Here is a 144,179-nt window from a genome sequence, read left to right on the forward strand (position 1 = left end):
AATCCCCATAAGGTTAACAGCTGATCTTTCAGCAGAGACTCTACAAGCCAGAAGGGAGTGACAGGACATATTTAAAGTGATGAAAGGGAAAAACCTACAGCCAAGATTACTCTACCCAGCAAGGATCTCATTCAGATTCAATGGAGCAATTAAAACATTTACAGACAAGCAAAAGCTGGGAGAATTCTGCACCACCAAACCAGCTTTACAACAAATGCTAAAGGAACTTCTCTAGGCAGGAAACACAAGAGAAGGAAAAAACCTACAATAGCAAACCCAAAACAATTAAGAAAATGGTAATAGGAACATACATATCTATAATTACCATAAATGTAAATGGAGTAAATGCTCCAACCAAAAGACATAGATTTGTTGAATGGATACAAAAACAAGACCCCTATATATTCTGTCTACAAGAGACCCACTTCTGACCTAGGGACACATAAAGACTGAAAGTTAGGGGATAGAAAAACATATTCCATGCAAATGGAAATCAAAAGAAAGCTGGGGTAGTAATTCTCATATCAGACAAAATAGACTTTAAAACAAAGACTATTACAAGTGACAAAGAATGACACTATATAATGATCAAGGGATCAATCCAGGAAGAAGATATAACTATTGTAAATATTTATGCATGCAACACAGGAGAACCTGAATACATAAGGCAAATGCTAACAGCAATAAAAAGGGAAATCAACAGCAACACAATAATAGTAGGGGACTTTTACACCCAACGTTCACCAATGGACAGAACATCCAAAATGAAAATAAATAAGGAAACACAGCTTTCAATGATACATTAAAAGATGGACTTTATTGATATTTAAAGGACATTCTATACAAAAACAACAGAATACAGTTTCTTCTCAAGTGCTCATGGAACATTCTCCAGGATAGATCATATCTTGTGTCACAAATCAAGCCTTGGTAAATTTAAGAAAATTGAAATCGTATCAAGTATCTTTCCGACCACAACACTATGAGACTAGATATCAATTACAGGAAAAAATCTGTAAAAAATACAAACACATGGAGGCTAAAATATACACTACTTAATAACCAAGAGATCACTGAAGAAATCAAAGAGGAAATCAAAAAATACCTAGAAACAAATGGCAATGAAAACACGATGACCTAAAATCTATGGGATACAGCAAAAGCAGTTCTAAGAGGGAAGTTTATAGCAATACAGTACTACCTTAAGAAACAAGAAAAATCTCAAATAAACAACCTAACCTTACACCAAAAGCAATTAGAGAAAGAAGAACAAAAAACCCCCAAAGTTAGCAGAAGGAAAGAAATAATAAAGATCAGGTCATAAATAAATGAAAAGAAATGAAGGGAACAATAACAAAGATCCATAAAACTAAAAGCGGTTCTTTGAGAAGATAAACAAAATTGATAAACCATTAACCAGACTCATCAAGAAAAAAAGGGAAAATACTCAAATCAATAGAATTAGAAATGAAAAAGGAGACATAACAAATGACACTGCAGAAATACAAAGGATCATGAGAGATTACTACAAGCAACTATATGTCAATAAAATGGACAACCTGGAAGAAATGGACAAATTCTTAGAAAAGCACAATCTTCTGAGACTGAACCAGAAAGAAATAGAAAATATGAACAGACCAATCACAAGCACTGAAATTGAAACTGTGATTAAAAATCTTCCAACAAACAAAAGCCCAGGACCAGATGGCCTCACAGGCAAATTCTATCAAATGTTTAGAGAAGAGCTAACACCTATCCTTCTCAAACTCTTCCAAAATATAACAGAGGGAAGAACACTCCCAAACTCATTCTACGAGGCCACCATTACCCTGCTACACAAAGATGTCACAAAGAAAGAAAACTACAGGTCAATATCACTGATGAATATAGATGCAAAAATCCTCGACAAAATACTAGCAAACAGAATCCAACGGCACATTAAAAGGATGAGACACCATGATCAAGTGGGGTTTATCCCAGGAATGCAAGGATTCTTCAATATACACAAATCAATCAATGTGACACACCATATTAACAAACTCAAGAATAAAAACCTTATGATCATCTCAATAGATGCCAAAAAAGCTTTGACAAAATTCAACAACACCCATTTATGTTAAAAACCCTCCAAAAAGCAGACATAGAGGGAACTTACCTCAACATGATAAAGGCTGTATATGACAAACACCCATCCAACATCGTCCTCAATGGTGAAAAACTGAAACCATTTCCCCTAAGATCAGGAACAAGACAAGGTTGCCCACTCTCACCATTATTATTCAACGTTGTTTTGGAAGTTTTAGCCACAACAATCAGAGAAGAAAAATAAATAAAAGGAAGCCAAATCAGAAAAGAAGAAGTAAAGCTCTCACTGTTTGCAGATGACACGATACTATACATAGAGAATCCTAAAGATGCTACCAGAAAACTACTAGACCTAATCAATGAATCTGGTAAAGTAGCAGGATACAAAATTAATGCACAGAAATCTCTTGCATTCCTATACACTAATGATGAAAAATCTGAAAGTGAAATTAAGGAAACACTCCATTTACCATCGCAACAAAAAGAATAAAATTCATAGGAATAAACGTACCTAAGGAGACAAAAGACCTGTATGCAGAAAACTATAAGACACTGATGAAAGAAATTAAAGATGATACAAACAGATGGAGGGATATACCATGTTCTTGGATTGGAAGAATCAACATTGTGAAAATGACTATACTACCCAAAGCAATCTACAGATTCAGTGCAATCCTTATCAAAGTACCAATGGAATTTTTTACAGAACTAGAACAAAATATTTCACAATTTGTATGGAAACACAAAAGACCCCGAGTAGCCAAAGCAATCTTGAGAAAGAAAAATGGAGCTGGAGGAATCTGGCTCCTGGAGTTCAGACTATACTACATAGCTACAGTAATCAAGACAGTTGGGTACTGACACAAAAACAGAAATATAGATCAATGGAACAGGACAGAAAGCCCAGAGATAAACCCACACACATATGGTCACCTTGTCTTTGACAAAGGAGGCAAGAATATACAATGCAGAAAGGACAGCTTCTTCAATAAGTGGTGCTGGGAAAACTGGACAGCTACATGTAAAATAATGAAATTAGAACACTCCCTAATACCATACACAAAAATAAACTCAAAATGGATTAAAGACCTAAACATAAGGCAGACACTATAAAACTCTTAGAGGAAAACATAGGCAGAAAACTCTATGACATAAATTACAGCAAGATCCTTTTTTCCCACCTCCTAGAGAAATGGAAATAAAGACAAAAATAAACAAATGGGATCTAATGAAACTTAAAAGCTTTGGCACAGCAAAGGAAACCATAAAGAAGACAAAAAGACAACCCTCAGAATGGGAGAAAATATTTGCAAATGAAGCAACTGACAAAGGATTAATCTCCAAAATTTACAAGCAGCTCATCCTGCTCCGTAACAAAAAACCGAAAACTCAATCCAAAAATGGGCAGAAGACCTAAATAGACATTTCTCCAAAGAAGATATACAGATTGCCAACAACCAGGTGAAAGAAAGCTCAACATCATTAATCTTCAGAGAAATGCAAATCAAAATTACAATGCGATATCACCTCACATCAGTCAGAATGGCCATCATCAAAAGATCCAGAAACAACAAATGCTGGAGAGGGTGTGGAGAAAAGGGTACCCTCTTGCACTGTTCGTGGGAATGTAAATTGATACAGCCACTATGGAGAACAGTATGGAGTTTCCTTAAAAAACTAAAAATAGAACTACCATACGACCCAGCAATCCCGCTACTGGGTATATATCCTGAGAAAACCATAATTCAAAAAGCGTCATGTACCACAATGTTCATTGCAGCACTATTTACAATAGCCAGGACATGGAAGCAATCTAAGTGTCCATCAACAGATGAATGGATAAAGAAGATGTGGCACATGTATACAATGGAATGTTACTCAGCCATAAAAAGAAATGAAATTGAGTTATTTGCAGTGAGGTAGATGGACCTAGAGTCTGTCATACAGAGTGAAGTAAGTCAGAAAGAGAAAAACAAATACCGTATGCTAACACATATATATATGGAATCTAAAAAAAAATTAATAAACAATGGTCATGAAGAATCTAGGGGCAGGAAGGGAATAAAGACGCAGACCTACTAGAGAATGGACTTGAGGACACGGAGAGGGGGAAGGTTAAGCTGGGACAAGGTGAGAGAGTGGCATGGACATATATACACTTCCATATGTAAAACCGATAGGTAGTGGGAAGAAGCCGCATAGCAGAGGGTGATCAGCTCGGTGCTTTGTGACCACCTAGAGGGGTGGGATAGGGAGGGTGGGAGGGAGGGAGATGCAAGAGGGAAGAAATATGGGGATATATGTATATGTATAGCTGATTCACTTTGTTAAAAAGCGGAAACTAACACACCATTGTAAAGCAATTATACTCCAATAAAGATGTTAAAAAGAAAAAAGATAATAGATTGTATTCATTTAAATCTATACAATAAATAAGTTATATTTTATTTGAAAGTCATTTATTTCCTCGTCTTACAGATAATTCACTTTTGGGACTCATCACCATTGGTATCTAGTGACATTGATATAGCTGGGAAGATAAGTGTACACACACACACACACAGACACACACACATCCCTAAGTTTTCAGCTGAAAGCTTACAAATCAGTCAGAGATCTGAATGTGTACCAAGATTGCAGTTTTATTTATTTTCCCTCCGGGGCTTGACAAACCTCTTGCTTGGTTTACTTCTACTTGAGGCTCTGAAGGCTTGAGCTCTCACAGTTATGGCATCATTTATACTGTGTTTGAAATTACCACCGCGGTATCTGTCTTGATGAGCTATTTCAAGGACACATGGAAAAATAAATGGATCTGGGATTGCTCTTCAAAGAGAATGATGAATCTCCCTGATATAAATATGAACTTTGAACCCTTCCAAAGAGAATAGTCAGTGCAAGCTTCCCGAGCTGGTAAAATGTGAGCTGTGATGTACTTCCCTATCAGTGAAACACCCTGATTAAATTATCTGCAGTAAGGTGTCAGTAACTGATAGGGTAAGGTGGCATTTCTTCAAAGAAAACACAGTCTTACTCATATTTCTCGACCCACCAGAGGATGCCTTTCCACCAGCTGGTCTTGTTGAGTTGTGAGAGAACTTTTATGGTTCAGGAGTCAGCTTCCGGGCCACCTTGAGGTCACTCCACACCGACAGCCTCTTCTTGTTCCTAAGAGCGAAGCTGGGGAGAATAGTGAGACCTGCAGGTGTGGAGGCATCAGTGCTTTATGCACCAATATGGCATTTCCTCTATTCACAACCTTCCTGACCCATTTTCCCCAGGACCTTGGTAGAGCACCTGTAATACACAGCTGCCTACTTCCCTGGCTCTCCTGTGCGTTGGCAGCTCTTTGGAAGCTGGAGTTTTTCTTGACCATCTTTGGTATCTCAGAACCTACTATAGAAACTGGAACATTGGGATTTCTGGGAAATGTCAGTTGCATGAATGGGAACTACCGAATGTTGCACACCTGCCAGGTGCTGGGTCACTGACCTCATCATCTCACCTGCTTGCTCATGCACATCTACAGGTGGGGGCCATCAGCCCAGTAGACATATGAGGAAGCAGGCCAGAGTACCTGGGTGTTCTCCAGGCTCCCACTGCTGGTATCAGATGTAGCTAGCCCAGACCATGCACTGCCGTGCCTGGGGTTCTCTTGTGCAGGCTCAGATCTGTGGGATGTCATGGAAAGAACTTTGACCCTCGAGTCAGAAGACAGGAGTTCTTGTCCAGGCTCTGCTGTCAACCCACCTCGCGATGACATTGCTGAGCTTCTGCTTCTTCTGCTGGGGGGTTGGGTGGGAGGGGGAGCACCTGTGGCTCAGAGGTTTGTGAGATGAGAATGTGTATGTGTTTTGGAAAGAATATAATGGAAATCACTGGCCCACTGGCCTTAGCCCTCGAGCACATGAAAGGATGTGCAGAGCAGCATGAGGGGCTGGGGAGGGTCCCATTTCTGCTGCCAGCTCTGCCCACTCGCTTTCCAGGCCCTCGGCATTTAGAAATGTCTTAATTTTTCAAATGACTTTAAAAAAAAATTCTCTACCGTGTGTGCCCTGGAGTTTTGTTTGTTTGTTTTGTTTCTCGTTTTTTGGTGTTTTTTTTTTTTTTTTTTAACAGATTGTACTCATCTGACAAGTGGCTATTCCAGTCAAAACCTAGTCACCCATCTCTTTGCAATGTCCATGTGTGAAGAGAGTTTAAGTAATTGACAGGTCCATTTCTCAACTGACCTGTCTTTACTCCCAGGTCCAACTCCCTCATCCCTCATCACCCCTTCTCACAGTTTGCTCACGGTTACTCACATTAACAGAACTTTAAACTTCAGATCATTCAGCCTCAAGAGGCCCCAAAGCTATCAAATTCACCCCAAATTTTCTAGCAAGAGACAGAGGCCTCTCTGAACAGTGTGATAAGACAAATAGCCAGGCCCTCCCTGACCACTAAGAGAAGAGATGATTTGAGCTTGAGGTGGACACGTGTACAGCTCATTCAGAGGTCTGCTTGGAGAGGACAGCTCCATGGGGCATGCAAACCCATGGAAGCACCACCTGGATACTGGCCCTGGAACTGCAGCCTGCATCTAAGACAAAAAAAGCCAATTTCATGGTTTTTCCACTGGTGTTTGAAGCCAGCCCCATTTCATTTCAGTACTTACCCTCCAGGTAGCCTTGAGTCAGAAGCAGTATAGCCTTATGTTTGACACTGAGTTTGAATTCTGGCCCCATCATTTATGAACTATGTCACCTTGGACAACCTACTTAACTTCTCTGAGCCTTATTCTCTCATGTTTAATTGGGGAAAATAGAAGAATCTTCCTGGTAAGATTTCTGTAGACAAGTGTTCAAGTTCTGGTTCATCCTGAATTTATTATACGTCCTTAAGGAAGTTTTGGTGCCTCTCTGGTAACATCCTCAAAATGAAAATAGTGGAATAGATGTTTCTTCTCTTCCATCCAGCTACACAGTAAGTTACTCAGTTCTTATACAGGACACCTTCTCAATAAAGCCAATTCAATTGCAAAGAACTTATTATTGCTCAAATTTAAATAAATAGATTGACCACGTGTGAGATGTGCTTCCATTTACATCATCTCACATAATAATCCTAATATCCCTGATCTGGTCACTGAGGAGTTACCTCAACTGGACACTGTGTATTTGGTCAAAAATGAGGTCTAGTCATCAAAGGATGAAACACATTTCTTTCAGTGCTTTTTAATTTGGCTCTGAAACCATCTTGAAAGAATAACGCCACTGATCAATAACCTCCCTGTTCCTGCCTTTCTTCATCTTTGAACTCTAACCCAAAGGCAGATCTGACATAGGACAAGATGACATGGAGTCCCCAAGGGACAGTGGGCACTGACCTACTGGCCCACAGGGACTTAGTGGGAAGATTGAAGACCTCAGAACATTCTTCCTGGTTTATTTGCCACTGTTCAATTACATGGTTTCCATGTCTTGCCGGGCAGTTAGAGACATTACCCAAGTTCATTTTGATGTGAGCCTGCAATTAAGATGCTGTTGTCTCATCGACCAATGAAGACAAGGATGCCCAGAGAGGCTTGGTCCTTGGTTATTCGTTGGGGCAGGTGCAGCGAAGTGGCAGAGATCTGTGTCCTGACATAACTGTCCCCAGAGCCTGGCTCTTCCTGCTCTTTATTTCCTCTGCCTCCCACTTATAGTTCTTTTACATCTCCCACTGCTGTGCTTCTGGCTTTTCATCCCTTAGGAGTCAAACGGAGCTCAGAGTCTTTACTTCCTAGTTGGCCTATAAACTCCAGGAAGTCCCAAGGATAGATTATGTCATTGGGATGAGTGTGCAGTCCCCCAAGGTGTTATCTTGGGATGGAACCATGCATTCACATATGCACAAGATGTGATATATGTTACTTATTACTCATTTAGAAAAATATTTATTTCACACCTGGATAGCCCTTGAGAGTTTATAAAGCACTTTCCTATATACTTCACATTTGATCCCTACAACTCCTCCAGGAGGTGGGTATTCTAATCCAATGTACAGACAAGGGGCATTGCCAGACCCAGGTGGTCAGGTCCTTACCCAAGTCCTAGGACACAAGAGCAGAGGCCCAGCCCTATCATGCATCTTCTAACCAGACCGAATGCCAGGCTTTCTTCCCACCAGGATTCCTTCTCCTGCTACCAGTGTCCCAGGGGAAGAGTGAATTTCCCAAGACCACAGAAAAGTGAAGGGCAGTGCCTGGGCTGAGGGCAAGTCTCCTAACAGTAGGTTAATTTTAAATTAGAATTAGAATATTGTTAGAAGGAAGCACTGACCAAAGTCCTCTGCCCACCTCTGTTACAGCCTCAGATACACAGACAGAACCACAACGATGGGGAGAGGTCAGAGGAGGGCTGAGTGCCCATGCTAGGGGCCCCACAGACCCCAAAACTTTAGCCATCTATTTAATGCTTCATTTTCCCCATTTGCAGGGTGGGGCAGCTCTGTGAATTGGTTGAGATGATATATGTGAAGTGGCTGGCATGAGAAAAGCACCCAAGCAAGTTCTCAGTACACAGCCTTTTACTGTTCCTGCCTTGACTTGCTTTGGACTCCCACAGGGCCCCTCCTTGCCATCCTTGGTTTGCTTTGTTCATTTTTCACTTTCTGTGATTGCATTTTCATTGTAAGGACACATTGTTCATCTGAGTTGGATACGAATGTCCTGCAGTCACTGCAACCATCCTGCCAGAACATCTATTAGGGTGGCAGTTCTCCTGCACCAAGGTGACCTCCTAAGGGAGCTGAACAGCCCTTCTGATACCAGATTACCAAGCAAGGATGTGATGCATGAGATGTCGGCCTGGGCAGCTTTGGGACACTGCCAAGGTGGTTTCCATGCCTTGCACAGGAGGTGGTGCTCTACACTCCCATGAGGAATCATCACAACCATGCCTGCAGTAGGGCTAGGAGAATGCCTAATTGCTGTAATGGTCTGGTATGGTTGCTAAATGCCTCCAACAAGGGCCCATGTGTGTATTTCTCCTCTCAACCCTCTGACTTCTTGATGCTTTAGTCCTTTGGTGTCTGCTTCATGGATTTCCAGACTGCTTGGTGATTGGATGGATTTTCCTAGACTTCACAGATGATTTGTGATCCTGGAGCCAACTTTCCCATCTGTCCTCCAGCCTTTTAACCTCCTTTGGCATAGTGGCTGTGAGCATAGATTGGAAAACAATAATGAAGTGAATTTCTTATAGCTTGGGACGGCCCAGCAGCAGAAAGACTTTTTGTTTCTGTATTTTTAGGTTCTATTATTCTCTTTCTTTTTATGATGGTTAGCCCTAAGCCTTTTCACTAGTAAATAAAATCCTGCTGTTTGTAATCACTGACCTCACAATAATTATTTGTGTAAACATCTTATGACTTATTCCTTTGTTTCTTTGATTTCCTTTGAGTCATAAAAACTGTCCCCCTAATTTAATCAGACCTCAGCCCTCCTGCATCCGTTATTAACCAAAACCTTAGAGTTTTCTAGACCTGCATCTATTGCTCTTCCATAGATGAGACCCTCCACGTCCTTAGGTCTGTTTCCCATCTCTCTTGAGATCCAGATGCCATCAATCTGTCCAAACCAGCTCCCTCTTGGAGCCCCCACACCTATGAAGAGGATCCTAGTGTTCCCGTAGAGGTCATTTAGGCTCCTCCCACATTCCCTCTCCCCATGTCCAGTAACTTATCAACTCCACTTATTTATTTATTTATGGCTGCACCACACAGTTTGCAGGATCTTAGTTCCCTGACCAGGGATTGAACCCGGGCCCTGGGCAGTGAAAGCACAGAGTCCTAACCACTGGACCACCAGGGAATCCTCCTGCACTATTTTCTCACAACCTCTTTTCCATTCCTGTCCCCACTCCCTTATCCCAAATAGTCTTACTTTACATTTAAATAATTGAAATAGATAGCTGAATACAGAGAATCTTGACTCCTATAAGCTCACCAGTGGTTTATTTGTTTGCAGCCAGTCTTTCCCAACCCTCACACAAATACCCTGAGCATTATTTGCAAAATTCATTATTCTTATCATGTTGTTCCCTTGCAAAGTTCTTCTGTGGCTCCTGTTGGTTTATGGAGTCAAATCCAAAGCCCTCACTCCGGTATTCAGGACCCTCCACAGCCCTCTCCGATCTTGTCTCACAATGTTTATCAAAGACTTCACCTCCTCCAAAATAACGTTTCCATTCTGCTTTTCCCAACTTGTCCACAATTCTTCCTCTTTGCAGCTTTCATTTACTCATCAAGTAATTATTGGACCAATACTCAATGCCAAGGACTGGGCTAGGTCTTGCTGATGATACAGCCTCTTCCCCATAAAAAAAACCCCACCTACTCACTCATTCTGTTTCTGTAACAAGGGATGGCTTCCCCTCTTTCTTGTAGCCCCCTTCTCTTGAAATCCTGAGACGGGGTGTGTCTGACCCTATGAAAAACATTTTCCAATATGTACCAAGAACTTCATAGATGCTCTTGCTCTTTGACCTAGTGATCCCACTTTTGGGAATCTAAAGATATAATCCAAACTTCAGAAAAATAGTTTGTGTGAAAAGATCCACAGTGCTGCCTTATTTATCAGCTTTATTTGTAATATTGAAAAATGGAAATATACATAATAGAGGATAACATAAACAACAATTTGATTACATGAATAATAGAAGACCTTTACACCCCACTTCATAAACTTTGAGGAATATTACACCTGTTCAATTTCTAAGTACAGAGGCTTCTGATAATATAGGAAAATGCCCGTGATGAATTATTTGAGAAAAATCATACTGAAACAATATATATGTATATATGTGCACATTTATTTAATCTTTATAACTCTGTTTAACAAATTATTTTTAAACTATGTATAGTAAAAAAGATTGAGTAAAAATATTAAAATATTACCAGTGATTATCTCCAGAATGTGGGTTATGGATAATTTCTCTTTTTAACTTTTTTTGTGTCTTCCAAAATTTCAATACAACAAGGATGTATTATTTTCACAGTGATATTTTTAAAACTGCACTTGTGATTTTTAGCCAATTCTATGTGTGTTTCAGCACCCAGATGTACTCCAACTTGACTACACATCATTTTCAGGTCACCACGTACCTGATGTCCCTCCCTATGAACTCTAGTAACAGTTGTCACCTTTGTCACTAGTCGGGCATATCGTATGACATCATCTACTTTAATTGTTTGAGTGATGACTTTTCTCCTCAATTAAACTGTGAGCAAACAGGAAGCATGGCTTAGGCATTGCTGTTCCCTCAACATCGAGACAATTGACTTGTAGAAAAAAGTCCTGGGGGAAAAATCTGTGTTAATAAGTATTAAGAGCCTTTAGTATTAAAGGGCTACATGAGTAGCAAGTTACTCTTTGATTTGAAAGAAGTGAGTAATAACAAATCAAGTTCATATGAGATACCTATTTAAATAGAAATATCCAGGAAGGGAAGAATATGAGGGACTGGCATTATTTAAGCTCCCGCTGGGGCAAGCATGTTGGCCACTTGATTTTATGACTATGTTGTGTTCTTCCCAACAGCCTTAGGGGGTAGATGTTTCTCTTGCTCATTCAGTAGGTGAAAAGATGGAGGCCCTGAAGTATAAGTTCTGGGTCCAATGTCACACAGCTAGTGAGTGTCAGTGTTAGCCATCTATCCAAGCTTGACTAGCTTCAAAGCTCACTCTCCTTCCATTGATTTTTCACATGATAAAGTTTAGTTGCGGCAGAGACTTCTGACACAATGGACATGCTCTCTCATCCCTGCTCCTTTCCCAGCCAGGTGTGTGGTCAGTTAAGGGAATGCTAAGAGTCAGAATGAGAAAACAAAAGTCCAACCTCCCAGTTGCCAAGTGTATTAAGATCCCCTGAATAATTAACATTGCTGTGTGGTTGAAATCATTGTTGAAGTCAATGAGAACTAAGTATTTATTCAGAGCATACTATATCACTTACCTTTTGGCAGAGACTCAAAGGCAGGCAGAGGAGTGGAAAAACTTTATAGTGGAGAACAGAGAAGGCTTCAGGTGTGCCCTGACTAGAGACTGTGGGCCTGGAGAAGCTGCAAGTGAGGTAACTAGAAGCAGGACACTCCATGTGATTGGCTGGTCCTAAGTTGGAGGCAGGGGCAAAAATTAGGGAAATTGTCAATTATTAATCAAGTCCTAATGAGGCAGAAGATAGATGGGCCACAGGCTGAGCAGCTAGAGTCTGTCCCCTGTGAACAGATACTCCAAGATAAAGATAAGAGCAGGGGCAGAAAGGAGCTGAGTCCTGCTCAGCTAAGAGATAAAGAGACCACATATTTCTCATTCTCGAGGTCAAGGAGACCTTCCTGTATACACATGCACAGAAATGCTACACATGCACATAATGGCTCCTCGGGGGTCAAAAAGGGAGGGAGGAGCCATCCCATTGTAGGTGATGTCAACCTACCCACAGGCCTCTGCATCCATCTTGGCTAAGAGATACGCATGCACACACACGAGAGAACTCTGAGTTATATCATATATGGACTCAGGGCCAGGCAAAGCAAGATGATTGGCCAGAGGAAACCCGGAAGAAATGTCCCATATAAGTGATTTAAACTACCACAAGGGGCGACTCTCTATCTCTGAGCCTGCCCACGAGTGCCTAAGTCACACGCACTCTTTTTTTTCCCACCTAATAAACACTTTACTTGTTTCACTACTTTCTGTCTTTCTGTTGAGATTCATTTCTACAAAGCAGACAAGCCAGGGCCTTGTCACCAGCCACTGGCCCTCATGGTCTAGTGACAAGGATTCAGTGCTCTCACTGCTGCGGCCTGGCTTCAATTTCTGGTTGGGGAACTGAGATCCTGCTTCAAGCCACTGCTGTCCGAGGCCATCCGAGATCACTAACTATTTGGGGCTGCTTACTGTAGAGGTTGTGGGTTAGAATTCTACTGTCATGTATGGTCTGGCGATTGCCCATTTTTATATTCAGCATGCCATTGCTAAAAGCTATAGAATAATGAAAAGTGTTAAGTGGGTTGAAAAAAATCAAGAAAGACTTCCTGCAGAAATTAGGACATGAAATGAAATGGATCTTGAAACACACCACATTCAGACTGAGTGGAGTCCTGGGTGCATGTTTGAATACACAGAAACAGTCTGTAGTGATCTGTTTATCTTAAAAGCAAAGAAAACTATGTGAGTCTTGAAAGTGAACAGTTTGTAGGCGCCCTTATACTTGCTGAGAATATTGGAAATGTCAGTCCAAATCTCTGGTGTTACTAGTTGCAGAAAATATTTATCTTTCTTTCCATAATATACCAAGTTTCAAAGATTTGGCAGAGAGCTCTGGTGCATCTTTCTCTTCTTATAAGGGCACCAATCCCATCATGATAGCTCCACCATGATAACCTCATCTTCACATAATTATCTCCCAAGGACCTCATTTCCTAATATCATCACTCTGGGGGGTTAGGGCTTCAACATATGTATTTTGGGGGATGCAAACATCCAGTCTATAGCAGGTTCCCAGTGCGGGAGCAATTAAATCAGAATTTCTGGAGGTGGAGCCCAGGTATCTATGCTTATTAACAGCTCCCCAAGTGGTTGGTTCTAAGGGCAGCCAGTGTTGAGAATTACTATCCTATATGATAGGAAAGGTTATTCACTCCCAGCATGTGCACAAATGGAAGCAGTGTGAATAAAACCAGAGAGGCAGTGTGAATGGGTGCAGCACACCTGAGGGAGAGTCTACGGGAGCAGAGTGTGCACTGGAGGAAGAGAGTGTAATAGATACTGGGAGCACACAGTTAACAAAGACTTTACTCCATTATCCCAAAAAACACTAGGAGGCTTACCAAATTCTTGTTTTCAGCTGAGATAGCCGATACTGGGAGAGGTCACATGGGGAGGGTGTGGTGGAGCCAGGACCTGAATTCAGGTCTGATTCTTAAACATCCCTCTAAACTGCCACATGGTATCGCTTCAAAAAAAAAACCCAAAACAAAAAAAACAGGTGCAACCAGGCAATATGGACTTGAACACTTGGCTTACTATCCCCTGAAAAGTTAATTTTCAGACAAGCTAAATCCGAATAGAGACCCCTGGCATGGTCTCTGCAAACATCCTGGGTGCTCAGCTTTATTCAGGGAAGGGAAGATAGCCCTGTCCTAGATGTTTCCTTGTCAGGAGACTCTGTGATTTCTGGACTGGAGAGCGCTCCTTCACCCAAGGGTGAAGGACAACAACATGATTCTTTACTCTCCTGCTGTATAAAATGTGACCTAGAGGAAACTGTGGACATCAACTGGTCCAGCGCTTCAGGGTGGAAATGAAGTCCAGCAAGTTGGGTGCTTCTTACAAGACCACCTCCAACTTACCCCGTAATTTGAATGACTCTAGGCAGCCATCCCAATAGAGCTTAGCCAACCTCTTTCTTTCTTTTAATGTCATGTCTTGCTATGAACCTGACAAACAGTGCACTTGCCCTGGGGGAGCCTCATGAGACAGCAAGCGCAGCTATGAGAGATCTGCTTCACCTTTTCAAGATTGCCCTAAAGCGCATAACAAAAGAGGAGAACAGTTCTGTATTGCATTTAACACTTATGTTCCTGCTGAATTAAAGGTCTCTCAGGAGAATCCATGTCTGCAAACTTCAAATAGGGCTTTCATTTCTGCTTCATCAAATGGTGATCAAGAAACACCCATGTATGGGCAAGGTAGGGAAATAGGAAGAGTATGGGCTTCAAAATCATACAGGGCTTAGTGTGAACCCTTGCTTTGCCATTTAAAAGTTCTGTGGTCTCTCACGTAGAGTATTTGTTAATCTATCAATTTAAACATTGTAGCTGTTTGGTGGTAATTCAATGGGATCGATCCTTATAAATACTAGATGCTCATGAAACCTTTGTTCCTCTAAAACATATATTTAAGTACTGAGAGATATTAAAGCTTCCATATTTAAAAAAAATGCAAACCAATATTGGATGATCAGTAGAGAAGAAATGAGTGTTTACAGGAAAATAGGTGGGGGAACTTTTTATAGACTTTAATTTTTAGAGCAGTTTTAGATTCATAGCAAAACCAGGTGGAAGGTATGGAGATTTCCCACATATGCCCTGTTGAACACACGTACATAACCTCCTTCATTATCAATATATGATGTGAGAATTTTTATTGTATATTGTTTTGTACCTACTGAATTTTGAAACATGTGAATGTACTTCCTATTGCAGCAATTATTTTTTAAACAAATAAAATATAAACAGAAAAGTATCATGTATATCGTATTGGCCATCTTGGATGGGAAGAATTCCACAGCAGAGAAGAGGAGCTTACGTACTTGGTATCCATGTGTTCGCTTACTAAACAACAACTGCCTTCACTCCCATCTACTTGTGATGCAAGCAAAACTCCCAGATGACTGGATAACAAAGGGTATTACTTCCATAGTGCCCCACCACGAAGTGAGCATGACTGAATTGAAAGATTTCCTTATGGTATTTTTATAAATGTTTTTCATTGTGGAAGTTTAAGTATCCACAATAATTCAGTACTAAAACAAGTGATGTATAAAATATTTTAAAATAATTTTAAAACAAAAGAACAAGCAAGAGAATATGGGAAATTCTCCAAGGCACCAAATCTCCTCATGGAAAAGGAAAAAGACAAAGATAGAAACAAACCAAAACAAAACAACAAATCCATAGAGGTAAACAAATGAAGCTGCACCTGTCCTATGGAAAGGAACAATTTCTGCTGTGCTGATGGTGGTGGTTCCCTGGCTCTGATAGAAATAAAAAGAAATTCTCCTAGGTAGAAAACTATTTAAACTGGGGCTCCAAAGAGTTCTCACAAGTAATATATTGAGACATGATTTTATAAAAATAATTAAATAAAATCACCTGAGACATAGGAAATAAAACACTATGAGTAAGTGTCAAAAGAAACAACAGACAGAAGAATCAGACCCACAAAACTCTAGAAATTTGAATTATTTGATATAGAATGTAAAGTAAGTACATAAGGAAGGTAGCAAAAATACATGTAAGGAATAAGAGACTACAGAATTGACCACGGAAGTTTGAACAGAACAATTAGAACTTTTAGAAGTTAAAAGTCATAATAATTGAAATAATTCAATGTTTAAGTTAAACAGCAGATTAAACATCAAATAAATAAATAAATAAATAAATAAATAAATAAAAAACCCAGAAGAGAGATTTGAGAAAATTTTGTAGAACACAGCACAGAAAGACAAGAGATTTAAAGAATTAATAGAATTTAAGAAACATTGGTGATAGAGAGTAAGTCCCTAATATAAATGAATCTTACCAGAGATCCAGAGGAGAAAAACACAGAGTGAGGGAAAGGGAGTACTTGAGCAGATAAAGTTTAAGAAATTACCAGAATTGGTAAAAGACACCAGGAAATAGCTCTAGGCAAGATAATGAAAAATGAACCCATACTTATACCTATAGTTAGTGAAATGCTATTTTCAAAGTGATGAGATACTGACAACATAGATTTATAGACAAAACAATCATACCTTTCTATAATAGAGGCAAAATAAAGAAGTTTCCAAAAATAAACCTGAGTTTATACCAACAAACTCTTGCTAACTGAAATTCTAAATGTGTAAAAGAAGGAAAATGATATCATAAGGAATATGTGAAAAGCAAAAAAAAAATGATAAAATAAAGCAAATGTAAAAAAGCCATTGTATAAAGCAAAAATAATAGTAATAACAACAATAATATAATTTGAAATTTAAAAACCAAGACAGAATGAAAACACAGCACAACAGTAGCATAAAAGATAGGGATAAGATGACTGATAGTGTTATAGAAAAGGAAGATAAAGATATTTATTATCTTTAATCATTTTTTTTAAATGTCTACTTTTTCCAGTTATTTCTACATGGATTTAAAATAGTCACATAATTCTACAGTCTGTTATGGAAAACGCCAATCACCTGATTTCTTTTTTCTTGTTTTTTGTTTGTTTCAGATATTATGTGTTAACTTCCTACTATTAAACATGATTTATATCTATTTCATTTCATTCCATAAATGGAATTTCCTCATGCCCTTGTTATCCCAGTATAGTTGTATTATAATTTTTAGTAGATTGATATTCAGCATTTAGAAAATTATAGACATAAAATGGAATATAGAGTTGAGTATTATGGTATTCTATTATTATTCTCATTTACATAAAATATTACTTTTCCTGACATTAATAATTCTTAACTTTTATTTGATTGCTTTTTTTTTTTAATGTACTTATTTCTGACTCAGCCCCAAACTTTTTGCCAATTGTCCTCTCAGAAGAAAACTGAGTAAGACTCAGTCCACTCTGAAGCATCAGTTTTTCTCTGATTTCCATCCATCTTCTTGAAGAAATCTCTCCAGAAGTTTTCTCATATTCTGCAATATGGCTTCCTTTCTTCTATGGTTGTACATAGCTCTTATCCTAGGATCTGCATTCACCATCATCCTGGGAATTCCCTTTGACTGTGTTGGATCTCTTGTATTATGTGTCCCCTCTTTTTTGGTTTATTCTCCCATTTTGGAGCAACACAGCCTCCTTTAACTTCATGGGAAAGGGTTACAAAGTAACATTTTGAATCTTTGTGTAGTGGAATGCAAGGAGCTCTGATGGCAAAGGGGAATTACATGTTTTACAGTTTGAATATTTTTCAATGGGCATAGTACATTCTCTAATTTTGTTTTTAATTTAGAAAAAAAAGGAAAGATTTAGAAAAGTATGAAGGTACATTAACAATGTGTCCACCACACAGAATTTTTTTTTTAAATTGTCATATTTTCTATACAGATTTTCTTTTTAATAAAATGAATAAAACAGTACACAGTAAATTTAAGTACCCTTTGATTTACTCCCCAATCTCAACCTACTTATTTTCTCTTCACTGTCATAAACTATTTGCTAAATATCTTTACAATATATACTTTCTCTTACTCTTAGTCTGTATATATTACTAAAAGTTATATGGAAGTGTTGTGTGTGTGTGTCTGCTTGCATTTATTCAAACAGCATCCCACTATTGTTTTTATCAGTCATAATTGTATTGTTGAGATCTGTTCAACATTATTTATATCTATATTTCATTCACTTAAAGTGATATATAACATACCATTGTGAATATCATGCATTACTTATTTATTCCTCATTTCTATTCTTTATCTTTTTGTGCTTCACTTTGAATATGCTTTATTGACCTGTGTTTGTATTTATTAATCCTGTCTTCTACTGTGGTTAGTTTCTAATAAATCCTTCCAAAGAGTTCATAGTTTCAGATATTGTATTTTCTTAGCTGCAGAATATATATTTGATTTTTATAAATTCATATTATCTGTTGATGTGCTTTATTTTTTATCCTTGTCCATCTTTTGCTTTATTTTTATTTGATATGTTAGTCTTTGCTATTTTTAATATTGGGACCATCTCCAGATCTGCTTCTATTGACTATTTCAACTACTGATTTCCAATCATTTTGCCTGCTTATTCATATATCTAGCATCCAGTGCATTTTTATCATAGATCATTCATATGGATTATACATATTAGAAGTTCTAGATTGTATAATCCTCTTCCAAAGTATGTTAAATGTTAACATTTTTCTGGAGGACAATTAAATCATTGATTTTGTTGAGATTTGGAATTAGGTTTTGTTGAGGTAGGCATGTTTCACTTTTTCCCTTATATCTAGAGGGCATTCCCTGTTTTTATACTGTGACATTTCTGGACCCTCAGTCATCATCTTGACTGCACTGAACTCAACAAATTCCCAACACTGTTTAGTCTCTAAAATATCTGCACAACTCTCCATCCTCCAAGTAAATCTGCTCTGTTAGGCCTTCCAGACTACTACCATACACATGAGCAATCTGTCTTGAGGTCAAGAGCTCAACGGGAATTTTTATATGAATTCTGGGAATCCTTTACTGTGACTCTCCTCTGATACCCTGTCTTGCATATCACAGCAGCTTCAGCAGCCTGATCTCTAGTTTTAATGCCCTGTGCTGCTCTTTGCCCGGATTCTATTTCCTTATGCTCCGGTTTGGAAAAATGCATCTAGGGAGAAAGATTGGATGAATGTGAAATTCTTCTCATGTGCTTCCCTTCTCCCAAGGATAATAGCCCTGATTTAGTCATTGTTCTCTGTCTACAAGTTGTTGTCATGTATTTTATCTAATTCCTGTTTAGAGCACAATAATTTATTTGATACCAGCAATTCCACAATGACTATAACTAGATACCCTGCTTGCTACTATATATAGAACCACTATGGACATTCTCACACATGTGTTTTGGTGAACACATGTGATGCATACCTTTAAGATATCTGCAAATAGTTTCTTTACTGCCCATAAAGATGCATCCCTTCCCTGAAGCTGACCTGCTCTCCCATATCTAGGAGTGAGGAATTTCTGGGTCATAGGATTTGTGTGTATTTACCATTAATAGGTACTGCTACACAGTTTTCCAAAGTAGTTGCTCTACATATATTCCCCCAGCAGAGAAAGAGACTTTCAGTTCTTCCAAATGTTTGATATTATTTGGTATTGCCATTTTACAAAACATTTTAGACATTTTGCTTGAGTGTGTACTTGTATCTCATTGTGGTTTTAATTAGAATTTCCTCGATGATTAATTATATTTAGCACCAGTCTCATTTGCCCATTAGCCATTTCTGAAGTGTCTGTTCAAAGACTTTTGCCAATTTTTGTAGAAGATTGTCTGACTCCTTTTTAGCGATTTGTAGGTATTCTTTTTGTTTTCTATATGATCATCGTCTATTTTATTAACATACTGTTGGGGGATATCCAGATATGGCTTGCTTTTTTTGTTTTCTTAGTGTTGTTTTAACAAACAGAAGTTCTTGATATCAAATTTATCAATCTTTTCCTTTGTGGTCAGGGACTTATTTGTCCCATTTAAGCACATTTTGCCAAGTCCTTATATATTCTCCTATATTTCCTTATATTAGAAGCTTTATATATTTACCTTTCATAAACATATATGTGACCCATCAGAAATTTGTTTTTGTTCTTGAGGTAAGGGTAGATCAATGTCGTTTCCCATGTGAATATCCAGTCAACCCATTTGAAAAGGGCATGATTTCTCTACTGCATTGCATTGCCACCTTTGTTCTTTAAGTGAAGAGATTGTGTGTGACAGCATTTGTTATTGTGCTCTTGGTGGATATGTAGGTTTGTTGTGTTGATCTACATGTTCCTCACTGCACTAATACTGCACTGTTTAAATTACTGTAAGTTATTAAAAATCTTAACTGTAAATTATTAAAAGTTTATAAATCATTAGGAGTGAGAATTGACATCTTTTGGTGTTGTCTTCCAATAAACAAAGATGGCTTATTACTCCATTTATTCAGGTTTTTTTTTTCTCTCAGTATTTTTTGTTTTCTTTGTAGAGTTGTCACACATCTTTTGTTAAATTTATTCCTAAGAATTTGAGTTCTATGCTTTTATAAATTACGTCATGTTTTAAAATGTTCTTTTAACATTGCTTTTTGTTAGAATATCAAATTGGAATATAATGTTACATAGTGACATTGTACCCAGCATCTTTTTGCAATAATCATCTATCAGTATAAGAATGCTGCATAAGAAATCACCCCAAAGTTCAGTGATATTGGGTAAACTGATGAAGATCTGAGTGAGAGTGTTCTTGAGAATTAGCTGGGGCTGTTCTGCCTCTGAATGAGAATCTGGGAGTTGTTTGTGACAACTCTACTCGACATGTCTCATTCCCGGGTACCAGACAGGTGGACATACCTGCTATGTGTTCTTTGATAGGAGGAGGTGGAAAACTCTCAGAGGGCTCAATCATAAAACCCCGAAAGCCTAAGTGCACTCATTTCTGTCCACTTTCCACTGGCCAAAGCAAGTCCTATGGCCATGTCCAACATCAGTGAGGCAGGCAGATCTGCTTCTTCCCAGGAGGTGAGCAGAAGAAGCAAATAATTGCTAAATATGTCTAACTTACACAGGTGCTAAATTTGCCTATTACTTCAAGTAATCTATATGCATATCTTTTTGGATTCTCTGTATGCACAATTGTATCATCTTCAAATAATGATATTTTATTTTTTTCCTTTCAAATCCATGTAAATTTTATTCTTCATCTTCCTGTGTTATACTGTCTTGGACAACATAATTGTTGAATAGAAGTGGACACCTTTGTTTTGTGCCTTATCTCAGGGATAAATCTTTCCATATTTCACCTATAAGTATCAGTTTTGTTGTAGGTTTGTTGTTGTTGTTAATTGCAAATAAGGGTTGAATTTTATGAAATGCTTTTTCTGTAGCTGTTTAGATAATTATATTTTTTTCTCCTTTTTAAATAAATGTGATGAGTTAAAATTGATTATTTTCTTAATGTTAACATAGACTCATTTCTGGAATAAATCCAACTTGATTGCTATGGATTATATATTTTTACATATATATTCAGTTTGTGCATATTTTGTTTAAGATTTTTACATCTACATTCATAAGAAGTTTAATGAGACATTCATATGTAAATTTTTTTCTTACATCTTTGTCAGATTTTGATATCCATGTTTTGATGGTTCCATACATTGAGTGTGGAAGTGATTTTTCTTTTTTTAATTTACTTGTAGAGTTTGTGTAAAACTAATATTTTTTCTTTAAGTGTTTGGAATAATTCACCATTCAGCCATCTGGGCCTGAAATTTCCTTTGTGGATAAGTTTCTTAAATTATGGATTAAATTTATTTAATGCATATAAAAATATTCATATACTTTATTTCTTCTTGGTAACCACTGATAAAACATTTATTAATGAGTTTGTCTGTTTCACCTGAATTTTTGAAATTTCACAGAAAATTTTCATAATAACTTTCAATGATTTTTTTATGTCTAAAGAATCCATAATGATGTTCTCATTAATTTCCTGATTTCTGTCACTGTATCTTCTCTTTCTCTTTCCCTCTCCCTCCTTCCCTCCTTCTCTCAATCTCTCTCTTTCTGTCTCTCTCTTTAAAGATTTATCACCTTCATTAGTCTTTTTAAAAACATTTTTGCTTTGTCGGTTATTTATATTTTATATTTGTTTTCCTTTCCTTTTTTTTTTTTTGCTCTCATCTTTATTTTTTTCTTCTACTTTTCTTTTGTTGTTATTCTAGGCTTTGAGATCACTGAAATGGCTACTTAGATCAGGCTTGGTAGGGCCCTGATGTTGTGGCTACGTTGGTAGCCCTAAACTCCAAGTTGTGGCTCTCTGTCCCAGTAAGACTGTTGAAAGAGCTAAGCATAATGTTTTCTGTTCAGTCTCTATTCCCCATGCTAAAAATTAGCAAATGCTCTAGGGTAAAATGCCATTGCAAATTTGAGGCCCTGATGTGTTTTCCTTCTTCAAACTTGGTGATCATTTGATCATTCAAACCCTGATGGGTTGGTGGTGCTTCCCTACTTTGAATCTGTTGTTGAGCACCTCTAATAAAATTTTCATTTATTGTATTATCATTTCCAGAATTTCTATTTGGTTTCTTTTAATAATTTGTCTTTATTAATATTTCTTACTTAGTGAAATATTATTGTCATACTTTCCTTTATTTCTTTAAACATGGTTTCCTTTAGGTCTTTTAACATATTTTAAATATCTGATTTAATATTTTAGTATCTTTGTCTAGTAAGTCCAAAATCTGGTCTTCCTCAGGGACTGTTTCAATTAATTGTTTTGCTTTTTTTCCTGTGTATACTTAAATTTTTTTCATATCTTGATTTTTCTGTTGTTATTGTTGAAAAGTGGAATTTCCAATAATATAATGTGGCAACTCTGGAAGCAAGATTTGCCTCCCTTCCCAGAGTTTGTTGTTGCTGCTGTTGGTTGTAGTTGTTGGTGTTTGTTTAATGACTTCTGAACTAATTCTGTATAGCCTGCATTCTTTGTTGCATGTGGCCACTGACATCTCTGCTTAGCTTAGTGATCACCTAATGATGGACAGATTTTTCCTTAAATTCCTGGCACCAATATATCTCTGTATCTTTGCCAGGGGCCCTGTGTATATGTTGGGGTATACTTTCAAACCCAAACAGGCAACTTATCACTCTGCCTTAGACTTCACTTCCTGCTTGTGCAGAGCTTCAAGTTCACCCAGAGGCAAGAGCTTGGGGAATTTTCAGGTTTTCCTGATCATATGCACAGCCCTGCATTTGTGCATGGCATTCTACACTTCCAGGAATTTGTTGGAGATTTTCAAAGTCATTTGGACATCTCACATCTTAGTTTTTCCTCTTAAGGATTTTGGTTAGTCTATTGTTTGCCCCAGCTATTAGCTATTATTTAATTTAGCTATACCTTTAAATGCTTGCCAATAAATATTTCAACAAACACACTGCCCCTCAGGAAAATGATTTTAACATTGGATCACCAATAAAATAAAGCCTTTCAGTTCAGGTATTCCAGGAAAATATTAGATAGATCAAAAAATAAAAATTCTTTGGAAATAAAATTTCTTTTGCTCCCTCTTGTACCAGGAATAAAGGCTATTATCTTCAAAGGCTACTACTGAGCTAGGAAGTGGGTGATAGGAATAGTGTAACTTAAAACACCATCAAGATCACCAAGATTCATCTGTTTTTCTTGTGTAAACACTCCTTGTGTTGCTGTAAGCCTTGGTTGACTTCCAGAGCTCTGAAAAAAATTGATTTTTACAAATTTTCCTTCTTTTTCATTGCCTTTATAGGGGGGGGTGCATATTTTCAGAGATCTTTAATCTTTCATTTTCAAACATTTCTCTATTTTTATATATTTAAGTATTTATAAATTTTGTCTATTGTTTGCAAAAACACCTACATGTCATTGTTCTCATATTTTCTACAATGGACTCTGGAAACTGGGATAATTAGGTTACAAGATCAGCAATCATACAGTGAGAAAAAAAAAAATATATATATATATGCATAATTTCCTGGGACAGAATTTCTAAAACCTTTGGAATTGCTTAAGCGATGAGTACTAGGAACATATTTTGCTTTGATATTTGGTCTTTGACCCTGCTTTCTGACACAGAAATATTAAATCCCTTGGAATTTTCTGAGTTATAGATCTTTTGTTCTAAGGAATTGATTCTTGGTAAGCTACCGTATAGCTTTAGAATGAGGGCTAGTTACTAGAAAGACTAAGTCATGATTAGAAGCTTAGAACTTTCTGCCCACTCCCACCCCCTCCTCTGGGAGGGAGATTGAGTTAATGATCAATTATGCATATGTGATGAAGCCTCCATAAAAATACCAAAAGTACAGGGTTCAGGGAGTTTCCAAGTTGCAAAGCACATGGAGGTGCTGGAAGGCTGGTTCACCCAGAGAGGGCAAGGATGCTCTATACCCTTTCCCCATATCCTTTATAATACATTAGTAAATATAAGTAAGTGTTTCCCTGAGTTCTGTGCACCATTCTAGCAAATTGTTAAAAACAAGGTGGTTGTGGGAACCTGAATTTATAGACAGTCAGTCAGAAGTTCTGGGGTAACCTGGGACTTGCAACTGACATCTGAATTGGGGACAGTCTTGTGAGACTGAGCTCTTAGCTTGTGGGATCTGACACTAACTCAAGGTGGATAGTGTCGAAGTGAATTGAATTGTATGGTACTGAGCTGATGTCATAGAATTGACTGGTGTGGGAATAGACCCTCACATCTGGTGTCAGAAGTGTTGAGTGTGAGGAGAAGACAGCAGTGAGTTTTTCCTAGGTAACTGCCTTAAATTGACAAGTAGGTTTGGGATTAGAAAGTAAAATTAATCCTACAATGACTATTTTCTAATCCTTCATTTTTCTTCTAACATGAAATTATTTTGGTTTGGGACTTGAACATCCAACATCTTTATCCAAAATGACCTCATTATCATTTCTTGGAGGAACTTGTGGGAAATTGGGTGCATCAGACACTGCAGGGACTGTAATCCAGGACTCATCATACCCCAGTAGATTTGTGACCTGTTATTAATTGCCTTGCACTTTCATTTTCCACAGGGATTTAGAAAGTAGCTTTATTTGCTATAATGAAGTGTTAATTTTTAGACAAATGAAACGCAGAATATATCTTTCTCTTGCCTTAATTTGAGCAGGATCATAGATAGCACAGATCTGTCACAGATGAACTTTGAAAGGTTGAGGGAGTTGAAGAGTTGCAAATTTTATTAACCATGCTCTACCGGCTGCTGTATGAATGCAAAAGTAGCCAGAGTGTCCTTCCTGGAGCACTTTCCTCTGGGTCTGTGCAGAACACTAATAAAAGAAGACGAACTGAGATTACTCAGCTAATTAACTGGAAGCTGAGAACAGATAATCAGGCCAAGTGATTCTTTATGGTCTAACCAGGGCATGAATAATTGGGGGAGTCTGTGCTGAATGATGATGATCTTGTAGTGCTTATATATAGGTAATGATAGTGTTTAGGAAACTGACTGTCTTCTGGCAACAAAAAATGTCTAAAAGAATAATGAATAAACAGCATATAATTTCAACAGTCAGGAGTTCAAACTTTTAGGCTAAGCAATGCCTTTCCAGATTTCATTTTTAATATGCAAAATCTTTGGGAATATGTATTTAAAGGTTCTAGTGTTTCAATATGAATGGAATGACATGCTAGTGGAAAAGCAGGCCTATTGAAATTATTCTGACCTAAACTTGTTTCCAGGCCCTTAATACAAGACCCAGCAAAAGCTAAGTGGGGTCAGGAAATTGGTCTCACACACCCTGATTTGCCCTACTTCCCACTGTCCAAAAAATGGCACTGTGTATGGGGGACAAGGGCAGATTAGGAAATGCTGAATGAAATGTTCCCAGAAGTGGAACCACAGGAGAAATCTTATGATATGGTGGAAACATCATGGGTTTAGAGCTTCCTAACTTTCTGAGTCACCCTGGGCAACATCCCCTCTCTGAACTTGAAATTCCATATATATATATATGGTAATTTATTAAGGTTTATTTTTATCTAACAGTCCTAGGTCCAGTCTAACCCCAAATCATTATTAAACTTGCCCCCACAGTAGTATTTTGGAGATGTTCTTCCACAACATTCTGTGCCGATCTGGCTTAAAGTTCACCACAGTAACTGAGAATCACATGTTTGTCAGTTTCTCCGGTAGAAGTTCCATGTTTGTCTGGTCCACCAGCACTGAGTCAGCAGCACATGGTGACATGCCGGCACATATTAGTTCCTTGGACACTCCTGGGGTGAGGGCGTGGGTGAGTAAAGGTGACTGCATATCTGCCCCTAAGCAGCTACAGGACTCAGAAACAATTGATACTGTGCCTTCTTGATCATATCAGGTGGGTAAGAGAACTGGGAGCTTCGTTCATTTTCACATTTTTCCTAAAAATTTTGCACCCATCAGGAGCACATAATTTGATTTTTTTCCCACAAATACATTAGGAAAACTGTGCCCAGGGCCGAATTTTCTCCCGTAGGGAGAGAGCAGCTGAAATCCCCATGTCACTGGAGGATGTGAGAGGTGTGTCAAGGTCAGGCACAGGGTCAAACTCAAATCAAGATTATCTTAAGAGTGTCCAAGAGCAAGTCACATCCAGAAAGAGAGAGCTCTGAGGGGAGGATGAAACTGGGAAAGGAAAGGCCATTGGGGACATTTCAGGAGACAAGGCTGGTGTCTGTTTCTGCTGTTTACATTGGCATGGTATGTTGGTGTGTGTCCAAAGAGCAGGCCGAACTACGGTAAAAATCTGCTTGATCCATTTTCCCATCTGCCCCCTGTTTTCCTGCCCTTGAATTAATACTTCCAGCCTCATCTTCCCTGGTCTGAGGCCTCTCTCCAGTCAATCATGTCTTCTCCAGATGTCCTACATTGACCTTCATCTACGTTTATATGAAATCTTTTAAAAAGCCCAAGGATCAGTCATCCCTTAAACCAAGATTTCTCTACCCTGACTATACATAAGCATTGCCAACAAAGTTTTTTAAAAACACTCATTAGTGAGCCACAGGCCAGCCCAACTAAGTCTCAGTCCCTTAGAAATATAGCAGCATCATCAGGGTTTTGTTTTTTTTTTTTTTAAGCTCAAAGGGTGTTTCTAATTTGCATTTTTTGGAGAAAGGCTGGTTTTGCTTGGATTTGATCTCTGTTGGCTTCTGCAAATTCTACACCCATTTTGTTCTCCATATCCTATTAACTCCACCATTTTTTCCTGCTCTGCTCCTCTTCAATCATAACAAAGAACTGGGCCCTGAGACATTGGGAACAGATAAAAAGCAATGTTTAAGAAGGCTCTTGACCTATAAATTGTGAACTTGCTTTTCTTTGATTTTGTTTATACTTATCTTTGAGCTCTTGTTGCTGTGTTAGCTTTCTATTACTTCTGTAACAAATTATCACCAAAGTAATGACTTAAAGCAACACAAATTTATTATCTTACAGTCCTGTGGGTCAGGAGTCCAACACTGACCATCAAATTACATCACATCAGGCTAATATGAAGATATCATCAGAGCTGTATTCCTTTGTGGAGGTTCTAGGGGTTGATATATTTCCTTGATCATTTGAGTTGTTAGCAGAATTCAGTTCCTTGTGTTATAAAACTGAGGCCTCCATTTTCTTGCCGGCTGTAAGATGAGGGCCATTCTAAGTTCTAGAAGTCACCAGCATTCATTGGCTTGTGGCTCCTTCCTTCATCCTCAAAGCCATCAACAGAAGGCTGAGTCCTTGTCACGTTGCATCTCTCTGATCCCAGCCAGAAAAGGTTCTCATCTTTTAAGAACCCATGTGATTAGACTGGGCCCATCTGGGTGACCCAGGATAATCTCAGCATCTGAAGGTCTATAACCTTAATCACATCTGCAAAGTCTCTTTGTCACCTAAGGTATCATATTCACAGAGATTAGAGCATGGGCATTTCTGAAGGGTTTTATTCTGCCTACCAACTTCAACCTCTATTTCAGTCTTTAACCTGTCAGAATTTGCAGCCCACATGCATTAAATGCCCATCAGAGGCCTGGCACTTAGTAGGTTCTTAATAAGTGCTTGTGGGGTACATGAATGGATGTTGAGTGAGAATGCTCTCTCCAGTACTTGGGTCTAAGCTTTTGCAACAAAATTTGCTTGGTTCATCCCTCCTGCAATCACAGGTCAAGCATTTCTGTTCTTATCCCAGGTCCTGGGAGCACAGCTCCCACACCCAGGCCCTTATAAAATACCAGCATACATGCAACCTGGTCTTTATGGGTGGGAAGGTCACATTTCTAACCAACCTTTCCAGGCCCAAGGTTGCTGAGGTCTGGAAAACGAGATGGCAGAATGATGCATGTGATTTACTCATCATTCTATTTGACTTCTGTTCTAAAGTATGAAATTGGCATTTCACAGCTCAGGGTACGTACAGTTTAGAAATCCATTGATAAAATTCACAAATTTCTTATTAGATCCATTGGGGTTATTGATGCTGTGCAGAAAAATAATAGGCTATTTGATTCTGTAAATGATAGAGTGGGGAATATAGCCTTATTCTGGCAGCTTGAAACATGCAGCAATTATAATTGTCTGTGGCGGGGCAGAGGGTTTCTGAGAACTGTGGGAGATCAAAGAGCATGAAAGAAGCAGATTTTCAGCAGGATTTCTTTACAGGGTCTAAATGAAAACAACATAACCTCCCCTCAGCTTCTTTTTCTTCCTCTTTATAATCCTTTCCTCAATATATGTCGACTTTTCCCTCCAGACAGTCATGTGTTCATTTAACAAATATTTACTGAGCATGTACTGAATGCCTAGTAGCAGTGAGGATACGTCAGTGAACCAACAATGATTCCTGCTCCGGTGGATTTTTCATTCTATAGGCTGCCATTTATCGAGGGTCTTACCTGTGTTTAGTCCTGGATGATGAAGAGACACATCAGACCCAGCCCTGCCTCACTGAACTGACTTGTGGTGGTGGAGACACAGGGTAAAAGGCAATCAGAATACAAGACAGTACACTATATAATTCCATGATAAATCTGTGAGGGCCTGAGCAAGCACAGGTGGGCCCACACCTCACTCAGCCCAGGAGAAACACAGAGAACTTATTGCATACATTGACACATGAGTTTAATCTGAAGGATGGATGTTCTAAACAGAGAAGAGGGGGGAGACTTTTCAGAAGGAAGGGAGTGAGACATGCTGGGAACTGGGACCCTTTGCTGCAATGCTTGCAGCTGGACAAATGTCTCCTTGAACAACAAAATTCAAAGAAACTATAAGGGACTAAAAATAAGTGTATGCATGCACAGTTGGGGCAAATTATGGACAACAAGATACAAAAAGACCAAAAACCCATCTGCCACTTCTGAAGAGCCGGGAGCAAAAGCAGGGCATCCAGAACAAAATCAGAGTACCGTGCATGCCCCCTGCACACAACACCACCAAAGGGTGGGCAAACCATCTCAGCCACCCCTCCAGACCCAACACCTGGACCCACCCCTACCCTCACCCCATATAAGGAACCAGCTCGCCCCACCTCAGTGAATAAGCAGAGAAACTTGTTACTTGTTTTCGCTCAGGAGCCCCATTAAAGCCTTGCCTGAATTTCTTGTCTGGCCTCTTATCAATTTCTATTGATTAAGAAGGCCAAGAACCCTGGTTGGTAACACGATGATGTGTGCCAGATTGCATAGGTGTAACCTCTAACATATGCTTTCTGTGTATGAGGCTGGTGTTGATATGAATGGTTTGACGGTAAATGTAGACCGCTGAAGGGAACCCAATAATATCATATTTTAAATCTTTTTTTTTGCCACTGGGTGGGATTGGAAGCTCAGTTTGCCCCTAGGACGATCCGGCCCAGGGGTATTCGAGTTCTGGACTATCAGCCACAAAGGATCAGGGCAGCAACCCCAGCTGCTAACTCTGGCCACTGAGTGGACGATGGAGACTAGTCAGGAGATGAGATAGGATGGATGTCCAGCTGCTCAAGTCACAACAGTATTTGAACAACTTTTTAAGGTCATGTACTGTTCTAAGAACTCATTTAAAATATCTCCAAGGCCCTGCCATTCTGGGAGCACTGCAGATAATCAGCATCACTCAGGAGGACAAGTTGGTATCACACAGATGAGAAACGATTGGTCTTGCCCTGCATGACTGCAGGCTTGGGATTCTATGAAGGATCCTCTCATTTACCTCTTTTGGAATAGTAATGCCTCGTGGATAACTTACTTTTAGGAATTTAATCTCCAAATCATGTAATAAAAATGGCTACCCATTTAAGATTCTCCACTGAAATTTGAAATAATCTTTTTGTTTCTTCCGCTTCCTGCTATGTCACTCCGAGATAGCTGTGGACTCCCAGAATGCTCGAGAGAACCTTTACTTTTTCATTTTTCCCAGGAATGTCTTAACAGACAAGTGGAGCTAAATGACATCCTGAGGTGTTCCTAGTAGTAAATGTCCTAAATGAGTCACTCTTGAGGCCTTCAAAGCATTCTTCTACTTTAATTAGCCATCCCACCCAGGAAGATGGGGCTAGGCAATAACACAGCTACTTACCAGCTTAGGTTGGCCCCAATCACAGGCTGGATGCCCAATGAGGCTTGAATTCTAACAAGGTAAAATGGTATTTTAAATAATCTGGTATTTCTGCTTACAAAATAATAGGGCATTCAATCCCTAGGTTGAGCCTCTGATGTAGTTTTATTTTTAGCTTTTTTCTGGTAGGAATATCTCTTCTTGGTTTCAGTTTGGCAGCATGTAATGCTGTCCTCATAAAATCATTTGGAAATTTTTCCTATTTTTCCTATTTTCTGGACGAGTGTTTGAATTGTAGTTTTATTAAGTAGTTGATTGAATTTACCAGTGAAGATTTCTGGGTCAGAAATTTTCTTTGTGAGAAAGGTTTTAACTATTTTTTTCCAATAGATATAAAGACTATTAAGGTTACCTCTTTCTTCTTGAGTAATTTGTGTCTCTCAAGGAATATACCTATGGCATCTAAGTTTTCTTATTGACTATAATTAAATTCGTACCTTTTTAATGACTTATGATTTGTAGTGATGTCCTTTATTTCATTACTGCTATAGTTAACTTGTATTATCTTCTGTCTTGTCTTGATCAATATAATATTTACACATTTTATAGATCTTTATAAAAATCTTTTGATTTCATTGATTCTACTTTTTTCTGTTTTTCACTTAACCAATTTCACTTTTTATCATTACTTTTCCCTTTCTTTTGCTTATTTTTAGTTTTATTTGTTCTAAAATTTCTTCTTTTATCATTCATTTTCTGTTTGAAGAATTTTCTTTGGCCATTCCTTAAGAGTAGGTCTGTAGGCAATAAATTCTTTCATTCCTGAAGGATAGCTTCATTGTATATATAATTTGTGGTTAATTATTGTTTACCTTCAGTACTTGAAAAATAGAATCACTTTCTCCTGGACTCTATTGTTTCCTATGTTGCTGCTATTCACATCCATGTTTCCCTATATATAATGTGTCATTCCTCTCTGGCTGCTTTCAAAATGTTTTTCTTTAACTTTAGTTTTCAAATGTATAATTATTATGTGTTCTTGGCATGGGCTTTTTAGGGTAATCTTGTTTGGACTTCACTCAACTTCTTGGAGTTGTAGGTTTGCATCTTTCACCAAATTTGGTAAGTTTTCAGCACCACTCTTTTTTTTTCTTCTTTTTCTGGGACTTTGACAATAGAAAGGTTCAGTCTTTCATTATTGGTTCACAGGTCACTTAGGCTTACTTTTTACCCTGGTCTATTTTCTCATTGCTATTCATATTGGATGATTTCTATTGCTTTTTCCTCAAGTTCACTAGTTCTACCATATTTTATAATTCATCTCCACTTTACTATTGAACTCATCTAGTGAGGGTTTTTTTTTTTTAATTCTGTTACTAAAGTTTTCAGTTCTATAGTTTCTATTTGATTCTTTCAAATAACATCCATTTGTCTCCTGTGATTTTACTTTTTTTCATTTGTTTCAAGAATGGAATTGAGTGTTGAATCAATTTTATAATGTCTGCTTAAAATCTTTTCAGATTGTCTTTCTTCATTCAGTTTTAGTCTTTGTTCTTATTAAGATAGGTGATTCCCTATTGTATCCTGGGATTTTTTTCTACTATCTTGGGAGAATGTAGGCCCTATGAAATCACTTATTTTAATAGGTAGTCACTCTGTTTAGTTTTAGTGCACAGATAGTCCCCTTCATCTGTCATCTTTATTTCCCAAGGCAGTTTAAGTCCCAGAGTCTTTGTGTTATTTTGCTCTGCTTAGTTTATCTGGGGCCACTAGGACTCCCTCCTGTCCTGGCTACTGTTACCTGAGTGGATGTAGGGTTTCCACATCTTGGGCCACTGGTTGTATCTCAGAGGTGGAGTGGTGTGATGATATCTCCTTACCAGGGTTGTCTACCTGCCTGGGTATCACTGGGTGCAAAAGGAGAGTCCTTGTCCTCCTGTCCCAGAAAATGCTGTTTTTGGTTTCACCTGTTTACTTTGGTGTCTCTTATAGGAGTAGAGTTGATGGTCATTTAGGGTAAAGAGGATTTCCTAAACGTAGCTGCCTGCTATAGCTAAATCCCTCACTGCAGGCACTGCCTATTTGCCTTGGTATCTCTTGGTAAAGGGATAAAGGAGGGTGTTTCCCCTGGTTGTTTATTTCTAGTGGGGCTTCCATTCATTCTCCATGCCAGTGATTCTGGATCACCTGATATTGTCAGAGGAAATTTCATTTGGTCCAGGAAAGGAATGAACATATCTGGGCCACTTTCTATTGCTAGCTCAGTGATCAGGAAATGCCAGATCAGGGTGGCTATCCGCTGTTGAGTGAATGATGCAAAATGTCCTGCCACTGTGCAGTTTGTCCAGTCTGCAGATTTCAAACCAGTCTGCATTTTTCTTACAATCTTGCAAAGTTTTTGTTGTCCTTTTCATTACTTCCAGTGTTTATAGATTTGCTTTGCAAGGAGGAGTATGGAAAAGTGGATCCATGCCATTTTGTGCACTGAAAACTCTTGTCTTCATTCTTGAAGAAAATTTTTGCAGCAGATACAGAATTATGGCTACTGTTTATTATTTTACTCATTTAAAGATGTCATTGAACTGTATTTTGATGTCTATAGTATCTGATGAAAAGATCAGCTATCATTAAAAATGTTGCTTCTCTGAATGTAATATGTCATTTTTCTCCAACTGCTTTCACAATTTTCGCTTTTTTAAATTAATTATTTTTTTAAATTTATTTTTGGCTGTGTTGGGTCTTCATTGCTGCACACAGGCTTTCTCTAGTTGCGGTGAACAGGGGTTATTCTTCATTGAGGCGCACGTGCTTCTCATTGCAGTGGCTTCTCTTGTTGCAGAGCATGGGCTCTAGGTGCATGGGCTTCAGTAGTTGTGGCATGAGGGCTCAGTAGTTGTGGCTCACGGGCTCTAGAGCACAGGCTCAGTAGTTGTGGTACATGGGTTTAGTTGCTCCACAGTATGTGGGATCTTCCCAGACCAGGGATTGAACCCAGCAATTTTTTCTTTATCTTTGACTTTTGGAAGTTTGACTATGGTGTGCATTGGTATGATAGTCTTTATATTTACTATGGTTGGGGTTTGCTGAGATTCTTGAATCTCTAAGTTCATCTCTATTACCAAATTTGGGAAAGTTTGGTCTTTATTATTTTCAGTAGTTTCCTTGCCCTTTCTCTCTCTCCTCTACTCCTGGAATTTTACTTTTATTTATGTTAGACTTTCTGATATTGGCCCATACTTCCTGAGGAGATGTTTATTTTTTAAATAATTTTTACTATCTTCTTTAGATTATATTATTTCACTGTTCTATTTTCAATTCTATTGAGTCTTTTATCTGTTATCTCCATAATGCTGTTAAAACCACCAGTATTTTTTTGCACTTTCTGTATTATTCAGTTTTTGAATTATTATTTCATTACTATGTCTCCTCTTTCATTTATCATTTTATTTTTTTCTCTTTTTTGTTCTTAGTCTAGCTGAAGATTAAACAATTGTGTTTATATTTTCAAAAAAACCAACTCTTAGTTTTATTTTTATTATTTTTCTAGTCTTTATTTCCACTCTGATCTTGTTATCTCTTTCCTTCTGCTAACTTTGGGCTTAGTTCGTTCTTGTAGTCACTTGAGGTATAAATTTAGGTTCATTATTTGAGATCTTTCTTTTTTATTTTAAGGTAGACATTTATTACAATGAACTTCTCTCAATACTGTTTGCTACAACCCATAAATTTTAGTATGTTGTGTTTCTATATTTGTTTAGGATATTTTTATTTCACATTTGATTTTCTCTTTGACCCATGGGTTGTTTTCTTTATTATATAATTTCCACATATTAGTAAAATTTGCTGGTTTTCTCCAGTATTGATTTGGAGACCTGTCTATGCAAGTTCTTTGCCCATTTATGAATTCAGTTGTTTGGTTTTTGTTATTGAGTTTTGGGAGTTCTCTTTATATTCTGGATATTAATGCCATATCAGATATATGATATGCAAATATCTTTTCCTATTCTGTGAGTTGTATTTTTGCTCTGTTGATAAGGTTTTTGATGCACAAATATTTATATTTTTTACATTAATTTTTTATTAAAGTATAGTAGTTTTACAATGTTGTGTTAGTTTCTGATGTACAGCACAGTGACATATATATATATATATATATATATATATATATATATATATATATATATATATATATATAATCTATATATGACAGTGTAAGAGGGTCCCCTTTCCACCACACCTTCTCCAGCATTTATTGTTTGTAGACTTTTTAATGATGGCCATTCTGACCTGTGTGAGGTGATACCTCATTATAGTTTTGACTTGCATTTCTCTAATAATTAGCAATGTCAAGCATCTTGTCCTGTGCCTATTGGCAATCTGTATGTCTTCTTTAGAGAAATGCCTATTTAGGTCCTCTGCCCATTTTTTTGATTGGGTTGCTTGTTTTTTGTTATTGAGTTGTATGAACTGTTTGTATGTTCTTGAAATTAAATCTTTTTCAGGCTCATCATTTTCAAATATTTTCTCCCATTCTGTAGGTTGTCTTTTTGTTTTGTTTATGGTTTCCTTTGCTGTGCAAAAGCTTATAAGTTTGATTAGGTCCCATTTGTTTACTTTTGCTTTTATTTCTATTGCCTTAGGGGACTGATCTAAGAAAATATTTTTACAATTTATGACAGACGGTGTTCTCTTCTAGGAGTTTTATGGTGTCATGTCTTATATTTAAGTCTTTAAGTCATTTTGAGTTTATTTTTGTGTATGGTGTGATGGTGTGTTCTAACTTCATTGATTTACATGCTGCTCTCCAGCTTTCTCAACACAACTTGCTGAAGAACTGTCTTTTCTTCATTGTATATTCTTGCCTCCCTTGCCATAGGTTAATTAGCTGTAGGTGTTTGGGTTTATTTCAAGGCTCTCCATTCTGTTCCATTGATGCATATGTCTGCTTTTGTGCCAACACAATGCTGTTTTAATTACTGTAGCTTTGTAGTATTGTCTGAAGTCTGGGAGAGTTATGCTTCTAGCTTTGTTCTTTTTCCTCAGGATTGCTTTTGCAATTCTGAGTCTTTTATGGTTCCATATAAATTTTAGGATTATTTGTTCTAGCTCTGTGAAATGTCATGGGTAATTTGTTAGGGATCACATTAAATCTGTAGATTGCTTCAGGTAGTATAGCCATTTTAACAACATTAATTCTTCCAGTCCAAGAGCATAGGATATTTTTCCATTTCTGTAATTCATCTTCAGTTTCCTTTATCACTGCTTTATAGTTCTCAGCCTATAAGTCTTTTGCCTTGCCTCTTTGATTAGGTTTATTCCTAAGTATTTTGTTTTAGGGTGCAATTTTTAAAGCTTTTTTTTTTTTTTTTTTTTACTTTCCCTTTCTGATATTTCATTGTTGGTGTAAAGAAATGCAACAGAGTTCTGTATGTTAATCTTGTTTCCTGCTACCTTGCTGAATTTGTTTATCAGTTCTAGTAGTTTTTGTGTGGAATCTTTAGGGTTTTCTATATACAGTATCATGTCATCTGCATATAATAGCAATTTTACCTATTCCCTTCCAGTCTGAATACATTTTATTTCTTTTTCTTGTCTGATTGTTGTGGTTAGGAATTACAGTACTATGTTGAATAGAAGTGGTGAGAGTGGGCATGTGATGCACAAATATTTAAAATCTACATAAGGTCCAAATATTCTAATTTACCTTTTGTTGCCTGTGCCTTTGGCATCAATATAAAAGAAAATCATTGCCAAATCCAATACAATGAAGATTTTGTCCTATGATTTCTTCTGATCGTTTTAGTTTTAAGTCTAGCATTTCTGGTTTTGACCCATTTTGAGTGAATTGTTTATGTAATGTTAGGTAAGGGTACAATTTCATTTCTTTACATGTAAATATCCAGTTTTCCCACCACCATGCATTGCAGAGTGCCCTTTCATCATCAAATGGTCTTGGCAGCTTTGACCATCAAAAATCATTTGACATATGAGTGTTTGTTTCTTTGTTCTGTTCTATTCCATTGGTCTATATGTCTATCTTTATGCCAGTAACACAATGTTTGATTACTTTAGCTTTGTAGTATATGTTGAAATAAGGAAGTATGAATTCTCCAGCTTTTCTCTTCTTTTTTCAAGATTGTTTTGACTATTTGGAATCCCTTGAGATCCCACATGAATTTTAAGATGGATTTTTCTATTTCTGCAAAAAATGCCTTTGGGTTTTTGATAAGGATTTCATTGAATCTATAGACCCCTTTGGGTAGTACTGACATCTTAATGTTAAGTCTTGCAATCTGCAAACATGGGATGTATTTCCATTTATTTTTATCTTCTTTAATTTCTTTCAGCAATGCTTCATAGTTTTTACTGTACTAGTCTTTCACCACCTTCATCAAGTACATTCCCAGGTATTTTATTCTTTTTGATGCTTTGTAAATGGAGTTGTTTCTTAATTTCTTTTTAAAATTCTATACGGTAAGCATAAAATTTTAACTGATTTTGGTGTGTTGACTTTGTGTCCTGCTACATTGAATTAATTCACTAGTTCTAACAAATTTTTTGTGAAAATTTTGTTTGTATATTTATAAATCATGTTATCTGTGAACAGAGATAGTTTTATTCTTCTTTTAGAATTTAGATGCCTGTTATTCCTTTTTCTTGCCTAATTTCTCTTGCTTGGACTTCCAGTACTATCTTAAATAGAAGTGGTAAGAGTGTGTATCTGGGCCTTTTCCTGATCCAAGAAGGGATGTTTTTAGTCTTTCACCATTGAGTAAAATGTTCACTGTGGGTTTTCATATATGGCTTTTATTATGTTAAGGTAGTTTCCTTCAATTCTTAGTTTGTTGAGTGTTTTTATCATTAAAGTGTAGAATCTTGTCAAATATTTTTTCTTCATTAATTAAGATGATCATTTTTTTTCCTTCCATTTTTTAATATGGTATACTACAGTAGATTGATTTTCACAAGTTGAGCTATCCTTCTTTCCAGGAATAAATCCCACTTGGTCATGGTGTATATCCTTTTAATACTGCTGAATTTGTTTTGCTAGTTTCTGTTGAGGATTTTTACGTCAGTGTTCATAAGGGATCTTGGTTTTTAGTTTGTTTCTTGTGGCATCTTTGATTTTGGTATCAGGCTAATACTGGCCTCAGAATGAGTTAGAATGTTGCCTCCTTACCTATTTTTGAAAAAGTTTGAAAAGGATTGGTGTTAGTTCTTCTTTAAATGTAATGTTTGGTAGAATATATGAGAGAAGTCATCATTTCCAAATCTTATCTTTGCTGGATATTTTTTGTTACTTATTCAATCTCCCTAGTAGTTTTAATTTTATTCAGATTTTCTATACCTTTGTGTTTAGTCTTAGTATATTTCTCATTTCTAGGAATTAGTCCATTTTATCTAGGTTATCTTATTTCTTGACATATAACTGCTCATAGGGCTCTCTTAATCCTTTTTATTTATGTAGAATTGGTACTAATGTCTCCAAATTTATTTCTAATTTTAGTAACCTGAGTATTCTCTCCTTTTTGCTTAATCATTGTACTTTGTATGATGTCTATTTTTAAAAATACACTGAGACTTAATTTATAGCCTAATATTGTCTACTCTGGAGAATGCCCCATGTGCAATGAGAAAAATGTGTATGCTGTAGAATATTCTGTATATGTCTATTTGGCTTATTATATGTCCAAATCCTCTATTTTTTTTTTTTTTTTCTACTTATCTTCTGTCTGGTTGTTCTATCCAACAAAGATTGGGGTATTAAAGTCTGAAACTGTTATAGAACTGTCTGTTTTTTCTTTCATTTCTGTCAATTTTTGCTTCATATATTTTGATTGTTATTAGGTGTGTAAATGTTTATAATTGTTATACCTTCTTGCTCTATTGAAATTTTGATTAACATATAATATTCTTTTTTGTCTCTTCTAACCATTTTTGTTTTAAAATATATATTGTCTGATATTAGTATGACCAAACCTGCTCTCTTTTGGTTACCATTTACATAGAATATTTTTCCATCTTTTTACTTTTAACCTATTTGTATATTTGGATCTAAAGTGAGTCTCTTGTAGACATCATATAGTTGGGTCTTTATTTTTAATCTATCCTGCCAGTTTCTGTCTTCTGATTGGACAGTTTAATCCATTTAAATTTAAAGTGATTACTGATAAGGAGGTATTTACTTCTGTTATTTTCTATTTGTTTTCTCTATGCCTTATAGTTTTTATGTTCCTCATTTCCTGCTTACTGTCTTTTTTTGTGTTTAGTTGATTTTTAAGTGAAACATTTAAATTCCTTTTACATTTCATTTTGTGTATGTTGTATAGTTATTTTTTGTAGTTACCATGGGAATTACACTTAACATCCTAAAGTTATAACACTCTAAGTTTATCCTAGCTTAACTTCAATAACATACAAAAACTCTGCTCTTTTAACATCTATCTATCTCCCACTCTCTCAATCACTGATGTCACAAAATTACACCTTTATACATTGTGTATCCCTAAACCTAAATTAATAATTCTTTTAAATGCATTAGTCTGTTAAGTCATGTTAAAGACAACATTTGGACTTACAAAGTTACAATTATACTACCTTTTAGACTAATGATTTTTGAAAAAATGTCTCCTGAATCATGTACAAAGAATGAGAGCCTTGTCCTGATTTTGTATAAGGCCACAAGTAGTCACTTTTAATATTTATCCAATTGTGTAGCCATTTAGAATGCAGTATAACTCTGCTATTTGTATTTTGTCATAGCTCAATTGCATTTTGATCTTCTTTAAAATAAGAAACGCATTGCTAAGCTGTGGTCCCTTTGACTAGTGATTGTACAGACATTGCATAAGATCTGTTGTGTCAATCACATAGGGACTGAGCACTAAGGAAGGCAAAGAGAGACATCTTATTCTACACCAAGTACCTGGGAGATTGAGAAGGAGATGGTGTAGAAGTCACTCCCTTCATTGTTCTCAAAAAGAGGCCAAGCTCTTAAAAGGTGAGTCGAAAGACTTTCCCTTCTGTTTCATTTTCATCAAGCAAGCTCAGGTTTGGGTACCCAGTTGGGTCCCTTTGAAAGAGTAAAGATGCTCTTCTGAAGCATCCCCATTGCATCTGGAGTAAAAGCCAACTTTTCCTATACCCACTATCACCTATGGAGAGTATGCCAGGTGGCTCCCTCTTTTCTCAATACGCTGCATCCCAACTTGACTCAGCAGGGTAGAGAGCTGAGGTCTTTCCCTGAGTAACTAAACACTCTGACATTGTTGAGGAATCCCCCAAATGTGCCCTCTGTCTTCCCTTTTTTTCTACTATCCTTTAACTCCTCTCTTTCTTCCTATTTCTCCATAACTTCTTTCTTCTCTTTCCTTATCTCCTTTTCCCCAGCTGGTTCAATTCTTTCTTCTTCATATAATAAGTTTACTCTGTCCTGGAGTTTGCTAAGTAATACAAGGGAGAGGAAATGGATTATAATATTTTATTATTTTATTTAACACTAGGCATTTTGCAAAATACTTATAATTATCTCATTGAAATTCTCACCAGTAGGGTGAGTATTATTCTTCACTTTAATAGATCAGGCTCAGAGGAATAAACAATTCATAAAGCTAGTTCATAAAGCTTGTTGGTAACCAAGTTGTGAATTAATCTCATGTATTTAGTTAAAAACTTAATGTTCATTCAACCATATTTTATGACCATGTAATTGTCATTATAACAATATTATTATAGTCATCAAATTTGGTATATTTGTCATGCATATTGAAATTTGTAAAATGTTTTCAAATTGGTTTCTATTTCAGTTGCACTGTACTAATTAACACCTTGTTCAATTTTCTTCCAGGTGATTCTAAAAGCATATCTCAACATTCTGCCTTCAATTTTGGGCTCATACTCTCTCTCTCCCTCTCTCTTTCTTGTAAATAATAAAGTCTTCCCACTTTCGTCTACTGAATGGGGCTAGAAGCAATAACACCACAGTAATAGTGAATAGCCTGAGCATCATTAGCAGCAGATTGTTTTCTAAATGCCACAACAACCTATTAAGAGGAATTGGAGCTCTTGGGAGAAATGGCTCAATCAACCTCTGGAGCATGGAGAATGCAAACGGATTTTAAGACACTCTGTGCAAGAAAATAAGGATATATTCAAAGACTGAGGTGTATCAAAATGACATGGGAGCCAAATCAAACAGCTTTCACTTGCCAACTTTGAGATAATTTGAGCATTATTTTAAAAAAAAAAAATGATTAAAATTCTGCAACATATTGAGTAAAAATTATCTAATCCAGGGAGTGAAGTCAAAAAGATGGTGACATAGATTGTTAGTGACTTTGGCCCCCCACAAAAGAAGAACAACCTATAACTATTCAAGAACAAGACAAGACTGAGAGAAACTTAGGGCATGGGGGTGAAGCCAAAGCACACCTCTATGCCACAGAGACCAAGACAGACTGCATTAGAAGGCTAAGAGAAGCGGCCACACATTGACCACCTTGACCTTCCTCCTGGCCGGTGTAGCATCATGCAGAGAGTTCTCTCCTGAGCCTCTCATTCCTCCAGTGGGAAAATAGAACCCGGGGGGAAAACCGGTCCCAAGTCTTGCGGGGACTTCTTGGGAGCCCCTACCAAGATCTTGCTCCATGGGGATTGCAAGGAATCTCCAGGGCTCAACCGCTGGGAGTCTGACTGTAACAGAGAAAGGAGCAGGGCTTGCAACAACCAGTAGGTGGATCTTGGCAGACTGAGTTCATACCTGCAGTGCCCAGATAGTAATCCTAACTAGCAGCTTCACTCATATGCATAACCAAGTGGGTGGTGCACTCTGGCCAGGGAACTTGGTGTGGTGCAGATATGGATGGTTTGGATCTTCAAATAAGGAGTTTTCCAGCCCTAGAGCCTGGTTTGCCCAAGCCCAGGCAAGGAGCAGAGTCACAGCTCCATTCACTGTGGAGAGTGTCAGGAGACAGAGACCATATCTGACAAGAAGAGTTGGTGAGAATAATTAGAAACCATGTGGCTCAGTGCTTTTGCGAAGAGTGGTGAGCAGACAGAGCTCATTGGCCCAGAGCAAAGCCAGTACCAGGTACAGAGAGTTATCTTGCCAGGCATAAGCTGGAGGATTAATTGGCAACCAAGGTGGAAGATAGCTCCCAGACCCTCCCAACCTCAGAGCTTGATCAGTTGACTGACTCACCGAATGGTACATATTTGGGTCCTGCCTGCCGAAGGATATAACTAGCAGCTATGTCCAGAAACTAAACTAAGCTTACTGGTGAAGATCTGTCTCTGCCAAAGCAAACCTGTAAAGCTTGGAAGAAGAATCCAATTACTCAAATGTGCAGATACCAACATACAGAATCAAGGATCATGAAAAACCAGATAAATATGACACAACAAAAGGAAACTAATAAAACTCTAATAACAGACCTTAAGGAAGTGGGGATCTATACACTATCAGACAAAATAATTCAGAATGATCTCCTTAAAATTTAGTGAGACACAAAAACAACTAAAGGAAATTAGGAAAACAATGCATGGACAAAATGAGAAGTTTGGCAAAGTAACAGAAGCAATAAGAGAGAAAGAAAGGAAGAAAAAGAAAGGAAGAAAAAGAAAGAAAGAAAGAAAGAAAGAAAGAAAGAAAGAAAGAAAGAAAGAAAGAAAGAAAGAAAGAAAGAAAGAAAAGAAAGAAAGAAAGAAAGAAAGAAAGAAAGAAAGAAAGGAAGAAAGGAAGAAAGAAAGAAAGAAAGGAAGGAAGGGAGAAAGGGAGAAAGAAAGGAATCCTAGCTTTAAAAAACACAATAACTGAACTGAAGAATTCACTATAGAGTTTCAAAAGCAGACATGACCATGCAGAAGAAGGAATCAGCAAACTGGAGGATAAGACATTAGGAATTATCCAATCAGAGGAGCAAAAAGAAAAAAGAATACAAAAAAGTTGAGAAAGTCTACAAGACTTATGGGACAAAATGAAAAGAAACATTATTCGCATATTGGGAATTTGAGAAGGAAAAATGAAAGAGAAATGGGCAGAAGGTATATTTAAAGAAATAATGGCTGAAAACTTCCCAATCCAGGGACAGAAATGAACATACAGATCCATGAGACCCAAAGGACCCCAAATAGGTTAAACCTAAATAGGGCTACACGGAAACACATTATAATTAAATTGTCAAAAGATAATGACAAAGAATTTTATTAAAAAAGTTTTTTTTTATTATTGGAGTATAATGGTTTTACAATGTTGTGTTAGTTTCTGCTGTACAATGAAGTCAATCAGCTATATGTATACCTATATCCTCTCCCTGTTGGGCACCCCTCTCACCCCCCATCCCATCCATCTAGGTCACTACAGAGAACCAAGCTGAGCTCCCTGTGCTGTACAGCAGGTTCCTACTAGCTATCTATTTTACACATGGTAGTGTATATATGTCAATCCTAACCTCCTAGTTCGTCCCACTCTTCCCTTCCCCACCCCGTGTCCACACGTACATTCTCTACATCTATGTCTCTATTCTTGTCCTGCACCTAGGGTCATCAGTACCATTTTTTTTCTTTTTTTTTTTAGATTCTATATATATGTGATAGCATACGATATTTGTTTTTCTCTTTCTGACTTACTTCACTCTGTATGACAGACTCTGGGTCCAACCACCTCACTACAAATAACTCAATTTCGTTTCTTTTTATGGCTGAGTAATAGTCCCTTGTATATATGTGCCACATCTTCTTTATCCATTCATCGGTTGATGGACATTTAGGTTCGTTCCATGTCCTGGCTATGGTAAATAGTGCTGCAATGAATCTTGTGGTACATGACTCTATTTGAATTATGGTTTTCTCAGGGTATATGCCCAGTAGTGGGATTGCTGGGTCACATGGTAGTTCTATTTTCAGTTTTTTAAGGAACCTCCGTAATTTTCTGCATAGTGGTTGTATCAATTTACATTCCCACCAACAGAGCAAGAGGGTTCCCTTTTCTCCACACTCTCTCCAGCATTTATTGTTTTCAGAGTATTTGATGATGGCCAATCTGACTGGTGTGAGGTGACACCTCATTGTAGTTTTGATTTATATTTCTCTAACAATTAGTGATGTTGAGCATCTTTTCATGTGCCTCTTAGCCATCTGTAGGTCTTTAGAGAAATGTCTAGGTCTTCCACCCATGTTTTTGACTGTTTTTTTTGTTTTGTTTTGTTATTGAGCTTCATGAGGTGTTTGTATACTTTGGAGTTTAATCCTTTGTCCACTGCTTCATTTGCAAATACTTTCTCCCACTCTGCAGGTTGTCTTTTCATCTTGTGTATGGTTTCCTTTGCTGTGAAAATCTTTTAAGTTTAATTAGGTCTCATTTGTTTAATTTGTTTTTATTTTCATTACTCTAGGAGGTGGATCAAAAAAGATTTTGCTGTGATTTATGTGAAAGAGTGTTCTTCCTATGTTCTTCTCTAAGAGTTTTATAGTATCCGGTCTTACTTTTAGGTCTTTAATCCATTTTGAGTTTATTTTTTGTGTGGTGTTATGCAGTGTTCTAATTTCATTCTTTTTCATGTAGCTGTCCAGTTTTCCCAGCACAACTTATTGAAGAGACTGTCTTTTCTCCATTGTATATTCTTGCCTCCTTTGTCATAGATTAGGTGACCATATGTGTGTGGGCTTAGCTCTGGGTTTTCTATCCTATACCATTGATCTATGTTTCTGTTTCTGTGACAGTACCATACTGTCTTGATTACTATAGGTTTGTAGTATAGTCTGAAGTCAGGGAGCCTGATTCCTCCAGTTCCATTTTTCTTTCCCAAGATTACTTTTGCTATTCGGGGTCTTTTGTGTTTCTATACACTTGTAAAATTTTTGTTCTAATTCTGTGAAAAATGCCATTGGCAATTTGATAGGGATTGCAATGAATCTGTAGATTGCTTTGGGTAGTATAGTCATTTTCACAATATTGATTCTTCCAATCTAAGAGCATGGTATATCTTTCCATCTGTTTATGTCATCTTTGATTTCTTTCATCAGTGTTTTATAGTTTTCTGAGTACAGGTGTTTTGCCTCCTTAGGTAGGTTTATTCCTAGGTATCTTTTTTGTTGTTGTTGTTGCAATGGTAAATAGGATTTTTTCCTTAATTTCTGTTTCTGATCTTTCGTTGTTAGTGTATAGGAATGCAAGAGACTTCTGTGCATTAATTTTGTATCCTGCAACTTTACCAAATTCATTGATGAGCTCTACTAGTTTTCTGGTGGAATCTTAAGGATTTTCTATGTATAGTATCATGTCATCTGCAAACAGTGACAGTTTTACTTCTTCTTTTCCAATTTGGATTCCTTTCATTTCTTTTTCTTCTCTGATTGCCATAACTAGGGCTTCCAAAACTATGTTGAATAGAATGGTGAGAGTGGACAACCTTGTCTTGTTCCTGATCTTAGAGGAAATGCTTTCAGTTTTTCACCTTTGAGAATGATGTCTGCTCTGGCTTTGTTATATATGCCTTTATTATGTTGAGGTAGTTTCCCTGTATGTCTACTTTCTGGAGGGTTTTTATCATAAAAGGGGGGTTGAATTTTGTCAAAAGTTTTTTTGCATCTATTGAGAATATCATATGGTTTTTATTATTTAATTTGTTAATATGGTGTATCACATTGATTGATTTGAATATATTGAAGAATCCCTGCATCCCTGGGATAAATCCCACTTGATCATGGTGTCTGAGCCATTTAATGTGTTGTTGGATTCTGTTTGCTAGCATTTTGTTGAGGATTTTACGTATATGTTCATCTGTGATATTGCTCTGTAATTTTCTTTTTTGTGACGTCTTTTTCTGGTTTTTGTATCAGGGTGATTGTGGCCTCATAGAATGAGTTTGAGAGTGTTCCTCCCTCTGCAATTTTTTGGAAGAGTTTGAGAAGGATGGGTGTTAGCTCTTCTCTAAATGTTTGATAGAATTCACCTGTGAAGTCATCTGGTCTTGGACTTTTGTTTGTTGGAAGATTTTTTTTTTAACATCTTTATTGAAGTATAATTGCTTTACAATGGTGTGTTAGTTTCTGCTTTAAAACAAAGTGAATCAGTTATACATATACATATGTTCCCATATCTCTTCCCTCTTGCATGGAAGATTTTTAATTACAGTTTCAATTTCATTCCTTGTGAATGGTCTGTTTATATTTTCTATTTCTTTGTGGTTCAGTCTTGGAAGGTTGTACTTTTCCAAGAATTTGTCCATTTCTTTGAGGTTGTCCATTTTATTGAAATATAGTTGGTTGTTGTAGTCTCTTATGATCCTTTGTATTTCTGTGGTGTTAGTTGTAATTTCTCCTTTTTCATTTCTCATTTTATTGATTTGAATCCCCTTCTTTTTTTTCTTGATCTGACTAAAGGTTTGTCAATTTTGTTTATCTTCTCAAAGAATTAACTTTTAGTTTTATTGATCTTTGCTATTTTCTTCACTTCTATTTCATTCATTTCTTCTCTGATCTTTATGATTTCATTCCTTCTGCCAACTTTGCATTTTCTGTATTTGGTTTTTTTTTTGTAGTTGCTTTAGGTGTAAGGTCAGATTGTTTATTTGAGATGTTTCTTGTTTCTTGAGGTAGGATTGTATTGCTATAAACTTCATTCTTAGAACTGTTTTTGCTGTGTCCCATAGGTTTTGGGTTGTTGTGTGTGTTTTTTTTAAACATCTTTATTGAAGTATAATTGCCTTACAATGGTGTGTTAGCTTCTGCTTTATAACAAAGTGAATCAGTTATACACATACAATATGTTCCCATATCTCTTCCCTCTTGCATCTCCCTCCCTCCCACCCTCCCCATCCCACCCCTCTAGGTGGTCACAAAGCACCGAGCTGATCTCCCTGTGCTATGTGGCTGCTTCCCACTAGCTATCTATTTCACATTTGGTAGTGTATATATGTCCATGACACTCTCTTACCCTGTCACATCTCACCCCACCCCCTCTCCATATCCTCAAGTCCATTCTCTAGTAGGTCTGTGTCTTTATTCCCGTCTTGCCACTAGGTTCTTCATGGCCTTTTTTTTTTTTTCCTTAGATTCCATATATATGTGTTACCATACTGTATTTGTTTTTCTCTTTCTGACTTACTTCACTCTGTATGACAGACTCTAACTCCATCCACCTCATTACAAATACCTCCATTTCATTTCTTTTTATGGCTGAGTAATATTCCATTGTATATATGTGCCACATCTTCTTTATCCATTCATCTGTTGATGGACATTTAGGTTGCTTCCATGTCCTGGTTATTGTAAATAGAGCTGCAATGAACATTTTGGTACATGACTCTTTTTGAACTATGGTTTTCTCAGGGTATATGCCCAGTAGTGAGATTGCTGGGTCGTATGGTAGTCCTATTTGTAGTTTTTTAAGGAACCTCCATACTGTTCTCCATAGTGGCTGTATCAATTTACATTCCCACCAACAGTACAAGAGTGTTCCCTTTCCTCCACACCCTCTCCAGCATTTATTGTTTCTAGATTTTTTGATGATGGCCATGCTGACTGGTGTGAGATGATATCTCATTGTAGTTTTGATTTGCATTTCTCTAATGATTAATGATGTTGAGCATTCTTTCATGTGTCTGTTGGCAATCTGTATATCTTCTTTGGAGAAATGTCTATTTAGGTCTTCTGCCCATTTTTGGATTGGGTTGTTCGTTTTTTTGTTATTGAGCTGCATGAGCTGCTTGTAAATCTTGGAGATTAATCCTTTGTCAGTTGCTTCATTTGCAAATATTTTCTCCCATTCTGAGGGTTGTCTTTCGGTCTTGTTTATGGTTTCCTTTGCTGTGTAGAAGCTTTTAAGTTTCATTAGGTCCCATTTGTTTATTTGTGTTCTTATTTCCATTTCTCTGGGAGCTGGGTCAAAAAGAATCTTGCTGTGAGGTATGTCATAGAGTGTTCTGCCTATGTTTTCCTCTAAGAGTTTGATAGTGTCTGCCCTTACACTTAGGTCTTTAATCCATTTTGAGTTTATTTTTGTGCATGGTGTCAGGGAGTGTTCTAATTTCATACTTTTACATGTACCTGTCCAATTTTCCCAGCACCACTTATTGAAGAGGCTGTCTTTTCTCCACTGTATATGCTTGCCTCCTTTATCAAAGATAAGGTGACCATATGTGCATGAGTATACCCTGGGCTTTCTATCCTGTTCCATTGATCTATATTTCTGTTTTTGTGCCAGTACCAAACTGTCTTGATTACTGAAGCTTTGTAATATAGTCTGAAGTCAGGGAGCCTGATTCCCCCAGCTCCATTTTTCGTTCTCAAGATTGTTTTGGCTATTCGGGGTCTTTTGTGTTTCCATACAAATTGTGAAATTTTTTGTTCTAGTTCTGTGGAAAATGCCAGTGGTAGTTTGATAGGGATTGCATTGAATCTGTAGATAGCTTTGGGTAGTAGAGTCATTTTCACAATGTTGATTCTTCCAATCCAGGAACATGGTATATCTCTCCATCTATTTGTATCATCTTTAATTTCTTTCATCAGTGTCTTATAATTTTCTGCATACAGGTCTTTTGTCTCCTTAGGTAGCTTTATTCCTAGATATTTTAATCTTTTTGTTGCAATGGTAAACGGGAGTGTTTTCTTAATTTCACTTTCAGATTTTTCGTCATTAGTGTATAGAAATGCAAGAGATTTCTGTGCATTTATTTTGTATCCTGCTACTTTACCAAATTCACTGATTAGCTCTAGGAGTTTTCTGGTAGCATCTTTAGGATTCTCTGTGTATAGTATCATGTCATCTGCAAATAGTGACAGCTTTACTTCTTCTTTTCCGATTTGGATTCCTTTTATTTCTTTGTCTTCTCTGATTGCTGTGGCTAAAACTTCCAAAACAATGCTGAATAATATTGGTGAGAGTGGGCAACCTTGTCTTGCTCCTGATCTTAGTGGAAATGGTTTCAGTTTTTCACCATTGAGGACAATGTTGGCTGTGGGTTTGTCATATATGGCCTTTATTATGTTGAGGAAAGTTCCCTCTATGTCTACTTTCTGCAGGGCTTTTATCATAAATGGGTGTTGAATTTTGTCGAAAGCTTTCTCTGCATCTATTGAGATGATCATATGGTTTTTCTCCTTCAATTTGTTAATATGTTGTATCACGTTGACTGATTTGCGTATATTGAAGAATCCTTGCATTCCTGGAATAAACCCCACTTGATCATGGTGTATAATCCTTTTAATGTGCTGTTGGATTCTGTTTGCTAGTATTTTGTTGAGGATTTTTGCATCTATGTTCATCAGTGATATTGGCCTGTAGTTTTCTTTCTTTGTGACATCTTTGTCTGGTTTTGGTATCAGGGTGATGGTGGCCTCGTGGAATGAGTTTGGGTGTGTTCCTCCTTGTCTGCTATATTTTGGAAGAGTTTGAAAAGGATAGGTGTTAGCTCTTCTCTAAATGTTTGAGAGAATTCACCTGTGAAGCCGTCTGGTCCTGGGCTTTTGTCTGTTAGAAGATTTTTAATCACAGTTTAAATTTCAGTGCTGGTGATTGGTCTGTTCATATTTTCTCTTTCTTCCTGGTTCAGTCTCGGCAGTTTCTGCATTTCTAAGAATCTGTCCATTTCTTTCAGGTTGTCCATTTTATTGGCATAGAGTTGCTTGTAGTAATCTCTCATGATCTTTTGTATTTCTGCAGTGTCAGTGGTTACTTCTCCTTTTTCATTTCTAATTCTATTGATTTGAGTCTTCTCTCTTTTTCTCTTGATGAGTCTGGCTAATGGTTTATCAATTTTGTTTATCTTCTCAAAGAACCAGCTTCTAGTTTCATTGATTTTTTGCTAATGTTTCCTTCATTTCTTTTTCATTTATTTCTGACCTGATCTTTATAATTTCTTTCCTTCTGCTGGCTTTAGGGTTTTTTTGTTCTTTTTTCTCTAATTGCTTTAGGTGCAAGGTTAGGTTGTTTATTCGAGATGTTTCATGTTTCTTGAGGTAGGCTTGTATTGTTATAAACTTCCCTCTTAGCACTGCTTTTGCTGTGTCCCATAGGTTTTGGGTCGTCGTATCTCCATTGTCATTTGTTTCTAGGTATTTTTTGATTTCCCCTTTGATTTCTTCAGTGATCACTTCGTTATTAAGTAGTGTATTGTGTAGCTTCCATGTGTTTGTATTTTTTACAGATCTTTTCCTGTAATTGATATCTAGTCTCACAGCGTTGTGGTCGGAAAAGATACTTGATACGATTTCAATTTTCTTAAATTTACCAAGGCTTGATTTGTGACCCAAGATATGATCCATCCTGGAGAATGTTCCATGAGCACTTGAGAAAAATGTGTATTCTGTTGTTTTTGGGTGGAATGTCCTATAAATATGAAATAAGTCCATCTTGTTTAATGTATCATTTAAAGCTTGTGTTTCCTTATTTATTTTCATTTTGGATGATCTGTCCATTGGTGAAAGTGGGGTGTTAAAGTCCCCTACTATGATTGTGTTGCTGTCGATTTCCCCTTTTATGGCTGTTAGTATTTGCCTTATGTATTGAGGTGCTCCTATGTTGGGTGCATAAATATTTACAATTGTTATACCTTCCTCTTGGATCGATCCCTTGATCATTATATAGTGTCCTTCTTTGTCTCTTGTAATAGTCTTTATTTTAAAGTCTATTTTGTCTGATATGAGAATTGCTACTCCAGCTTTCTTTTGATTTCCATTTGCATGGAATATCATTTTCCATCCCCTCACTTTCAGTCTGTATGTGTCTCTAGGTCTGAAGTGGGTCTCTTGTAGACAGCATATATATGGGTCTTGTTTTTGTATCCATTCAGCCAGCCTGTGTCTTTTGGTGGGAGCATTTAATCCAGTTACATTCAAGGTAATTATCGATATGTATGTTCCTATTCCCATTTTCTGAAATGTTTTGGGTTTGTTATTGTAGGTGTTTTCCTTCTCTTGTGTTTCTTGCCTAGAGAAGTTCCTTTAGCATTTGTTGTAAAGCTGGTTTGGTGGTGCTGAACTCTCTCAGCTTTTGCTTGTCTGTAAAGGTTTTAATTTCTCCATCACATCTGAATGAGATCCTTGCTGGGTAGAGTAATCTTGGTTGTAGGTTTTTCTCCTTCATCACTTTAAGTATATCCTGCCACTCCCTTCTGGCTTGCAGAGTTTCTGCTGAAAGATCAGATGTTAACCTTATGGGGATTCCCTTGTGTGTTATTTGTTGTTTTTCCCTTGCTGCTTTTAATATGTTTTCCTTATATTTAATTTTTGACAGTGTGATTAATATGTGTCTTGGCGTGTTTCTCCTTGGGTTTATCCTGTATGGGACTCTCTGTGCTTCCAGGACTTGATTAACTATTTCCTTTCCCATATTAGGGAAGTTTTCTACTATAATCTCTTCAAATATTTTCTCAGTCCCTTTCTTTTTCTCTTCTTCTTCTGGGACCCCTATAATTCGAATGTTGGTGTGTTTAATGTTGTCCCAGAGGTCTCTGAGACTGTCCTCAGTTCTTTTCATTCTTTTTTCTTTATCCTGCTCTGCAGTAGTTATTTCCACCATTTTATCTTCCAGGTCACTTATCCTTTCTTCTGCCTCAGTTATTCTGCTATTGATCCCATCTAGAGTATTTTTAATTTCATTTATTGTGTTTTTCATCATTGCTTGGTTCCTCTTTAGTTCTTCTACGTCCTTGTTAAATGTTTCTTGCATTTTGTCTATTCTATTTCCAAGATTTTGGATCATCCTTACTATCATTATTCTGAATTCTTTTTCAGGTAGACTACCTATTTCCTCTTCATTTGTTAAGTCTGGTGTGTTTTGACCCTGCTCCTTCATCTGCTGTGTGTTTTTCTGTCGTCTCATTTTGCTTATCTTACTGTGTTTGGGGTCTCCTTTTCACAGGCTGCAGGTTCGTAGTTCCCGTTGTTTTTGGTGTCTGTCCCCAGTGGCTAAGGTTGGTTCAGTGGGTCGTGTAGGCTTCCTGGTGGAGGGAACTAGTGTCTGAGCTCTGGTGGATGAGGCTGGATCTTGTCTTTCGGGTGGGCACGTCCACGTCTGGTGGTGTATTTTGGGGTGTCTGTGGCCTTATTATGATTTTAGGCAGCCTCTCTGCTAATGGATGGGGCTGTGTTCCTGTCTTGCTAGTTGTTTGGCATAGGGTGTCCAGCACTGTAGCTTGCTGGTCGTTGAGTGATGCTGGGTCTTGATGTTGAGATGGAGATCTCTGAGAGATTTTCGCCGTTTGGTATTACATGGAACTGGGAGGTCTCTTGTGGACCAGTGTCCTGAAGTTGGCTCTCCCACCTCAGAGGCACGGCCCTGATGCCTGGCTGGAGCACCAAGAGCCTTTCGTCCACACGGCTCAGAGTAAAAGGGAGAAAAAATAGAAAGAAAGAAAGAAAGAAGCTATAATATAGTGAAGTAAAATAAAGCTATTATAAAGCAAAACTATACAGACAAAATCTCACCCAGAAGCATATACATATACACTCACAAAAAAAAGTAAAAGGGGAAAAATTAATATATCCTGCTCCCAAAGTCTACCTCCTGAATTTGGGATGATTCGTTGTCTATTCAGGTATTCAACAGATGCAGGCACATCAAGTTGTTTGTGGAGTTTTAATCTGCTGCTTCTGAGGCTGCTGGGAGAGATTTCCCCTTCTCTTCTCTGTTCGCACAGCTCCTGGGGTTCAGCTTTGGATTTGGACCCGCCTCTGCGTGTAGGTCGCCTGAGGGCGTCTATTCCCCGCCCAGACAGGCCGGGGTTAAAGGAACAGCTGCTTCGGGGGCTCTGGCTCACCCAGGACGTGGGGAGGGAGGGGTACAGAGGAGGCGGGGCGAGCCTGCGGTGGCAGAGGCGGCGTGACGTTGCACCAGCCTGAGGCGCGCAGTGTGTTCTCCTGGGGAAGTTGTCCCTGGATCACGGGACACTGGCAGTGGCGGGCTGCACAGGCTACCGGGAGTGGCGGTGTGGAGAGTGACCTGTGCTCACACACAGGCTTTTTGGAGGTGGCAGCAGCAGCCACAGCATCTCACGCCCGTCTGTGGGGTCCGTGCTGATCGCCGCGGCTCGCGCCCGTCTCTGGAGTTCGTTTAGGCGGCGCTCTGAATCCCCTCTCCTCGCGCACCAGGAAACAAAGAGGGAAGAAAAAGTCTCTTGCCTCTTCGGCAGCTGCAGACTTTGTCCCCGGACTCCCTCCCGGCTAGCTGTGGTGCACTAACCCCTTCAGGCTGTGTTCATGCCGCCAGCCCCAGTCCTCTCCCTGGGATCCGACCGAAGCCCGAGCCTCAGCTTCCAGCCCTGCCCGCCCTGGCAGGGGAGCAGACAAGCCTCTCGGGCTGGTGAGTGCTGGTCGGCACCGCTCCTCCGTGCGGGAACCTCTCCGCTTTGCCCTCTGCACCCCTGTTGCTGCGCTCTCCTCCGTGGCTCCGAAGCTTCCCCCCTCTGCCACCCGCAGTCTCTGCCCGCGAAGGGGCTTCCTGGTGTGTGGAAATCTTTCCTCCTTCACAGCTCCCTCCCACTGGTGCAGGTGCCGTCCCTATTCTTTTTTCTCTGTTATTTCTTTTTTCTTTTGCCCTACCCAAGTACGGGGGGAGTTTCTTGCCTTTTTGGAGGTCGGACGTTTTCTGCCAGCGTTCAGTGGGTGTTCTGTAGGAGCAGTTCCACGTGTAGATGTATTTCTACTGTATCTGTGGGAAGGAAGGTGATCTCCGCGTCTTCCTCTTCCGCCATCTTCTCTCCTCCCCCCCACAACTTCTTTTCGAGTTGTTGTGTTTTTGTTGTCTTTTTTTTTTCTAGGCATTTTTTTATTCCTCTTTGATTTATTCAGTGATCCATTGGTTATTTAGTAGCATATTATTTAGCCTCCATTTTTTTGTGTTTTTTTGCAGTTTTTTCCTGTTATTGATTTCTAATCTTATAGTGTTATGGTCAGAAAAGATGCTTGATATGATTTCAATTTTCTCAGATTTACTGAGGCTTGATTTGTGACCCAAGATGTGATCTATCCTGGAGGGTGTTCCATGTGTACTTGAGAAGAAAGTGTATTCTGCTGCTTTTGGGTGTAATGTATATAAATATCAATTAATTCTATCTGGTCCATTGTGTCATTTAAAGTTTATGTTTCCTTATTTCTTTTCTGTCTGGATGATCTGTACATTGGTGTAAGTTGGGTGTTAAAGTCCCCCACTATTATTGTGTTACTGTCGACTTCCCCTTTTATGGCTGTTAGCATTTGCCTTATGTATTGAGGTGTTCTTATGTTGGGTGCATAAATATTTACAATTGTTATATCTTCTTCTTGGATTGATCCCTTGATCATTATATAGTGTCCTTCCTTGTCGCTTGTAGCAGTTTTTATTTTAAAGTCTACTTTATCTGATATGAGTATTGCATCTCCATCTTTCTTTTGATTTCCATTTGCATGGAGTATGTTTTTCCATCCTCTCACTTTTAGTCTGTATGTGTCGCTAGGTCTGAAATGGGTCTCTTGTAGCCAACATACATATGGGTCTTATTTTAGTATCCATTCAGCCAGTTGGTGTCTTTTGGTTGGAGCATTTAATCTATTTACATTTAAGGTAATTATCAATACGTATGTTCCTATTACAATTTTCTTAATGGTTATGGGTTTTCATTTGTGGGCCTCTTCTTCTATTTTGTTTCCCACCTAGAGAAGTTCCTTTAGTATTTGTTGTAAAGCAGGTTTGGTGGTGCTGAATTCTCTTAGCTTTTGCTTGTCTGTAAAGCTTTTGATTTTTCCATCAAATCTGAATGAGATCCTTGCTGGGTAGAGTAATCTTGGTTGTAGGTTTTTCCCTTTTATCACAGTAAATATACCTTGCTGTTTCTTTTTGGCCTGCAGAATTTCTGCTGAAAAATTAGCTGATAACTTTATGGGAGTTCCCTTGTATGTTATTTGTTGCTTTTCCCTTGCTGTTTATAATAGTTTTTGTTTGATTTTAATTTTTGTTTGTTTGATTAATATGTGTCTCGACATGTTTCTCCTTGGGTTTATCCTATATGGGACTCTCTGCCCTTCCTGAACTTCAGTGGCTATTTCTTTTCCTATGTCAGGGAAGTTTTTCACTATAATCTCTTCAAATATTTTCTCAGACACTTTCTCATTCTCTTCTTCTTCTGACACCCCTATAATTCAAGTGTTGGTGCGTTTAATGTTGTCCCATAGGTCTCTGAGACTGTCCTCATTTCTTTTCATTCTTTTTTCTTTATTCTGCTTCTCAGCAGTTATTTCCACCATTCTATCTTTCAGCTCACTTATTGGTTGTTCTGTCCCAGTTTTTCTGGTATTGATTCCTTCTAGTGTATTTTTCATTTCATTTATTGTGCTGTTCATCACTGTTTGTTTGTTCTTTTGTTCTTCTAGGTCCCTGTTAAACATTTCTTGTATTTTCCCAATCTGTGCCTCCATTCTATTTCCAAGATTTTGGATCATCTTTACTATCATTATGCTGAAATCTTTTTCAGTTAGGTTGCCTATTTCCTCTTCATTTATTTGGTCTTGTAGGTTTTTACCTTGTTCCTTCATCTGTAACATATATTTTTTGTCATTTCATTTTTTTTTGATGGGTGGGGCTGCATTCCTGTCTTGCTGATTGTTTGGCATCCAGCACTGGAGTTTGCAGGCAGTTGGGTGGAGCTGGCCCTTGGGCCAAGATGGGGAACTCCACGAGAGCTCACACTGATTAATATTCCCTGGGATCTGAGGTTCTCTGTTAGTTCAGTGGTTTGGACTCAGTGCTCTAACCACAAGAGCTCAGGCCCAACCCCCAGCCTGGGAACCAAGACTCTGCAAGCCATGCAGAGTGGCAAAAAGAGAAAAAGGCAACAAACAAAAAAGTGCAGAACAACAAAGAATAAAAAAATAAAATAAAATTAGAAAAATAAAACATATATTAGAAAAAATAAAAATGAAACCACAACCACAAAACAAAACAGAACCACAGGACTTCCCTGGTGGTGCAGTGGTGAAGAATCCACCTGCCAATTCAGTGGACATGGGTTCTAGCCCTGGTCCAGGAAGATCTCACATTCCACAGAGCAACTAAGCCCGTGTGTTCCAACTACTGAGCCTGTGCTCTAGAGCCCATGAGCCACAACTACTGAAGCCCGCATGCCTAGAACCTGTGCTCCACAACAAGAGAAGCCACTGCAATGAGAAGCCCACACATTGCAATGAAGAGTATCTCCCATTTGCCACAACTAGAGAAAGACCATTAACAGCGACAAAGACCCAAAGCAGCCAAAAATAAGTAAGTAAGTAAATAAATAAATAAATTTATACAAAAAGAAGACAAAAAAAAAAACACAGAACCACAACAGCAAAAAATCAAACAATAAAAATAAAATGAAAAAATTAATAATAAAAAAATAAAATAAAATAAAAAAATAAGAAAGTTGGAAGAGGTTTTGGGGGAGGATGCAGCTCAGGCCTGGGGCCCACACAGCTGGAAAAAGCCTTAGTGAGGGCAGATGTTGGGCCTAGGCACAGGACCTGCACAGCCAGAAAAGGCCTTGGCAGTGGGGGGCAGGGCTCAGTCCAGGGTCCCATATGGCTGGAGGGGGCTCCTGGGGGGGGTTCAGGCCCAGGACCTGAACAGGCTTGCTGGAGCCTGAGGGGGCAGGGGAGATGCTGGCCATGTACCCCTCTGATCTGCTGATCCCCCAAAGGTCCATCTCCATCCCCATGTATCCCCATGCCATGATTGTGCCCCTCTGAGCATGGGAACCTCTCCTCTCTCCTAACCCCCCCTCAGGGACACTGGTCCCATCCACCTACACTTTTCTTACGCCTCCTTCCCTCCCACATCCTACCTGGTCACACAGGGATTCCTCCCATCTCCTTAGGTGTCCGAAGTCCCCCACCAGTGCCTACTAGATGGCCTACTTGTGAGGAGATGTTAACTCCACATCCTCCCACTCCACCATCTTGACTCCATCCCAATGACAAAGAATTTTAAAAGCAGCAAGTGAAAAGAGAGAAGTTACATGCAAGGTATCTCCTATAATATTATTTAACAGAAAAAGTTCAGGCCAGGAGAGATTGGGATGACATATTCAAAATATTGAAAGAAAATTTCTTCAACCAAGAATACTATACCTGGTAAAGCTCTCCTTCAGAAATGAAGATGAGGTAAAGACTTCTTTGAACAAGCAAAAGCTCAGAGAGTTCATTACCACTAAACCTGCCTTACAAGAAATGCAAAAGGGACTTCTTTGAGTAGAAGTATAAATCAACACTAATTAACATTATAAAACATTAAAAGGTAGTGTAAAACTTAATGGTAATATTCAATATATAGTCAAAGTTAGATTCTGTAATTTGGTAATGATGGTGCATAGTTCACTTAAAACTATAGGTTAAAAGTTTAAAAAATAAGCATAGTGAAAATAACCATAACTACAATAATCTGTTATTATTTACACAATATAAAAGATATGTAAATTGTAACAGGAATAATCAAAATATGAAGGGGAGGAGAAGTAAAGGTGTAAAGCTTAGAAATTCTATTGACGATAAATTGTTATCAGCTTAAAATAGGGTGTTATAAGTTTAAGATGTTTTATGAATACCTCCTGGTAACCACAAAGGAAAAACCTGCAGCAATTACACAAAAGAACATGATATAGAAATCAAGAAATACTGAAAACAAAAGACATCAAAACATTTAAAAAAAGCAGGATAAGAAACAAGGAACAATGAACTTACAGAATAGCCAGAAAACAATCTCCAAAATGGCAATAGTAAATCCTTAGTTATCAATACTTAGTTTAAACATAAATGGGTTAAATTCTCCAATCCAAACACATAGACTGTGTTAATGGATTAAAACGAAGAAGATCCAGCAGTATGCTGCCTACAAGAGACTCACTTTAGCCTTAAACACACACATAGTGTGAGAGTGAAGCAATGAAAAAAGTCATTTCAAGCAAATGGTAACCAAAAAAAACAACAAAAAACAATTTAAAAAAACCCCAAGAAACAAAACAAAACAACAAAAAAAAACTATACTTAGACAAAATAGACTTTAAACTAAAAATTGTAAAAAGTGACAAATAAAGTTATTATGTAATGATAAAGAGGTCAATTCATGAAGAAGATACAACAATTATAAACATTTATGTGCCCAACATTCGAGCATCTAAATATATAAAACCAAAACAGAGCTAAAAGTAGAAACAGGTAGTAATACAATAATTGTCCAGGACTTAATATCCCATTTTCAACAATGGATAGATCACCCAGACAGAGAATTAGTTAAGAAATGGTGGATTTAAACAACACTATAGACCTATGGACCTAACAGACACATACAGAACATTCTATCCAACAACAGCAGAATATCCATTCTTCTCAAGGACACATGGAACATTTAATAGGACAGACCATATGTTAGGCCACAAAACAAGTCTTAGCAAATTCCAGAAGTTTGAAATCACACCCAGTATCTTCCTGGACCACGATGGCATAAAACTAGAACTCAACAGTAAGAGAAAAATTGGAAATTCATGAACACATAGAAATTAAATGCTCCTACACAACCAATGGGTCAAAGAAGAAGTTGAAAGGGAAATCAAAAAGTTTTTTAGAAAAACAAAAATGGAACCCCAATATACCAGAATTTGTGCAATGCACAAAAGCAGTTCTAAGAGAAGTTTATAGCAATACATACCTAATTAAGAACCAAGAAAAGTCCCAAATAAACAATCTAAATCTACGCCTTAAGTAAGTAGGAAAAGCAGAACAAACTAAGCTGAAATTAGAAAAGGAAATAAATAATAAAGATTAGACATAAATAAATGAAATAGAGAACAGAAAAACAATAGAAAAGATTAATCAAACTAAGAGTAGATTCTTTTAAAAGATAAAAATTTGATGAATCCTTAGACTAACCAAGGAATAAAGGAAGGACCCAAATCAACAAAATTATAAATAAAAAGGAGACATTACAACAGATACCACAGAAATTCAAAGGATCGTAACATGCCTCTATGAGAAACTATATGCCAACAAACTACACAATCTATAGAAATTGAAAAAAAGTTCTCAGAGACAAAAAAATCTTACCAAGGTTGAATCAGGAAGAAATAGAAAATCTGAATAGACAAATTACTGGTAAGGAGATTGAATCAGTAATCAAAATTCTCCAAATAAAGAAATGCCCAGGATCAGATAGTTTCACTGATTAATTTCACCAAGCATAAAGAATTAACACAAATACTTCCAAAAGCTGAAGAGGAGTGAACACTCCTAAACACATTTTACAAAGCCAGCATTATCCTGATACCAAAACCAGAAAAGGACACTACTAGAAAATAAAACTACAGGTCAATATTCCTGATGAATATAGATGAAAAATTCTCAGTAAAATACTAGCAAATCAAATTCAGCAACACATTAAAATGACCATGTACCATGGTCAAGTTGGATATATCCCTGCAATGAAAGGGTGTTTCAACATACACAAATCAATCAATGTGATACATCATATAATAGAATGAAAGAGTAGAATTATATGATCATCTCAAGAAATGAAGAAAAAGCATTTGACAAAATTCAACATCCATTTAAGATAAAAACTCAATAATTTAGACATAGAAAAAGCATATATCAACATAATAAAGGCCATATACGAGAAGCCCACAGCTAACATCATAATCAATGGCTAAAGATTGAGAGTTTTTTCTCTAAGTTTAAGAACAAGTCAAGGGTGCCCACTCTCATTATTTCTATTCAACATAGCAATCTTGCCTGATTGCTCTGGAAGTCCCAGTCAGAACAATCAGGCAAGGAAAAAAAAGAAAAGTCATCTGATTTGGAATTGCATTGCAGTCCTTTTCTCTTTTTAGGTCTGTTAATATTTGCTTTATATATTTAGGTGTTCCTATACTGGTTACATAAATATTTACAAGTGTTAAATCTTCTTGTTGGATTGACCCTTTTATTATTAGGTAATGCTCTTCTTTGTCTCTTATTACAGTCTTTGTTTTAAAGTTTATTTTTTTTCTGATATACTAGTTTTGTTTTGGCTTCCATTTTCATGGAACATCTTTTTTCCATCCCTTCACTTTCAGTCTGTGTTTTTCTTATATTAAAAGTGAGCCTTTTGTAGACAGCATATAGATGGGTCTTGTATTTTTATTTATTTAGCCATGCTATTTCTTTTGATTGGAGGATTTAGTCCATTTATTTTTAAAGTGATTATGTATAGGTTTGTGCTTATTGACATTTTGTTAACTGTTTTCTGGCTATTTTTGTAATCCCTCTCTTTTGCTTTCTCCTTTTTTTGCTGTCTTCCTTTGTGGTTTGATGACTTTCTTTAGTGTTATGCTTATGTTCATTTTTCTTTATTTTTTGTGTATTTACTATAGGTTTTGGCTTTGTGGTTACCATGATGCTTACATATAACAACTTCTTTTATCTATAACAATCTTTTAAGTTGATAATTTAAATTTTATCCCATTGTAAAGCTCAACGTTATTACTCCCCCTTCCTTTACATTTTGTTTTTGATGTCACATTTTACATCTTTTAATCTTGTTTTTCCCTTAACTAATTATTGTATTCTTAGTTATTTTTACTATTTTTTTCTTTTAACCTTCCAACTAGTCTTTTAAATGATTAATCCACTACCTTTACTATATATTTACCTTTCTAGTTAGATTTATTCTTTCATATATGTTCACATTACTAATTATCATCCTATCTTTTCAGCTTAAAGAAATCCCTTTAACATTTCTTATAACACTGGTTTAGTGGTGAACTCCTTTAGCCTTTGCTTTGTGGAAAACTCTTTATCTCTCCTCCACTTCCAAATGATAACTTGCTTGGTGGAGTATTCTTGGTTGATTTTTTTTTTTTTCCTTTCAGTACTTCAAATATATCATAACACTCCCTTATGACCTGCAGAGTTTCTACTGAAAAATTTGCTGATATTCTCATGGGAGTTCCCTTGTATGTAAATTTTTTATCTTGCTACTTTTAAGATCCCTTGTCTTTAAATTTTGACATTTTAATTATAACGTGTCTTTGTGTGGATCTCTTTTAGGTTTCTCTTATTTAGAAATTTCTTGGCTTTCTGGACCTGGATGTCTGTTTCCCCAGGTTAGGAAAGTTTTCAGCAATCATTTATTCACATAGGATTTCTTCTGCTTTCTCTCTTTCTTCTCCTTCTGGGAGCACTGTTATGTGAATGTTAGTCCATTTGATGTTGTCCCATAAGTCCCTTAAGCTATCTTCACTTTTTAAAACAATTCTTATTTCTTTCTGTTGCTTTGTGTGGATAAGTTCCACTGCCTTGTCTTCAAGTTGACTGGTCCTTTCTTCTGCTTCATCTAGCCTGCTGTTGAAGTGTTCTAGTCTGTTTTTCAGTGCAGCTATTGTATTCTTCAGCTCTGTTACTACTATTTAGTACTTTGTTATATTTTCTATCTCTTTATTTAAGTTTTCATTGTGTTCATTCATTCTTCTCCCCCATTCAGTGAGCATCTTTGTGACCATTACTTTGAACTCTTTATCAGGTGAATTACTTACCTCCATTTCATTATTTTTTTTCTATGTTTTATCTTCTTCTTTAATTTGCAACATATTCCTGTTTCTTCATTTTGCTTGACTCTTTGTGTGTTGATTTCTATCCAGTAGATAAAACAACTACCTCTTCCATTCTTGAAGGAGTGTCCTATGTAGGAGATAAACTTTGTCATTCAACTCTGCCCTAGCTCTTATTTGTCTCTCAAACCTTTGTGCTTTTCCATATAACCTACTATATTTTTAGTATCTCCCAGTAGTTGAGGGTATGCCAAAACCAGTCAGAATCCCAAAGGGGAGGATCTCGGCACCTAGTTTCAGGCTGCCTGGAAGCCAGACCCTGAGATATCAGCTTTTAAAATATGCAAATATATACAATCCTGTGCGACTGCAAGTATAAGCCCTGTGGCCCACGAGAACCCAGCAATTTTGAGGTGTCCCCTGAGTGGCAGTTACAAAAATTGAGGCTCCAGATGAGTGTATAAGTTCTTCTCTGTGTCATGCTAGTGAGCTAGAACAAGGCAGAGGGAGAACACGAAGATGGCGTTCAGAGCCTACATTCCCTGAGTACCTCTGTAGACCACTAAATGTATGCCAAAGCCCGCTTCTTAGAGGGCCAAAGCTCCAGGGCAAGCAAAGAGCCTTCCTTCACAGAAAGATTGGGGAGTGTGCCTCAGTCCACTCTTTGTGCAGTACCTTGGGGTTGGTAGCCTTCCAAGAACTATCTCTCTGATTGCCACAGTCCTGGAGGACTGAGGAACGCAAGCCACACTGTCACCAGAGCTAGGTGACCAAAGGGAATCCTCTGGGCATCAGCTGTACAAACCAGGGCACCAGGCATTAAATGTCCCCTTCAGGAGACACTGTTGATCTGAAAAGCAGCAGAGGGTGAACATGAAGAAAGTGTCTGAACTACAAGGTCTCTGGGAAATATTACAGTCAGCCCCAAGATGCATGTTTAATCAGAATCCTGTCCCTCAGGATGCAGTCATGATTAGCTAATAGGCCTCCTTCACAGAAAGACTGAGATCCTGGGTCTGTTGTCTCTTTCTGTGCCCTGGAAGTGTTTAAGAACTCAGTCCTCTGGGACCCACTAGCCACCAAAGCCAGACAATGTAGAGGTGTGCCCTGGCATCAGTCACAAAAATTGAAGCACCAGACAGGGAGCTGAGCTTTCTGGGTGACTCTGATTATTACAGTCCATGGGACCAGGAACAAGCTCCCCTTGCCTCCAGAGCCAGGCAATCAAGCTGTGTCTTCTAGGCATCAGTCACAAAAATTGGGGGGTCAGATTCATGCAAAAGCTCCCTTCTGGGAGATACTGGTATTATGGGGGACACCAGAGGGAGAGTGCAAAGATGACATCTGTCAGTCTCCATCCTCAGAGAGTGTTCCAGCATGTTCCTAGATGTGTTTGCTACATTAGGAGCCTGCCCATCGGGCTGAAGCTTTATATAAGTAGGTGGGCCTCCTTCACTTTAAGTCTGAGTACAGTTGGCTACCTCTAAGCTGGGCCCTGGCAGATGAAGTTGAGTGTGTGAGCCCTTTAAGAGCTGTTTCTCAATTTGCTAGAGTATTGTGTATCTGGGGTGTGAGTCCTATTGGTTTTCAAAGCCAGATATTTTGGGGGCTCATCTCTCATGTGTATGTCTTAAAAGGTGGGTTGCTTGAAGTGGGGTTCAAATCCTTCACTCCTCAGGGAGAAGCTCTGGGTTTTGAGTTCCTTCCCATTTGAGTGATGGCACAATAGGATTAGGGTTTATTTTGTTCCAGTCTCTCCTCCCACTTTGATTGTTTTAGTTCTCACTTGTCCAATGTGTAGTCATCACTCAAGCAGGCTTTAGGGTTTTTTTAAGAGGAAATTTTTCCATATGCACCTGGAGACTCAGTGTGTCCCTGAGAGGAGGTAAGTTCAGAATCTTCTTACGCTGCCATCTTGAACTGGAATCATTGATTTTTTCTATTGTTTTCATGTTTTCAAATCCATTGATTTCTGCTTTATTTTTGTCTTTTCTCCATTTGCCTATGCATAAATTTCTTTCTCTAGTTTTCTAAGATGGAGGCTTACATTATTAATATTTGATCTTTCTTCTTTTATAATATCTGCATTTAATGCTATAATTTTCATCTAAGCACTGCTTTTGCTGCATTCTACAAATTTTGATAAGTTGTATTTTAATTTTCATTTAGTTCAAAATGTATTATAAATTTCTCTTGAGACTTTGGTCTCCCATGTGTTAAGTTATAATGTATCATTTAATTCCTAAATACTTAGGGACGCCCCAGCTCTCTGTTATTAACTTCAGTTTAATGTTATTGTAACCTGATAACATACCCTGTATTACTTCCAATTTAAAAAATTTCTTGAGTTGTGTTTTAGGGTCCAGAATATTGTCTATATTGATAAAAGTTTCATGTGAGCTTAAGAAGAATGTGTATTCTGCTGCTGCTGGATGGACTTTTATATAAATGTCATTAGTTCAAGTTGATTGATAGTGCTTTTTAGGTCAACTATTTCCATACTCATTTTCTGCCTGTTGGATCTATCAATTACTGAAAGATGGGTATTGAAGTCTTCAACTCTTATAGTAGATTTTTCTACTTTACTCTATATTCCTATATGTTTGCCTCACATATTTTGATGTGCTCTTGTTAGCTATATCAACAGTAAGGATTGTTTTATATTTTGGAGAAATGCCTCCATTATCATAGTGTAATGCTTTTCTTAATGCTTGATAAGTTTCCTCATTCTGGTTTGTTTTATCTGAAATTAAGACAGCTACTCCAGCTCTTTTGCTTAGTGTTAACAAGGCATATCTTTCCTCATCTCTTATTTTAACCTATCTGAATTGCTATATTTAATATGGGTTTCTTGTAGATAAGACATAGGTAGGTCATTTTTTCTTTCTATTCACTCTAATTATTGATAGAGATGGGTTAATATCAATCCATTGTTTGCAATTTTTGTTTGTTGTATTTGTTCTTTGTTTATTTCCCCTTCTTTTTTTGAATTCTCAGATTCTTTAATTGACCATTCTATAATATATCATTCCATCTCACCTTCCCTCTTAGCATATCAATTATACATTTAATAAAAATTTCTTGGTTGCTCTAGTTTTAAGTAATGTAAATTTTCCTTCAAACACCATCCCACTTTACATGTAGTGCAGTTACCTTATAAAAGGATATTCCCAATTCTTCTCTTCTATCTTTATGATACTGTTGTCATTCTTTTCACTTATCTATATGTTATAAACACCTAGTACATTATTACTATTACTTTAAGCAGTTATCTTTTAGATCAATTAAAAATGAGAAAAAAGATCTTATCCTCTTTCATTTTTCCTCCTCCCTCATTAATCTTTTTCTCCTTGAATTATTTCTTTAACGTTTCTTACAAGACATGTCTGCTGATAATAAATTAGTTTTTTTTTTTTTTTTTTTGTCTATAAAAGTCTCTATTTCCTCTTCAATTCTGACAGAAAATTTTGCTGACTATAAATTCAGGCTGGGAAATTGCTGTTTTTCAAAATGTAAACATTTTACTCTACTCTTTTTGTATGGTTTCTGACAAGAAGTTTAGTATCATCCTTTTCCTTGTTCCTCTATAGGTAAAGTTGATTTCCCCCCTCTGGGTTCTCTAGCTACCTAGGTATAGCTCTTCTTTGGAATTTATCCTTGTGGTGTAGTATTTTTCTGGGCTCCCTGTTTATGTAGTTTGATGTCATTAATTTAGAAAACTTCTTGGCCTTTTTTATTTCAAATATTTCTTCTGCTTTGTTATCTTTCTCCTATTTCTAATATTCCAATTACTTGTATTTTACACATTTTGAAATTGTCACAGTTTTGGGATGTTCTGTTCTATTTGTTGTTGTTGTTTTGCTTTGTTCTGATCATTGTTAATTTTTTTTCTCTTTGTATTTCATTCTGACAACTTTCTCTTTACCTACCTTCAAGTTACTGATTCCTTTCTTTTGTGTTTGTGTTCAGTCTAGTGATATGCCCATCAAAAGTATTCTTCATTTCTTTTGTAGTGTCTTTGAACATTTCTGGCCAATTCATTTTAGAATGTTCATCTCTCACCTACATTCCATTCTTTCTTGTATGTTTTCTACTTTTTTTCACCAGAGCTATTTACATATTAATCACATGTGTTTTGAATTCCCTGTTTGATAATTCTAACACTTTTCTCATAGCTGTGTCTGGTTCTGATGCTTCCTTTTTTTCTTCAGATTGTGTTTTTTCTTTCCTTTTGGTATGCCTTGGAACGTTTTGTTGAAAGCTGAACATGTTGCATCAGGTACTGGAAACTGAGGTAAGTAGATCTTTAGTGTGAGGATTTATGTTAATCTGGCTAAGATTCAGGCTGTGTTTAATGTTTATTGTAGCTACAAATGTTGGAGGCTTCCAAGTCTTTGAGCTTTCTGATTTTGTCTCCTATTTTGACTTTGGGTTTTTCTAAGTATTCCTCTTTGCAGCAAGTCTTCATTTCACAGTTTTTTTCAGCTGTAAACCTCTATTATATTGAAGTTCCATTGGTGTGGTAGAAATATGTAAGGGAGGGGAAACATTCTATAATTTTATAATTAAGTATCAATCTTTCATTGGGCTTGTGTCTCTAGGCTGTGAGTGTTCAGAAGTGTTTCTCTAGTTGTATAGATTTTTTCTCTCCTCTTAGGTGACTTAGGAGGGAGCAGAGCTCTTCTCTAGCTGGGATAATGCTCTGTTAAAGTCATTTCTTACAGATAGTAGATCTTTGTTATGGAGAATGTTCTGGGTGTATTTCACAGTGATTATTCCTTCTCTTCCCCCTATCAGAGCCAGGAGCGTTTCTTTCTCTGAGCTTCATTGTGAGAACTTATCAGGTTTACTGCAGGTAAACTGTGTAAATGTGTGGATATTCCTAAGAATGTGGCCTGAAGAATTTCTCCCTCTCAAGTTAGCCCATTCTCAGCCTACAGATATAAGTCAAAATTACCATTTAAATGTTTCTATTAACTTATGGCACCTGTAGCTTCTCTTCCTCCTTGCTATTAGGCAACTCTTGGCTGTGACTGTTTGTATTTGCCTGTCTCAAGGCTTTGTGGTCATGATTTGTCTTAAGACATTTGTTCTCTAATGACTACAGAGAAAGTTATCAATTTTCAGTTTGCTTAGCTTTCTCTTGGTGTAAAGATAAGAGTGATGACTTCTCAGGTCGTCACATGTTACATCTAAAACTGGAAAATAAAAGCTGACATTAAAAAGAAAAGTATAGAAATGTTTTTAAAAATTGCAAAATGCAAATACAAGGCTATCCACATTTACATCATCTATATTAAACCACTATGAAATTTTGGCATATTTTCTTCCTGCCTTTTTTTCCCTATAGTCTCAAAATTAGTATTATTTTTCAAAATAACACCTCCTAATTTTAAATAATTAAAATTTGCAAAAAGTTAAAAACAAAACAATAAATCACTTCTAATTTTATCATCTATACATAATATTAGTATTATGTTTTCTAAACATTTCCTAGACATATATGTAGAGATAGAATGATAGATAAGATGTTTTGATGTAAGTAAAATTGTATTCTTTGGATGAAATGGGATAAGTTAAGGCTATATTCTTCTTAAACTCTTGATCTCTGCTTTATCTTAAGATACTTTGATATTTACAGTACAAGAATTTTCTCCATCTTAGGGTGAGATGCATTCTCTTCCCATGAGGAAATCCTCTGACTTTGCATTTCCTCCCAAGTGGTTGTGTATCTCTTAGGACTTGGTCCTGATGGTCACATCCATTTTATGCCATTCATATCCGTTAGCTATTTTTGGCAACACTCAGGGCAAAAGAAGAAAAAAATGTGGGCATATGACTAAGATTGCTTCTCTCCAGAGTTTAAGGCACTTGTGAACAAATGCAGATTTTTTTAAAAATTCTTTCTTTCTTTCTTTATTTTTGGCTGCGTTGGGTCTTCATTTCTGTGCGAGGGTTCTCTCCAGTTGTGCCGAGTGGGGGCCACTCTTCATCGCAGTGCGCGGGCCTGTCACCGTCATCGCCTCTCGTTACGGAGCATGGCTCCAGACGCGAAGGCTCAGTAGTTGTGGCGCACGGGCTTAGTTGCTCCGCGGCATGTGGGATCTTCCCAGACCAGGGCTCGAACCCATGTCCCCTGCATCTGCAGGCAGACTCTCAACCACTGCACCACCAGGGAAGCCCCGCAGATTTTTTTTCCCAGTTTATCTTGATGGTAAGTGTTGTTGGTCAAGCTGTGCTTCATATCAAAGTCTTCTATTTTTGCCTTTGGCCCCCTATTTTTAAAGGTTGTTGCTTTAAGTTATATTCTATTTTTTTTGATGTTGTTTTTGATGGTAAATCATTGGTATTCTTTCAGTACTTTTTTTGTTTTGTTTTGCTTATTTTGCTAATTATTAGGAGAGGTAAATTCTCTGAAGTTTTAATCCATTATGTCAAACCGATGTTCTGTTTTCCCCCATTATAATCAGCAGTTCACTTAGTAAAATGTTTTTCAAATTTATTTACTCATCATGGGGTTTTGTTCTCACCTTTTCGATATGTGTTCACTTTTATTTTTGCTTCGATAAAAATAAAATACTTTCAGTTTTATTTTTAAAATAAAATACTTTGATTTTAATTTTAAAAAAAAATATAGAGAGACTTGTTTTCTGGCCTAACATCTGGTCTGTCTTGAAGAATGTGTACTATGAAAGAATGAGTATTCTGCTATTGCTGGGTGAAGTGTTCTATATATATATATATATATATATATATATATATATATATATATTTATTTATTTATATTTATATTATATTATATTATGCTAACTGGTTTACAGGATTGTTCAAGTCTTCTATTTTCTTACTGATCTTCATCTATTTGTTCTATCCATTAGTACAAGTGGGGTATTAAAGTATGCTACCATTATCATAGAATTGTTCATTTCTCCCTTTCAACTATGTCAATATTTGCATCATATGTTTTGGACTTTGTTGTTTGTTGAATATATGTTTATAATTGTTTTATTTTATCAAAATATGTCTTTTTTTTCTCTTGTAACACATTTTGATTTAAATTTTATTTTGTCTGATATTATATAGATACTCCAATTCCGTTACAACTTGTATAAAGTACCTTTAACTTTCAATGTATTTGTGGTGTAAAAAGACTCTCTTGTAGGCATCATAGAGTTGCATCATTTTTTTTATTCCATTCTGCCAATATTTGTCTTTTGATTGGGGATTTTAATCCATTTACATTTAACGAATTACTGATCAGTAATGACTTACTTTTGCCATTTTGCTATTTGTTTTCTGTATGTCTTGTATCTTTTTATTCCTCATTTCACCACATTTTTGGGTCGAATTTGTTTTTTGTTTTGTACCATTTTGCTTTTTCTTATTTTAGTTTTGTATATCTTTCAGATATTTTCTTAGTGTTTAAAAAGATTATAATTTACATTATAAAAATATAAATTAATACCAACTTAGTTTTAATAAACATTAAAACTCTGCCCCTATATATCTCCACCCCTCCTTTATTTTATTGTTATCACAAATTACATCTTTATATATTATGTGTGTATTTATAGAGATTTATACATATTTATTAATACATTGGTTTTTAAGTGATGTAAGAAATAAAAGGGGAGCTGCAATCCAAAAATACAGTAATAATGACTTTTATATTTACTCATGTAGTTGCCTTTATTGGAGTGCCTTATTTCTTTACATAGCTTTGTGTCTGGTGCTCTTTTATCTCAGCCTGAAGGACTGCCTTTGGTATTCCTAGAAGAATAGGTTTAGTAGTGATAAACTCCATTAACTTTTGTTTACCTGAGAATATCTAAATTTCTCCTTCATTTTTGAAGGATAGGTTTTCCTGATATAGAATTTTTGATTAATGGTATTTTTTTCTTTAGAACCTTAAATATATCATTCTATACCCTTTTAGCCTCCATAGTTCTGATGATAAATCAGCTATAAATCTTATTAAGGATCCCTTGTACATGACAAGTTGTTTTTCCCTTGTGGTTTTCTTTTGTCTTTGTCTTTTGACAGTTTCATTATAATGAGTTTTGATGTGGATTTATTTGGTTGTATCTTAGAGTTTATTGAGATTCTTTGATTTGTAGATTCATGTAGTCCATTAAGTTTGGGAAATTTGAAGCCATTCTCTCTTCAAATATTCTTTCTTCCCCTATTCTCTTTCTCCCACATTCTTGGATCCCCATATTTCTTACATTGTACACTTGATAATGTATAATAGTCCTTCCAACTCTACCACTTATCTAAATTATTTTTTAAAATTTCTTCTCCTCAGATTAGATAATTTAAATTGCCTTATCTTCAAGCTTGCTGATTCTTTCTTCTGTGTGTTCAAGTCTGTTGTTTAACCCGTCTAGTGAAGTTTTCATTTTGGTTATTTTGTTGTTGTTAGTTTTTTGACTCCATGGTTTTTATGTGCTTCCTTTTTGTATTTTTTAGATTTTAATTGATATTCTTATTTTGTTCATGCATTATTTTCCTGATTTCCTTTAGTCCTCTTCCCATGATTTCCCTTAGCTCTGTAAGCATATTTAAGACAGTTGCTTTAGAGTCTTTCTGTAGTAGGTCCAGTTTCCTCTAGGATTCTCTTCAATGTTTCCTCAATAATGGTTTCTGTTGATTTATTTAATTTTCCTGTGAACGAGCCATATTTCCCAGATTCTTTGTAAATTTTTATTGTCTTTGAATATTACAATGTATGAATTCTGGAAATCAGATTATCCCCATCTCTGTTCTGACAGCTCACTGGTCCAGTGACCTGACAGAGGTTCCCTAAAATACCTAAAGTCATAAATAGAAAAAAAACAACAGCACTCTCTCAGTCTTTGCAGCTTGGCTCTGAGCTGGAGAACTACTTCAATCCTATGCCACCTATGACTTTCCCTTAGCCATCAGTTTCTACTTGCATGGAGCCCATACATCTGACAGATGTATAAGCATAGCATCCTCTCAAGTCTTCTCAGAACAAGTGTGTGATCCTCGGTGTATGCATTGCATTCTGTCTTCCCTGGTATATGTGATGGACATTCTGAGCCCTTATTCTCCCAATAACCCTCCTCATTAACTTCCTCTTTCCTGTCCTTTTGGGTTCTGTATGCCACTTGTCCAATCAACCTTCCTGACCCCTATGCAGTCATAGTTTGTATATATATTTAAATCTTTTGACAGACACCACCATCATCCAGAAATTCACTCCATCCTGAGGACAGAGGACAAAACAAAGGTCAGCCTCTGTGCCAGTCTTTCAGGGAACTACAAGACAGGTCAAAATATACAACCACAGTATATTTAAAACAAGGTCCATAACAGCTCCCTGTCACCAACAAGTCACACTAGGTCTGCAGTCCTCACAGTAGATGCTGAGCTGAGGAATGGGAATGACAGTCAGGTGGGTGAAAGTGCCGTAGTGCTCTCTCACTGAATTTCAGCTGCCCACTCCTTCTTTAAACAGTCCTTGGTTTATGTGAATTTCAGATTAGATTCCAGAGTTCCCAAAATGTTAATTCTATGAGACATAGCCAGTTTAAAGTTGTTTTAATGGACATTGATTCTTGAAATGCCCTACTCCAACATTTTTTATGACATCTCCTACCCTCATTCTTGAATTAAGCATAGCTGCTTATAGAATCCAAAGTTGACAGCTATTTTCCATCAAAACTTAAAAATTAATCTTCCATTTGTATCTGGCATTTTCTTCTGAAGATGAGGTACCTAGTATTAGACTTTTGCCATTTCTTGTTCAGAAATCTGTCTTTTTTCTTATGCTCCTTACCTCTTTCTCTTTTGACTTTATGTGATGTCTTTTACTCTGATCTGTGAAGATTAGTATTTTTTTTTTTATTATTTTAAGAGTTGGGGCTTCCCTGGTGATGCAGTGGTAGAGAATCTGTCTGCCAATGTAGGGGACACGGGTTCGAGCCCTGGTCTGGGAAGATCCCACATGCCGCGGAGCAACTGGGCCCAGGAGCCACAATTACTGAGACTGCAAGTTTGGAGCCTGTGCTCCAAAACAAGAGAGGCCATGATAATGAGAGGCCCATGCACCGCGATGAGGAGTGGCCCCCACTTGCCGCAACTGGAGAAAGCCCTCACACGGAGACAAAGACCCAACACAGCAATAAATAAATAAATACTTAAATTAATTAAAACAATTAAAAAACAAAGAGTTAAGCATAATTTTTGTTCAAAGATACATGTTTTATTCAGCTTTGAATATTGCTTCTCTACCATTCCTCATTGTCCCTATTTCTGATATTCCAGTTAGATAGATACTGCAGGCTCTTGATATATCCTTCATGTCCTTTATTTTATCATCACTCTTTTTTGTGTTTTGGATGAGTTAAAAATCACTCATAATTTCCTTAACGTGTCCAAGTTAGATGTTATTCTACCCATTCATATTTTAACAACTATATTTTTCACTATAAGATTTACTCATTGTTTCTTCCTCTTTATCACCAGTTGGTGGGGTATTTATTGATAATATTTATTTTTGTGATTATTAGAATGGTGGCTGCTTTTTGTAAAAATCAGAAAACACAGGAAAAACCACAGGAAATTATAGAGCAGAAGATGAAATACATCAAGAATCCCACCTGCCAGATAGTCCTGATTTCATTTGACTATGTTTTTCTGTCTTGATTCTGTGCATATATGTGTAAATATTTGAAAATACTTTAGTTCTATTTTGTATTTATTGTTAACTTATGTAACAATACACCTGCATTTATTGACAAGCATATCTTCAAGCTATATACCCTGACTTTATTTTTTCTTTGTCTCACGTACTGAGGGCTAATCCAAACGCTATGAATCTCTTTGTCGTGCATTACCTAGGCCACTGGGTAAAACTACACAAATCTATTTGCAATGTGTTAATTCTGTGCATTACCTGACTTTTTAAATGAATGACCTTCTTTAACATCTGAAACTATATCATTGCTGCCTCCAGAATCTCTAAATAAGAGGAAATGGAAGATTAATACGTATTGAAAATCTGATATTCTAAAATAAATGAACTAAGAGCTTAATTTAGGTGGCCTTCAGACAAGCCCTTCCCTGACATCTCATTATTTTAGGATTCATTGTCCTCGATAAGGAGTAGTATGTAGGAGTAGCCTAAGCTTTACGCACTTCCTGAGATGTCTGCTGGGAATTACTGGCCTCTTCAGTGCAGGAGTTTAGGTCTTCTCCCCCGATTCTGCATCAGAATTTTCTCCAGGCCTGTGTGCTTCTGAATGCTAGCATGCCTCATGGCTGACCCCATGGGGAAAGGTCTGTCTGACCTGGTAAGCAACACAGACAATGCACACAAATGTAATCACTCTCCTCAGTAGGACGTCGGCCTGACCCTGTGGAATGGAAGAGGTCAAGGGAGACCTCCCTGGGGTGTAGGCCAAGAGCTGTTGCAAGGGCAAGATGTAGCACAAACAGGGCCAGAGCTGGATTTAAACAGAAACAAAGGATTTTTCTTTTTCTTCCCTCAAAGCCCATGGAGGCTTCTCTCCCATATATCTTTTTTTTTTTTTTTTAAGATTTCATTTTGCCTTTGTTCTTTTTTTTTTAATTTTATTTATTTATTTATTTATTCATTTTTATGGCTGTGTTGGGTCTTCGTTTCTGTGCGAGGGCTTTCTCTAGTTGCGGCAAGTGGGGGCCACTCTTCATCGCGGTGCGCAGGCCACTCACTATCGCGGCCTCTCCCGTTGCGGAGCACAGGCTCCAGACGTGCAGGCTCAGCAATTGTGGCTCACGGGCCTAGTCGCTCCGTGGCATGTGGGATCTTCCCAGACCAGGGCTCGAACCCGTGTCCCCTGCATTGGCAGGCAGACTCTCAACCACTGCGCCACCAGGGAAGCCCCCCATATATCTTTGTGCTATTTCAAGTTCAGGTCACAACTTTGAATTTAAGGCCACTGACAGTTCATTTGTATCGTTCTTCCCTTTGAAGTTCTGGGCAGCATGCTTGCTGGAGCAATTATCTGATTGGTCCGGGGTTGGTCATCTCACTGGGGAAAGCACAAATCTGTAGGCAACAGAGGCTACCTGTACAATGTTGAGGGAAGCAAGCCATCTGTGAATGCTGTTTAGCAGAAAGAAAAAAGTTACCACTACATTCATTCAATTTTGGAAAAATGTATTCAGGCAGCAAAATTTTGAAAATTGCAAACTTGACATTTCTAATAGTGCTGAATTAGAGTAATTTATACATGCAGTTGTTGGCCTCCTGCAGCCCCAACCTGACTGATCTGGGCATTGCTACCACTAAAATCCTCATCTGGCTGCTTCAAACCTTACTTTTCCAAAGTGAGCTCTTAAGTCCAGTGTAGAATGCAAGGCTCATTAATCTGAAGACTTCCCTTCATTCTTCGCGCTCTTGATGCTGCACATCATTTGATGATTTGTTTCTTTACTCTACAGCCTTCTCTCTCCTCTCTGCCAGGTAAATCCAGACCATCTTCGAAAGAGGCTTTAGAATCAAATAAAATAGGATCACCCTTCATTCTCTCACTTCTTGGGGAAATTAGTTTGCCTTCCTAATCCTCAGTGTCTCCTTCTGTAAAATGTGGGGATTTCAATATCTACCTTTTACTATTTATTGATACTGTGGCTTAAAGGCTAAGCATACGTCAGGACCTGACTTCATGATATCCATTGTTGACTTTATTATTATTTTTGTTGCATTTGCATAATTCAGCCTTTATTCCACTTCCTGGAGCATGGATCCCTTGTTATCTCATCAGTCATAAAATAAAACCCTCATAAAAAGCCCAATTGTCCCAATAATTGCAGAGTGCTCTATTAGGAGTTCTGAGGGGAAGAATGTGATGGGGACACAGTGTATCTGTTTGGAAAGATGAGCCAGATATGAAACGGGTGCTGGTTCCATCTCTGCCCACAGTCAGTGCTGAGCAAGTGACATGGGAACCAGGCATTGCAGCAGGAAGAGGGGTAAGAGGGCACTGTGCTGTCAGCTCCTAACGAGTAGCTCAATGGCCTCAAAACTCCTGTGACTTTTAAAATATTTTCTCCTGCATTTTGTGTTTTAGAGAAGAGGCCTAAGGCCAATTGAATTTGAATGTAGTTGTGACTTGCTCAGTTTTGGATGCTCATAAATATTTTTACCCTCATAACTGCAATTCAAAAATGGAGCTGGATATTACACCTGTTAAAATGGTTACTGTCAAAAAGACAAGAGATAACAAGTGTTGGCAAGCATTTCAAGAAAAAAAAGCCTTGTGCAGTGTTGGTGGAATGTAAATTGGTGCAGCTACTATGGAAAATAGTATGGAGGGTCCTCGAAAAATTAAAAATAGAGCTACATGTGATCCAACAATTCCATTCTTGAGTATTTATCCAAAGGAAACAAAAACACTAGCTGAAAAAGATATATGTACCCCCATGTTCACTGCAGCATTATTTATTATAGCCAAGACATGAAAGCAACCTAAGTGACCATCAAATAAATGAAGAAGACATAGATAGATAGATAGATAGATAGATAAATAGATAGACATAGATAGATAGATAGATAAATAGATAGATAAATAGATAGATAGATTCTTTTTCCATAAAAAGGAAACTTTTCCATTTGAGACAATGTGGATGGACCTTGAGGGCATTATGTTAAATGAAATAAATCAGACAGAGAAAGACAAATGCTACATGATCTCACTTATATGTGTAATCCTAAAGAAACCCAAAACAACCAAACTCACAGATACAGAAAATAGATTGGTGGGTGCCAGAGGCAGGGGTGTGGCATGGGAAAAATAGGTGAAGGTGGTCAAAAGGTACAAACTTCTAATTATAAAATAAATAAGGGGCTTCCCTGGTGGCGCAGTGGTTGAGAATCTGCCTGCCAATACAGGGGACACGGGTTCGAGCCCTGGTCTGGGAAGATCCCACATGCCACAGAGCGGCTAGGCCCGTGAGCCACAACTACTGAGCCTGCGCGTCTGGAACCTGTGCTCCGCAATGGGAGAGGCCGCAACAGTGAGAGGCCCAGGCACCGCGATGAAGAGTGGCCCCCGCTCGCCGGAACTGGAGAAAGCCCTCGCACAGAAACGAAGACCCAGCACACCCAAAAATAAATAAATAAATAAATTTATAAATAAATAAATAAATAAATAAGTCTTGGGGATATAATGTACAACATGGTGATGATAGTTAATAATACTGTATTGTATATTGTACATATTTCAATAATATGTATTGTATATTGAAAGTTGCTGAGAGATAGATCTTAAAAGTTCTCAGCATGGGAAAAAAAATTGTAACTCTGTATGGTGATAGATGTTCACTAGATTTATTGTGGTGAACATTTTGTAATATATACAAATATTGAATCATTATGTTGTACACCAGAAACTAATATGCTATATGTCAATTATACCTCAGGAAAAAAATAACAAAGCTGGGAAGTTGATCTCTTTTGATCTCTCTCTTCTGCTTCCCTACAATCCATTCTTAAATATTAGCCTAGTGAGTCCCTTTAAAATATAAATCATGTTGTTGCCGCTTGTTTAGAAACCTGCAATGTCACCCCAGGGGAATTTAGGATAGAGTCTATGTCTCTCCATGGCTAGTGGGATGCTGCGTGTTTGGCTTATGAAGGCCTTTTTGATGTTCTTTCCTGCCGCACTCCCATCTTTTCTCCTTTGACTCATGCTAAGGTAAACCTCACCTGGCTATGATGGCTTGTTGCCATCACAGTGCCCTGCTCCTCCTGTTTCTTCTGCCTGGAATATTCCACCCCAAGGTGTTTGACAGGCCAAGTCCAAGCTTCAAAGCCACCTTTTCAAAAAAATGTTCACTGCCCAAGCTTTTCTCCATCCACTGCCACCCCTTTCTATTGCCTTATGGTTTTGTTTGTTTGTTTGTTTGCTTGCTTATTTGTTTGTTTTTGTTTTTCCCTAACACTGACCACTGACACTTATACTCAGCCTGTATATAAAAAGTGAACTGAATTTTTTTTGGTGTTTGTTTCAACATCTGTTTTAATTGCTCATGACCTTCACTCTGACTCATGAGGTTTATGTTGCCCTACGTGGTAAATATGTATATTATTACCCTAGCTCACCACTAACTGCAGTTATCTTGTTCTTTGACCTGCCTGTTGCCTGTCTCTCTCTGCTGCCTTTCAACTCTATGGTAGTAGGACATGTAGCCAGTGAACCCAGAGATGCCTGGCACGGGAGACACGGTATCTCTCTGGATGAACGGATGACTTCTGTCAGGAACAATGTGAATCCTGAGGCCATATAATCTATTTTAAGATGGGAAAAACATTTCTTCAATCATGTCCCTGTCTATTGCTTCTGTTATTCCTAAGTATCCACTACATTTCTTAGGTTGAGTTTCCCTTTTCAGTTCTAACATCTTCTCTGTCATTATTATTATCTCTTTGCCTCTTCCTCTACTTCTGGAAATTATATTTAACTTTAATTATAATTAAATTATATTTAAATATATTTAACTTTGTTTTTGATGTTATTTTACTTTTCCATGATGTCAATTATGCACTCTCCTGCCTTCAATTCTCCTATTCAGTGTTTAATTTCCTTGAACCCTTGCATTATTTCTCTTTGTTCCATGTCTAGTGCAGCTTGTCCTAGCCACTTACTTTTCCGCTGCATTTTCATAGAAGCTATATGCTTGCATCCTGTTGAGGACACCAAAGGACAATGTCCAAACTTTCTTCTGTTTGTCACAGTATATCATTTTCTACATGTACTTTAATTAAAGCTTCAGGTTAGTTCTATTTACTTACTGTGTGGAATGTTTAGAACTTTGTACAGTTTCTTCTGCCTCTTTTCTGCACCTTACCTGAGGAAAGACTGACCTAGCCTCCCCTGGTATTACTCACAGGTGTTATTAGTACAGCTGGACATGGAGGAAGATTTTTGTTTGTTTGTTTGTTTTTTAAAATAGTCTATTTTATTTTATTTTTAAAATATTTATTTATTTGGTTGTACCAGGTCTTAGTTGCAAAAGGTGGGCTCCTTAGTTGTGGCATGGGAACTTTTAGTTGTGACATGCATGTGAGATCTAGTTCCCTGACCATGGATCAAACCCCGGCCCCCTGCATTGGGAGCACAGAGTGTTAAGCACTGTGCCACCAGGGAAGTCCCAGAGGAAGGTTGATTTGCATGACTACTAGTATGGTTTCTAGTTTCTAGAAAATATTCAAAAATACCTTTCTTCGAGATGGAAGTGGATCTTTTCTTAATCCCATGGCCTGCTTCTCTAAACTGATGAAAAACGTACCATCTTTGCTCATTCAGTATGTACTGCTCCCAGCTGCATCCAGATATTGCCAAACCCATGACCCCCAGGTGTGGAGAGGACCCTCCCAGGATGCAGTGCGCAGAGCCCCACTGCTACCTTCTGTCTTCTGGGACCTGTGGTCCATATCTGGAGACCCTCTTCACTGGGTCTTCACTGGGATGGTGGTAAGGAGAAGATCCATTCTCAGTGTTGTGGTTTCTACATGGTTCTTACTCTTGAAATATCATTTTAGAGGGATGTCAGTAAAGGTGAGGTCAAGAACAGAAATGCCACCTTAAATGGAAAAAAAAAGTGTTTTTCCTTCAAGGTTAGTTTTTAAATCTCGTGCATGAAATGCTCTTACTTTGATGTATTTTCGCCTTCAGCTTTTATTCTTTCCCTTATTGCTACTTGCTGAAAGAGTAATCTCTCCTCCCGCTCCATTCACGTACCCTCCAACATCCTGAGATAGGCTTTCCAAAGGGACCTGTGGCCTTCCCTTTGTTACTACACGTTACCTGCCGCTTTTTGGTCCTTATCCAACTCACTGTCACTTCATGGACCTGGTTCCTCATTTCTTCTTCACCTGGCAGCACCTTCCCCACCGGCTGAGCTTCTGCAATCACCCCCAAGCTCTCTTCTCAGCCTTCATCTCACCACATCCACACTTTCACCTTGGAGAGAGCACCCATCACCTTTCCGGAGGTGACTCTTTTGTCCCGAGATTTTCCTTGCCCCCTTGCAGTGCTTGCCCATCTCCAGTCTTCTTTCCCTCCTGGGTACACAGGGAGACCCCTCCCAGCCCCCTTGTGGTTAGATGGGACCATGCGACTAGGTCTGGCCAAAGTAATGTGAGCAAAAGTGACATATTTTGCTATTAGACCCAAGTATTTAAAGTCCAGGTTTTTTAAATATTTTTTTTAATTTAAAAATATTTTTAGATTTTAAAAAATTGTGAAGATAGTACAGAGAGTTCCCACATACTCCATGCCTAGGTTTCCTTTTATTAACATCTTCCACTAGTATGGTAACTTTGTCATAGTTAATGAATCAATATTGATACATTATTATTAACTAAGATCCATAGGTTATTCAGATTTTCTCAGTTTTTAACCTAACGTCCTTTTTCTGTTCCAGAAACTCATCCAGGATAAAACATCACATTTTGTCATTATGTCTCCTCAGGTTCCTCTTGGCTCTGACAGTTTCTCAGACTTTTCTTATTTTTGAATAATCTTGACAGTTTTGAGAAGTGCTAGTTAGTCAGGTATTTTGCAGAATGCCCCTCGAATAGAATTTGTCTGATGCTTGTCTCATGATTAAATTGGGGTAGTGTGTTTTGGGGAGGTACTATACCATTTTCATCACATCATATCAAGAGTACGTATGATTGACATGGTTTATCACTGTTGATGTAAATTTGATCACCTGGCTGAGGCAGTGATGATCAGGTTTCTCCACTGTAAGGTGACTTTCTTTACTTCTCATGCTGTGCCCTATGCTGAGTGACAGCTTACCATGGTGTCACTGTGTGCAGCCCACACTGAAGAGTGGAGAGTTAAGCTTTACCTCCTTGGCACACAAGACCCCATCTTTTCCCTGTTCTATTTCCCCCTGTTGCACTGGCAAGAAATAATACTTTGTTGTATTATGACATTGAGATTTATTTGTTATTAGAGCTTAGCCTAATCAATCCTGATTAATACACCAATTTTTTCTATCTGCCTGAATTGTTGTCCCAGCAATACCTCAAACTCAGCACATCTGAAACAAATTTTGTCAAATTCCCCAGAAACTCTTCAAAACTTCCTTTTTAAATTAAATAAATCATGTTATTATTCTAATCGTCCAGATTCAGAAGCTTAATATGTCTTTAGGCCACAGAATATAGTCCACAGTTTATAAAATGACTTCATGAATAATACATTTTTATCATTCATATTCTGCATTAGTCAGAATCCTTAGTTGCAACAAGCAACAGTAAATCACCGACTACTAAATTAAGAAGAAAAGGAAGGCTGTTAAGCAGCTCCTCACAAAATCATTGGGAAGGATGGAGAACCAATCTAGGTCACAACTCAAAATAGATGCTGGACATTTGATGTGCATGCTGGTGAACTTGGCAAACCTCCACTGATTCTGTGCTCTCCATGCTACAGCTCCTGATGGATTTCTCCACATGACTGTTGCCATGAGGAATTTCTCAGCTCTTCCAGACTTGCATCATTCTTGCAAAATTCAGAGACCCAGGTGGGATGTGGGCAAGGTCAAGCCCAGGTCACATGCCCTCATCCAGTTTCTAGGGAACGGGGTGAGGGAATATCTAGATCTGTCTTCAATCAAGAGCCACATATTTGAGAATCTCTGAATTACAGAAAACCGTATAGAAAAAGGCATACATTTGTTACAATCCTTGTTTAACTATTAAGGTTTTTGAGAATCAGAAGTTCCATGCCTGCCCAAGGCTATAAGTTTTGTGGCAGACCTGATTTCAGACCTTGGATGTCCAGAATTAAAGCCTCTTCACTTTGACGTCTGCACTATTCCTAGCATCTTTCCTTCCTTTTAACCATCAATGGCAGTGCTTTATTTAGGGTTCTTTTTACCTACTCTCTAAGCTAATACAATAGACCTCCATCTGGTTCCAAAAACACTGGTAATTCTTCAGTTACATACAGAATGGAATTAAACTCCACTGATATTAGTAAGGCTTCTCCACAACCCTGGCCCCTCCCTCCACTCCCCTTTGTCTCTCTCACTTCACACTTCAGGCATCTCCAACCTCACTCTTTCTCAAAATGAGGTTCCCTAAAGTGACCCCTGGGGATTCTGTTACAAATACAGATTCATAATTGACTCCTGCTCTGGATCTGAATATTTGGCAGGGGAGCCTAGCCTTGCAATCATGGCAGCATCTGAGATGAGTTTTATTGAGGTTGGAGAACCTGGACCTAGAGTGTAGTCATACCAGAACAATCCCCGTTGCTTAAATATGCCCTGAACTTTTTAATGTCTACACATTTGCTGTTACCTTGGTCCATAATACAGAGGAAATGCTTATCTCATTTTCCCCTGTTTTTGACTTAAAGTCCTATCCATCCTTCCAAGCATACTCTCCATACCACCTCCCCTGTGAAGCCTGCCCGCCTCCTCTTCCCCAACCAAGTGAAATGCCTCTCTTCTCCTCAAGCTCTCATGCCCCCTCCCTACCCACCACATGCTGTGGTCAAGTGGTCCATCTGCCTCCCTTGCTGCCTTTAATCTCCATGAGGAAAGAAAGCGTTTTTTTCATTTGTTAGTGTAGCCTTTCTGCATAATAATTGCTCAAGATGTTTTTGTTGATTTGAATTGTAGTGAAGTAGCTAGTGATAAAACTGGGAATAAATGAGGAAAGGTCACCACGCCATGTAAGGCACAGTCCCATGTGTTCTGAGAGGACAGGGAAGAAGTTAAATCACAGAGCTGCATTTCACAGTGGGTGTGGAGGCTGTGGTGGTATCAGATTCTCTCCTATTTCATCAGAAAAATGAAATACACACTCACAAACCACAGTCACACATACACACCATGAGACATAAAGGAATTTTCTGGATGTGTTGTCACTCTCAGATTTGATTAACTGCATCACTTATGTGAATCTGAAAAGATTCTTATTTTAGGTTCACACTCATCATGACTCCACTCCTCCTGCTCTATAAATAACCTGTCAGGCAGCACTTCTGCATCAAAAGCTAGCCCACTGCAGTCATTTCTAGCACACTTCAGCCCACACCTTAAATGAGAGCATAGATTTTCCAGGACCTCCTTGTAAAAGTGAAGCCCTAGAAGTCGAGCCAAGAACCCAGTTCAGAGCACCCATCAGTGATGGAGCCCATAAAGCAGACACACAGCAAACCAGTTCCCCAAATGAGCTGAACCAAATGCTACCATACTTAAGGTGGGAGGAGGGGTGGAGGATTTCTCTGTTCAGCGTCAATTCCATGTTGCTGTCTGCAATAAATACACACATTTCCCTCAAGAGGCAGACACTAGTGTCCCACAACCTTTATCTGAGGATTAGTCCCCCCCTTTTTTCGCTCTCTCCTTTCTTTCCTCTTCTATTTTTCCTTTTTTCTTAAACTCACATAATTTCAGTTAATATAATGATAAGAAACTTGGATTTTTACTAGTGCAGCATTCTACTTGCAGGTTTAGGTTATACTTGCAGAAAAATTCAACTTAATCCCCGGACTCAGCCTTCCCAGGGAAGATAGTGAGAGAGAATAGGACATGCTCTCTAGAGGAGATCCAGAGCTGTAGATTAGCCACAGCACCATCAAGGATATAGGAAAATACTGCTAAGTCAAGACTGTGTTGGGAGATCAGATCTAGCTCCGTTACACCCTCTACACACTTCAAATGGGGTGTACCCATCCATCATTAGCAAAGTCAGCCTGTTTCACTGGACTCTTTGTTCCCTCCCTTCCCTCTCTGCCATTGTATGGCCTCCTTCTGCATGATTCTCCCATGGTTTCATTATTTCATTTAAGTTCAGCCTCATACATTTATAACTTCTAAAAAAATAATTCAAAATAAAACAACGGAAAGGTCCCCCAAACTGAAAGTAAAAGAAAAAACCTGAATGTGGTATAATTATTACCTCACCTAAGAATCATACACAATTTCTGGGAAAGTCCTCTGTGCCTTAGAGGCTGAAAGAGCTTCCTGGGGGCTTCCTACCAAGCAGAGGCCTAAAGACCAGTTCGACAAGAAGCTGTGCTGCTTTCACCAAGTGACTTTACCTCTCTGAGCCTTGGTGTCTTCATTTGTAAGAAACTATCACCTTCCTGGGCTTTGTGAGATTTTCATTTTTTTAGAATTTATTTTTATTATTACTAAACAGATGAAAGCAAGGATGTTCTGATTTTAATTTGGACATACAAGGGCAAGTGTCTAATAGTCTCAGAGGAAGACAGGCAGCTTCCAACTTCGAGTACCCTTATTATCCTTGTTTCCCCCTTTTCCATAGCTCCTCTTCTGGCTTCTGAAAATGAGGGAGTCATCTCTGTAATTAAGCATTTCACTGAGGGGTTCTCTTGGCAATACTTTGGCACAAAGACATCACTCCAGGTCTCAGAGATGAAAAGAGGAAGGGGATGGGTAGAGAAGGTGCACTTGGTGGTTGCCGGGCACTGGGCTGCAACCATGTGTTGCTTGTAACACAACACTGCCAAGGTGATTTTTATCACCTCATTTTCCAGAAAAAGACGCTTAGGCTCAGTCCCCAGCTGCAACATTGTTAATAAGTATTTTTCTACAATGAACGTGTGCAAAGTGTAGATGTCTAAAAATCATAACTAACACAAAAATAAGGTTGGAAGATGTGACAACTATACTGGTGATGAGACACTGCATGACATACTTTCAATGTTGCTGAAAATAAGACCTTCTGGAGTCTGAGAAGGACAGAGAGTAGGGTGGGCTGAGTGCAGAGGATGCCCATGACAAGGGCTGTCCTGAGATGGCTTAAAGGCAGGTACACATGGAGACGGAGGGATCGGTGGGGCAGAGGGTGGAAATGTGGTGGTTATGGAGCCCCCACCTCCTTTCCTTCCATGGGTTCCCTGGAAGCAGAACCTGAGAAAAGGACTCGGGTAGAAGAAGTTTATTTAGAAGGTGATCCTGGGAAGCAGGGATAGGAGAAAAGGGAGTGTGAGACGTAGGGGGAGGAAAGGGGCCACAGAGTATGTCACTGATGTGGCTCCTGAGGGTATGGGGACGACTCTACTGGAACCTCTGAGAAACATCAAAAATGGCTCCTGGAATACCCAGCTCCCTCAGAAGGCAGGATGAGGGGCACTTATCACGGGTCTTGTTCCCACTGAGTGAGTGTAATTCCCAGTGGAGGTAACCCCCTTTTCTGAACTCACCCATCAAGAGAGCTCCAGAGTTTGGGAAAACCCTAGAGGAGAGAGTGAGGGAGGATTAGGCAGGAGGTAAGTATGAGCTCCCATGGAGCCATCCATTGCAGCCGTGTCTGATGTCAGGGAGGCTCTGAGGGGTATGACGTGGACACCAGAAGTGTCTACTTCATGGATGAACAGAAAGCTTAGAAACTATTAAATAATGAAGACCAGCCTTCCAAGCACTACCTACTGCTCTTCCTGTCACAGTTAGCCGAGTACCTGGAAAATCGCTGACTTTTGATAAATTGCTGTTGGGCAAACTCCAGTGATGACGTCTCCTAGATTGTCACGTAGAAAGAAAAAAAAATTATATGTGTGTGTGTGTGTATATATATATATATATATATATATATATATATATATATATATATATATATATATATGCTTTGTGATCCCAAAAGACAGACAGTACTGGGACAAATAGATTGCAACTATAGGAAGCAAATTTTCTCACCAGGAGGTAGTTCAATGAAGTAGAGTCCTCTTTGCTGGGGAGGGATGTGAGCAGGGCAGTGTGATGGTCTGGCAGAAACGTTATAGAATAACTTCCTGCACCTAAGAGGAAAGGGAGAGAGATGATTTCAGAGAACTTTCTGCCTATAAATATCTTTATTCTATGTGATCCAGAAAAACAACATTCTACAATGAAAGGTGAATAATGAAATCAATGGTGGCTGGATCTTTACAGGAACAGCTGGTAAACTCTATGACAGATTGTGGGTTCCATGTTTTAGTTAACTATATTGCTCTTAGCTGAGAAGTATGTAACTTTGTCCTATATCAAAAGGGGCAGCTGAGGATGGAAATGAAAAAGGGAAGAAAAGGCACCCTGGACATGCAGCTGCCACAGGTTTGGAGACCTCTAGGACTTTGCAGGCCCACTACTTTTGCCTCAGTTTCCTCCCTTTGCTAATTCCAATTCCTTCTTCCATGGTCAGCTCATGCCACTTCCTGGGGGCAGCCCTCCACAATTATCCGTGAATTACCATGTTCCTCCCTGGTCTCCTTTCCCTCATTATAATACCCCCTCATCCCCTGCCATGTAGCCCAGACCACAATGCAAAATGTAGTCAATTTCCTGGTCCACTACCTCCCTCAGCTGTGAGCTCCCAAAGATCAGAGACTCATCTGTGGCTTTTCCACTGTGTTCACAGCACCTAGAGAAGCCATAGGACTGGGAAAATATTCGCAGAATAAATGAAGGATTTAGTAAACATCTCATTAAACTTCATGACCATTAAACAAAGTGAGCAAGACAGACCTTCTTTCCCTTTATATTCAGACAGGAAATTCAGACCTAGCGACTGAGCTGAGGGTCTGATCCACTGGCACCTCCTCCAGAGGCCTCTCCCTAAAAGAGGTCCACCTGGGCCTAGGGCTCTTCTATCTAGTTGATGGTCAGAAATTATCTGGAGCCTGGGGAGCGTCTGTCAGCCTCCCTGCAGACAGAAAAGGAGAGGTGAGAGGATGTGACTTTCCCTGATCACAGCCATCCCAGAGGCCTGTTGGGTTCAGGTTTCCGGCTCAGTGGAAGGAGCTCATTGGGCCTTATCACTCATGGGGCATGGGGCACGGTGGCCGTGATAGGCAGCTGACTTCCATCTGACAGAGCCAGGCCCATTAGGTGTCTGTGGAGGTTGGGCCTCTGGCAGCTGCATCAAATCAATCTTGCCAAGCATCCCTGCCCTCTGCAGAGAAGTACCTGTCTCTGTATGTGGCTCCTGTCATGGTCCCAGACCAGTGGGGAGAGGAGGGCTTCAGTCTGCACCTTATCAAAGGCTGTGCTAGGAACAGATTCCTTGGCAGCCATGGACTCTGCTGTGGAATCCACCTGGAGACTACTGGCAATTTGATTTAAAGTGGATACCCTGTGTCACAGGGCACAGGGTATCCAGAAGGATGTTTTCTCACAACTTGGGCAACCTGTGTAGGAGAGGAGACCTACTTTCAAATTTACAGTGATCCAGGTAAACCACCTCTTAAATCCTACTATCGACACACTGTTATCTTGCTAGGTCCCATTTTCTCATCAGTAAAGTGAGGATAGCAATGTTTACACATCACAGGGTTTCCCATAAGAATTAGAAATAATACACCAATGCCTATCACACAGCAAATGCTAAGTGAAGGATAGTTCCTGCTGTTATTTGGATACAGAACATAAACTTCAGTGAGAGTTTAGTTGACGTGTTTTAGTGGCACATAAACATACCAAGAATTAAAATGTAGAAGTGATTATCTGGGGTTTCTGCCTCCAGGCAAAGTAAGAGGAACAAGATTTATCCTCCTGTCCAAAACAACAGCAAAAACTGGACCAAATATATGAAGTAACAGTGTTTAAGACACAAGGCATTAAGCAAAGGAGGACAGGGATCCCTGGCAAGTGAAAACCACATGAGATGAACCCTCAGATGGCCATGGCTCACTGCCTTGGAGAGCTTCTAGGTGTCGGGGGAGAAAGAAGGAGCTGATGCAGAGCATGGAGGTCTCCCTGAGTTGAGACGATGGTGCTGCAAGTCCAGGGAGACTGAGACAGTTGGAGTTTATGGGACAGAGCACCATGGAGGAGAGGGCTGCCCAGAAAGGGAGCCATGGAGATCTGTAGAGGGTTTAGCCTGATTGTTCAGAAAAACCCTGGTCCACACACTCATATGAGGAAACCAGTCAAGAGCAGTGAAAGACCCACCTATGATGATACGGTGCCAGCGCTCACATGGGGAACAGCATCTGTTCCTACTAGCCAAACCAGAAAACACATAATTCATGAGTTATTGAGTAGAGGACTCGGAAAGATGGTATCTTAGTAATGGGGATAATTAGCTCCCGAGCACTGCTTCTGCTCTGCCTCACAAAAAAGCAAACCTTAAAAGTAAACCAGAAAGGACCAAGTAGCTTACACACACACACACACACACACACACACACACACACACACACACACGGGGGAAAAAAAAAAAAAAAAACCTTACAGAATAGTTATAAAAATATGAAAAAAAATTCAGCACCCAAAAATGTAAACAATCCTGGGTACAAACAATCAAGGAAATACAAATCCATAAGGACAAACAAAACAAAACAAAACAAAGCAATCATGCAAAACTGACCCAGGACTGATATTGATATTAGAATTAACAGACAAGTTTACTAAGCAGTTATTACAACTGTATTTCATATGATAAAAGGTAAAGAGGAGGTATGGAAGATATTACAAACACCCAAATTAAACTGCTAGAGTTTAAAACTACAGTGTTTGAGGTGAAAAAATAGATGAGATGAGATTAATAGCATGAAATGTGGCAGGATAAAAAAGATTGTTGAACAGGAAGAAAAGTACTGGAATACACAAAATGAAACATAAAGAGAAACGAAATTCAAGAATAAAAAGGGTGTCAGTGAATTGAGGGTCAGCTTCAAGCAGCCTAACATATGTGTCATTGGAGTCACTGAAGAGAGATGGTGTGTTCCAGAAGGAAGGAGGAAGGTTGGTGTTTGAAGGGAAAAAGGCAGAGATGGTCAGATGGGATTTTAAAAAAGAAAGACCTAACTATGTGCTGCTTACAAGAATGGCTGATGGAAATAAGTTAAACGGAAAAAGATGGAGAAAGATATGCTATGCTGATAGCAAACGAGAGAAATCAGGATTGGCTTCACTCACTCCCACTTTGTATTCAGATTCTTCACCAGGCTTTCATGCAGACTGCTGCCCAGCACTTAAGTACTGGTCCAGTTTCATGCTTCAAGTCCCTCCCAGACTAAGAGATCTGCCCAAGAAACTCATTCCCCAGGCCTGGGACCCTTCCCCTATCCCCTTGCTCTGCCTGCCTACCTTTATACCTGCCCTTTCCCAAGCCTTGCTGTGGTTGCTCCTACCATAACTCCTGCAGGTCCACACCAGTTTAGAACACCTCAGCCTGAGGCTGCCACAACTAGCCTTGACATCTTACCTCATGCTGGGACCTCCAGGTCCCCTATCTGGTCTTCTTCCACCTCCAATTCACAATGGAGCTCCATGTCAGGGCTTCGTCTACTCCGTCATGTCATGCCAGCACCCCTCTGCCATTCTGCAGCAAAGCTCTATAGCTATGTTGACCCTTGGCTCTGCTGATTTGCAAGTTTTCATTATACCCAGTCTCTGACCTGGCCCTGACCTATGTCAATTCTTGGAGTTGGTGGCTTGTGTGCATTTCTGAGTCCTGGGACCTGCTGGCCTTCGTTGGGACCCATTCTTATCTCCTTGAAGGCACTGGGTGTGTTTCAACATGGTCATATATCAAGTGGGGCCCTGTTACCATCTAGTCAAACAAAGGACTGTAAAAATTCCAGGCCTGAGAATAGTTCTCATATTGAACTGTGGTAGAAGAGGAGGTGATTTATTATGGCTACTGCCTCAGGGCTTGTAAAAATATTCTCTCCGTGGGTGTGTTCCTGCCACCGTGGGTTTCTGAGATGTGTGCAGGCAGAAGAGATAGTAAGTCCCCAGGGAAAACATTCATCGAAAGAGAAATATCCATATTGAAGGAAACTGCAGGGAACTGGCTCCCTTGTGTGGGAGAAAATTAACATATAAATATAGAGTTCCAGATGCCAGCAACTTATCCCCCTGAGTAACACAGGCCAAACAGCCACAGGTGAGGACCAGAGGTCTTTACAGTAAGGTAGCCAGGCCCAAACCCACATGGGGGATGAGAGCTTGTGGAGGCTGGCCGAGATGTGCCACATCCGGGAATTGCGCTGCCCCTTCAGCTCATCCCAAGGAATTTGTGTGCAGATGCTGATTAGGCTGCATTGTGCAGGGAGGAACGTTTTCTCTTCCTGGACCTAGTTTTGATGCTGGTAGTTATAAATAGAGCAGGTTCTGGTGCTGGTCATGCACCAGAATTACCTTGGAGCTTGTTAAATACACAGATCCTGAGAATCATAATCTCCAGGGATGGGGCCAATGAAGACTTGTCTTTCACCATCCTGGCAGAGATTAGAGTTTAGCCTCTAGACTGAAGTTATTTAAGCCAAACTCACTTTCTCTCCCTGGTCCAGCTGGGGTCCAGAATAACTCTAATAACACAATGTTTGATCACTTTCCTACCATCTGCAGGTCATAAAGGTAAAGTGTCTGCACAGAGCAGGAATGTAGCAGAGTTGAAGAAATAGTTCCACTCGTTATCATCAGTATCAAGGTTATTTTTGCCAGATGTTTTCCCCGATAAGTGTCCTTCGGTCTCAGAAACAAGGCTGTGAGCTGACATCATGTGGACAGAAATAGCCCAGGGTACCAGTGAGCAGTTTCCTCTGGAGAATCTAATTCATGACATGGGATGGCATTATGGAGACAAGAATCCATTGGTGTTTAAAACAATCCAGGTGCCAGAGGCAGGCAGGAGAAAACAGCAGTATGCATGAGAATTCATTCATTCACCCATCATCTGCTCATCTGTCCAGCCACACATCCATTGACACATTACTTCACTCAGCCACCAGTTCAATCATGTAAGGAGTCAACCAACACAAATTGATACAATGTGCTCAGTAGTAAGGTGCGCAGTTAAATACACCTGGTCTCTGCCCTTAGGGAACAGTCTCCTGCAGGAATGGTGAGTAAGTAACAGGCATGCCATCCTCCCATCTACCCTTAACCAGGCAGACATGTGTTTTTTCCCCAAAGGGTCCATATGCAGCCTCAGCATCCTTCAAAGCAGAGCAATTGGGCAGCTGCTGCTAATTGTTGGAGTTGCAAGGCAAAATAGAATTGATTTCTATACTTAGTTCAGAAGAGGGAAAAGTGGGAAATTAACATTATTGGGCATTGTACCCATTAGATACACCATATCGCATTTAATCCTTGAAACATCCCTTTATCATTCATCCTATTATCCCCATTTAACAGGTAAAGAAACTGAGATTTAAGAGATGATGTTATTTAACCAGAATTGGGACTCAATTTGGATTTGATCCCAAATGTGTCTTGAGCCAGAGTGTGTTGGTTCACTTTATCGGGCCATTCTATCCTCAGTGCATGCCCAAAGTTGGCAAGATAGAGCCACACCAAGGTGGGCTTGCAGGTGGGAGAGTCTGGAAGGTCGTGTCTGTAATGAGCGAGCCTGGCTGAGATGATACTCAGGTGGATGTGGAGAGTCTCCTGCTCTGTTGCCTCAGGTGCTGGGGCAGGTGCCCCTCTCCTGGAGGAAAGAGTCACAGCACAGGGTAGAAACAAACAGATGATACTTAAGGATGAAGTTTGGGCCAGAGAAGAAGTTCAACTGAAGTGAAGTTTATGTATTGGTAGAAGTAACTAGAAACACCAAATAGCAACATAGGCAAATTCCTTTCTAGTACAAATAATATATGGCCTAGTTTTAGGAGTTTCTGAATTTTCTAGGCCACAACATTAAAGCATTGGCCAAGGCATACGTGAGGTCTTAGCACATAGATCCCCAGGACTAAAGCAGTGGCACTGGTGAGAGTGGGTGTCATCTTGATGGAAAGGTATAGAAAACCAAGGCCTCTGCCAGGAGTTTCCATACAGCCATACGTCAGGCTGGTGACAGATGGCACATCCAGGAGCCTGGCGATATTTTTCACTTTCCATGTGAATAATCTGGCAGTGAAGAGGCACAGCTGGTCTGGGTTAAGTGGTAACTTTAAGTTTTCTTCCTTTTACTACAAGATTTAGAGTTTGCTGGAAATTTAGAGGTACCTTGGTTGACTGCATTTTATAAACAGTGCATTGTTGTACCTCCCAATTCTCCAGAAGCAAAAGAAATGGTAGTAAGTTCATCGTATGGGCTCATGACTACTTTCCATTGTCAAGAGGGCCTTATATGTTGGGAAAACATAGAATGGTATATTCATAGCACTTTTTCCTTTGGTTAAAATCCAACTGGAAAAATAGTTTCCTTTTTGTCCCAATATTTTTAGATAGATTAGCTCATTTAATTCTGACAATAATCCCATGACTACATCAAAGTGATTCTCCCCTCTATCACTCAAACAAGAAACTGAATAGACAGAAATATGGAAAAATAAGTCTGGTCAGCTCTTTTTGGAAAGGAAGACTTTATCCAAAGGTAACTTTCAAGTTTTGGAGAAAAGTGTGCTTTGTGGAGGCAAAACAACTATTTGGTCTTCGCCATTCTTGTTCAGGATCCCCTCACAACTTGACTCCATGCTTTCCACTTACAGGAAAGCAGGAAAGCCCCTTCATCCCTCCAAGTCTTGGCTTAGAAGTAGTGAAGTTGCTGCACAGACCCAGGTCTGAGGGGTGCTGTTAGACCTTTAGGATACTTAAATTGCATCTGGTGGGCCAGACCCTCAGGAAAGGTGGTAAGTAGTGTGGTCGTAATACACAGACAATCAGGGAACTGTTGTGCACACATGGTGGGGGCTAAATGTTGGGGGGGGGTGTCCTCCTGGTGACCACAGAGTGGAAAAGGCTGAAGTGATAAGAGAAGTTTTCCTTCCTGAACCAAAGGTATTATCTAGGCCTAGCCCCACAGTAGATGAATAATTAATAGGTATAAATACATAGATAATAAATGAGTGAGCAGATACATCTATCTTTATTTTTCTATTTCTCACCTCCTGCCTTCTCTAGGCACATTTCTTTTTGTTTTGCCTGTTTGTTTTTGGATGGAAAGTCGGGAGCTCTGGGTTTGAGTTTTGGTATCCCTCTTGGAGCATCTTCCGAAAGCTTTCCCTATAAATTGATCCCTTTGAAACCTTCTCCAACTGAGCTCATTTTCTCAAACGTGTCTGAGAGCCCCATGTTATATGATTCTCTGAAAAAAAAAACAAACTTTATCTTGAAGCACATAAACTGAACTTCTTTTTTCCCCTTATCCTTACATGCCCTCGTCTCAAGAATTTCCACCCCACCAAATAGCATCTCAAGTGTTGATTTTCATCCCAGTAGAGGCATGGATGTGTGAAGAGCTGTGAGAAGACAACGCTGGACTCTGTGAATGTCTTATCAATGCCTACTACTTCTTCACTTGTGAGGGCTGCTGCTTTGTTAATATGCAAGTGGGATATTGTATCCAGGGTTAAGAATCTTTCTCTCAGACTTTCATGGCCTGCCAAGATGAAGTAACAGGAGTTAGATTTATCCTCCTTCCTAAAAAAATACAGAAAAAAAAAATGGAACAATTATTATCAAGACAGTAGTCAACAAGGCACTGAAGTACAACGACTCCTGAGAAGTGGGGAAAAACCCAATGACAACAAGTTGAGCCCTAAGGTTGTCCCAGACTACTGCCTTGAGAAGGGGTTTAGACTACAGTGCAGAGAGGGGGAACCAAGGAAAACCTGGTGGTTGATCTGAGGATTGAACAGAACCAAATCTCAAGAGCAGGCAAGGCAGCATGAGTTCACAGGACTGAGCCCCAAGAGGAGAGAGTTGCATGGAGAGAAGGAGAGATCTTCACAGGGTGCCGTCCAGGATTCAGCCACGTGAATTCATGCATATGAGGAAACTAACAAACGTATGGGGAAAAACCATCTGAAAAGATCAGCAGGAAGAATGTCTGGAGCTTAAACAGATTACAGTATACTTCTTGTTCCCAAAATCCAGGGCAGAGAATCTTATGATGAATGGGGCATCAGTTAGAGTCCTAAGAAAGTTCTTGCGTCAGTGGTGGTGAGAATTAACCTTAGACTTTGTGCTGAAACAAGCCATGAAATGATCAAACTGTATCACTCAACTTAACTGTGTCCCAGAACAAAAAGCTCAAGAGTATTTTTAGGAATACAAAAGTATCCAGCAACCAAAATATCAAAATTTTCAATGTTTGACATTCAAACGTGAATGTCATTAAAGGCATGAAACATTAAAAGAAGCAGGAAAGCACAGCCCATGGAATATAGCCAATATTTTATAATAACTATAAATGGAGTATAACCTTTACAAAGTGTGAATCACGATATTGTACACCTGTAACTTATATAAGAGTGTACAGTAACTTCAATTAGAAAAAAAAGAATGAAAACAATTTTGTTACCTGCATTTAAGGGGTTTTGAAATGGAAAATATTGTCAAGAAGGTTTTTTTGGTGAAAAATGTGGATGAAAAAACCCTATTTACTTTACCTGTAAAAAAAATCTGACTTAGGATTTCTGGTTCCAGGATAATGCATTATAGGATTTCTGGTTCCAGGATAATGCATTAGACACATTTCCTCCTGTTCCTCCCTCTGAGAAGACAGCTAAAAGCACTGGGCATTATAGATCTGAAAAACATAAGAAGACTCTGAAAGGTGGAACAAAGGGGATAGACTGGATAGGAGCCTCAGGAATCAAGAAGTGATACAGTGGTGAGTTTCTTGGGTATTCCTTTTGCTTAATATGTTACAGACTGGGTGTTGAAGAATTGACTTCTGGGAAATGCCAATGGGCACAAACAAAAAGACCCCACCCCCACCGGGGTGGTGTTTGAAAGGCAAGGTAGGTAGCTGGGACTCTCATCCTTAGCTGATAGTAAAAAGGTCTGCCTCCACCATGGTGTCAGTGTATGCCACATGGGAAGCAGCAAAAAGACGCCTTTCTCCCAGCAAGTGTGCTGTCAGCAGAGACATGGTAGGGCACTAGAATACTCACTCATTATCAGAAACCATTGAGGCCAGAAGGAAGTGGCACAACATTTTTTCCAAGTGCTGAAAAAAAAGAACAGTCATCCCAGAATTATTTTGAATTGAAGAAATTCCATTGAGGAATAAATAAATTTCAAGAAATTTGGAAACAGAAAAACAACAAAGAACATCAATTATGCAAAGAGTTGATTCTCTGGAAAAATCAATAAAATTGAAAATTCTCTAGCAAGACTATGTATGTGTGTGTGAACACAAATCACCAAATTACCAAGATCAGGAATGACATAGGAGAAATCAAACACACACTGCTGTCATTTGGAGGATAATAAGAAAATCTATGAATAATTCTACACACTTAAACACACAATATAGACAAAATGTATCAACTCCTCAAAAAACACAAACTACCACAATGTACACAGTATGAAATAGGTCATTTGAATAGCCCTATAAATTAAAGAAAGTTGAATTTGTAATTTAAAATCAACTGGAAATGAAATATCCAGGTCCAGATGGTTTTGCTGGGGAATTCTACACACAAAACATTATTAATTCTATACAAACTCTACCAGAAATTACAAAAGGATGAATATCTTTCCAGTTAATATTATGAGGTCACTATTGCCCTGATACCAAACCAAACAAATACAGTACAAAAACAAGAAGAAAGAAAACTACAGATGATTATCTTTAATGAATATAGACAACAAAAATCCTTAAGGAAATATTAGTATATAGAATTCAGCAATATATAGACATATGCATACACTATGACAAAGTCAGGTTTATTCTAGGAATGTAAGGTTGATCAAACATTTAAAAATCAACCAATGTACTGGACAATATTAACAGGCTAAAAAGAAAACTCACATGGCCATATCAATTCACTCACACACATGACAAAATTCAATACCTATTCTAACAAAAATAAAACAATAGAAAAATAGGTTTGAGGGAAACATCCTCAACTTGATAAAGCACAATTACCAAAAAACCTTCAGCTCAAATAATACTTAATGGTGAAAGACTGAATTCCATCCCATAGACTGGGAAGAAAAGGATGTCTGTACACAACACTACTATTCATCCTAGTAATGGAAGTCCCAGACAAAAACAACAAAAAAATAAAGCAAGAAAGGGAATAAAACGCACAGGGTTCAGAATAGTAGACATATTAAACTGCCCTTTGCAGATAACATGATAGTTCATGTAGGATACCTCAAGGAATCTACAAAAAACAAAAACAAAAAAAGACAACAACAAAAAACCCTTCAAACTAATCAGTTACCAACAAGGTAACAGGATATACTTTCAATATAAAAAAAAAAAACTGGATTTCTGTACACTAGCAATGAACATATGAAAAAATAATATTTAAAAATACAATAACATTTAAAATTACTAATAAAATGAAATAGGTAAATATCGAAAAAAACATGTATAGGTTTTATATGCTGAAAATTGTAAAATGTTAATAAAACCAATCTAAGATGTGCTAAATTATTAGAGAGATACATTGTTTTCACAGACTGAAGGATTCAACATAGAAAACAAGTCAATATTCTCAAAATTAATATACAGGTTTAATGCATTTTTTAATGAAAGTGCCAGGAAGGGTTTTTTTTTTGGTAGATATAGGCAAGATTATACTAAGATGTATTTGTAAAGGCTAAGGAACTAAACTAGATAAAACAGTTTTGAAAAAGAAGCACAAAATAGAGGAGACCTTCAAGATGGTGGAGGAGTAGGACGTGGAGATCACCTTTCTCCCCGCAAATACATCAGAAATACATCTACATGTGGAACAACTCCTACAGAACACCTACTGAATGCTGGCAGAAGAACTCAGACTTCCCAAAAGGCAAGAAAGTCCCCACGTACCTGGGTAGGGCAAAAGAACAAAAAAAATAGAGACAAAAGAATAGGGATGGGACTTGCACTTCTGGGAGGGAGCTGTGAAGGAAGAAAAGTTTCCACACACTAGGAAGCCCCTTCACTAGCAGAGACAGGGGGTGGCAGGGGGGAAGCTTCAGAGCCACGGAGGAAAGTGCAGCAATAGGGGCACAGGGGGCAAAGTGGAGAGATTCCCGCAGAGACGATCAGTGCCAACCAGCACTCACCAGCCTGAGAGGCTTGTCTGCTCACCCGCCAGGGCGGATGGGGGCTGGGAGCTGAGGCTCCGGCTTTGGAGATCAGATTCCAGGGAGAGGACTGGGGTTGGCTGCGTGAACACAGCCTGAAGGGGGCTAGTGCTCCACAGCTAGCCAGGAGGGAGTCCAGGAAAAATCCAGAACTGCCTAAGAGGCAAGAGACCATTGTTTTGTGGTGTGCGAGGAGAGGGGATTCAGAGCACCGTCTAAATGAGCTCCAGAGATGGGCGCAAGCCGCGGCTATCAGTGCAGACCACAGAGACAAGCATGAAATGCTAAGGAGGCTGCTGCAGTCACCAAGAAGCCTGTGTGCAAGCACAGGTCACTATACACACGCCCCCACACCCCACCCCCGGAGCCTGTGGAGCCTACCACTGCCAGGGTCCCATGAACCAGGGAGAACACCCCCTGAAGAACACACAGTGCACCTCAGGGTGCTGCATCGTCAGGCTGGGCTCTGCAAATGCAGGTTTGCCCCACATTCCGTACCCCTCCCTCCCCCCGGCCTGAGTGAGGCAGAGCCCCTTAATCAGCTGCTAATTGAACCCCGTCCTTTCTGAGCAACGAACAGACGCCCTCAGGCAACCTACACGCAGAGTCAGGGCCAAATCCAAAGCTGAACCCCAGGAGCTGTGTGAACAAAGAAGAGAAAGGGAAATTTTGCCCAGCAGCCTCAGGAGCAGCAGATTAAATCCCCACAATCAACTTGATGTACCCTGCATCTCTGGAATACATGAATAGACAATGAATTATCCCAAAATTGAGGCAGTGGACTTTGTGTGATTTTATCTGTATAGCTTTGCTTTTAGCATTTGTCTTAGGGTTCTGTCTGTCCTTTTTTTCTTCTTCTTTTTTTTTTTAATATAGTTTTTAGCTCTTGTTATCATTGGTGGATTTGTTTTTTGGCTTGGTTGCTATCTTCTTTCTTTCTTTTTTTTTATAATTTTAATTTTTTTTTTTATTTTTTAGTAACTTTATTTTATTTATTTATTTTCTTTCTTTCTTTCTATTTTTCTCCCTTTTCTCTAAGCCATGTGCCTGACAGGGTCTTGGTGCTCTGGCCAGGTGTCAGGACTGTGCTTCTGAGGTAGGAGGGTTGAGCTCAGGACATTGGTCCACCAGAGACCTACTGGCTCCATGTAATATCAAAGAGTGAAAGCTCACCTAGAGATCTCCATCTCAATGGTAAGACACAGCTCCACTCAAAGACCAGCAAGCTACAGTGCTGGACACCATATGCCAAACAAACAGAAAGACAGGAACACAAACCCACAATTAGCAGAGAGGCTACCTAAAATCATAATAAGGTCACAGACACCCCAAAACATACCAAAGGACATGGTTCTGCCCACAAGAAAGACAAGATCCAGCCTCATCCACCACAACACAGGCACCAGTCCTCTCCACTAGGAAGCCTAAACAACCCACTGAACCAACCTTAGCCACTAGGGGCAGACAGAAAAACAACGGAAACTATGAACGTATAGCCAGTGAAAAGGAGACTGCAAAAACAGTGAGTTAAGCAAAATGAGAAGACAGAGAAACACACAGTAGATGAAGGAGCAAGGTAAAAACTCAAAAGACCAAATAAATGAAGAGGAAAGAGACAGTCTACCTGAAAGAAGAGAAATCCAAAATCTTGGAAATAGAATGGAGAAAATACAAGAAATGTTTAACAAGGACCAGGAAAAACAAAAGTGCAAACAAACAATGATGAAAAACACAATAAATGAGATTAAAAGATTCTCTAGAAGGATTCAATAAAAGAATGACTGAGACAGTAGAACGGATAAGTGACCTGCAAGATAAAATAGTGGAAATAACTACCACAGAGCAGAATAAAGAAAAAAGAATGAAAAGTATTGAGGACAGTGTCAGAGGTCTCTGGGACAACATTAAACTCACCAACATTCGAATTATAGGGGTCCCAGAAGAAGAAGAGGAAAAGAAAGGGACTGAGAAAATATTTGAATAGAATATAGATGAATACTTCCCAAATATGGGAAAGGAGATAGTCAGTCAAGTCCAGGAAGCACAGAGAGTCCCATACAGGACAAATCCAAGAAGAAACATGCCAAGACACATATTAATCAAACTACTAAAAATTAAGTACAAAGAAAAAATATTAAAAGCAGCAAGGAAAAACAACAAATAACATACAAGGGAATCCCCATAAGGTTAACAGCTGATCTTTCAGTAGAAACTCTGCAAGCCAAAAGGGAGTGGCAGGACATATTTAAGGTGATGAAAGGGAAAAAGCTACAACCAATATTACTCTACCCAGCAAGGATCTCATTCAGATTCAATGGAGAAATTAAAACCTTTAGAGACAAGCAAAAGCTAAGAGAATTTGGCACCACCAAACTAGCTTTACAACAAATGCAAAAGGAACTTCTCTAGGCAGGAAATACAAGAGAAGAACACGACCTACAATAACAAACCCAGAACAACTAAGAAAATGGTAGGAGAAACATACATATTGATACTACATAAAATGTAAAAGGATTAAATGCTCCAACCAAAACACATAGACTGGCTGAATGGATACAATAACAAGACCCATATTATGCTGTCTACAAGAGACCCGCTTCAGACCTAGGGACACATACAGACTGAAAATGAGGGGATGGAAAAAGATATTCCGTGCAAATGGAAATCAAAAGAAACCTGGAGTAGCAATTCTCATATCAGACAAAATAGACTTTAAAATAAAGACTATTACATGAGACAAAGAAGGACACTACATAATGATCAAGGGCACAATCCAAGAAGAAGATATAACAATTGTAAACATTTATGCACCAAACACATGACCACCTCAATATATAAGGCAAATGCTAACAGCCATAAAAGGGGTCATTGACAGTAACACAATCATAGTAGGTGATGTTAACACCCCACTTTCACCAAAGGACAGATCATCCAAAATGAAAAAAATAAGGGAACACAAGCTTTAAATGATACTTTAAACAAAATGGACTTAATTGATATTTATAGAACATTCCATCCAAAAACAACAGAATACACTTTCTTCTGAAGTGCTCATGGAACATTTTCCAGGATAGATCACATCTAGGGTCAGAAATCGAGCCTTGGTAAACTTAAGGAAATTGAAATCATATCAAGTATCTTTTCTGACCACAACGCTATGAGACTAGAAATCAATTACACGAAAAAATCTGTAAAAAATACAAGCACATGAATGCTAAACATTACAATACTAAATAATGAAGAGGTCACTGAAGAAATCAAAGAGGAAATCAAAAAATACCTAGAAACAAATGACAATGAAAACACGACGACCCAAAACCTATGAGATGCAGCAAAAACAGTTATAAGAAGGAAGTTTATAGCAGTACAATCCTAACTCAAGAAACAAGAAACATCTCAAATAAGCAGCCTAACCTTACGCCTAAAGCAATTAGAGAAAGAAGAACAACAACAAAAAAAAAAAAACCCAAAGTTAGCAGAAAGAAAGAAATCATAAAGATCAGATTAGAAATAAATGAAAAAGAAATGAAGGAATCAATAACAAAACTAAAAACTGGTTTTGAGAAAATAAACAAAATTGATAAACCATTAACCAGACTAATCAAGAGAAAAAGGGATAAGACTCAAATCAATAGAATTAGAAATGAAAAAGGAGAAGTAACCACTGACACTGTAGAAATACAAAGGATCATGAAAGATTACTAAAAGCAACTCTATGCAAATAAAATGGGCAACCTGGAAGAAATGGACAAATTCTTAGAAAAGCACAACCTTCAGGACTGAACCAGGAAGAAATAGAAAATATAAACAGACCAATCATAAGCAGTGAAATTGAGCCTGTGATTCAAAATCTTCCATCAAACAAAAGCCCAGGACCAGATGGCTGCACAGGCGAATTCTATCAAACACGTAGGGAAAAGTTAACATCTATCCTTCTCAAAGTCTTCCAAAATATAGCAGAGGGAGGAACACTCCCAAACTCATTCTGCAAGGCCACCATCACCCTGATACCAAAACCAGACAAAGATGTCACAAAGAAAGAAAACTACAGGCCAATATCACTGTTGAATATAGATGCAAAAAATCCTCAACAAAATACTAGTAAACAGAATCCAACAGCACATTAAAAGGATCATACACCATGGTCAAGTGGGGTTTATCCCAGGAATGCAAGGATTCTTCAATATACACAAATCAGTCAATGTGATACACCATATAAAGGGAAAAAGCATATGATAATATCAATAGATGCAGAAAAAGCTTTTGACAAAATTCAACACCCATTTTTGATAAAAACCCTCCAGAAAGTAGGCATAGAGGGAACTTTCCTCAACATAATAAATGCCATAGATAACAAACCCACAGCCAACATCGTTCTCAATAGTGAAACTGAAACCATTTCATCTAAGATCAGGAACAAGACAAGGTTGTCCACTCTCACCACTATTATTCCACATAGTTTTGGAAGTGTTAGCCACAGCAATCAGAGAAGAAAAAGAAATAAAAGGAATCCAAATCGGAAAAGAAGAAGTAAATCTGTCACTGTTTGCAGATGACATGATACTATACATAGAGAATCCTAAAGATGCTACCAGAAAACTACTAGAGTTAATCAATGAATTTGGTAAAGTAGCAGGATGCAAAATTAATGCACAGAAATCTCTTGCATTTCTATACACTAATGACGAAAAATCTGAAAGTGAAATTAAGAAAACACTTCTGTTTACCATTGAAACAAAAAGAATAAAATATCTAGGAATAAACCTACCTAAGGAGACAAAAGACCTGTATGCAGAAAATTATAAGACACTGATGAAAGAAATTAAAGATGATACAAATAGATGGAGAGATATACCATGTTCTTGGATTGGAAGAATCAACATTGTGAAAATGACTCTACTACCCATAGCAATCTACAGATTCAATGCAATCCCTATCAAACTACCACTGGCATTTTTCACAGAACTAGAACAAAAAAATTCACAATTTGTATGGAAACATAAAGGACCCTGAATAGCCAAAACAATCTTGAGAACGAAAAATGGAGCTGGAGGAATCAGGCTCCCAGACTTCAGACTACACTACAAAGCTACAGTAATCAAGACAGTATGGCACTGGCACAAAAACAGAAATATACATCAATGGAATAGGATAGAAATCCCAGAGATAAACCCACACACGAAGGGTCTCCTTATTTTTGACAAAGGAAGCAAGAATATACAATGGAGAAAAGACAGCCCCTTCAATAAGTGGTGCTTGGAAAACTGGACAGCTACATGTAAAAGAATGAAATTAGAACACTCCTTAACACATTTTGAGGTTATATACAATAATAACCTCAAAATTGATTAAAGACCTAAATGTAAGGCTAGATACTACCAAACTCTTAGAAGAAAACATAGGCAGAACACTATGACAGAAATCACAGCAAGATCCTTTTTGACACATTCTAGAGAAATGGAAATAAAAACAAAAATAAACAAATGGGACCTAATGATATTTAAAAGCTTTTGCACAGTAAAGGAAACCATAAACAAGATGAAAAGACAACCCTCAGAATGGGAGAAAATATTTGCAAATGAAGCAAGTGACAAAGGATTAATCTTCAAAATTTACAAGCAGCTCATGCAGCTCAATATCTAAAAGACAAAAACCCAATCCAAAAATGGGCAGAAGACCTAAATAGACATTTCTCCAAAGAAGATATACAGATTGCCAACAGACACATGAAAGAATGCTCAACATCATTAATCATTAGAGAAATGCAAATCAAAACTACAATGAGATATCATCTCACACCAGTCAGAATGGCCATCATCAAAAAATCTACAAACAATAAATGCTGGAGAAGGTGTGGAGAAAAGGGAACCCTCTTGCACTGTTAGCAGGAATGTAGATTGATACAGCCACTATGGAGAACAGTATGGAGGTTCCCTGGACAACTAAAATTAGAACTACCATACGAACCAGCAATCCCACTACTGGGCATATACCCTGAGAAAACCATAATTCAAAAAGAGTCATGTACCACAATGTTCATTGCAGCTCTATTTACAATAGCCAGGACATGGAAGCAACCTAAGTGTCCATCAACAGATGAATGGATAAAGAAGATGTGGCACATATATACAATGGAATATTACCCAGCCATATAAAGAAACGAAATTGAGTTATTTGTAGTGAGTTGGATGGACCTAGGGTCTGTCATACAGAGTGAAGTAAGTCAGAAGGAGAAAAACAAATACCATATGCTAACACATATATATGGAATTTTAAAAAAAGGAGAAAATGTTGTTCTGAAGAACCTAGGGGCAGGACAGGAATGAAGACGCAGATGAGGAGAATGGACTTGAGGTCAAAGGGAGGGGGAAGGGTAAGCTGAGATGAAGTGGGAGAGTGACATGGACATATATACACTACCAAGCGTGAAGTGGATAGCTGGTGGAAAGCAGACACATAGCACAGGGAGATTAGCTCCGTGCTTTGTGTCCACCTGGAGGGATGGGATAGGGAGGGTGGGAGGGAGACTCAAGAGTGAGGAGATATGGAGATATATGTATATGTATAGCTGATTCACTTCATTATAAAGCAGAAACTAACACATCATTGTAAAGCAATTATACCCAATAAAGGTGTTTAAAAAAAAGAAAAAGAAGCATAAATTAGGAGGATCAGCATACCTGATTTCACGACTTATTGTACAGCTACAGTAGTCAGGACTTTGTGGTATTGGTGGAGAGATAGTCATAGACATCAGTGCAATAGAAAAGAGAATCCAGAAATAGACTCACACAACTATAGTCAATTGATTCTTAACAAAGTTGTAAAAGCAATTCAATGGAAGAAGAATAACCTTTTCAACAAATGGTGCTAGATGAAAACTATACAAAATGAAATGCAGAGAGACAGCTTGGGTGTCCACAGGCAAAAGAAAAATGGAACCTTACACATCTTACAAAAATTAACTCAAAATAGGCCATATGTCCGAGTGTAAACTGTGAAAATATAAAACTTTTGGAAGAAAACATAGGAGAAAAATCTTATTGGTGAAGAATTCTTAGATATGATGCTGAAAGCATGATCCATGAAAGATAAAAGGGATAAATTGGACTTAAAGTAGAAAACTTTTGCTCTGTGAAAGACTGTGATAAGAGGATGAAAAGACAAACTGCATTCTGGGAGAAAACATTTGTAAACCATGTATGTGAAAAAAAACTAGAATATATTAAGAACTCTCAAAACTGAACAGTAAGAAACATTCAGTTACAACAAGGGCAAAAGATAAGATATGATGAGACATTTTATCAGAAATGATCTACAGAAGGCAAATAAGCACATGAAGAAATATTCAACATTGTCAGGTGATTGGGGAAATGCAGGTTAAAATCACAATGAGATATCTCTACATACCTGTCAGAATGGCTGATAAAAAGTGTTGACAACACCGAATGCTGGAGAGGATGCAGAGAGACTAAATCACTCATATATTCCTAATGGGAATATAAAATTGCATAGTCACTCTGAAAACCAGTTTGGCAGTTTCTTAAACAACTAAATATGCAACAATCATGGAACCTTGAAATTGTACTCTGGACATTTATCACAGAGAAATAAAAACATGTTAACACAGCAACCTATACACAAATGGTTATAGCAGGTATATTGTAACAGCCCAAACTGGAAACAACCAAAACACCCTTCAATAGTTGACTGATTAAAAAAAAAATGATGATAGGGGCTTCCCTGGTGGCACAGTGGTTGAGAATCTGCCTGCCAATGCAGGGGACACGGGTTCGAGCCCTGGTCTGGGAGGATCCCACATGCCACGGAGCAACCGGGCCCGTGAGCCACAATTACTGAGCCTGCGCGTCTGGAGCCTGTGCTCCGCAACAAGAGAGGCCGCGATGGTGAGAGGCCCGCGCACCGCAATGAAGAGTGGTCCCCACTTGCCGCAACTAGAGAGAGCCCTCGCACAGAAACGAAGACTCAACACAGTCATAAATAAATAAATAAATAAAAATGATGCATCCATACCATGTAATATTGCTCAGCAATAAGAAGGAACAAACTATCAACTTATACAATGACTTGGTTGAATCTCAAGGGAATTTTTTTGTGAGCCAAAAGAAGCCCGTCTCAAAAGATTGCATACGTTATTATTCCATTTCTATAACATTCTCAAAATTACAATGTTTGAGAGATAAAGAACAAATTAGTGGTTTCCAAGGGTAGGTATATAAGGGGTATATAAGGGTAGTAAAAGGGAATTTATTATGATGATGGATTATTTCTGTATCTTGATTGCTATGTACCTACAGGAATCTACACATATAATAAAATGGTGTTATACCAATGCCAAGTTTTTGATTTTGATATTGTGTTATAGTTATGTAAAAGTGTATTTTATAAGTTATGTATGTTATGTAAGTTACGTAAGTTGGGGAAAACTGGGTGAAGAATTTATGGGACCTCTCTATATTTGTCACTTTTTGAAAATCTAAAATACCTACCAAATAAACAGTTTCAAATTAGAAGACATAAAAACCAACCTAGGGATAACAATCATAGAAATCAGAATTCAGTAGAAAAAGACATTAAATCAATTGTTTTCACTGTAATCCATATGTTCAATAAAAGAGAGATTTTTGTACATGTTAGGTAGAGAGAGGAGGATATTTAAAAAGTCCCCAATCAGACTATTGATGAAGATTATGATGTGTGAAATGAAACATACACTGGATGAAATTAAGAACACATAATATATCGCAGAAGAAATGATTAATGAACTTGAAAATATAGCAATACAAACTATATAAAATGAAATCCAGAGAGAAAGAAGAATGGAGGAGTGGGGAGAACAGAGTACCAGTGAACTGCGGGAAAATTCCAAGTGCCCAGATTTACATGATTTGAATTACCAGTTGGGGGGAGGGGTGTAAAACATATGAAAAAATAGTGACTAAAGTTTATAAATTAATAAAATCTGTAATTTCCTGCATCTACGATCTCAGTGACTGAAGCATAAGAAACGGGAAAAGAGGCGCAGCAAAGCACATCATAATCAAATACCTTAAAACAAGTGATAAAGCAAAAAACTAATAATAAGGTGACCAGAGAAACACAACACATACACTTTGTGTACAGTTAAAACGGGAAGTGAGATAAGGATGGTAGCAGATTTCTCACTGGAAACGATGTAAACTAGAAGACAGAGAGGAACAATATCTTTATAATACTAACCAGAAAACAAAGCAAAATAAAACACACTTCTCAATGAAGAAATCTTTATCCAGAGAAATATCTTTCCAAAAGAAATATGGACTACTTTTTCTAAATATATAAACCTAGAAAATTTTATTATCAATAGACAAGTGCTATAGAAATATTAAAAGAGTTCCTTTAAGCAGAAGGAAAATGATGCCAGGTAGAAATCTGAAGTTAATAAAGAAATAAAAGTACCAGGAATGGTAACTACATGTGTAAATATACAGGAATCAGTTCTGTGTTTATTTAAGAGATAATTAACTATTTAAACCCAAAGTAATAACAATGTATTGTGAGGTTTAGGACACATATATAAGTAAAATGTATAACAACAGAACAAACTCTTGAAGACAGAAGTGCATCATGTGGTAAGATACTTATGTTGATACTATGCATGAAATAGTATCACATAACTTGAACGTGGACTGTAATAAGTCAAAGATGTACAAACCCTAAGATAATCACTAAAATAACACATCAAAGAATCAAAGAGCCCACCAAGATGATAAAATTAAATTATAAAAAATGTTCAAATAATTTGAAAGTAAACAGAAAAGCAGGAAAGGGGGAATAAAGCACAGATGGAAATAAAAACAAGAAAATTGTGTTAAATGTAAATCGTATAGAAATCCAATTAAAAGGCAGAGAATTTCAGACTAAATAAAAAAGCAAGACTTAAGTATATACCACCTAAATGAAGCCCCCTTAAAATAAGGACTTTAATAGGTTAAAAGTAAAAGGATGAGTAAATATTTACCATATTAATTTAAACAAAGCTATAAGATGAGATGTAACTGGATCTACAGCTCAGTCTAGAAACTTATGACAACCTCTCAAAGGTAACCTAGGGTCCCCCTGGGCCTTCCTCCTCTTTGAGGTTTGTTGCTGTTGCCGCTGTTGCTTTGACAACTGAGGGTCTCAGAAAATGGTGCACACACAGTGAGTCTGGCCCCTCCAGAGGGATTCTCGGCCTAAATGGCTGTCTTAGGTTTGAACCCATCTCAGACACAGACCCAAGGCTATGACCCTTCACTTATCTGTTAGCGCCAAAAATTAAAACACACTTGGAGTTTTATGCACACGATCATTTTATGAAATCTCTGAGGACTTGGCAGTGGGCTCCCACGCTGCCCTGCACAGCCTTCCTTCATCTTGCTGTGACAGCATCCTCTCTGTTTCCTTTGGCATTGGTATCCCTGGGCTCCTCCTCTGTCCCAGCTCTTTCCGGTATCATAATTCTCCCTCTATGTTCAGTGCCCCAGGGAGTATATTCAAGTCCCAAATGCTTCTCCTGAACTGAGCCACCCAGCCAGAATGGTCTGCCCTTTTCAGCTTCCTTCTGTCTTTACTTACTGCTAATTCTCAGAAACGCAAGGCAGAGTAGACTGGGACCATCAACTCACTTTGGGGCTCTAAGGTAGTTGTGTTCCCCAGTTGAGCATCAAGGTTCATCCCCTGCTATGTTTCACTGTCAGGCTTCAGCTCTCCAAGCAGTGGTCACCTTCCTGGTTGTCACCTCAGGCCTTGTTCCTGGTCATCAGGGCTACCTTGTGCCTGTCAGGTTTGCTGATACTGTTTTTCTCCTGAGACTGACAGCATGTCTTCTGATGCAACACCTGGGTGTACAGAGAAATGATCTTCCTGAGCTGTTGGGAATGTTTTTGGTCAATAAAAAGATATCAAAAGAGAGAGGGGGACAGGACTCATGTGCTGAAATTGTATTCTGTGATGAGCACTTTTCCTCAAGGCTGTGGTCTCACACCTGAAAGCCTGGTCTCACATGGAGACCTACTCCTTGTCCACACTGAGCTCTGACCTTGGAACTTTGGGGCCTTTTTTTTTTTTTATCATACTTCTATCTTCATTCCACTTGGATCTCAAACTCTTCCCTTGGCTTCCCTTCAGACTGCCTCTGTGCTGTCATGGTCTTTCTAAGGAAGTCCTCCCTCTTTTTCTCTGGAATAACTCTGCCAGGTGTAGCTGTCATTCCCAAGGTTGTAAATTGGCCCAGGACTCTGCCATATGGCATCTCAGCAAGGATAGAGCCCAAAGCTAAGATAGAGGATCTCATTCTCACACTGAGATCTGTGCAGAGCTTGGCAATACCATCCAAGAAAGGGGGCATCTTAAGAGGTATTGGAACAGGTGGAGGTAATTCTGATCAAGTCAGCACTCTGACCCCACTAGATTCTGTGATAGACACATGATATGGGGGCTTCCAGCTGTCAAATCAGAGCTACATGTTCATGAACATCTCTGGAGATCTTTGGTGCATTTTGTGTGATTTTTTAGGAAGAATAATATTTTGTTTTCTTATTCATTTTTTCTCTTTTGCAAAGCATGCCATGGCTTTTAGTGGTTACTTGGTTAAGGAGGACTACTTGAATAAGCAGATTTAGATTTTGGGTATTTTGATCATATTCCCATCCCCTCCCCATCCCTCTGAGCCCCACCGTAAGCATAGGCCCACTCACTGCCATATCACCTCACCCTCTTGGACTTGACTCAGTGTCCATATTAAGTTTTCACAGCTTTTGGTGAATTCATTGACTCTATAATATATCACCCACTGAAAACATTTTAGATTAAGCTACAATTTATGTCACTTCAGTGTGAATTACTATTGTATTTCCACTGGAAACAAGCTTGCAGAAAAATAGTCTGATGCAGGAAAATGATATACAAAGGCTTTTTAAAAATCACTTTATTGAGTAATAATTTAGATGTGATGGAATGCACCCATTTTAAGTGTAGTTAAATGAGTATTCACAATCTATTCATCCATTAATAAACCAAACCAATCAAAATAGAGAACATCTCCATCACACCATAAAGTTCCCTCCTGCTCTTTTGCGGTCAGTCCCTCCCACTCTAGACAACCACTGATAAGATTTCTGTCAACATAGCTAGGTGTTGTCTATTCTGGATTTTCACATAAATAACATCATACAGTATGTACTTTTTTTTTTGGACTAGCTTCTTTCATTTACCATAATGTTTTCTGAAATGTTCCATATTGTTTCAAGTAACATATTTCCTGTCTTTGTATTACTGAGTAGTAGTCTATCATGTGTATATACCACAATTTGCTTATGCATTCATGAGCTGGAGGACAATTGAATTGTTTCCAAATTTTGATTATTGTGAGCAAAGCTGCTATGAAAATTCATGTACAAGTGTTTATGTAGATATATGCTTTCTTTTCTCTTGGGTATATATCTAGGAGTGGAATTACTGGGTTCTATGGTAAGTGTATAGTCATCTTTATAAGAAATTGCCAAACTGTTTTCCAATGTATTTGTACAATCTTATATTCCTATGAGCAATATAAGAGAATTCCAGTTCTTCAACATATGGCTGACACTTAGTATTAAAACTTAAGTTTTATTTTTAGCTATTCTTGTAGATGTGTCATTACATCTCACTATGGTTTCATTTTGCATTTCCTGGTAACCAATGATGTTGAGCTTATTTGCTATCTGTACCTCTTATTTGATGAATCTATCTGTTCAAATGTTTTTCCTATTTTTAACTTTCCATCATATTATTGAGCCCGAAGAATTCTCAACCTATTCTAGATATAAATTCTTTGTAAGATATAATTATTTAGAATCATATTTTCTCCCACTTTATGGTTTGCCTTTCTAAGACCACAAGTTTTTTATTTTAATGAAGACTAATTGTCAAAACTAAAAACTGAAAAACAAAAAAAGCACTAACTTTGACACAAAACTATCACCTAAACTTTAGACTTTATTCCAATAATGTCTTTTTTTTCTGTGTCCGGATCTAATCAAGGCATTGATTGCATTTGGCCATTGTGTCTCCTTAGTCTTCTCTAATCTGTGACAGTTTCTCAGTCTTTCCTTGTGTTTTTGTGAACTTGACACATTTGAACCTTGACATAGGTATTATGTAGTATGCATTTCCATTTGTGTTTACCTGATATTTTCTCATGCGTAGACTGGGGTTATGGAATTTAGGGAAGAATACCATAGAGGTGAGATGCCCTTCATAGCTCATCACATCAGGGGGGATGTGATAACAGTATGACTTATTACTGGTGATGCTAAGCTTGACTTAAGGTGATATCTGTCAGTTATCTCCACTGTAAACAAGCTTATCTCCTTTCCACACTATTATTAGAAATAAGTCATTAAGACCACTCCACACTCAAAGAGGGGGGAATTAACTCCACATCTTGGATGGAGGCATATCAAATAATTTGTGGATATATGTTAAAATTATTAGAATAATTAATAAACATTTCAATAGCTTGAAGCTATACAAATATCCTGTTTCTCCTTAAAGTTTAGCTTTCTCATTTTAGAATTCATTAGTGGATCTTGCCTGCAATATTAATTACAGTGGTGTTCTAATGGTGATTTTCTGTTTCCCAAATTCCTTGTACATTTATTATTTGGGATTCTTCTGTAAGAAAGATCTGTCCTTTCCCCCAATTTGTACATTTATTTAAATTAGCATAGACTCATATACATTTATTTTCTATTTCAAGTTATAATCTAATAACACATTATTTACTTTGTTGCCCATATTATTTCAGCTTTGGTCTTTGGAACTCTTTCAGGGTTGGCATTATGTCCCTTTTTTTAAAGCTCTTCCTTAATTTTTAGCATAAGATGCTTCAGACTCATTCTGTATTTTCTAAGTCCCAGCCTTAGAATAGTTTATTTCTCCAGGAAGCCTAATTCCTTTTATTGGAACATGGTATTTAGAAATCAAGATCTGGGTTCCAGGTCTGCTCATTATTCCTGGAATGTCACTTCTTTGAGTTCCTCTCAGTAGACAGAGCTAGGAAATATGTATATACATTAATATATATATATGCATATATGTGTATACTAATACAGTCATCTCTCAGTATCCATGTGGGATTGGTTCCAAGACCCCCAAAGTATACCAAAATCCATGAATGCTTGAGTTTCTTATTAAAATGGTATAGTATTTGCATATAAGCTACATCCTCCTGTATACTTTAAATCATCTCTAGATTACTTCTAATAACTAATACAATGCAAATGTTATGTAAATAGTAGTAAATACAATGTAAATGTTATGTAAATAGTTGCCCATGTGTGGCAAATTCAGGTTTTGCTTTTGCTTTTTGGAACTTTCTGGAATATTTTTTCAAATATTTTTGATCATAAGATGGTTGAATCCACAGATGCAGAGCCTGTGAATACGGAGGGCCGACCGTGTTTTTATATCTAGTTAGGTGTATACATATATTAAGATAAATTAGGTCTTGGGGCAAGGAATAGTGACTTTATTCAGAAAGTCAACAGACTGAGAGGATGGCAGACTAATGTCCTAAAGAATCGTCTTGGAATTAGAATTCAGGCTTCTTTTATACTAGAAAGAGTGCGGGTAAAGTCCTGGTTCCAATCAGTCTCTGGAGGAGTTAATTTTTTCCTTATTGCAATCATTCACCAGTGGGCTTGGTCAGGATATTTTCTGTGAGCCAAACAAAGGTATTTTACATTAGCGTTCATTACCTGGGAGGCAGGGTTCCCAGAGATGGGCCATTATGTATAATCTAAGCTTATAGGCAACATTCCTTTAGTGATTAACTTGTAATAGAATACCAAGTTTCTTCCCAATTACATAAATGTGAGTTAATACTAATATCCATGACTGATCCAGCAGAGTAGGATTTATTCTAGTATTTCCTGCCCTTGCTTACTTGTAACTTTTTTCTTATGTACAGATGTTTGGTTTCAACTATATACAATTTGACTTCTTTTACAACTCTAATATACATGGAATGTAGTTTCAGAATTGCTTACCTGTACTTGTAAGAGAAACATATTGACCAACTAGAGTTCAGTGTTTATATAAATTATTTTTGTCTTTAATCTTAGAGTAGCCAGTCAAAACATTTTCCAAAGTTAACTTAGGTCAAGTCTGTTTTATCCCCCAAATCCTTGAATGAGATTATATCACACATTTGTAATACTGTTAGACTTATATGTCAGTCTGCATTCCATCTGGGAGATCCCTAACATCTTCGCTAATGATATTTTCCAATTTGCATACAGGAAAATTCACTCTGTGGTGTATAATTCTATATTTTTTCTGCCATCAAGATTTTTTTAATTAAAATTTTTATTTTGAGATCATTGTATATCTACATACACTTGTGAGAAACAATACAGATATGCCTGTACACACTTTACAAGTTTTCCTCAATGTTAGCCTCTTGCAAAGCTACAGCACAATATTACAACCATGAAGTTGACATCAATCCAGTCAAGATAGAAAACATTTCCATCACAAGCATCATTCATGTTGTCCTTTTACAGTCATACTCTCTTCCCTGCTACTCTCCTCCACTAGTTAATGCTGGCAACCACTAATATCTTCTTCGTTTCTATAATCTATTATTCTAGAATTTTATGTAAGTGGAATCATGCAGTGTATCATTTTGAGTTTGTCTTTTTTTTAACCACAGTAATTCCTTGGAGAGTCATTCAATATTCAGTTTCTGTTTCTTTCTTGAGTATTCTGTTTTATGAATATAGCACAGATTGTTTAACCATTTGCCCATTGAAGTTCATCTGGCTTCATTCTAGTTTTTAGCTATTAAGAATAAAGTTGTTATAAATATTCACATGTTGGCTTTTGCGTGAATGTAAGTTTTAATTGCTCTGGGATCAATACTCAAGAGAGAAAGTTCTGGGTTGACAGTTGTTGCATATTTAGCTGTCCAAGAAACTATCACGCTTTAACAGAGTGGCTGTATCATTTTACATTCCCATCAGCAATGTATTAGTGATTTAGTTTCTGCATGGGTTTTAGGATTTGGCATTACCACTATGTTTATGTTATTCTGATAGGTGTGTAGTAATATTTCATTTCATTTTTCTATGCTCACTTTTCATCTGTACATTCTCTTTGATAAAATGACTTCATGCTTTTTGACCATTTTCGAATTGGATTGTTTTTTTACCATTGACTTTTTTTTTTAACATCTTTATTGGAGTATAATTGCTTTACAATGGTGTGTTAGTTTCTGCTTTATAACAAAGTGAATCAGTTATACATATACATATGCTCCCATATCTCTTCCCTCTTGCATCTCCCTCCCTCCCACCCTCCCTATCCCACCCCTTTAGGTGGTCACAAACCACCTAGCTGATCTCCTTGTGCTATGTGGCTGCTTCCCACTAGCTATCTATTTTACATTTGGTAGTGTATACCATTGACTTTTTGAGAATTCTTTATATAATTCATATACCAGTCCTTTGTCAAATATCTGGGTTTCAAATATTTTCTCCCAGTCTGTAGCTTCTATTTAATTCTCTTAAATAGGACTTTTACAGGGGAGAAGTTTTTAATTTTGATTAGATCCATTTGTTTTTCTTTTATGGATCATGCTTTTGGTGTTAAGTCTACTAACACCTTTTTTTTAAACATCTTTATTGGAGTATAATTGTTTTACAATGGTGTGTTAGTTTCTTCTTTATAACAAAATGAGTCATCTATACATATACATATATCCCCATCTCTCCTCCCTCTTGCAACTCCCTCCCACCCTCCCTATCCCACCCCTCTAGGTGGTCACAAAGCACCGAGCTGATCTCCCTGTGCTATGTGGCTGCTTCCCATTAGCTATTTTACATTTGGTAGTATATATAAGTCCATGTCACTCTCTCACTTCATCCCAGCTTACCCTTCCCCCTTCCCCTGTCCTCAAGTCCATTCTCTACATCTGCATCTTTATTCCTGCCCTGCCCTACCTATCCTTCTCAAACTATACTAACTCTTTGAATAACATAAGACTGTGATGATTTTCTCTTATTTTTAAGAATTTTATGTTTAAAGCCCATGATCTAATTTGAGTGAACTTTTGTATAGGTGTGAGGTCTAAGTTTCATTTTCTTTGTGTTTGCTTTGTTTTGTTTTTCTATGGATATCCAATTTCTCTAACACTATTTGTTGAAATGGCTGTCTTTCCTTCATTGAATTCCTTTGCACATTTGTCAAAAAAAAAAAAAAAACAGCTAGACATTTTGTGCTCGTTACTGATTCATTGGCCTATGTGTCAAGCTCTCCCTCAATAACACACTGACTTGATTACTGAAGCTACATAAGTGCTAAAATTGGGTAGATTTATTCCCCCCACTTTGTTTTATTCACAATTGTTTTTAATATTTAAGTTTGTCTCTTTTAATTTTTCAGTATTACTATATTTTATGGAGGTACCACAGTTTACTTATTCACCTTTTGAAAGTAATCTTGGTGGTTCCCAGTATTGAGACATTATGAGTAAAGCTGATATAAATATTTGTGTACTGAGTTTTGTGTGTACATATGTTTATAATTCATTTGGGTAAGTACCAAGGAGAGGAATTTCTGGGTTGTATGGTGAATGTATGTTTAATTTTATAAGAATTGTTGAGGAACTTCAAGATGGCAGAAGAGTAAGACCTGGAGATCATCTTCCTCCTCACAAATACATTAGAAATACATCTCCATGTGGAACAACCCCTACAGAACACTTACTGAACACTGGCAGAAGACCTCAGACCTCCCAAAAGGCAAGAAACTCCCCACGTACTGGGGTAGGGCAAAACAAAACAGAAACAAAAGAATAGGGATGGGACCTGCACCAGTGGGAGGGAGCTGTGAAGGAGGAAAGGTTTCCACACACTAGGAAGCCCCTTTGTGGGTGGAGACTGCGGGTGGCAGAGGGGGGAAGCTTCAGAATCATGGAAGAGAGCACAACAAAGAGAGTGTGGAGGGCAAAGCGGAGAGATTCCCACAAAGAGGATCGGTGCCAACCAGCACTCACCAGCCCGAGAGGCTTGTCTGCTCGCCCACCAGGATGGGTGGGTCCTGGGAGCTGAGGCTTGGGCTTTGGCCGGATCCCAGGGAGAGGACTGGGGTTGGCTACATGAACACAACCTGAAGGGGGCGAGTGTGCCACAGCTAGCAGGGAGGGAATTCAGGAAAAGGTCTGGAACTGCCGAAGAGGCAAGAGAATTTTTCTTGCCTCTTGGTTTCATGGAGAGCGAGGAGAGGGGATTAACAGCGTTGCCTAAACGAGCTCCAGAGATGGGCACGAGCCGCGGCTATCAGCACGGACCCCAGAGACAGGCATGAGACGCTAAGGCTGATGCTGCCACCACCAAAAAGCCTGTGTGCGAGCACAGGTCACTCTCCACACTGCCCCTCTCGGGAGCTGGTGCAGCCCGCCATGGCCAGGGTCCCGTGATCCAGGGACAACTTCCCTGGGAGAACACATGGTGCACCTCAGCATGGTGTAACATCACGCTGGTGTCTGCCACTGCAGGCCCGCCATTCACTCCGTAACCCTCCCACCCCTGGCCTGAGTGAGCCAGAGCCCCTGAAGCAGCTGCTCCTTTAAACCCGTCCTTGTCTGAGTGAAGAACAGATGCCCTCAGATGACCTACACGCAGAGGTGGGTCCAAATCCAAAGCTGAACCCCAGGAGCTGTGCGAACAAAGAAGAGAAAGTGAAATCCATTCCAGCAGCCTCAGGAGCAGCGGATTAAATCTCCACAATCTACTTGATGTACTCTGCATCTGTGGAATACCTGAATAGAAAATGAATCATCCAAATTGAGGAGGTGGACTTTGGGAGCAGCAATATATATATATTTTTTTCCCTTTTTCTCTTTTTGTGAGTGTGTATGTGTATGCTTCTGTGTGTGATTTTCTCTGTATAGCTTTGCCTTTACCATTTGTCCTAGGGATCTGTCTATCCATTTCGTTTTTTTCTTTAGTATAGTTTTTAGCAATTGTTATCATTGGTAGATTTGTTTTTTGGTTTGGTTGCACTCTTTTTCTTTCTTTCTTTCTTTTATTACTTAATTTTATAAGTTTTTATTTTAGTAACTTTATTTTATTTTATTTTATTTCATTTTATTTTATTCTTTTTTCTTTCTTTCTTTCTTTTTTTCTCCCTTATCTTGTGAGCCGTGTGGATGACAAGCTCCTGGTGCTCCAGTGAGGCGTCAGGGCTGTGCCTCTGATGTGGGAGAGCCAAGTTCAGGACACTGGTCCACCAGGGACCTCCCAACTCCAAGTAATATCAAATGGCAAAGATCTCCCAGAGATCTCCATCTCAACATGAAGACCCGGCTCCACTCAACAACCAACAAGTTACAGTGCTGGACACCATATGCCAAACAACTAGCAAGAAAGGAACACAACCCCACCCATTAGCAGAGAGGCTGCCTAAAATCCTAATAAGGGCACAGACACCCCAAAACACACCAACAGACGTGGACCTGCCCACCAGAAAAACAACATCCAGCCTCATCCACCAGAACACACAGGCACTAGTCCCCTCCACCAGGAAGCCTACACAACCCACTGAATCAACCTTAGCCACTGGGGGCAGACACCAAAAACAACGGGAACTATGAACCAGCAGCCTGCAAAAAGGAGACCCCAAACACAGGAAGTTAAGCAAAATGTGAAGACAGAGAAACACACAGCAGATGAAGGAGCAAGGAAAAAACCCACCAGACCTAACAAATGAAGAGGAAATAGGCAGTCTACCTGAAAAAGAATTCAGAATAATGATAGTAAAGATGACCCAAAATCGTGGAAATAGAATGGAGGAAATACAAGAAACATTTAACAGGACCTAGAAGAACTAAAGAGCAAACAAACAATGATGAACAACACAATAAATGATATTAAAAATTCTCTAGAAGGAATCAAAAGCAGAATAATGGATAAGTGACCTGGAAGATAAAATACTGGAAATAATTACTGCACAGCAAAATGAAGAAAAAAGAATGAAAAGAATTGAGGACAGCCTCAGAGACCTCTGGGACAACATTAAATGCACCAACATTCAAATTATAGGGGTCTCAGAAGAAGAGCAAAAGAGAGGGACTGAGAAAATATTTGAAGAGACTATAGTTGAAAAGTTCCCTAATATGGAAAAGGAAATTGTTAATCAAGTCCAGGAAGCACAAAGAGTCCAATACAGGATAAATCCAAGGAGAAACATGCAAAGACACATATTAATCAAACTATCAAAAATTAAATACACAGAAAAAACTTTAAAAGCAACAAGGGAAAAATGACAAACAACATACAAGGGAATCCCCATAAGGTTAAGAGCTGATCTTTCAGCAGAAACTCTGCAAGCCAGAAGGGAGTGGCAAGACATATTTAAAGTGATGAAAGGGAAAAATCTACAACCAAGATTACTCTACCCAACAAGGATCTAAGGCAGATTTGGAGAAATTAAAAATTTTACAGACAAGCAAATGTTAAGAGAATTCAGCCCCACCAAACCAGCTTTACAACAAATGCTAAAGGAAATTCTCTACGCAAGAAACACAAGAGGAGGAAAAGACCTAAAATAACAAACCCAAAACAATTAAGAAAATGGTAATAGGAACATACATATCAATAATTACCTTAAATGTAAATGGATTAAATGCTCCAACCAAAAGACATAGACTGGCTGAATGGAAACATAAGCAAGACCTGTATATATGCTGTCTACAGGAAACCCACTTCGGACCTAGGGACACATACAGACTGAAAGTGAGGGGATGAAAAAAAGATATTCCATGCAAAAGGAAATCAAAAGAAAGCTGGAGTAGCAATTCTCATATCAGACGAAATAGACATTAAAACACAGATTATTACAAGAGATAAAGAAGGACACTACACGATGATCAAGGGATCAATCCAAGAAGAAGATATAACAATAGTAAATATTTATGCACCCAACATAGGAACACCTCAATACATAAGGCAAACGCTAACAGCCATAAAAGGGGAAATCGACAGTAACACAATCATAGTATGGGACTTTAACACCCCACTTTCACCAATGGACATATCATCCAAAATGAAAATAAATAAGGAAACACAAGGTTTAAATGATACATTTAACAAGAAGGACTTAATTGATATTTATAGGACATTCCATCCAAAACAACAGAATACACTTTCTTCTCAAGTGCTCATGGAACATTCTCCAGGATAGATCATATCTTGGGTCACAAATGAAGCCTGGGTAAATTTAAGAAAATTGAAATCATACCAAGTATCTTCTCTGACCACAACGCTATGGAACTAGATATCAGTTACAGGAAAAAATCTGTAAAAAATACAAACACAAGGAGGCTGAGCAATACACTACTTAATAACCAAGAAATCACTGAAGAAATCAAAGAGGAAATCAAAAAATACCTAGAAACAAATGACAATGAAAACACGACAACCCAAAACCTCTGGGATGCAGCAAAAGCAGTTCTAAGAGGGAAGTTTATAGCAATAAAACCCTACCCTAAGAAACAAGAAACATCTCAAATAAACAACCTAACCTTACACCTAAAACAATTAGAGAAGGAACAAAAAAAAAAAAACCCCAAAGTTAGCAGAAAGAAAGAAATCATAAAAATCAGATCAGAAATAAATGAAAAAGAAATGAAGGAAATGAAAGCAAACACCAATAAAACTAAAAGTGGTTCTTTTAGAAGATAAACAAAATTGACAAACCATTAGCCAGACTCATCAAGAAAACAAGGGTGAAGACTCCAATCAATAGAAGTAGAAATGAAAAAGGGGAAGTAACAACTGACACTGCAGAAATACAAAAGATCATCAGAGAATACTACAAGCAACGATATGCCAATAAAATGGACAACCTTGAAGAAATGGACAAATTCTAAGAAATGCACAACCTTCCAAGACTGAACCAGGAAGAAATAGAAAATATAAACAGACCAATCACAAGCACTGAAATTGAAACAGTGATTAAAAATCTTCCCACAAACAAAAGCCCAGGACCAGATGGCTTCACAGGAGAATTCTATCAAACATTTAGAGGACAGCTAACACCTCTCCTTCTCAAACTCTTGCAAAACGTAGCAGAGAGAGGAACAATCCCAAACTCATTCTACAAGGCCACCATCACCCTGATACCAAAACCAGACAAAGATGTCACAAAGAAAACTACAGGCCAATATCACTGATGAACATAGATGCAAAAATCCTCAACAAAATACTAGCAAACAGAATCCAACAGCACGTTAAAAGGATCATCCACCATGATTAAGTGGGGTTTATCCCAGGAATGCAAGGATTCTTCAATATATGCAAATCAATCAATGTGATACACCATATTAACAGATTGAAGGAGAAAAACCATATGATCCTCTCTATAGGTGCAGAGAAAGTTTTCAACAAAATTCAACCCATTTATGTTAAAAACCCTCCAGAAAGTAGGCATAGACAGAACTTTCTTCAAAATAATAAAGGCCATATATGACAAACCCACAGCCAACACCATCCTGAATGATAAAAACCTGAAACCATTTCCACTAAGATCAGGAACAAGACAAGGTTGCCCACTCTCACGACTATTATTCAACATAGTTTTGGAAGTGTTAGCCACAGCAATCAGAGAAGAAAAAGAAATAAAAGGAATCCAAATCGGAAAAGAAGAAATAAAGCTGTCACTGTTTGCAGATGACATGATACTACACACAGAGAATCCTATGATTCTACCACATAACTACTAGAGCTAATCAATGAATTTGGTAAAGTAGCAGGATACAAAATTAATGCAGAGAAACCTCTTGCATTCCTATACACTAATGATGAAAAATCTGAAAGTGAAATTAAGAAAATTCTCCCAATTACCTTTGCAAAAAGAATAACATACTTGGAAAAGGCCTACCTAATGAGCCAAAAGAACTGTACGCAGAAAATTATAAGAAACTGATGAAAGTAATTAAAGATGATACAAATAGATGGAGAGATATACCATGTTCTTGGACTGGAAGAATCAACATTGTGAAAATGCGTATACTACCCAAAGCAATTTACAGATTCAATGCAATCCCTATCAAACTACCACTGGCATTTTTCACAGAACTAGAACAAAAAATTTCACATTTGTATGGAAACACAAAAGACCCCAAATAGCCAAAGCAATCTTGAGAAAGAAAAACGTACCTGGAGGAATCAGGCTCCCTGACTTCAGACTATATTTCAAAGCTACAGTAATCAAGACAGTATGGTACTGCACAAAAACAGAAATATAGATCAATGGAACATGACAGAAAGCCAAGAGATAAACCCACACACATATGGTCACTTACCTTTGATAAAGGAGGCAAGAATATGCAGTGGAGAAAAGAGAGACTCTTCAAAAGTGGTTCTGGGAAAACTAAACAGGTACTTGTAAAAGAATGAAATTAGAGCACTCCCTGACACCATATACAAAAATAAACTCAAAATGGATTAAAGACCTAATGTAAGGCCAGACACTATCAAACTCTTAGAGGAAAATATAGGCAGACCACTCAATGACATATATCACAGCAAGATCCTTTTTGACCCACCTTCTAGAGAAATGGAAATAAAAACAAAAATAAACAAATGGGACCTAATGAAACTTAAAAGTTTTTGCACAGCAAAGGAAACCTTAAACAAGATGAAAAGACAACCCTCAGAATGGGAGAAAATAGTTGCAAATGAAGCAACTGACAAAGGATTAATTTCCAAAATTTACAAGAGCTCATGCAGCTCAATATCCAAAAAAAAAAAACAAACAAAAACAAAACAACCCAATTCAAAAATGGCAGAAGACCTAAATAGACATTTCTCCAAAGAAGATATACAGATTGCCAACAAACACATGAAAGAATGTTCAACATCATTAATCATTAGAGAAATACAAATGAATAATACAATGAGATATCATCTCACACCGGTCAGAATGGCCATCATCAAAAAATCTCCAAACAATAAATGCTGGAGAAGGTGTGGAGAAAATGAAACCATCTTGCACTGTTGGTGGGAATGTAAATTGATACAGCCACTATGAAGAACAGTATGGATGTTCCTTAAAAAACTAAAATTAGAACTACCATATGACCCAGCAATCCCACTATGGGGCATATATCCTGAGAAAACCATAATTCAAAAAGAGTCATGTACCACAATGTTCATTGCAGCTCTGTTTACAATAGCCAGGACATGGAAGCAACGTAAGTGTCCATTGACAGAAGAATGGAGAAAGAAGATGTGGTACACATATAATGGAATATTACTCAGCCATAAAAAGAAATGAAATTGAGTTAATTGTACTGAGGTGGATGGACTTAAAGTCTGTCATACAGAGTGAAGTAAGTCAGAAAGAGAAGAACAAATACCGTATGCTACCACATATATATGGAATCTAAAAAAAAAAAAAATGGTCATGAAGATCCTAGGGGCAAGACAGGAATAAAGATGCAGACCCATTAGAGAATGGAGTTGAGGACACAGGAAGGGGGAATGATAAGTTGGGACAAGTGAGAGAGTGGCATGGACATATATAAACTACCAAATGTAAAATAGATAGGTAGTGGGAAGCAGGCACATAGCACAGGGAGATCAGCTCCCACCTAGAGGGGTGGGAGGGTGGGAGATGCAAGAGGGAAGAGATATGGGGATATATGTATGTGTATAGCTGATTCACTTTGTTATAAAGCAGAAACTAACACACCATTGTAAAGCCATTATACTACAATAAAGTCGTTTAAAAAATTTTTCAAACAATTTTTCACAGGAACTGTCCCATTTCACATTCCTCTAACAATTAATGGGTGCTCCTCTTTCTCTGCAGTCTCAGCAACATTTCGTATTGCCAGTTTTTAAAAAAATTTGCCATAATAATACATCAGTAGTAGTATCTCATCATGATTTTAGTTTTTTAGAAGTTTTCAATTTTGATGAATTATATTGTATCATTATTTTTCTCTTCTGGTGTGTGCTTTTGGGTCCTATTTATGAAAACTTGGACTGACACAAGGTCCTGAAGATTTTCTTTCTTTCTCTCTTTCTTTTTTTATCTCTCTCTCTCTTCCTTCTTTCCTTCCTCCTTCCTTCCTTCCTTCCTTCCTTCCTTCCTTCCTTCCTTCCTTCCTTCCTTCCTTCCTTCCTTTCTTTCTTTCTTTCTTTCTTTCTTTCTTTCTTTCTTTCTTTCTTTCTTTCTCTCTTTCTTTCTTTCTTTCTTTCCCTCTTCCTTCCTTTCTTCTTAATTATTTAACATCTTTAATGGTGTATAATTGCTTTACAATGGTGTGTTAGTTTCTGCTTTACAACAAAGTGAATCAGCTATACACATACATACATTCCCATATCTCTATGCTCTTGTATCTCCCTCCCAGATGATGGTCATTCTGACCGGTGTGAGGTGATACCTCATTGTGATTTTCTTTTTTTTTTAATAACTTTATTTATTTATTTATTTATTTATTTATTTATTTATTTATTTATTTATTTATTTATTTATGGCTGTGTTGGGTCTTCATTTCTGTGCGAGGGCTTTCTCCAGTTGTGGTGAGCGGGGGCCACTCTTCATCGCGATGCATGGGCCTCTCACTGTCGCGGCCTCTCCCGTTGCGGAGCACAGGCTCCAGACGCACAGGCTCAGTAGTTGTGGCTCACGGGCCCAGCCGCTCCGCGGCATGTGGGATTTTCCCAGACCAGGGTGCGAACCCGTGTCCCCTGCATTGGCAGGCAGAATCCCAACCACTGCGCCACCAGGGAAGCCCCCTTATTGTGATTTTGACTTGCATTTCTCTAATGATTAGTGATGTTGAGCATCCTTTCATGTGTTTGTTGGCAATCTGTATATCTTCTTTGGAGAAATGTCTTTTTAGGTCTTCTGCCCATTTTTGGATTGGGTTGTTTGTTTTTTTGATATTGAGCTGCATGAGCTGCTTGTATATTTTGGAGATTGATCCTTTGTCAGTTGCTTCATTTGCAAATATTTTTTTTCCATTCTGAGGGTTGTCTTTTCATCTTGTTTATGGTTTCCTTTGCTGTGCAAAAACTTTTAAGTTTCATTAGGTCCCATTTGTTTATTTTTGTTTTTATTTCCATTTCTCTAGAAGGTGGGTCAAAAAGGATCTTGCTGTGATTTATGTCATAGAGTGTTCTGCCTATGTTTCTCTCTAAGAGTTTTATAGTGTCTGGCCTTACATTTAGGTCTTTAATCCATTTAGCATTTATTTTTGTGCATGGTGTTAGGGAGGGTTCTAATTTCATTCTTTTATATGTAGCTGTCCAGTTTTCCCAGCACCACTTATTGAAGAGGTTGTGTTTTCTCCATTGTATATTCTTGCCTCCTTTATCAAAGATAAGATGACCATATATGTGTCGGCTTATCTCTGGGCTTTCTATTCTGATCCATTGATCTATATTTCTTTTTTTGTGCCAGTACCATACTGTCTTGATTACTGTAGCTTTGTAGTATAGTCTGAAGTCAGGGAGCCTGATTCCTCCAGCTCCGTTTTTCTTTCTCAAGATTGCTTTGACTACTTGGAGTCTTTTGTGTTTCCATACATAATGTGAAATATTTGTTGTAGTTCTGTGAAAAATGCCAGTGGTAGTTTGATAGGTATTGCATTGAATCTGTAGTTTGCTTTGGGTAGTGTAGTCCTTTTCACAATATTGATTCTCCCAATTCTAGAACATGGTATATCTCTCCATCTATTTGTATCATCTTTAATTTCTTTCATCAAGGTCTTATAGTTTTCTGCATACAGGTGTTTTGTTTCCTTAGGTACGTTTATTCCCAGGTATTTTATTCTTTTTGTTGCAATGGTAAATGGGAGTGTTTCCTTAATTTCATTTTTACATTTTTGATCATTAGTGTATAGGAATGCAAGAGATTTCTCTCCATTAATTTTGTATCTTTCCACTTTACCAGATGCATTGATTAGCTCTACTAGTTTTCTGGTAGCATCTTTAGGATTCTCTATGTATAGTATCATGTCATCTGCAAACAGTAACAACTTTACTTCTTCTTTTCTGATTTGGATTCCTTTTATTTCTTTTTCTTCTCTGATTACTGTGGCTAACACTTCCAAAACTATTTTGAATAATAGTGGTGAGAGTGGGCAACCTCGTCTTGTTCCTGATCTTAGTGGAAATATTTTCAGTTTTTCACCACTCAGGCTGATATTGGCTCTGGGTTTGTCATCTATGGCTTTTATTATGGTGACTCAAGTTCCCTCTATGCCTACTTTCTGGAGGTTTTTTAATCATCAATAAGTGTGGAATTTTGTTAAAAGCTTTTTTGGCACCTATTGAGATGATCATATGGTTTTTATTCTTCAATTTCTTAATATGGTTTATCACATTGATTGGTTTGCATATATTGAAGAATCCTTGCATTCCTGGGATAAATCCCACTTGATCATGGTGTATGATCCTTTTAACGTGCTGTTGGATTCTGTTTACTAGTATTTTCTTAAGGATTTTTGCGTCTATGTTCATCAGTGATATTGGCCTGTAGTTTTCTTTCTTTGTGACATCTTTGTCTGGTTTTGGTATCAGGGTGATGGTGGCCTTGTAGAATGAGTTTGGGATTGTTCCTCCCTCTGCTATGTTTTACAAGAGTTTGAGAAGGAGAGGTGTTAGCTGTCCTCTAAATGTTTGATAGAATTCGCCTGTGAAGCCATCTGGTCCTGGGCTTTTGTTTGTGGGAAGATTTTTAATCACAGTTTCAATTTCAGTGCTTGTGATTGGTCTGTTTATATTTTCTATTTCTTCCTGGTTCAGTCTTGGAAGGTTGTGCTTTTCTAAGAATATGTCCATTTCTTCCAGGTTGTCCATTTTATTGGTATATAGTTGTTTGTAGTAATCTCTCATGATCCTTTGTATTTCTGCAGTGCCAGTTGTTACTTCTCCTTTTTCATTTCTAATTCTATCGATTTCAGTCTTCTCCCTTTTTTTCTTGATGAGTCTGGCTAATGGTTTATCAATTTTGTTTATCTTCTCAAAGAACCAGCTTTTAGTTTTATTGAAATTTGCTATTGTTTCCTTCATTTCTTTTTCATTTATTTCTGATCTGATCTTTATGATTTCTTTCCTTCTGCTAACTTTGGGGTTTTTTTGTTGTTCTTTCTCTAATTGCTTTAGGTGTAAGTTTAGGTTGTTTATTTGAGATATTTCTTTTTTTTTTGAGATAGGATTGTATTGCTATAAACTTCCCTCTTAGAACTGCTTTTGCTGCATCGCAGAGGTTTTGGGTTGTCGTGTTTTCATTGTCATTTGTTTCTAGGTATTTTTTGATTTCCTCTTTGATTTCTTCAGTGATCACTTGGTTATTCAGTAGTGTATTGTTTAGCCTCTATGTGTTTGTATTTTTTACAGAACTTTTCCTGTAATTGATATCTAGTCTCATAGCATTGTGGTCGGAAAAGTTACTTGATACAATTTCAATTTTCTTAAATTTACCAAGGCTTGATTTGTGACCCAAGATATGATCTATCCTGGAGAATGTTCCATGAACATTTGAGAAGAATGTGTATTCTATTGTTTTTGAATGGAATGTCCTACAAATATCAGTTAAGTCCATCTTGTTTAATGTATCATTTAAAGCTTGTGTTTCCTTATTTATTTTCATTTTGGATGATCTGTCCATTGGTGAAAGTGGGGTGTTAAAGTCGGCTACTATGATTGTGTTACTGTTGATTTCCCCTTATGGGTATTAGTATTTGCCTTATGTATTGAGGTGCTCCTATGTTAGGTGTCTTAATATTTACAATTGTTATATCTCCTACTTGGATCGATTCCTTGATCATTATGTAGTGTTCTTCTTTGTCTCTTGTAATAGTCTTTGTTTTAAAACCTATTTTGTCTGTTATGAGAATTGCTCCTCCAGCTTTCTTTTGATTTCCATTTGCATATAATAGCTTTTTCCATCCCCTCACTTTCAGTCTGTTTGTGTCCCTAGGTATGAAGTTGGTCTCTAGTAAACAGCATCTATAGGGTCTTGTTTTTGTTTCCATTCAGCCAGTCTATGTCTCTTGGTTGGAGTATTTAATCCATTTACATTTAAGGTAATTATCGATATGTATATTCCTATTACCATTTTCTTAATTGTTTTGGGTTTGTTATTGTCAGTCTTTTCCTTCTCTTGTGATTCCTGCCTACAGAAATTCCTTTAACATTTGTTATAAAGCTAGTTTGGGGTGCTGAATTCTCTTAGCTTTTGCTTGTCTGTAAATTTTTTAAATACTCTTTCAAATCTGTATGAGATCCTTGCTGGGTAGAGTAATCTTGGTTGCAGGTTTTTCACTTTCATCACTTTAATTATGTCCTGCCACTCCCTTCTGGCTTGCAGAGTTTCTGCTAAAGATCACCTATTAACTTTATGGGGATTCCCTTGTATGTTATTTGTGGTTTTTCCCTTGCTGCTTTTAATAATTTTTCCTTGCATTTAATTTTTGACAGTTTGATTAATATGGTCTTTGCATGTTTCTCCTTGGATTTATCCTCTATGGACTCTCTGTGGTTCCTGGACTTGATTAACTATTCCCTTTCCCATATTAGGGAAGTTTTCAACTCTAATCTCTTGAAATATTTTCTCAGTCCCTTTCTTTTGCTCTTCTTATGAGACCCCTATAATTCGAATGCTGGTGCATTTAATGTTATTCCAGAGGTCTCTGAGACTGTCCTCCATTCTTTTCATTCTTTTTTCTTTATTCTACTCTGCAGTAGTTATTTCCACTATTTTATCTTCCAGGTCACTTATCCGTTCTGCCTCAGTTATTCTGGCATTGATTCCATCTAGAGAATTTTTAATATCCTTTATTGTGTTGTTCATCATTGTTTGTTTGCTCTTTACTTCTTCTAGGTCCTTGTTAAACGTTTCTTATATTTTCTCCATACTATTTCCAAGATTTTGGATCATTTTTACTATCATTACTCTGAAATCTTTTTCAGGTAGACTGCCTATTTCCTCTACATTTGTTAGGTCTGGTGAGTTTTTACCTTGCTCCTTCATCTGCTGGTTTTTTCTCTGTCTTTTCATTTTGCTTAACTTACTGTGTTTTGTGTCTCCTTTTTGCAGGCCACTGATTCGTACTTCCCGTTTTTTTTGGTGTCTCTCTCCAGTGGCTACGGTTGTTTCAGTGCATTGGGTAGACTTACTGGTGGAGGGCTCTAGTGCCTGTGTTCTGGTTTATGAGTCTGGATCTTGTCTTTCTGGTGGGCAGGTCCACGTCTGGTGGTATGTTTTGGGGTGTCTGTGACCTTATTATGATTTTAGGCAGCCTCTCTGCTAATGGGTGGCATTGTGTTCCTGTCTTGCTAGTTGTTTGGCATAGGATGTCCAGCCCTGTACTTTGCTGGTCGTTGAGTGGAGCTGCTTCTTCACGATGAGATGGAGATCTCTGGGAGATTTTTGCTGTTTGATATTACGTGGAGCTGGAGGTCTCTGTTGCACCAATGTTTTAAACTAAGCTCTCCCACCTTAGAGGCACTGCCCTGAGGCCCGGCTGGAGCACCAAGACCTTGTCATCCACACGGCTCAGAATAAAAGGGAGCAAAATAGAAAGAAAGAAAGAGAAAAATAAAATAAAATAAAATAAAGTAAAATGTAAAGTTATTAAAATAAAAATAATCATTAAAAAAATTTTAAAGTAATAAAAAAAAGGAAAGAAGAGAGCAACCAAACCAAAAAACAAATCCACCAATGATAACAAGCACTAAAATCTATAAAAAAGTAAACAAAACAAAAAAAACAACGGACAGACAGAACCCTAGGACAAATGGTAAAAGCAAAACTATACAGACAATGTCACACACAGAAGCATACACATACACACTCACAAAAAGAGGAAAAGGGAATAAATATATATATATAGTTGCTCCCTAAGTCCACTGCCTCAATTTTGTGTGATTCGTTTGTCTCTTCAGGTATTCCACAGATGCAGGGTATATCAAGTTAATTGTGGAGATTTAATCCACTGTTCCTGAGGCTGCTGGGAGATTTCCCTTTCTCTTCTCTGTTCGCACAGCTCCTGGGGTTCAGCTTTGGATTTGGCCCCACCTCTGCGTGTAGGTTGCTGAGGGCGTCTATTCTTCTCTCAGACAGGACAGGGTTATAGGAGCAGCTGATTCGGGGGCTCTGGCTCACTCAGGCTGTGGGGAGGGAGGGGCACGGAATGTGGGGTGAGCCTGTGGCAGCAGAAGCCATTGTGACATTGCAACAGCCTGAGTCACGCCGTGTGTTCTCCCAGGGAAGTTGTCTCTGCATCATGGGACCCTGGCAGTGGCAGTCTGCACATGCCCCCAGGAGGGGATGTGTGGATAGTGACCTATGCTTGCACACAGGCTTCTTGGTGGTTGCAGCAGCCTTAGCGTTTCATGCCTGTCTCTGTGGTCTGTACTGATAGCCGTGGCTCATGCCCGTCTCTGGAGCTCGTTTAGGTTGCACTCTTAATCCCCTCTCCTGGTGCACCAAGAAACAAAGAGGCAAGAAAACGTCTCTTGCCTCTTTGTCAGTTCCAGACCTTTTCCTGGATTCCCTCACAGCTAGCTGTGTCACAGTAGCCCCCTTCAGGCTGCGTTCAGGCAGCCAACCCTAGTCCTCTCCCTGGGATCCGACCTCCAAAGCCCGAGCCTCAGCTCCCAACACCCACCTGTCCCGGTGGTGAGCAGACAAGCCTCTCGGGCTGGTGAGTGCTGCCCAGCACTGATCCTCTGTGTGGGAATCTCTCTGCTTTGCTCTCCGCACCCCTGTTGCTATGCTCTCCTGTGTGGCTCCAAAACTTCCCCCCTCCACCAGCCCTAGTCTCCTCCCGCAAAGGGCTTCCTAGTGTGCTGAAACCTTTCATCCATCACGGCTCCCTCCCACTGTTGCAGGTCCCGTCCCTATTCTTTTGTCTCTTTTTTCTCTTTTGGCCTACCCAGGTACGTGGGGAATTTCTTACCTTTTGGGAAGTCTGAGGTCCTCCATCAGCATTCAGTAGGTGTTCTGTAGGGTTTGTTCCACAGGTAGATTTATTTCTGATGTATTTGTCAGGAGGAAGGTGATCTCTACCGTCTTACACCACCGCCGTCGTGAAGCTCCTCCTCTTTCTTTTTTTTCACTCACTGAAGTATAGTTGACTCACAATATTATATTAGTTTCAGGTATACAACATAGTGATTTGATATTTTTAGTAATTACACATCAGACAAAGTTATTATAAAATATTGACTATATTTGTTGTGCACCATTACATTCTCTGTGATTTAGTTATTTTATAACTGGTAAGTTATACCTTTTAATATCCTGCATTTATTTTGTTCCTCCCCTGACTCCTCTCCCCTCTAATAACCAATTGTGGGTTTTTTTGTACCTTTATATAGTCTCTGTTTGTTATATTTGTTAATTTGTTTTATTTTTAATGTTTCCATATGTAAGTAAAAGCATACAGTATTTGTCTTTCTCTGTCTGACTTATTTCACTAAGTATAATACCCACTAGGTCCATCCATGTTATTGCGAATGGCAACAGCCTATTATTTTTTATGGCTGAGTAATATTCAATATATACATACCACATCTTTATCCATTCATCTGTTGATGGGCCTTTAAGTTGCTTCCATATCTTGGCTATTTTAAATAATGCTGCAATGAGCAGTGGGGTGCATGCAACTCTTGAATTAATGTTTTCATTTTCTTTCTCCTTTTTGAATCCATAGATTGCTTTGAGTAGCATGAAAATTTTAACCATATTAATTCTTCCAATCCATGAACATGAAATATCTTTCTGTTTATTTGTACTACTTTCTATTTCTTTCATCAATTTCTTATAGTTTTCCTAGTATAGGTCCTTCACCTCCTTTGTTAAATTTATTTCTAAGTATTTTATTCTTTTTGTTGCAACTCTAAATGGGATTGTTTTCTTGGTTTCTCTTTCTGATAGATCATTATTACTGTATAGAAATCAACAGATTTATGTATATTAATTTTTGTATCCTATAGCTTTACTGAATTCATTTATTAGTGCTAAGAGTTTGGGGTGGAATCTTTAGGGTTTTCTATATATAGTATCATGTATTCTGCAAATAGTGGCAGTTTTACTACTTCCTTTCCAATTTGGAGGTCTTTTATTTCTTTTTCTTACCTGATTGCTGTGGCTAGGACTTCAAATATTATAATAAATATAAGTGGTAAAAGTGGGCATCCTTGTCTTGTTCCTGATCTTAGAAGAGAAACACTCAGCTTTTCACCATTATGTGTGGTGTTGGCTGTGCATTTGTCATAAATGGCCATTATTACATTGAAATATGTTCCCTGTATACACACTTTGATGAGAGTTTTTATCATGAATTGATGTTGAATTTTGTCAAATGCTTTTTCTCCTTCTATTGAAATGAATTTTGTTTTCAAATATTTTCTTGAGTACTTTTGTATCTGTGTTCATCAGTGATATTGGTCTATAATTTTCTTTTTTTGTAGTGTCTTCATCTGGTTTTGGTATCAGGGTTATGCTGGCCTTGAGAATGAGTTTGAAAGTGTTCCTTTTCAATTTTTTGGAATAGTTTGAGAAGTTTAAGTATTAATTCTTCTTTTCATGTTTGGTAGAATTTCCCAGTGAAGCTATCTGGTCCTGGACTTTTGTTTATTCTGAAGATTTTCTCTGACATTTTCTCCTGGAAGTTTAATAGTTATAGCTTTCAATTTTTATATAAGAGCCTTAAAAATTAAATACTCTATATGCTATGAGGTAGTGTAAAAGTTTAGCTTTTTAATCTCATATGGATATCCTATAGTCCAAGCACAATTTTTCTGAAAAGGCTATTTCTTTCCACTGAATTGCCTTAAAACTTTTGTTGTGAAGTCAGTCATGATCCAGTGAGCTATGTCTATCAATACACAAAAGTAACACTATCATTATTATGTAGTTTATAGTAAGTCTTGAGATCAAGTAGTATAGTGTTATTGAGATGCAATTTTGAATACATATGTTGAGTATAGACCTTCTTGAGAGTTTGACAACTTTAGGGAAATAGCATTCAGTCTTTCATCATTAAGTATTATGTTAGCTAAAGGTTTTCTAAGATACCCTTCATCAAGTTGTAAAGTTCCTTTCTATTCTGAGTAGTCTGACAGTTTTTATCATGCGTTATTGTTGGTATTGAATATATATATGGTATTGCATCTGTTGAGGTGTGGATTTTCTTTTTATTCTGTTGATATGGTGAATTACAATGATTGATTTTCAAATGTTAAACCAACCTTGCATTCCTTGAACAAACCCAAGTTTCTCATGATGTATCATGAAATAAATTTGCGAATCTTTCAGAGAATTTTTGTATGTATGCTTATAAGAGATATTAGTATTTTTGTCTTCAAATGTTTTTGCTCTTGATATCAGAGTAATAAAGTCCTCATAAAATAAATTTGCAAGAATTTTCTCCTTTCCTATTTTTCAAAGAGATATTTTGTAGAAGTGATATTATTCCTTCCTTAAGTGTTTGGTATAATTCTTCAGTGAAGTCATCTGAGCCTGTAGTTTTCTTTGTGGAAATCATTTTCATTACATATTTCTATTTAAAATATTTCTATCAGATTTTTTGTTTCATATTTCTGTAAGTAATATTTTTCAAGGAATGTGACCCCTTCATCTGTATTGTCAAATTTGTTGACATAAAGTTATTAATAATATCTACCTGATATTCCTTTAATACCTGAGGAATATATTGTGATATCCTTTTTTATTGTTGCTCCTGATATGGTATTTTTTGTCTTCTTTTATTTCTTCCTGGAACAGTCTAGCTATAAGTCTAACAATTTTATTTATATTTTAAAAGAAACACTTTTTAGTGTTATTGATTTTTTTAATTGAAATATAGTTGATTTACAGTGTGTTAGTTTCTGGTGTACAGCACAATGATTCATATATATATATTCTTTTTCATATTATTTTCTGCTGTGGTTTATTGATATTTTTCTCATGATTTTTCTGTTTTGTAATTGAATTCTACTTTTGTTTTTATTATTCCTTTCCTGTACTTTGTGTTTAATTTGCTATTTTTCTATTTTATCAAGATAGAAGTTTAAGTCATTGACTTTATATATTTCTTCACATCTCACAAAAGCATTTAAAACTAGATATTCCCTAATAAGGCCTCATTTGTCTGAATTTTAATTGTGATGTGTTGTTTTTAATTTTTATTCAGTTGGAAATACCTTTTAATTTCTCTTGTAATTTCTTTTTTGTTTCTTGAATTTTTAGAAATGTGGTGTTCAATTTCTAAATATTTGAGAATTTTACACATATATTTCTGTTTGATTTTTACTTTCATGGTGTTATGGTCAGAGAATATTCACTCTATGATTTTCTTTTTTCACTTATTTGAGACTCATTTTAAACCCCATGGTATGATCTATTTTGATGAATGTTTTAGTTACAAAAGGAATTCAGTTATTATCTAAAAGAATCTGAACTCTGCTGTTTGAAGGACATTCTATAAATGTCAAGTAGGCCAGTTTGGTAGATACTGTTATTCAAGTTTTCTTTCTCCTACCATCTTTCTATCTACTTGTACTAATTTCTGAAAATGTAGTGTTAACGTGTCCTAACGTAATGTTCTATGTCTACTTAAAGTTGTAGCAGTTTTTGCTTCATATGTTTCTACACTTTGTCATTTAGTGCCTGCACATTATGAAATGGTTTGTCTTCTTGATGAATTGACCATTTTATCATAAAATCTTCCTTTTTTTCCCCAGTAATATTCTTTGTTTAGAAGTCTACTTTGTTTTTATATTATAGTTCCTATGATTAGTCTTTGCCTAGTATATCTGTTTGCATTATTTTGTTTAGTCTATATTTTATATTTAAAATATATTATTTTATACTGCATATAGTTGATATTGTCTCTGCCATTTAATTGGGATATTTTGACAATTTTCATTCAATATTATCAATACAATCTTGGTATTTGTTTTCTATATCTGCTTTTTGCTCATTTCTTGCTCTTTTTCTTCCTGTTTTATATTGAGTATGCTTTAATTTTCCTTCTTATCTATTTAAATTAGTGACTTATTAACTGAATCACTGTTTATTCATTATGTAGTTGCTCAAGGGTTTATAATATGCGTCTTTAATTTACCAAAATCTTCCTTCTAGTAATATACTTGTTTATTTTATACCCCTTCTTCCAAACTTTTTGTGTTATTGTTAGATATTTTACTTCTACATATAAGTCTCACAAAATGTTGCCATTATTTTTGCTTTAAGCCACCAATTATGTTTTAAAAATAAAACTTAGGAAAAACTTTTTTAATATTTATATATTTTATACTTAACATACATTTGGCTGTGTTTATATACACATTTAGAATTTTCACACTCTGTTCCTTGTTAAGATTCGAATTTCTCTTTAGTATCATTTTTTTTTCAGTCTGAAATATCCTTTAATGTACTTAAAGTGCAAGTCTGCTACCTACCAATTCTATCAGTGTTCTGTTTCTTTGAAAAAATTTTTTTGTTTTGTCTTCATTTTTAAGCATAATTTTTGCTGTAAAGAAAATTCCAGGTCAACATTTTTAAAGTGGTACTATAAATATGTAAGTATATTGTCCCTGGTCTTGCATTTGTTTCTGAAAGAAGGTTTTGTCATTCTTATTTTGTCCCCATATATGTAATGTCCATTTCTTCTCTGGATGTTTTAAGAATTTCTATTCAGCACTGGTTTTCAGCAATTTTAGTTTGAGGTGATTTTGTGTGGTTTTCTTTGTATTTATCCCACTTGGGTTTTGTTATCTTCTTGGATTTATGGGCTTATAATTTGTATCAAATTTGGAAACTTTTTGGCTTTTATCTATTGAGGGATTTTTTTCTCCCCCCTTCCTTCTGGAACTCTAATTACACATCTGTTGAAACTTGAAACTATCCCAGAGTCACTAAATCTTTACATATTTTTAAGTCTTTTTTTCCTTTGTGTGCTTCAGTTGAATAGTTTCTATTTTAATGTTTTAACTTTCCTAATCTTTTCTTATGTAGTGTCTAGTCTTGTATTAAGCCCATTTGTTAAACTTTATACTTCATATATTGTAATTTTTTTTCATCCCTGGAAGTTTCATTTGATTCCTTTTTACATTTTTAATCTCTTTCTCATTATGTTTTATGTTTTACTTTAAACAATCATATTTATAATGGATGTTTTAAGGTCCCTGTTTTCTAATTCCATCACCTTTGTAATTTGAGTCTGTGAATACACTGATTTTTCTTCTGGTTATAGATGGCATTTTTCTCTTCATTTTATGTCTAGTAATTGTTTTGTTGGATGTTGAACATTGTGATTGTTATATTGTTGAGCATCTGGATTTTTGGGGTCATTTTTTAAAGTTTATTGATTTAAGTTTTGGCTGACTATTAATTTACTTGAGGATCAGTTTGTTCTACAACAAACTTGATGTTGAGGTTTGTGTTGAGGTTTGTTTTAAGGTTTGTCAGGTCACATATAGAGTAGTTTCTATTACAGGTATAGTTTATTTTTACTGCTAAGATGTGGTTCTTCTGGGGTTTTGACAGACTGTCCTGGGTTTTTTTTACAAGGTAACTCCACTTTGGCTCTTTGGAATTTAAAGCCTCCCTATATTGTGTGAGTTCCAGGAACTATTCAGCCTTCATCACCCTGGCAGTTCTTTGCCTGGCCTGATAGCATTTTATCCAAGCCAGGCGTAGCTTAGTATTCAACAACAAACTCAAGGGGACCACTCTCCATTACCTTCCCCTATAATTTTCAGCCACCTCCACATTAAAATTCCATTTATTTCCAAAGTGAGACTCCAGTGTTCTGCTTGGGGTGCCCTCTCTGTGCTATTATCTGGAAAGTATCTCTGGCAGAAAACTGGGGAAACTAGAGGTGTCACTTCATTTTTTCCTTTATCTTAGTGATCGTATTTTTGTGTTGTTTGTTCAGTGATTAAAAACATTTTTGTTTATATGTTTCCAGTTTACTAATTGGCCAGTAGAGTGGAATGGTGGAAGGAGAAGCCCAAATACATTGCTCTTTACAGTACTGCTCTCAAGACAACCCTAAATTCCAGCCCTGAGTTTACCTGTATTAGGTATGTCTTTGGAATTATTTAAAATACTTGACTCTCAGGCTTCCCTGGTGGCGCAGTGGTTGAGAATCTGCCCGCCAATGCAGGGGACACGGGTTTGAGCCCTGGTCTGGGAAGATCCCACATGCCGCGGAGCAACTAGGCCCATGAGCCACAATTACTGAGCCTGCGCGTCTGGAGCCTGTGCTCCGCAACAAGAGAGGCCGCGATAGTGAGAGGCCCGCGCACCGCGATGAAGAGTGGCCCCCTCTTGCCACAACTAGAGAATGCCCTCGCACAGAAATGAAGACCCAACACAGCCATAAATAAATAAATAAATTAAAAAAAAAAGAAAAAAAAATACTTGAATCTCAGTTTCTTCATATATAGACTATAAGCAATAATACAAATGATGATTAATTTATAGACATATAACAGTGTTGTTGATAGGAATATATTAAAATACTTTAGAAAAATATGGTTAAGACTGCCTAGCCCAGTACCTGGAATAAACATAGTCTATCAAAAATTATCTGTTTATCTACCACATAACACTTGCTGTCATCTAGGATTATTACTTAGATGTGATGAATTACATCTATTTCCCTGTTTCTGTAGATTGTTAAAGCAAGAGTTGAGAGCTTATTATACAAAGTGTATTTTTTCTGTCATGTACAATGCATATTTCTTAACATTGACAGGCATCCCCCTCCTCCTTCCATTGGTGATATATTTTTAAATCATATTCATGAAGTGGCTTTATGGCCAAACACATTTCTTTCTTTCTCCCTCCTTAGGTTACTATTCCAGTCATGGCCATTTGAGAAGTTCTCATTCAAAGATTTATTCAGCTCAGCTGGATAAATTTGGGGTACCAAAATACAAAGTAACTATTCCAAATCCTGTCAGTTAAAGAAGAAGAGATTTATTCATTTAGGCCAAAAGGTTCTTTTACCACAGAGACTATCTGTGTGAGCAATGCGCAGGCAGCCTCACCTTCTTGGTAAGCTCTCCAGACTCCTTAGACCCTTCAAACTGTCACACAGGCACCAGTCCTTCTGGTGTCAGACCATCGAAAGATAGGCTCAGGGGCCTTGGAATCCAACACACACCATTCCTGCACATAGAACTTGGAAAGAAGGTTTCTTACAAGTGAAGAGGAGCCTTCTACAAAATGGAGAGCAGTACATCAAAGGCCTTGGCCCTCATTACCAGTGGATGTTCTGTCTATGGTGGTGTGGCTGCTCCTTTCAGTCGTGAGCCCAGCAAGAGAGGCTGTTGTGATGAGTTGTTTTTCTGTGCTTGGGCAATGTGTAATGTCTGAGACTGGCTTCCCTCGAAATGTGGTCAGCTCGTAAGCAGGCCAAGAAAAGTATTAGGTGGTGTCAGGGGTAGATGTTGAACTACGAAGACAAAAGGTGAAGAAATCCCTGCTCATTCTATCTCCCTGACAACATTCTCAAGGCTCCTTCTAAAGTGATAACTTTTAATGGGCCTGAAAGAAGGGTACAAGCCCACCAGGATAGATAACTCAAATCTGGTGTGTTCTCGGGGACAGACTGGGGTTATTTATTGTGTTGGAGACTATATTTGGCAAACCTATTGCACTTCTATGCATTCCAAGTATGGAAGAACAAAGTTACACAGAAGTCTGGTTGTTTGGTACAGATATAAATAAAAATTGCAAGGGACACATTTTAAGTAAGTTGGCAAAAATATTCTAAACATGGAAACAGAGCCTCTGTTTACAGGGGCACACTTTTTAAGATAAAGGAAGCAGTTACACATTTTGTGTACAGTGGTGGGAAAGAGGTGGCACTGAAACAGACCTGTGTTGACCACAGAGGAATGACCCTGTTTATACTCCAGAGATCACAGGGGACATCAGGGAATAAAGTTAACCAGTTGGGCCTCAGGTGAGCAGGAGAGCCCACGTTCCTTGTGAAGGTAGAAACTCCCAAAACTCCAACTCAGTTCAACAGCCCTGCCATTTTATTTAAGAAAAGCTGGAGCTTCCATTTTTGATGTGAAATATCCCATTTTCTAAATGATGGAAACTGCTTTTAAAAAATATGGAGGAATAATATAAATGTGGAAAGTACATATATAATTAGTAAATGTAAAAAGAAACAAACTTAAAATACCAGTGTTACCAGAAGCCAGTCAAGAAACAGAAAATTGTCAGTTCCACAGAAACTCCACTGTCCGTCCTTCCACTCATGACCCTTTCACACAGTATAGAGTTTCCTGGAAAATACATGTTTTAATTAAAGAAGGAAAAGAGAAAGGAGGAAGATGAGGAAGAGAAGGGGAAGGAGGAGGAAAAGGAGAGAAAGGAAGAGGAAGAGGAAGAAGCAGAGAAGAGATGAAGGTGAGGAGAAGCCATGTTAGGAACACAGCTTACTTCCCAGCCTCAGTTGTCAATCTCTGACTTGCTTTTCATTCCAACACTCTTCCTGAGTTTCTAATGGAACCTGGGAGTTTGAGGCAAGACCCAGGGCTTTGCATGTTCTTTCATTTTTCAGGTCTATTCTGGACCAGAGTCTCTTAAGCAGGTAAGCAAGAAAGGGCACTGAGCACATCCAGTATGTTGGGCTCATCTGAGAGAGTAATTTAATTGAACCTACAAATACCAAGCACTTTTCAGAGTAAAATTAATCCCATTTGTAGTCACTGGAGAAGATGATCAAATATGTGTGTGATGAAGTGATTGTGCTCGGATGGACTGTTATTAAGCCAAGATAAGTGATGTGATTCGGTGCTGAAGCTGGAGTGCAGAGCTGTGTTTGGGCCACTACATTTAAAGCCTGTTAAAGATTCTCTGTGACTCGCATCTTCTTGTAGTATAAAAAGACTCTTTTTGTGCTTCCCAAATATCTTTGCCTTAAATTATACTTCTGTGACTTCCTTTAGTTTCCATTTACCTTATGTTTTAGTGCCCAATTTTATGTTTAACAATTCCATGATATTGTTTTAATCATGCCTCTTGTAAGATGCATGGTATTGGATTTTCAGTTTTGCTATAGCAATCTGAGAATCTGTTTTTGATTCAGAGAGTTAGATTCCTTTATGTTTACTATGAAAACTAAAAGGTCTGGACTTTTGTCAACTGTTTTATATGTTTTGATGAATAAATAATGGCATTTTTGTCATTATTTCCTTCTGAGATTTGAAGTAGATTTGTCTTGTTTTCAGTATTAGTGATGATTATCATCAGTATTAGTGATGATTATCATCAAGTTTTCAAAAATATTTTTGATTACAATTCTATACTTATCAAAGATAGAAATCAAATGATATATTTTGAGTCTCCCAATGTAAGACAGGATATTTAGTAGAGTTTTAGTCCCCGAGATATCTCTGTACTTTGAAGTCTTCATTAATATAACGTAAGACGTTAGTCTCAAAATGCTACTATTAATTTTTTTTACATTAGATGTCTGCTTTGCCAAGAATAATGTTCTTCATTGGCGTTGCATAGCATAGCAGCGACATTCACCCTGATGATTCAGAATAATTGTTTACTCATTTATCACTTCATCAGTTGCAGTTGGTCTCCAGATAACTTTTTTCAGGAAGAGACTTGGGTAGTATCATTTGAACTCCTGCATATCTGAGAATGCCTTTCATATGAAAACTAACCAGACTAGTACAGCCTTTCGCTCCTGGAACCAGCACAAGACCCCGTGCCAGTGTCCCCTTTTTTTCCAGCCTTTGTTGAACAAGGAAGGTAGTGCCAGCCTCAGTCTGGTTCCCTTTTAGGTTGTCCGTTTCCCTCTTTCTGCCTGAGTGACTAAAGTGTTTTTCCTTTATTTTTCCTAAACATCTTTAATACAAATATGTTTTCAGATATGTTCAGGGTCTAAAATTAAAATGATCTTTTCAATTTTCATGCTCAGACTCTTTGCCATTTTGGAAAAAGGATACTGCTCTGGTTACCTTGATTGCTTTTGGGAGGACTCCTGACTGTTGGGTCACATTTATGTCCTTTGCCCTACTTGACTTTCATCTTCCCCCTCATCATTTCTATGCATTTGTCCCTTAGCTCTTCCTTGTGCAAAAGCTACTCAGGTATGTATTCTACATCATTGAGTTGTCCCAAGTGCTAAGTTTGCTTTATACTCCCTCGAAGGTATATTCTGTGATAACACATATTCATTGCTTTGCAGTCCTAAGGATTCTACCCACCTTCCCTTTCATCTCATCTTGTGGTCCTAAAAAGGTCAACCTGTTTCCCTTAAGGACATTTTGTTCAGATTCTTCCACCCTATTGAAAAGCTGAACATTTTTCTAAAATGCACTAGTTTATATTTTCCCCATATCCCTTGTTTTGCCACTTTAGGAACAGCACTGTTTTGGTAATTTATCAATTCTTAAATGAGAAGAGATCTATTTGGTTCAACAGCGAAGCTATGTGGCTTGTCCATCCGTTCTCTTGTTTATTTGGATGCTCCCAAATCCCCATCAACTCTGAAGTCAAGGACTGTGCTTGTGTGCGCTGCTCCTGGCTCAGTCCCGGATGTCTTGGTAAAGGCCCTGTGCTTGAGAGAATCTTCTCCTGGCCTCATCATGGCCTTGGTTTTCTGGACCAAGAGAGGACATGAAGAGGTACAGGCCCAGCACACAGACACATCAGAGTTCCCAGTTTGTATTTAACTTGATACCCTTCTCTCAGGAAGCTGTGCACCATGGCTGGTCACATCCTATGTCTTGGTGAATGCGATGAGGTATAACTGGCAGTGAGCAGAGTGAACGGAGTGATGAGGATTGTGCCATCCTTTGTGTGATGTAAAATGCAACACTTGGTCAGCAAAGGGACATCTGCTCAGTCTGCCATACACACAAGTCCTGCACCTCCGAGCCGAGTGTCAGGAGTAGCCTTTTCCCTGCTGCAGACAGTGAGCTACTTGTCCCTCAGTGAGGTGACACTTGGCTCAGCTTCATGGGTCTTGAGGGAGATCACTCACAGGTTGGCAATACTTCATTTTCAGTATTGTTGTGAGTCATTGTTTCCTGGATCTCTGTGCTCCTCCAACTTGTGAATATAAAATTAATATCCAACTCGTGATACTGTTGATGCCCTCCACTGATGTGGAATTGGCTTTCCCCATGGCTAAACTTGGAACACACCTCTTTCCAGATAAAGCAGAGGAAAAGCAAGAAGCCCTCCGTACTTTGACCTCACCCTGACTCCGTTGCAGACCCCAGGTAAGGTGTCCGACATGCTGTCTCCTGAAATTTCTCTTCTCCCAGTCCCTCCATCCAAATTCTCACTCAGCTCTTTTCTGTTCTGTGTCATTCTGCTCAAAAGAACAGTGAATCAGGAACATAAGACCCCAGCTTCACTCATTTTTTGTCCCTTGGCAAATATACTCTTCCCACGGTGCCTCTTAATACCATGTGGACTCCTAGAAGGGAAACAAGTATCACAACTTTGGTTGAACTTGGTCTGATCTCAGATTTACCTGATGGTCACCACTCACAGTTCCCGAACAGCCCAGAAATTTCTCCTTGAAGGAAAGGTTGTGGAAAATCAGAGGGATAAATAAAGAATGCAGCTGATTCCCGCCTTGTGCTGATGCCTAAGAGGATGAGGAGAGCCGTGACTTGACTTCACCTTCTCCGGGTAAAGTCAAGCACATCCATGACTTTCACATTGCTTAGAGACTCACAATCCCAAACGTACATCACAAGCCCAGCGTCTGCCCAAGCATCCAGATCCTGACATCTGGACCCTAGTGGACTACGTGGACGTGCCATGAGAGGACCTTGATGTCCTGACCCTTCTGGACATGTGCACCCGAACATCTCCTGGGCAACCACATGTCCTATAAACTGTATTTTCTATAGAGTTTACTTTTCTTCCAAGACCTAACCTGTAAAGTGATTTTAACGATTACATTAAATAATGCAAGAGAAAGTCTTTTCAAGTCTAATTGAGCACACAGATGATAATTGGTTTTACCGCCCACCTAGTTTCACCAGGTAGAAATCCCTGAGGCTTCTCAGACTGCCGCATTCTCGTTCTCCTTGCCTCCAAGTCCATTTGGAATCTAAAGGACCACTGACTTCCCAGCTCCTCTTCTGGTACTGCCCTCACTGGGCCTCATCATTTTTCAGGTGGGCTATGGTAGAAGCCAAGTAACAGTACTCCCGGCCCTGGCATGGTAGGTTCTCTCTGTGGACATCACACCATGTCCTGCCCAGTCTTCAATGTGCTGCTGGTCTCCTGGTCCTTGGGTTAGATTCCCAGCTCTACTCCTGGATACAGGGCCCAGGAATAGGCCCTCTGTCCTGCTCCCTGCATCCAGGTGACAGTGGTGAAGAATAGGCTCAGTGCTGAAGGCCACAGAGCACACACCATCAGTGACTAAGAGGCAGGCTGCAGCTCCAGAAAGTAAGAGGCCTCCCTCCAGTCTGCTCCTGTAAAGGAGTAAAACTTGAGCAAGTGGAAAGCCTGTTGGTAATTTCCAAGTCCACGTTTAATTTCATTTATACCCATTCACCTTTGAAAACGGAGCACGTAAAGCACACGTGACAATGCTCTGATTTTGCCTGGCACATTTAAAATGTGAAAATGAACGCCTTTATTGACTTTTCTTCACCACAAAATAAGCCATAAAACACAAATAAATCAGCCTTCCAAGCAGAGCCTGTTTTCAGTGGGAAAGCAGCCTGGCTGACATAGCTCATCCATTATAAGTCCCCGCTGGGCTCCGAGTCATTTCTGAGCTTAAGTAGAACTTACAGTTCGAGCTCTGACTCCATAACAGCCCTTCTTCGACTGTGATTCCACCTTCTGAGCTTCGTTTAAGCCCTAGGTCAATCAAGAGGAGCAGGCCCTCCTGACAGGGCCGCAGCTCCCGGGGAGCTCTCTGGAGGAGCGGAGTTGTGTTCTGGACCAGGGCACAAAGAGAAACTTGAGGTGGACATTGTCACACTCCTCACCACACGCATCCCTGGGAGCTGGCCTGGCTTGGATCTGATCACTCCTCTACCTGCAGTTTACTCCTTCTTCCGTGCACGTGCCCTCCATTCCCTCCCAATTAAACATTTTTTCATCCTGCATCAGAGGCTTGCATCCGAGAAGCAAATATACTACCCGTGGTGTAGAATAAGGGATTTACTATAGGAACTAGCGCTTACACAGTGTGGGGCTGGAGGGGTAGTCTGCGCAGGCTATTGTATCAGGTATTGACCTGAAGCTGCCCACCTATAGGTCAGCCCAACAAGGCAGTGGTAGAAAAACAAGAAACTGGGTGTAGACAAGGTCAAGGTGAAGAGAAACTGGGACGGGAAGGGCACACTGGAATGCAGGTCTGCCTCTACAACTCCCACCAATGCTGTGGGCGACCTGCAAGGGAACCCGGCTCCCTTTGCCATAGACTTGGCCCTGCACCTGGCCCAGACTTTGGAGAAGCTGAAGGAAGAGACCCAGTGGAGACCAGAGACATCGCGTGGGTCCAAATGCTGATCCCTGCCAGCCAGGTATGCCAGCAGACCGATAACAGCATGTGTGAGCTGCACACATTGTCCCCAGCTTCAGAGCATAAGGATATGGCTACAGAATGTCCCTTGAGGGCAACACTAACTGGCAGCCATACAGGGAATCTGGGGGCTGTGGTTCCAGCTTAGCTAAGTCAGCACAGCCACAGTCACCACACGAGCCACAGGCTCTCAGGTTCTCCTCATCCACATGCCTGGCTTTACCCCTGGAATGTGCAATGATAATCTTTAAAGTGGTAGGAATTGATGAAAAGTTGCCCTTGGCCAATTCCCTATCGTCTGCAGCATGAAATCCACCAGTGACTGACTATATTCCCTCTCTTGGGTGATATACTTAGGATGCACTAACCCCGCCGTTGTCCTGACACCTACAGTCCACACGATCAGGATACCCAGAGGTGCTGAAGGCCTAGAGATGCACGTTGTGTCAACCAGGGCCCGACAGTAAAGGAGAAACCACTCTGAGTTCTTAAACTCCTCCTGCAACCTGGGAGACATAGCAGCCCAGAGATTTATGACACAAGAAATTACCTCCACCTGTAGCCTGAAGGGACAAAGGAAGGAGGTGTGTTGCTGGAGCCCAGCGGCCAGGGGCCCCTTTGAGAGCCAAAGCCACTTCTGCTGATCATCTTAGCACCCACACAAGGTGGACGGTGTCTTCTTCTCTGTCTCTCTGCTCTCCCACCAGGGATCCCACAGGGGCTGCCCACCCCCAGTACAGATGGATCAGGGAAAAGGCAAACAGAGATCTGCCTGCAAACAGGCCAGCTCCACCCCCCACCCCACATTGCCCTCTCTGCCCAATGCAGCTCTAGGCGGGTCCAGCAGGAGGTGCCGTGTCCCCTGCTCTCAAGAAGCTTGAAGGTGTGAGAAACAGTTTTTGCAGAGAAGAGGCCACAGAGAAGGGAGCATGGAGAGGTGACCATAGCAGCCTGGAGGAAGGCAGAGCTGGGGTTATACCTGAACCCAGACCTTGATATCAGTCCGAGAGAAACCTCAGGTCATCCCCCAATATCAGGAAAGGAGACCTATGAATGCACCATAGACATTCACTCATGCAACTAATATTTTATTGGGCACCTAGTATGTGCCAAGCATCATGTTCCTTATAATCATCTCTCCTAGGCATACTTGGATGTTCCTCACTGTGTCACAGGCCCCCATGACCATCCTCAGGCCTAGTAATTTGCTAGGACTCATAGGACTGAGAAAGACACTATATTCATGATTTTGTTTTGTTTTGTTTTGTTTTTTTACAGGGAAAGGACACAGATTAAAATCCACAAAGGGAAAGATGGATGAAGCAACATCCAGGAGAAACCAGACACAAGCTTCTAGCCTCTCTCTCTCAGTGCAGTTGCACGGGAACACACTTAATTCTCCCAGCAATGATACGTGACCACAAAGGTGAAGTGTTCTCCACTAGGGAAGCTCACCCCAGACTTGGTATTGGACTTTTTAATTGAGGGTAAATCACATAGGCAGGCAGTGCTGACAGGGCTGACCTTGGCTACTCAGTCTCCAGCCCCAGGAGAGATAAAACTGATACAGCATGGCTCAGGGCTTGAGGCATCAAAAAACAGGTATGCTACCTCTCACCAGGTAGCACATTCCAAGGGCTTAGAGGTTACCTCCGAGCAGGTGGATAAGCCAATCCTGAACAAACCTTAACTGTTGCAGGGTTTGAGCAAATCATGCCTGCCGAGCTAAGCCTTTACTGCATACTCAGGTATTCCCATTTTGATCCAATTTTCACCTGATCTCTGGTCTTTGCTGCATCTCTCTGTGCTGCTTCACCCCTGACCTCCTGGACTTGGGGTTTGCATTTAGGCCACCTCATCAGAATCACTGAATTATGTATGATTCTTGAGGTCCAGTGTGTGATAACTTCCTATTCAGAGACATTGCCTTGATTGGGATTGGGCTCCATTTATTTATTCATTCAGTCACCATTGACTGCACACATAGGATGTACCAAGAATTGTAGGCATATTTGTTACAATAGTGAGTGTAGTAAACCCCAATCCCACCCTAGCAGAGAGTATAGTCTAGTAGAGCAGGGCAAATTAATAAGAAAATATAATATTGATAGTTTACTGGATTGAATACTGTCCCCCTAATACTCATGTCTACCCAGAACCTCAAAATGTGATTTTATTTGGAAATAGAGTCTTTGAAGATGTAATCAAGTTGAGATGTGGTCTTACTGGATTGGAGTGGGCCCTAATCTAATGACTGGTGTTCTTATAAGGAAAAGGAAATGTGGACACAGAGACATACACAGAGAGAAGACAATATGAAGACCCACAGGGGAGAACTCCCTGTGATCATGAAGGCAGATAATGGACTGATGTGTCCACAGGTCAAGGAATGCCAAGGATTGCCACTAACCACCAGAAGCTGGGAGGGACGAGGGAGAATCCTGTGCTCTCCAGAGCCTTCAGGAAGAGAGTGGTCCCATCCACACCTCGATTTTGGACTGCCAGCCTCCGAAACTGTGAGAATAAATTTCTTTTAAGTTACCAAGTTTGTGGTAGTTTGCTATGGCAGCCCTGGAGAATGAATACAGATAGCACGGAATTAAAAGAAAGACAGGGCATTGAGACACCAGAGGAGGAACACATGAAATCCAGCTCAGGAGGACAGAAATAAACTCCAGTGGGAGTGACAGCTTCCAGAAAGAAGGTTTATGCTGTGGAGGTGGCAAGGAAAAGCATACAGGGAGAGAATTCCAGACATAGGGAAGAATGTATGTAAAGACATGAAGGTAAAAGAGAGCATGACCCACTGGAGGGTCTGAAAGAAAAGAAGGAGAACTGGACCATGGAGTGCGAGACGTGGTTGGGAAGATTGGAGCCTTATGTGGGGAACAGCTGAGTGTGTGCACAATCCCTTGTAAGTTGTATAGATGTGATGCACCTGCATGTCTAGTTCCCTGTTGGGCCTCAGAAATCAGGGATAAATCTTCTGACAGATTTGGTATCATCTCTGGTTCATGTTTTACCTCCAGGTCAGGGGATAACATGACCAGCAAGGAAGGGGTTGGGAAGTCAGCCTATTCTATAAGAACATGCTGACTTTGGTACCTGTTTACAACATTGGTGCCTTGCTTGAAATCGAATGGCATCATGGCCATTATTGATTTCCTTTCCAGCGCACAGCATTGTAGATTTTCTGGGCTGGTATTAAAACCCTGCGAAGTCACTGCACATGACTCAACACCATCAATTCCGATTAGAACTGTTGGTAACAGGCGGAAGAGCTTCACTTTTTCCATGTGAACAGTGTCAAACTGTTTCAATACAGGAAACCTGTCAGTGCTGCCCGTGAATACGGTCCTCACTCTTCATTTCTCTTTGAATGTTGTCAATTTAGACTCGGGTTTGGGCTTACGATTTGCTAATCCTATCATGATACTGCTTTTGAACTATGTTTTAAGTGAACATATCATGACTGTGATG

This window comes from Eschrichtius robustus, chromosome 5 (genome assembly GCF_028021215.1).
Source record: "Eschrichtius robustus isolate mEscRob2 chromosome 5, mEscRob2.pri, whole genome shotgun sequence".
Lineage (NCBI taxonomy): Eukaryota > Metazoa > Chordata > Mammalia > Artiodactyla > Eschrichtiidae > Eschrichtius > Eschrichtius robustus.